The sequence below is a fragment of the Uloborus diversus genome, unplaced genomic scaffold (genome assembly GCF_026930045.1).
Source record: "Uloborus diversus isolate 005 unplaced genomic scaffold, Udiv.v.3.1 scaffold_12, whole genome shotgun sequence".
Taxonomy (NCBI): Eukaryota; Metazoa; Arthropoda; class Arachnida; order Araneae; family Uloboridae; genus Uloborus; species Uloborus diversus.
This window is the reverse complement of record NW_026557876.1, coordinates 6080873-6191182: the sequence shown is the minus strand read 5'-3', so window position 1 is coordinate 6191182 and position 110310 is coordinate 6080873. Positions and strand designations below refer to the sequence as shown.

Below are 110310 nucleotides of genomic sequence, written 5' to 3'. Positions count from 1 at the left end.
CAAATTATGGTACTAACACCTTTTCTCCTAAATGGAACATAGTCCCCAACGGTTTTAGCAAGTTTATCCTTAAATTCCGTCCACTGCTGATCTACGTCGTTATTTTCCAACCCTGACGAAAAAACCTCTTTCAAACTCTGCCTAAGTGCAACAAAATTGGTATTTCTGAAATTGGGCACAAACCTAAAATTATCATCTTTGCACACTTCAAATTTAACCCGGAACCTAATGCTGTTATGATCACTATCTCCAATATGCTCCCCTACACTCAACCCCTGAACAAAACTACCTATGTCACAAAAAACTAGATCCAAAATAGCCTCCTCTCGAGTTCCCTGAGTTACAACTTGATCTAAGAAACAGTCACCAATTACTTTTAAAAATTCCTCTTCTTTGCCATTACCAGGATAAAAATTATTCCAATCAATACCCGGAAAATTGAAATCCCCCATTATGATAACGGATCCCTTACTGGACATGCCACTAATAATACGGTACATCTGTTCATCTTGTCCCTGGTTTGAATTAGGTGGCCTGTAAATGTTTCCAAAGCGTAGCTTTTTGCCCTTACTGCTCATCAACTCCAGCCAAACCATATCAATATCAGTAGGCTTATCATTTATGACCAATTCATTGCAAATAAAATTGTCTCTAACATAAAATAAAACCCCACCACCTCTTTTACGTACTCTATCCTGTCTGAACAAATTATACCCAGCAATATGTAATAACTCTGCATCAGATTCGGTAGCCCATGTCTCTGTAATTCCAATAACATCCAACTTTTCATCCATAACTATGCTTTCCAATTCATCCATCTTGTTCCTAATACTGCGAGCATTGGTATAGAAAACTTTAGCATGCCTAAGTTGCTTTTATTTAACACCCTGAAATTTCCTAAATTACAATTGTTAACATTACTACTCTTGTTCGTCACTTTATTTCCATTCCTAGCAATACCCAAAAAAATTTCATTCTCTCGATACCTGATGCTTGAACCATGCCCCCCATTCCAACTTAGTTTTTTGACTCCGAAGCCCTTAAAATTAATCCACTAACCATTTTGACCCCTGTAGAGCTCAGATGCAGGCCATCCCTAGCTCAGATGCAGGCCATCCCTAAAAAATGAATTTTTTTTATAAATTTCCTTGTTAGTGAGCGGACTAATAAATTGTTTAAACAGCCAAAGCAATCAGCCGGTATCGAACCCGCGACCTTCCGGATACAGGCCCGGGGCCTTACCGGTTATGCCATCTCGGCTCAGGTATATATGTGAATAGGTTGCTGAATAAATCAACGGCACCGCCTGGAGAACCAATGAGAGTTGGTAGAGGTATTTTAACAAATGACAGAGATATTGCCAATGCTTTTTAATTCCTTTTATTCTACAAGACAACGCTTAAAGAGAAATCTCAAAGCCCAGCAGAAAATTCTTAGAAAAGAGATCCGCCGGGTCTTTGCCTCGTCTCATCCGCCTGGACATGAGGTTTTTCATCTTAACTTTGCCATTTCAGAACTTAAAGAGGCTATTCGGCGCATAAAGTGTGGTAAGTCTCCCGGACCAGATGGCTTCCATCCTGAATTTTTGAAGCATCTTGGAAAAAATGCACTTAAGGTGCTGTTGGAACTTTTCAATTACAGCTGGAATTCGGGGGTCCCTGCCGCTTGGAAAAAGGCTATTATCGTCCCTATTCATAAAAAAAATATGCCTTCGGATGATTTAACAAGCTACCGTCCTATTTCCCTGACCAATATTTTATCGAAGGTCATGGAAAGAATGATCACGGCTCGCTTAAACTGGTACCTTGAATCAAATGGTCTTCCGTCTCCAACTCAAGCAGGATTTAGAAAACATCAGTCTACAAACCAGCAAGTTGTTTTTGGGTCAGTCTATTAAGGATTCCTTGGATCAGAGATGCTCTGTTCGTAGATTTTGAGGCAGCTTTTGATTCTGTTTGGCGACTCAAATGCATTCAGAAATTACAATCCCTGGGAGTTAGCAGCAATATGCTTTCATGGATCAGGAACTTTCTTTCCCAGCGTTTCTGTGCCACTCGTTTTGGTGAAGCCACTTCTTGTTATAAACGAACTGAAACTGGTCTTCCACAAGGTACAGTGATTTGCCATACATTATTCAACATCTTTGTTAATGACCTTCCCGACATCTTGACTTCTGATGGGTTGACTAAGACAGCTCTCTTTGCTGACGACCTTGCTATTTGGTGCAGTGCATCAAAAAAAGATCAGCCCAATTTAAATACTATCTTGAATTTGACACTCGAAAGACTGGATTCATGGTGTGAGGAAAACAACATGACTATAAACTTTTTGAAGACTACTTGCCAATTCTTTACTTTAAATAGGCAACTCTTTACTCCCTGTCTTGTCTCTAATGGTATTATCCTACAAAATAAGGATGCTTCAACATATCTTGGATGCATCCTTGACAGTAAACTGAATTGGGCTAAACATGTTGAGCATGTCATTTCAAAAGCAAGGAAGAGACTTCCCATTCTCAAAAGACTAGCGGGAGTTAAATGGGGATGTAGTAGAGGAACTTTGAATACAGCTTACACGAGCTATATTCAGCCGGTTCTGAATTACTGCAATGAAGTTTTGATCACAGCCTCGGACAAAGTCATGAAACCCCTTGACACCTTCCAAAACCAAGTGCTCCGCAGGATTACGGGAGGAATTAAAACTACTCCTGTGCTTTCCATGCAATTACTTTGTAACCAACAACCAATGACTAATTTAATACAGAGGAATGCAGCCATTCTATATAATAGATTAACTAGACTCCCAAACAATTTCTGGAGAGATTACAGTCATTGTGGAATTCGTAATCTAAAGACTCGGAGAGGTTTCATTCAATGTGTTCGTGAGAACTCCCAATACAATGACATTAATGATGCTCCCATTGAACTTCTGTCTTTTGCGAACCCACTAAACCATTTGGATCTCGATGTCAGACTAGACTTGGTTCTGGACGCAAAAAAACGAGACCTAAATCCTACTGAACTCGCTATTGCCTACAAGGCTCGCTATTGCCTTGGAAACAATTAACACTCGTTTCCCTCCTGACGAATGGCTTCACATCTATACTGATGGGTCCCTGTTGGATTTTTCCCGGGGTGCCGGCGTTGGAATATTGTGTGACTATTTTTCTTTTTATCAACATGTTGGATCTTTCACAACCCATTTCGATGGAGAACTTGAGGCCATTCATGTGGCATTACAACAACTTGCTTCACATCTGTACCCATTCCAAAAAGCAGTAATACTTTCAGACTCGACCTCTGCTTTACAGGCTTTGTCTAGTAATAACCATGAAAGTAAGGGGTCTCGTATTCAGAGTTGTAAAAAACTCCTGAGGGGTATTGAGAAAACTGTGGCTTTTCAGTGGGTACCATCCCACTGTGGTCTGCCCGGAAATGAGAAAGCCGACTTCTTGGCCAAGAAGGGATGTAATATTCTCCAAAGCTCTCGTGGATCCAGGGTTGCCAACTTGGGCGTTTTCCCCCTAAATTTAGGGGGAAAATTTTAGAATGGGATTTTTTTAGGGGGATAAAATTTTTTGGGGTAAATTTAGGGGTTTTAATTTTAGGGTTTTATCAGGTAAAAATGTTTTTATTTTACCTTTGGAAACGTAATTTTTCGATTGTTTCATTTATTTATTTACTTATGCAGTCTTTTTTGAGCCTTTATAATCCATGGTTTTGATCAGAAATGACAAAAATGATACAAATGCCCTTACTCACTTATGCGGGAAAAATAGCAGTGGTCACGTGACCTTTTAATCCCATGTGTGACGTCACAGTCAAAGGATCACGTGACTTTCTGACGTCATTTAGGGGGTTTTTAGAGGTTTTATGAGTTGAGTTTAGGGGGAAACATTTTTAGGAGTTGGAAACCCTGCGTGTACCCTTGTCGCTCCACTCTGCTGGATTGGAGATCAAGAGGGTGCATAGGGATGCGTTTCGCCGTGTTGCTTCCCGGGCAGCTGAAGGTAAACCCTGGGGGAGACTGTGCAATGAGTCCCACTGTATCCCAAATACTCCTCGAGCTGCTGCTGTGGCTGCTTTTAGACTTTTAACAGGACACGATTGTCTCAGTGCCTATTTGTTCCGCTTTCAACAGAAGGATTCCCCGACCTGCACTTTATGTAACTCTGGACAAGTCATGGACGCTACTCATCTGGACGACTGCTCTGCACTAACCAATTTTAATTGTGTTGTCGAGAAATATTGGAGAGCCCGCGGTTTTATGGCCTAATGGTCAATGCACCCGGCATTTGTGAAATAATAAATAAATATTTCACTTAAACTAAACGCAGACAAACTTTTCAAAAAACTCAAATATATTTAACTTAAACTAAAGGCAGACAAACTTTTCAAAAAACTCAAATATATTCAACTTAAACTAAAGGCAGACAAACTTTTCAAAAAACTCAAATATATTTAACTTAAACTAAAGGCAGACAAACTTTTCAAAAAACTCATACATATTTCACTTAAACAGGTAAACCCTGGGGGAGACTGTGCAATGAGTCCCACTGTATCCCAAATTCTCCTCGAGCTGCTGCTGTGGCTGTTTTTAGACTTTTAATAGGACACGATTGTCTCAATGCATATTTGTTCCGCTTTCAACTGAAGGATTCCCCGATCTGCACTTTATGCAACTCTGGACAAGTCATGGACGCTACTCATCTGGACGACTGCTCTGCACTAACCAATTTTAATTGTGTTGTTGAGAAATATTGGAGAGCCCGCGGTTTTATGGCCTAATGGTCAATGTACCCGGCATTTGTGAAATAAAATAAAATATTCTTGTGAGTTTTGCAAAAAGACATTTCCTAATTGTACACGTTTGAAAACACATTTGGAGATGCACGCTTAAAATAAAATTATATTCTTGTGATCAGTGTCAAAAGACTTTCTATGTTCATATTTGAAAAGATAATCAAGAATACATATTAAAGAAAAGCCGTATTGCATATTATTTTGAATATTGTAAAATGGCATTTTCTAGTAATTTAGATTTGCGTAAAAAAATTGAGGATGCAACCTCAAGAAAAGACGTCTCCTTGTAAGTTTTGTAAGAAAATATTTTCTTTTTACTCAAGTTTGTGCTATGCAGACATTTGTGAATACATACCTAAAATTAAATAAAAACCAAAACCCCGACTGTGTAAAAACTGAAAAGAAAGCTGTTATAAGCCCAGTAGTTTAGAATGTTACTAGGGTTGTTTGGTTTAAACCAAGTGGTTTAAAAAAAAGAAAAAAAAAAACATTTTTTTTAATGGTTTTTTTTTTTTTTTAAATTTTTATTGTTTTCCCCCAATTGTTTTCATAAAGTTTACATATTTTTGAAACGAGTGAAATCTGATTAATGCATACTAACTAGCAAAGCTTTATAGATAAATTACAGATTTAATAAATTTAGAAACTTATATTTTTTAAGGTAATGCAAATTTGCTTTTTTTTTTTTTCAAAAATGTTTTTTTTTTTTTTTTTTTTTTTTTTTTTAATTTTTATTGTTTTCCCCCAAATGTTTTCATAAAGTTTACATATTTTTGAAACGAGTAAAATCTAATTAATGCATACTAACTAGCAAAGCTTTATAGATAAATTACAGATTTAATAAATTTAGAAACATATTTTTTTAAGGTAATTCAAATTTGCTCTTTTTTTTTTAGTCTGCAGCTTTTCTATTAGGCACATAAATAAACAAAGCAGACCAACTAAGTTTTTATTACATAAGGGAAAAAATCCAAGTAGATCTTTTATAATTTTTTAATTATAATTACTTTTCAGTCATGCATTTACAGTAAAACCCCTCCTAACGGACACCCCTCTTACGTGGACAATTTTTAATTCCCCAGTTCTAATAAAAATAACATTATTAAACCCCTGTCCTGCGAACACCTCTCTATTGCGGACAAAAAAAAATTGTCCCGTTAGTGTCTGCATCAAAAGATTTTTACTGTAGTACAAAAAGCATATTTCAACGAAAACTTCATATACTACCTTAACACTAGAATATTTAACAAGAGGAAAAAAAAATAACGAAAAAAGTCCGAGAACACTAAAAGAGTAGGCATAAAAATGCTCTTATACCTGCACGCGTTTTGCACCCCCTACAGACGATGCAGCCAGAGCGAGAAAAGAAAATGTATTAAATTATGAAAACATCCATGTAACTGTGCTCTTCTAAAAGAGAAATTTAAATGCCAAATTTTTACTTTCAAAGAACTTTTTTTATCTCAATATAATAAAAGAAGTCTCATGTATGAATGGCGTAAGAATCATTAATTTTTATGACAGTCTTCATTATTGAAATATGTTAAAAGAGTATTTTCATTTAAGTTTGTACTAAAACTTTTAATTAAAATGCTTTTTTTTTCTTCGATAAAAAAAAATTGTATTCCTAAATGCATTCAACAAGGAGAAATAATGTCTACAATATGGAAAATATAAGGATTTTCTTAAAACCGAACCCTCCTGTTTCGATAATGGGGTTGTTTCCTTCAGTCAAAAGTAGTACTTTTATTTACTGAAATTGATAGAATAATAAAAATAAAAAAAACATGGACTCAGAAAATACTTTTATTTTCCCAACAGATATTTTTTAATTATTTTTTTTAAATGTCCGATTCTTCAAACAAGGCGTGGTCTTTATGACGTCACAAATGATGCATTTTGGCGCATCTTTCTTAGGCGTTTCCACGTTATGATAATCAAGAAGCGAATTAAAATTGCTCTCAACGCTTGCTATCAACCCTAACGTTGCCAATACACGTGAGTAAAGATGCGAATTAAGTATTTTGGACCGTGAATGGCAACACTGAATGGAATTTCATCATTTGTGATGTCATCGGAAGAAGCGTTAAGCGATGAAAGAGCACCGATTTAAGTAATTTTTTTAAAATATTAAATCTTTAAACAAAATATGCGTTGATCTTTTGATTTTTAAAGTTGTATAATGTACATCAGACTAATTATTCGTTTGTAGATACTGCAAAATACTTTCCATGTCATTTTTAAGAATGCGTGATTTTGCTTTTATTTTTTTTATTTGTAATAGATAGCTCTGATTATGAGGGAATTAATTTGCAAGAATTTATTCTTGGTTATTTGTAATTAATAATGTCTGATCTATCACAGTAAATTGTTTCTTTGATTATTTATACCAAGACCACATTTACGTATTGTATTTTTTATAATAAAGATTTTCCAACAATAGTCTCCTATAGAAATCTCTTAGGTATGAGGAAATGAAATTACAAGATTTTACTTTTAATTATTTAATTAATCATGAAGAAATTAGATACAGATATAAATATTAAACATTCCTTAACAGTTAATTCATAAAATCTTCATGATTTTTCTGAAATAAAATTTTTTTTCTTTTACAAAAAGTAATGAAAACCAAATAAACCCGGTTTAAACCAAAAAAACTTTTTTTTGGTGGGGGTTAAAAAACGGGTATTTGAGGGGGGGTCAAAAAAAACGAGTATGTGAAGTATACATAATGGGAACACCACTGATCACCACTTTTCGTAATGAACTACCTGCAATTACTTCTTTACCCACCTCCAGGTGGTGTTTTGACCCTTTGTCTTGTTTTCATAGTCCCCCACCATATCGCCTTTAAAAAGAAAACATAATATTAAATTAAAACTTGCATGGGGCAAGTTGTTACATGTAACAACTTGCCCCATAAGACGCCGCTTCAAATCATGGCACATATTACTGGTATTATATCTTTGCACATAGCTTTTAAATATGTCAGCACTTACCTGAAAATGTAGGCTTTCACGTATTATAGAAATCAATCCGTTATCTGCAACGACTTCGTCACAAATAGAAAAATAACAGCGAAAAGAAAAAATACTCCCATACTCAAAAAACCGTTTTCCTTGAGCACTCTTCCTGGTACTGACTGCAAGCACTCCAGTGACCGTCAGGGCTTGCTAGGGGTGCTGCTTGTCAGGGTGTGTGCTATGATCTAGTTCAAGGAAATTCAGTTTCTCCTGGCGGTTAATTTTTAATTCGAACGTAACAACTAACCCCGGTCTCCCCACTACATCCGGAGCGAGGATAGGAGTTAAACCCACCAGCTCAAGTGTGAGAAGCAATCGCTTAAACCACTCGGCCACTGAGGCCGCAGTTACACTGGCCTTGAACAATTTAGGTACAACATGTTTTTCGAAGCCCATCATTAAAAAAATGGCAGTAGCAATAAAATGCATAGTTTGCATGAATGATAACGGGCCGTGGTAGCCCGATCAGTAGAGTGTCGGATTCGGGGCCGGAAGGTCCTGGGTTCGAACCTCGATGGTCGAAGACCCACCGTCGTCATTAAAGGGGACTGGGCGACGTTAAATATGCTCGTGATCCCAATGTCCTCCAAGTGAAACGATACCTCTGGGGGTGCTAGTACCAGGTAGCTATTAGCTCCTGGACTAGTTCAAAATTCTCATTAACTGTTCGATCCGGTGATGGTGCTGCCATCTATCGGTATATAAAATAATGGAGGCAAGGCACTTAGTATGCAGTCCTTGACATAAATACAGTTGGAGTCAGTTGTGACTCTGAATAGGAATAGGAATGATAATAACGAACTTCATTCTAGTGATCACTAAAGTGTATAATAAGTCTATGCACAAAATGCGTAAAGAAAACACAAATTAATTTAGTGTTTATGATAAGGAGCTGGCTATAATAGTCTTTTGGTAGTCAAGAATTTTTCTCTGTAGTTCTTTGCAGGGCATTAACGCATCCATGATCATTTCCATGGTAGAATCTTCCTTCACTAACAAATCAGAAAGATCATTTCTATTGTCAAGGAATGGCTCAAATTTTTCAATGTTAACGTTTTTGGTTCTGTGTTATTCGTGTCTGTATTCGCGTTGCTTTTGTCCTCCTTTGTCACTCCTAAAAGCTAATCCAGTGAGCTCTGAACTGTGTGAGTTCAATAACTTTACTTCTGGAAAGAGCTCTGGAACCAATCGCATAAAATGTCTCCAGTGGTTTCAGTTGTATTAGCTCTCCAAAGTACAGTTTATTACTTGTAATCTGAAATCTTTAGGAGTTTGGATTTTATTCCTATTCCTATTCCTATTCAGAGTCACAACTGACTACAACTGTATTTATGTCGAGGACTGCATACTAAGTGCCTTGCCTCCATTATTTTATCTACCGATAGATGGCAGCACCATCACCGGATCGAACAGTTAACGAGAATTTAGAACTAGTCCAGGAGCTAATAGCTACCTGGTACTAGCACCCCCAGAGGTATCGTTTCACTTGGAGGACATTGAGACCACGAGCATATTTAACGTCGTCCAGCCCCCTTTAATGACGACATTGGGGCTTCGACCATCGAGGTTCGAACGCGGGACCCTCCGGCCCCGAATCCGACACTCTACCGATCGGGCTACCACGGCCCTAGTTTGGATTTTAAGAGGGAAAAATTTTATCTGTTTGCGTTGCCGAATCGCATAAAACCGAAACTCATCTGCGTAAAATAAGACAAGGGTATCAAAACGAGGGTCTAAGGGACTCTATACTAAGGCCCCTATATATACGAGCCGACGCATCAGCTTAAGATTAGCCATTTTGGATCGGAGCGTGTGTTTGAGTGGTTGTCTTTTCTGGCAAGTTATCGCGTTTGGTGATTGTTTACTGAGCAATTATTAGCGGTACGTGAATTGTTTATAAAATAAAATATTATTTTTTGCAAATTTGGCGAAATCCGAAACTTTGCTGTGGTAACCCTAGCAGTGCAACAATGAAAAATCCGATCCAAAATGGCTAAACTTAAGCTGATGCGTCGGCCTGTCTATATAGCGGCTCTACTGGAATCAATCGCATAAAATGTCTCCAGTGGTTTCAGTTCTATTAGCTCTCCAAAATACAGCTTATTACGTGTAATCTGAAATCTTTAGGAGTTTGGATTTTAAAAGAGGGAAAAATTTTATCTGTTTGCTTTGCCGAATCGCATAAAACCGAAACTCATCCGCGTAAAATAAGACAAGAGTGTCAAAACGAGGGTCTAAGGGACTCTATACTATATATATAGCTTAATGACGTCAGGTGAATCAAGTCCATTGTAAAAAAATGTTTCGGTTTTTCTCATCTCCTAAACTTTGATACTCCGTACTGGCAGTTAATCAAATTTAGTGATCACCACTCCGATTGTGGCAACAGCGAAACGCCGCTTCATGCGCTGCTCTTCTCTATTCTTCCATCACCAACAACCGTGCATTATATTGAAACGCACGTGTTGTGTATTTAAATAATTTCATTTTTTCAACATGTAAGTATCAAATACTTCATTTTACATTTAATTCAATCTTATATTTTTAACAAGTTCCGCACGAGTGCATTTTAATGTATAGCTAGCTGTTTTAAATCATGAAAACTTCTTGCTCATTTTACTGAATTCGGCTTTTGTGTTTCAAGATTTTTTTACTTTTGCTTGTATTTGTATTGTTTACCTACTTGAGTAATTGATTACCTAATTACGTGATAGATAAAGACCATCATAATTAAATTTTGCTTGTTACAATTACTGTATTTCTGAAAAATAGTTGTATAATTCTCTACTTGATAATCTGTCGTGCAGTATATTTTATTTTATGTTTCGTCGTTACGATGATTAAATTTTTTTTCGAATGTTTCAATCTAAGTTTTTGTAGCAAAGAGTTTGAGCAGTGTCATGTTGGAGCAAAAGATTAGTTAGTCAATAATTATAACAATAAGAGGAACACCATTTTCGTTTCGTCATATCAAAAGTGAATAAATTTTGTGCTTGAACATGAAACTGCCGCCCTTATCCTTTTTCTTCAAGTTTTGTCATCCAATGCACCATGTACTAGGTATTTCAAATTGTTAGCCAGTAAATTTTGCCAAAATTTTAGCGAGCTACTACCAAATTAAACGAATCGGAGAACAAAGAGTAGTTTTAAAAAGTATAAAATACAAACACTTGTATTTATGTATAAAAGGTTAAGAATGCTCTATACACTCTTGACACTTAGGGAAGATTTCGATAATTGGGAATCTGGCGATCTTTCTTCATTGGCATCAACTTTTTGGCTCCAGTGTCTGCTCAAGAGGGTTTTTTGTTACAAATCTAAACAAAGAGAACCGAAACATCTATTCACATAGGGTTACTATCAAAAAGCAGGGTTACCAAATTAAAATGAATTACGCCAAAAATGAGACGACCGCACCAGATTCCCAATTATCGAAATATCCCCGAAACTTGTATGGCAGGGTTAATTTTTTCGAGGAATTTTTAACAATCCAAAGATACAATTGAGGATCAAGGTTTTTTTTTCCTTCCTGTGGAATTTTTGAAAATTTCCTTTGTGCCAAATTTATTATTTTTAATTGAATTTTTAAATGAAGATAAATAGTGGCAGGAGCATATATAGAGATTTAATTCGATAAGGACCCAATCTAAATATTATGAGTCTTTAAATTTAAGTTTTAAAATATTAAATCCTTATTCACAATGAGTGGTTTCAAATTTGTTTTGGGATCCCCCTTTGCCCCCTCCTTCCCGAAATATGCCCTTTTGGACGGTGGCAAAATTGAAAAAAAATCTTGAGCATTCAAAACTTTAAGAAATATTTTAAACTAGCTGCGTTGCCCGACTTTGGACAGTCTACCTCGAAAATAAAAGTTATGTCAAGTAACGCGTGTTCAATAATCACGCTTGAACAAAAAAAAAAGAACAATTGGTAAAATTTTGAGCAGATTCTTCAAAAATAACCAAAAAAGAAACATTTTAAATCTCCTGATTACAGGAAAAGCCTGAAAACCAGGGTTGGCAGGTTTTTGCCGAGGCGGTAAAAACCACTGGTAGAAACCGGTTAAAACCGGCATGGCGAAAACCCCTTTCTGCCACATTTATGGCAGAAACTCAATAAGTGATATAAATGCAATTCCTGACATACAATAGAAAATGTATAAGAAAAATAATTAAATATTGACCCAAATACAATTCATTTACAACACTATCACCATTCAAAATCAAATTTTACATTGTTTTCACACTGCAGCAGCCTGTAACAAAATAAAAGTTTTGACGCTGTTTCTAAACCTAACGAATTTCCCAATTTGTTGTGCACAACGGAGAAATTTGAAAAGATTCTTTCAATCCCAGCAGAACTAGCTGGCATTATCCTCAAAGAACAAGCAAGAGTCACAAAACTTTCATCTATAGCACATTTTTTGAAACTGGACCACCATGCGGTATTTGGAGTAGTTGTTACAACGTGATTGGAAAAATAGGTTTTGGGAAAATGGGACGATTTGTTTTGTAAAGCAATGGTATAAGGTACATAATCAGGGTTAATATTTGTGAGCAAAGTGCGGGCACTTTCTTCTTGATTACATGATAAATTTACTCCCAAATACTTTGGATGGAGCATATAGGCGAGTAAATGGTTATCAGTAACTGCTTGATTAAGCTCTTTAAGAATAGCTTTATTCAGCATATTCTGGGTTGTTAAGTTTCTGCCAAGGTGGTTAAAACCACTGGTAGAAACCGGTTAAAACCGGCATGGCAAAAACCACTTTCTGCCACATTTGCGGCAGAAACTGGCAAAAACTCACAAAATGAAAAAAAATTAAATTATTGACATGCAATAGGAAGTGCACGGAAAAAATAATTACTAATCAAAGCACAATTTAATTACATTATTATCACAATTTAAAATCAAACGTTACATTGTTTGGACCCTGCAGTTGCTTCTTAGAAAAGGTGGTTTCTAAAATCTAAACACTTTCTCGATTTAATATGCGTAAATGAGAAACTTTAGAATATTCCTGAAGCAGTAGAGCTAGCAGGCAATGCATGAAGGAACAAGCAATGTTTGTGAAACTTTCATCTATTGTTGTTTTTTTTATATTTTTTTAACTGGTCTACCATGTAGTAACTGGGGAAGTGGCAGAAATTCAACTGGAAAAATAAGTTTCGAGAAATAGGGCCAGTTTGTTTTGCAAAGCTGTGACATTAGGTACAAAATCTAAGTTAATATTGGCAAATAAAATTCTGGCACTTTTTTCTTGAAGCACGTGATAATTTCGATAACAAACAATTTAGAGGAAGCATATAAGTGAGCAAATTAAAATCAGAAATGCCTTTTAATTGTGTATGTCACTCCTCTTTCCTGAACACCTATATGATTTTTGGTCCTTTGTTAGATTAATCCAAACATTACGAGCATCTGCAATTGAAAAGTTCCTTTCTCAAATTAAATCAAGGGCATTAGCATAGGATTTTATTTTTTTTAATGATGAAATGAAGTTTAATTTTTTACTTTAGTTAAACGAATATCATTTAGCAATCACTAAAGTAATTAAAGATGCTTTTCAGTTTTTGCCAGTTTCTGCCAGTTTTTACCGGTTATAACCAGTTTCTGCCACTGGCACGGCAAAAACTAGTTTCTGCCGGCAGAAAGCCAACCCTGGTTACATTAAGTGTAAAATGACAAGTTCTTGTATTTTAGAGTTTAATGAAATAAAATAAATCTGTATTTATTTAAATATTTGATATATATATTACACTTTATATTAAATGCAAACAAAATAATTATAAACAACAAACTGAAAAATTTGTTACGTTTACAACATTACAAGGCTAAAATTTCTAACACATAGCAATTTTAACTATGATAAATTTTACTTTGCTCTGGAAATGTGACTTGTTATTTAACATATTTTTACACTAATTATTAAATAACTATTATATTAAGTTTTTGCAATGACGAAATGGAGTTATATTTTTCATTTTACTTAATTGCCTGTCATTAAGTAATTACTAGAGCTATTAAAAACGTTTTCTAGTTTTTGCCAGTTTCTACTAGTTTCTGCCGATTTTTACCAGTTATAACCAGTTTCTGCCACTGGCAGGGCAAAAACCAGTTTTTGCCGGCAAAAAGCCAACCCTGCTGAAAACAGAACCTAGAATTTTATTTGTTCATATTCGCGAAAAAAAGGCAACAGATCTTTCTTCTCAATGATTTTCTTCACGCTACAAATTTCAATAAAAGTTGATCAAATCAAGTTGAGCAAATTATTATTCAGTGCTTTATCTCAACTGAATAATAATTTGAATGGAGGAAAGCCTTCAAAAAATAGGGATTTTAACACAAAATCTAAGTGTCATAATGAATAGTTTTTAATTGATATCTCCACCAATTATTATCAGAGGATCCTTTCCAAATCATTAGGTGATTAGAATCCTTCATTTTCCTTTCCTTTTTAATAATATTTAATCAACTTATAAATTGCTTGGAAATTGAAACTTTGAAAAACCAAAAAGTTGAAAGTTTTTCTTTTGCTTTGAACATTGATATTTTTTATTTTGCACTGTCACAAGTTCTCTGTGTTTTTCTTTCACTGTGATGTTTCCTTAAATTAAAATTTCTTTATGCTTATTAATTTCAAATTTTTAATATGATTCTAATTTTATATGCATGAAATTACTTTTCATGTATACTTTAATTCATTTTAAAATGTCAGCATAGCAGAAAAAATAGGTGTACTTCTCCATATTCCCCATCATTGTTGCCAGATGGTCAAATCCAGATTTCCCCAATTCCCTTCCAACTTTTCCCCAAAAAGCGATGTTTTCTATCAAAATTCCTCAAATTCAAAAATTATTTTTCCACTAATATTTTCATAAAATGAATCGACTTCCTCTGATATTTTTGTCTTTTGAAAAAATTTTTTCCCCCAAATAGCCAAATTTTCTTATAAAATTCCCCAACTTTTTTTCTTCCCATTTTCGTTTTTTTTTTTTTTTTTTTTTTTTTGTCTTCTTTGTCATTATCTTTCTTTATCTTTACTAATAATAAAGCTGAAAGTCTCTCTGTCTGTCAGGATCTTTGTGACGCGCATAGCGCCTAGACTAATCGACCAATTTTTATGAAAGTTTGCAAAAAGATAGTTTGTAGCATGGGGGTTTGCACCTCGAAGCGATTTTTCGAAAATTCGATTTTGTTCTTTTGTTATTCCAATTTTAAGAACATTTTCCCAAGCAAAATTATAAGATGGACGAGTAAATTACCAAGCTATCATAACGTGGAACCGTAACGTGGGCAAGTCAGTTGGCGAGAAGTTGATCCTGAATTATTTGTAAATATACAGGGAACCAAAAGACCTTTTAATTTTCTACTACGGGCAAAGCCTTGCGGGTGCCACTAGTCATAAATACAAGCGCCTGATCGAAAGATGAGAAATAGCCAAATGTGTTTTTTTTTCTACTTGCATTGGCTACTCTGCTTCTCTTTGTACATTTAAACTATCTTTTTTATATACATTTATCCAAGAACATTCTTCATCACACTTATTTTTACCCGTTTTACGTATCAACTAGTTACTCATCTAGAACTATTATTGCGAATTCTGTAGCATAATATTCCACATAATGCAAAATGCGAATTCCATAAAGTTGAGCAGAGCTAAACCAATGCTGTTTGATACAAACAATGTAACTACTATTTCTTGACGTGAATCTCAATACAAAAAAAATTCGTTTTTTCCCCGAGGTTTTTTCTCCCAGGTTTTCCCCCAAGAGAAAAATTTTTCCCCAAAGAATTCCCCTCAAAACCCATTTCCCCAAAATTTCCCCAGAGAGCACCAGATTTCTCCAAAATGGGGAAATTTCCCCCAATCTGACAACACTGTTCCCCATGTTTTACTTTTAATCACACCTAAAAAAAATGTTAGCATTTGTAAAATTTCTTGTAATTTTCTATATTTTTTATTAAAATTATTTTATTCCTTTTTAGAACCAGAAAGTCATGTCAGAAACTATGGAAGTATGTATTGTTTATTTATTATAATATTTAATGCTCAAGCTTTTTCATTGTTCCTTATTAAATGCCATAAAGTATCGGAAAGCCATGTAGCTCTGTAACTTTCACACAATTCAGTTGAGTATAGCTGCTGCCATTGTTGTAAATAGCAAGTAAAATCTAATCATCTCTTCAATTTTTAAGATTTTTTTTTTTCAGTTACTGAAGAGACTAAGATAGTAGAAAATGAAAATCATTTGAATAAATTAATTTGTAAAGATACTTTTACTCAAAATGGGTTCACATTAGAGACATACCGAGTAGCACTTTGGCCGAGTGCCGAGTACTCGGCCTTTAAAAAAATTATGTGAAAATCGCAGTAATGATGATTGCTTCTGAATTGATTACTTTATCAGGGTTCGTACGCTCCTTCAAAACTCCTCCAATACTCCTTCATTTGAATAATTTTTTTGAAGGGCCCTTCAAACTCCTTCATTTTGGTTTTAACTCCTTCAAAACTCCTTCTTTTTTAGTTGAAGACTACATAGTCTTCCTCTATGACAGTAACTTAAAATACATACTTTGATCGACAATTTAACTTTGTCGCAAGGGCGAAGGTATAAGGGTGATGAAGGGGTGAAGATATTATTAGATGACTAAGACATTTCATAATTGAAGTAAACCGTGCTTAAATGGGGGCTTGACTATTTTTCAAGTTTTATGATTATTACATTTCCTTCCACCACACTCTCGGCTGCAAAAGTCGGTTTCTCTAATTATTACTTAAAGATACATAAGCAGATGTACTATATTAAGTGATTGTGTTAAAAACATAATTGTTTAGCAAATGGCAGTTATAATGTTGTAAAATGGGTCATCCACAAGTGATGTCATGCCTTGAGGGGGAGACTGGTTCACGAAATTGTGACAAGGGGAAGAGAGAGCGTGGCGCGAAGTGACATCACACAGTTATTACAACGATATGTTTATAAAAATGACTTGTGACAAGAGGAGGAGTATGAAGTGTGACACTTTGTGACAAAGGGGGTAGGGGGTCAAAGATATTGAAAACAAAATGCGACAACATTTAAGGACAGCCCATTAGTATGTACTCCTTCAAATCCTCATTTTACTCCTTCAAAACTCCTCCAAAACTCCTTCATTTAATTTCTCAAATTGAGTACGAACCCTGTTTATTGGCATATAATTAAATCCATCAATAATGACCTTCAATAAATAACAAGCACATGTTATATGCAATATACATTTTTTTTTTTCAAAGAAGATTACTTTTGGGATTTTTTTTTTTCCTTACAGTGGTTTGCTTTCTGATTGGAACTGAATGGGGAAATTTGCTTTTGTTTTGTTGCAAAATAAACCTCAAATTATCCGGCATGCTGGAAAATTCGAATTTCCCGGCATGCCGGTCAACATCGCTTTTTTCCGGCATGCCGGATAATGCGTGGTAATACGGTAGTAACCCTGGTAGGTGCTGCTGTGCAGCATGATTTTAAAAAAAAACATCAATGAAGGCCTACCTAGGACATAATCTTTATATGAGTTTGACTCAAAACTTGAAAAGATCCACTTTCATCCCGTTGGTTCTCGCTGCCTCATGTGGTGTAGCAAAATTTATTTCCTGCTCCTTCTAACTATTTTATATGAAAAAATAGCAGTAAAAGGAAGTAGTAATAAATTGACGTAATACAGTCGAACCTTGGTATCTCGAACCTCCTTATCTCGAAACCCTTGATGTCTCGAAAAAATATTTTTCCCCCGCATTTTCTATAAAAACCCCTATATATTTTCCATAGTTATCTCGAAATTTATTTTTCGAAGCCCTTGATATGTCGAAATTTTTGCACAAAAGAAAGTTTCAGTTGTCGTTTTTCTTTGGCAATTTTTGTTGGAAAACCAGTTCCGGGGACCAGTTTTCATCTCTCTTCTTGGAAACTTTGTGATTAGGGGATTGAAGCAAGATAATAGTGTTAGTATGAAAGGGGTGCTGTGTTTTCTCCAGAGTTTAGAATCTTTGTGCATTTCTCTCGAACATGTGGTTCATTTTGAGGAAAGGGGGTTGATTTTTCGCCAGTCAGTTTTCAAGTGAAAACGGAAAATGCATTCCTCATTTTCACCATTCTGCCTTTTTAACTCGTACAAAATGGCTGCTGAAAAGTTTTTGAATGTGGGGAGCTACTAGTTGAAGATAAGAATTTTTAAATTTTTAGGTGAAAAAACAAGTTGAAATTGTTGTTCATTTCAAAATCTCTTCCGTGCACTTCCGATAATTATAAAATTTCAAATCTAGTAAAATATTGAAGACTGCTTTATTAATCGTAATTCAAAGTGGTCTCATAGTACATATATAAATGCATATAGCGTACGTGTGTGTAATTGTGGGAGTTTCAAGTGTAATTTTTTTAAAACCTTGATAACTCAAAAACTTGATATCTCGATTTTTTTTTCTGTCCCGAGAGATTTGAGATATCGAGGTTGTACTGTATTATTTAGTGCTACTAACTTTTTTTTTTCCTGATTATTTTCTAATATTAAAATGAGTTAGTATTAGTAGGGTTATTGTAATATGTCATCAAGTTGAAGAAAAATTGAAAAGCGACAAATACAGTAACTTTCATTCAACGTACTAAAAATATATGTTAACCAATTATTTAACGCTGAAATTTGTTTACGACTCGGTTGCCGATGCTGAATACCTATTGAACAGGGTTCGTATGCTCCTTCAAAACTCCTCCAATACTTCTTCACTTAGGACATTTTTTGAAAGGCCCTTCAAACTCCTTCATTTTGGTTTTAACTTCTTCAAAACTCCTTCTTTTAAAATTCACCACCCCCCAAGCAGAATACTTGACAATGTTCTGTAACGTAAAATCATTTGAAAAAAATGGTTCTGCAAGTACTTCAAGCATTGATACACAAGCAACAAACGTTACCTTTTCCACAAATCGAGAGCCCGTAGTCAAAATCGTTTCATACAGAACATTTTTTTTTTTTTAACATTACTTGTTGGTATGCATTTCTGTAGAACCTAAACCGATTGAAATTCTCCAAAAATATTTTATATGCTTTCTAAAATGCTGAAGAATCAGAATCTTTTCAGATTTAAAACACGAAATTTCTGCAGATACAAGTATCTTTCAACTCAAGATAGAATTTTGCACAAATTCTGCGGATTTCTATTAAGTTCAAAGTAAATTTTAAGTTCCTGCAGAAGACTTATCGATATACAACATTTTTCGTTTTTTTTCTAATTTAAAGAAATTTGCAGAATTTGTGCAAAATTTTATCTTGAGTTAGAAGATATTTGTAGGAAATCTGCAGTTTCTGCAGAAATTTCACAGAAATCTCTAGAATTTTGGCAGAAAATTTGTCTGCGTTTTCGTCTCACATTTGAACAGAATTGTTCTGCAGCTCGGTCATCTGTTCTGCGACGTACGTCGCAAATTTAGCAGTATTCTGCTTTGGGGTTCACCACTACATAATCTTCCTCTATGACAGTAACTTAAAATACTTGGATCAACCACTAACGTTCGTCACAAAGGCGATTTTAATGTACTTTCGTGCATTTATTTTTTTCATAACGATGTGACTTACAAATTGACTCTTATAGTTAAGTCATAAAAGTTGAAGGTTAGAAGACTAAAACATTTCATAAGTGAAGTAAAACTTGCTGCTGATTGACTATTTTTTCATGTTTTATAAGTTTTATCATCATTGTTTTTCCCTCCTCCACACTCTCAGCAGCAAAAGTCAGGTTGTGTAATTATTATTTAAATATTTAAAACTACATAAGTAGATGTACTACATTAAGTGATTGTGTTAAAAAAACAATCGTTTAGTTAATTGTAGTTAGAGACGTACCGAGTAGCACTTTGGCCGAGTACTCGGCCTTTCACTACTCTGCCGAGTTATTAAGTACCAATTATGTTTTAACAGGGTTCGTACGCCCTTGAAAAACCTTGAAAAGTGCTTGAAAAAAAAAGTTCATTTTCAAGTGCTTGAAAACCTTGAAAAAGTTTTAAAAACCTTGAAAAAGTTTCTTAGTGCTTAAATTCTGTCAAAAATCAACGAATTGTGCTTAGAAGTTTTAAAAAAGTATTTTACCAATGCAATTTTCTGAACATGTGTTCAGTATGCAACATCGCGAAAAATTGCTTCCGTGTTTGGGATTTCAATCCTTTTGCATCTTGTAAATATTTTGATGTTTTTTACAACCGAAAGATATTTTGACATATGGTACCTTAGATTAGTTTATTTTTTGTTTGATTTCATTAATTAACAAAGAAATTAATTTGGAAACCATGACAACATTGAACTTACTAGGGTTTCGCGGAAAATTGCTCTTGTGTTTGAAATTTCAATCTTTTTGCATCCTGCAAAGATTTAAATATTTTGGCTAATCAAATGTTAGTTTTGCATATGCTACCTTAGATTAGTATATTCTTTGTTTAATTTTAATAAAAAACAAATAAATTTATTTCATGGGAAACATGCCACGTCGAACGAACTCAGACTTTGCGAAAAATTGCTTCTCGTGTTTGAAATTTCAATCTTTTTGCATCTTGCAAATATTTAAATATATTCACTAATCGGATGTTATTTTCATATTTGCTACCGTAGATTAGTATATTTTATGTTTAATTTCAGTAAAATATAAGTTTATTTTATGGGAAACATGACAACATTAAACTTAATTCGCGAAAATTTGCTTCCCTTGTTTGAGATTTCAATCCGTTTGCATTTTGTAAATATTTTTATATTTTTGGCAATTAGTAGTTATTTTCACACTGCTACATCAGATTAGCTTATTTTATTTTTTATTTTAATAACTAAAGAGTTAAAGAATTTATTACCTTGGTCTTGTTTAATTATTTGCTTATTTATTTTTGCAATTTTGAATGATTATCTTTACCTAATTTTTGGTCATAACAGATTTTTTTTTTAAAAAAATTTAAATTTCAGCAGTTGAACACCTAACAAATTAACTTAAAGTTTGTATTTTAAAAACATAAAGTTGATTTATATAATTTTATTTATAAGTACATCATTTTTTTTATGTCTGCTAAAATAAATAAGGTGTATAACAGGGGTGGTTGTGTTATGATTATTCACTTGAAATCCAGTAGTGTTCGTTTTTATCCTTTTACCACCCTATATCTCCAATTTTCCCCTTTTCCTCAAATGTTCAAAATTACTGCTTTATTAAGGTTGTGGGTACTTGGAGCTTACTGAAAGAGGCTTTAATCAGCAAAGGGGTAGATAGCTTAAGGAGGGTCATTCATCTTCATTTGGATCTAATAAATTGACCAGTACCAGCCTAGCTAGGCCCAGTGCCTGTTGCTGGTTATCAACAGGCACTGGGCATGGTGTTTCTATGCAGAATATTTTGACTTAATAAACTATTTTATGAATTGTATGCATAGCAAAAGCTATTGTTGTACATATGTATATTCAAGTAATAGGGGTCTTAGTTTTAAAAATTATCCCCCCCCCCTTGCCCCATTTTGGTCTTTGAAACTTTCAGGTAATTTTTTATGAACTCACAAATCACAATTACACCTGAATATTATTGCCTTTCTAAATTTAAATTCTAATTTCAACAATAACCCGATTTTTCCCAAAATAAAACTACTTTTGTCATAATATATGTCAACTTCTTATGAATCTTTTCAATTTCGAAATATGGCTCTATAAATCTGAACTTGCACATTTATTGTCTATTGCAAGTTAATCAATGAAAGCTGAATAGGCTCAAGTTTGCATTCAGAGTATTGATCACTGCTTAAGCTGCTTTTGTATATTTTGAGGTGTAGAGACTGTACTGTGGACTTTTATAAACTTTTCTTACTTCCTATTTTTTAAATTTACTCGAGGACAGTTGAAATGCCTTATTGGCTGAACAGCTAATAAATACATATGAATAATTGATTTGCATACTTATAAATGATTTGCAAACCTAATGTTTTTAGAATTTAATAGTGCAAACTGAAATAACTTTCTGGGTAGTGTTTTTGACCTAACCGCCCTTATATTGTAATAAACCACTGTATAGATATTGGAAATAAATGTTGAAACCGGGGAGGGGGGGGGGTGACTTCAAAAACTCCTCTCTGGCAATGCCATTGAACTTGGGTATTTTAGTTTCTTCCCATAAAAGTTAAAAGCACTTATGAAAGGTTTTTTTTTTAAGTATTAATTTGCTGATTATAGAAAACATACAAACCTCTGACTGCTGCAACCTTTGAAAAACCTCAAAATTAAACCTCTTGGTATCTGCTTCTCTTTATGACCAAACTTTTCAAACATTTTCTGAAAAACTTTCAACGCAGTAGATCTTTCATCAAAGCGTCTCTCGTTGTAGAAAAAGCAATTTTGTTTTCCTATACTTTTTTGTATTATTGCCTTATTTCTATGTGTTTGTAGTAAATGAAATCTGCATACAATATTTTTAGTACAAATTTATGATATTGCCTTGAAAACAAAATTTTTTACCTTGAAAAGTACTTGAAAAGTGCTTGAATTTTTTTCTGCCTAAAGGGTATGAACCCTGTTTAAGAAGAACCACCAACACACATGTGATGAATTTTGAACTTATTGAATAGTAGTATAGACCTCCTTGTCCATATAACAGTTTTTAAAACTAAATTCCTGCTGAAATTTAACTACGCATTATTTAAAAAATTTTGTTTATGTCAAAAATTTTACAAATAGGTTATTTTTTAAAGTAAAAATAAACACATAAATAAAAGGTATAAATAATCAAGTTGGAATTAAAACAAATTATACCAATCTATTATAGTTCTAGTCCGCCAAACATAAATAATTTTTAAAAGCAAATGTGCAGGAACACTGCACACACGTGTTTCTGCGTTACAAGGAACGTCTTTATCAGCGCATAAAATGTGAGCTAAAGAATGTAAAGACATTCGACAGAAGAATCCGACTTTTGGCGGATGCCTTTAAATCCACGAGCTCACATTTTGTGCATTGAAAAAGGAATTCCTTGTAATTCCAAAACACGTGTCTGCACTGTGCTTTTAACATTGTTTCATTTCCATTTATTTTTTAAGCAAAGGTATTTTTATATTTCTTATAACTAATTTTTGTTTGTAGCAAAAATCCATTTTTAATATAAAAATTCCATATTTTCTACACTTACTTTTTTTGCACAATTTGTAATAAATAAGTTTTATTAACTTTGGGGACATTAAAATAAAGACAAATTCCATTGAAGCATTACAAACTTCATTATTCTCAAAATTTAAATTTGACTTGTAAATAATTGCAGAAAATTACATATGCTTGCGCTTTTTTATAAATTTTAATATCTGTCTTGGACAATATTCAATTTTTTGCAACTACTCGGTATTGGCCGAGTATCTGATCAAAATTAGACCGAGTACTCGGCAATTTGGCCGAGTACCGAGTAGTTACCGAGTACTCGGTACGTCTCTAATTGTAGTTATGATATTGAAAAGGGTCATCCACTAGTGATGTCATGCCTTGAGGGAGAGACAGGTTCATGAAATTGTGACAAGGGGAAGAGAGATGGTGACAAATAGGAACATCACACAGTTATTATAACAATTTGTTTATAAAAGATATGACAAGAGGAGTAAGGTGAAGTATGACACTTTGTGACGAAGGGGGTCAAAAACACGTTGAGAGAAGTGCGACTTCGTTTAAGGACCGCCCGTTAGTACTCCTCCAAAATCTCAAATTTACTCCTTCGAAACTCCTCCAAAACTCCTTCATTTTATTTCTGGAAATGAGTATGAACCCTGTTCAAGTATTTGGCGTCCATATAGGGGAGCAAGAGGGGCTCTCAAGCCCCCTTTAGAAACTAGCCCTTTGTTGCTTTTAGTGTTTTTTCTTTGCAAAAATGTAAAAACATTTCTCCTCCAGCCATAATTGAATAAGTTACAGGGTTGCCACGCCACAGGGGAACCTGAAGAAACAGGGAAAACACAGGGAATTCAAAAATCAACAAAAAAAAAAAAAAAAAAAAAAACGAAAATCCAGGGAATTTCAAAAATTTCCTCAAAAACCTGGAAAATACAGGGAATTTTTTTTCCTTCTTAAATTAAAGTTACAAAAATCAATTCCCAAATATATAAACTGCCAAAAATTAAATAAATAGTAATAATTATAATGAGAATATTAATAAAGTTCAGAAATAAAGTAAAATGAAAAATGGTAATTTTGCTTGAAAGTTTTTTTAAAAGTAAATATTAAAATATTTATCATAAAAATAGAATCTTGAATTTCACGATAATTTCGAGTGTATGAAATTAGTCGTCAATAATCATTGTTCTGGGTCACTTATACACTTTTAGGTCCATGACTAAGAGAAATTTTTTTTTTTGGAATAAAAAATGCTATTATTTCAGTTATTATGAATTCTTATTTATTTTCCCTTATTTATTTAGAAATTTATGTTTCGTTTTTTTCCCCTGTGGTGAAATTATCAAGATATTAATGTTCTTTTCCAAATAATCAGTGCTCGCTCATTTGTAAAGTTTTATTTTCATACAGGGAAAACACAGGGAATTTTTTTTCCAAAATTGAGTGGCAACCCTGAGTTATTAAAAATGTCAAATTTTAATAGCTCTAATTTGTACTGAAATCTGTTTCCATGGGTGAAAATGTCTGATCCCCCCTGGCCCCCTCCTCTTAAAATTTTGCATATGGGCGCCCATGTTTGTGGTCTGCCAAATGCGCAGAATACCAAATACCAACCGAATATTCGATGAATACTTAAAATACACCTCCAGCTCAGTTATTCCATCCGAGGACTGCAGTTTTGTGCTTTTTAGCACTCATCAGCCCGGAATAGGAATCACATGAGTTGGAGGTGAAAAACCTCTTAAGGGAGCCAAGAGAGCCAAACAAACTGGTAGCTAAAGCAGAATTAGCACACCAGATGAGTGACCGCAGCAATGGTGCGGTTCAACTCAAAGATTGATGGCAAAGCTAAGCAGGGTTGGCAAAAACCCGGGTTTTTTTAAAAAAGCCCATGGACCCAGGGTTTTTTGGGTTTTTTTGAATAAAACCCAAAAAAAACCCAACTAAAGTTGGGTTTTTTAAAAGAAATGTGGGTTTTTTGTCTTTTTTATGGAAAATGTGGGGTACTTGTAGCATATTGTAGCGTAAGTATATGGACAAAGTGTAAAAATTGTCTTCGGGTAAAAAAAGCTGGAAAACTAGTTTAAATTCAGCGTTTTCTGAAGAAAAGTATAAAAGACGAAAAAACCCAAGAATGGTGAAGTTTCAGATTTTTTAATTTTCATTATTATCAACAGTTAAGGCAAAGTTACTTCTCGAGTGATAAAATCGATTGTTCGTTTTTAATTAATACAATTTTTTTTTTTTTTTTTTTGCATTTTATTTTATTGTATTTCAATTTGTTATGCAAAACTACTGTAAAACCTCTAGTAGTTAAAATCCCTTTTTACTGAATTCCAGCTTAATCAAGACATTTCTTTGAATTTTATGTTGCCTGTTTTTCTATTTCTGTGTATAGAGTAAGAAATATTAAACTTTTCCGTAAGATAATGAAAATACTGTACCTGTTCTGTTTTCTGTCGACAGTTTGAAAAATCTGTTTATTTCTAAAAAATATAACTTGTGTTTATTCGAGATTTGTGACCTGTTGGTTAGCAGAAAATAATTCACATGAAAGCCTTTTAACTACATTAGTTTCCTCCGTACAATCTACAAATATTGAGAAAATCAAACGTGACAGGACTTGGTCAACATAATTTGAGTTATTTATTGACCAGTTAAAGAAAAAAGTTAAATACATTTATTTAAAATCTTTGAAGTATTTCTTTAATGCCGTTAAGAGTTGAGAAATACTATTAAAGTTCAAAATTCATTTTTTATGTTCATTGTCTGTGGTGAAAAACAAGTAAAAAACAAGTTTTTAATTGTGAAAGTATTTAAATTAATTAACTTTTAAAAACTTCTCAGAAAATTTAAAAAAACCCAAAAGTGGGTTAAATAATGGGTTTTTTTAAATGGGTTTTTTCAAAAAAACCCATTGGGTCCAACCCAATTGGGTCCAATTCGGCCAACCCTGAAGCTAAGGTATTTTGTAGTAAGTTATTCGATGAATCTCTAATGGATGTAAATATTTTTTTCACCAGGTATCAACTAGTGAGGTGCCGGCATGTCCCGTCACCAATGGAACCATTGAAAATGGGGAATCGCCCTGTTTCGATTCCCATGGCAAATATTGCTTTCGGTGCCAGAAGGAAATGGATGGTCTGACGACCTACCGTCCAGAAGAAATGACTTCAAAAGATTACTATTTCGACTCTTATGCCCACTTTGGAATTCATGAGGTATTGCGGGTCATTTTGTTATATCTAACAGAAAAACTTTGTTCAATTAACAAGCTTGCGTTCTACGAGCAACTACCGGTAGCGACCGAATAGTTGATCACGTGCTCCAATCAAAAGCTTAGAATGATAACCGGTGTGGTAACCGGTTGATCATAGAACGCTGCGGTTAGTAACCGGTTACTTACCGGTCGACCGGTGAGGTTCGTCGAACGCAAGGATAATTGTCGTTTCAGAGGCTAATATTTTATGTTTAATGCACAATTTTAAAGTATATTTTTGTATGCATTGGTTTTAGCATTTCGTTTAAAATCAATGTGTTAAGAATGATTATAATAAAAACTAGGTTAAGCCTTAAGAATTAAAAGCAAGCCTTCAATTGTAATCCAAAATATTCATACAGTGAAGCACCGTTTATATGTTTTTGAAGGGACTGTATGAAAAAAATGTACAAATGAAAAAACGTATAATTGGTATAGGTTTATGTGTATTAGACTCTGTAGGAGGGACCAATTTGAAAAACGTATAATTGATAAAAACGTATAAAAGGGAAACGTATAAGAGGTGCTTCACTGTAATTGAAAAAAATATTTGTTTAAAAAGTTTTATGAACAATTTTTAATGCATTCTGTAACTGTAACACATGTAGGTGCATCTGATATTTTATTTTATTTTTTTACTATTTATAGTTTTTACAGTCTTGAAATTTCTTTTATAACTTAAATGGGGAAACAAAACTAATGATAAATGTATTTTTAAATCATTATTATTAAATTAAATTCTTATGTGTTTTGTCATTAAAAACTTTCCTATTGTTCAGCTACCTCCAAATATTGTTAAATCATGCTAAAATTTTCCCTAAATTTATTTTTCAAAAAAAGGAACCAAATTAAAGGGTGAGAATATCATATTTTGAAATTTTCATCCTTCAAAAGAAAAAAAAAACTCTTATTACTCATTGAATTATATATTCTTTTTTATATCAAGTTATAAGTGATCTTGATAACATAGTTTTTTTTTTCTCCCCCAGGATTTATTGCATTTTGAAACATTTGTTTCAGGTACAAACTAAATGTCATAGCTAGATTGATGAACACAAATTCTAAAAATTGCCATCTTGCTTTCAGAAGAATTTAATAAATATTAGAAATTAAGTCAAATTTTCAAAAATGCATTTTTTTTCCTGTTGTTCAACACCTTTGAGCACCATAATCCCGAAAAAAAAGAGGAACTTCCACTTTTCAATTTAATATGTTTTGGAGGCTTTGGAAAAAAAAATCTAATTTTTGCAGAAACTGTTGAAATGAGTAGACCCGAAATTCAATTTTTAATCAAGTGGCCAGAATACAGTTTTAGTTCAGTTATATAGCCACATTTAAATTTTTAGAATAGTGCAGAAAGGTAATGTGTGATGGAAAATAGTGGCCTATGAGACGTGTTGCAATGTTTCATTATAAAGAAAAAACATTTTAAAATGTTTTTATAATAGTGTTTTCCCTTCCTATTCATGATTGTACAATAACACTTAGTTTTCTAATTCTTACCCATTAATTTATATAATTTTCTGAAGAGTTGAGAAAAGCACATTTAAAAAATATTTAAAATTGTTTCTTCCTCCTATTTGTGATTGTAGAATGGATTAGAAACTGATAAGGCTTTGTTTTCTAATTCTTACCCATAATTTGCACAAGTTTCTGAAGAGTTAAGTATTGTGTAAACATAATTTTTTTCCCCCCCATCTAGGAAATGTTGAAGGATGAAGTGAGAACGTTGACGTATCGGAATGCCATGTATCATAACAAGCATTTATTCCGTGGAAAGGTTGTCTTGGATATTGGATGTGGAACTGGCATACTGTGCATGTTTGCAGCTAAAGCTGGTGCTTCCAAAGTCATTGGAGTAAGCTTTTGCCTTATATTTTATCAACTGTTCCAAATAATTTGAGTAAGAATGGCCAAAAAATTAATTATGGTCATATGTATCCACAATAGTCTAGTCAGCGTGAAACATACATGCCAACTTTTTCGCAGGAGACTTCCATTTTTTGCCCATTTCTCCCGGCTTTATCTCCAAGTATTGATTTCTCCCTTTTTTCATCAGATTTTTTATTTCATCATTATTTGACAGTGATTTATTGAGGTTTTCATTTGTAAAACACAGGGTTCATACGGGTCATGGAAATCCTGGAAAGTCATGAAAAGAAAATAAGCAAATTTCAGACCTGGAGAAGTCATGGAAAATTGAAATTTTCAATCTAAGTCATGGGAATTTATTTTCAGTCATGGGAAAAAGTAACAGTAGCTAAAAAGAGGATTAGAAATCTTGAGTGATTTAGTATTGTGCACCATGAAAGCTATTTAAACTGGAAAATTTAACGATCTCAAAAAACATTGCATCCAAGTTCGTTTCCATCACTCCTAAATCTTTATTTTAAAATTTATCAGAGTTTATCTCAATTTGTTGAAGGTTTTTGACAATCTTTAGTCATGCGATAAAACAGAAATAGGGGAATTCTAATGCTCAAAAACAGTAGTGCCCAATTTATGGCCCCGCAAAACTAATCCATGCTACCCACTTGTATGTTCAGTGTCATTATTCAAACATGTTCCGGAATTTCGGAACCTATTAATTTATATGCATTTGAAAATGTACAAATAAGTAAACAAGAACATTTAAATCAAAAGATTTATTTACAATGAAATGTTTTTATTTATTTATTTTTTAATAAATATTTGGCTTAGAAACTTTAATTTACTAAAGAATGGTTTTATTTGGAAGAACCAAAATAAAATTGTGAAGTTGACACTAAAAGGCAACTTTTTAAGCAAATTTATTGAAACTTAGTAATGATTCGTTCAACCTTTTCCCCAATCATTATCATTCTGCCTGTTTATAAAAAAATAGTCGACATTTAAGCATCATTCACTGTAGTTTTACTTAACTTAAACTTATATGATGAAAACAGGTAAGAATTATTCAGTTTTTTTTAGGTGTGCACTGATATTTTTTCAATGAGGTAGTGGCATTCAACATAGAAGTTTTGCTAATGCTCATATCCAAAAAAAAAAAGGCAAGTTTGATGTTAAATAGTATTATTCTCTTCATTTAACAAGGTCATGAAAATTTTCATGAAGTCATAAAAAAGTCCTGGAAAAGTCATGGAATTTTTTCATCCAAATAGAGTATGAACCCTGAAAACAGCATACTTGCCAACTCTGCTGTTTTTAACGGGAGACTCCCTTTTTTGCTACCATCTCCCGATTTCCCATTTTTTACGATTTTCTCCTGTTTTTGTAGTTTTTTCAGTCAATCATCAAAAAGTTTCTTTCTTCTCAATCAATGGACCCCCCCCCCCCCCCCCGGTGTCATCCATTTGGAGGATGTCACCCAAAGTGGAATTGCAAATTTTCGAAAAATTTTAAGCTAAAATGCATTTTTAAGACTACAAGGTTTGGAACTTTTTCGGTGGGAACCCCCAGACCCCCTTACTCCCACCCCACATCATGGATTGAAAATTATACTCAGGATTAGGTTCATATTGTCAAAACTTAGACCTAGTAGTGACTTCTTCTTAAAACCAAAAAACTGAAAGTCGTTATTTTCCCCTGTGTTTGAGATATGTTTGAAAGAATTAAGGGGCCATCAATTTTGTACAACCCCTTATTTTTTTAGACCTGTCAACGGCTCTGTTCGAATGCGTCTCAGGCAAGTTTTGTAGGAAGCTTTCCAAGTTTTTGTTTGTCTTTTGTACACTAACCCACTTAAAATTTTGTAATAAAACACATGTTCTGAAAATTGTATGAATTTTATGTTGTTATAGAACGTTTAAAACTTTTTTTTTTTGCATTTGTAGTGCTGGGGGGTTGACACCACAAATTACTGCCCCAGGCGTCACCCATGCTAGGCAGGGTACTAGGTAGGGTATTATGTATAAAGTACTCCCCCCCCCACACACACCCTTTGGAAAACTTTGATATGTTGTACCTAAAGTTATCTAATCATTTCCGATGAGACCTTAAAATTTTCTGAGAGTCCTTTAAAAAGTCCACTTTTAAAAATGAGCATGAACCCTGTAAAAGAAAAATTGTTTTTCTAATCGTGATTAAAGTGCACAGCCATAGCTTCTCTACCTTTCCAAGACCCGATGGCACCAGTGTTCTGTACACTACAGTGTATTCAGTAAGTTACCGCCCTATAGCCAGGGCTAAGGCAGAAATACGTGAAATACACCGCCAGCTCAGTCATTTCCAGCCGAGGACTGCAGTTTCGTGCTTATTAGCACTCATCAGCCCGGCATAGGAAAGTGACTGAGCTGGAGATGGAAAACCTCTTAAGGAAGCCAAGAGTGCCAAACAAACTGGTAGCCAATATAGAATTAGCGCAAACCAGACGAGTGACCGAAACAATGGTTCGGTTCAACTCGAATTTTGAAGGCAAGGCAGGTATATTCAGTAAGTTACCGCCCTATAGCCAGGGCTAAGGCAGAAATACGTGAAATACACCTTACTGAATATACCTGCCTTGCCTTCAAAATTCGAGTTGAACCGAACCATTGTTTCGGTCACTCGTCTGGTTTGCGCTAATTCTATATTGGCTACCAGTTTGTTTGGCACTCTTGGCTTCCTTAAGAGGTTTTCCATCTCCAGCTCAGTCACTTTCCTATGCCGGGCTGATGAGTGCTAATAAGCACGAAACTGCAGTCCTCGGCTGGAAATGACTGAGCTGGCGGTGTATTTCACGTATTTCTGCCTTAGCCCTGGCTATAGGGCGGTAACTTACTGAATATACTTGCCTTGCCTTCAAAATTTGAGTTGAACCGAACCATTGTTTCTTTCACTCGTCTGGTTTGCGCTAATTCTATATTGGCTACCAGTTTGTTTGGCACTCTTGGCTTCCTTAAGAGGTTTTCCATCTCCAGCTCCGTCACTTTCCTATGCCGGGCTGATGAGTGCTAATAAGCACGAAACTGCAGTCCTCGGCTGGAAATGACTGAGCTGGCGGTGTATTTCACTACAGTGTATTTTGTATTTGTATGCACGTGTGGGAAAAGGCTAAAGTCAACTTCTGCGCATTGCGTGAGGTTGGGCAGCAATCTTTTAGCATCTGTTTCTGGTTTGTCCCTTTTCTGATTATTTCCTGAATTGTACACTGTACAATACCTATTGAGCTCAAATTCAAAGATATTTTCGGCATCCCATATTTTTAGCTCCCCCCCCCCCTCCCCCGAAAAATCGGGTTATTAGAGTGTTTTTTAATTATTAATTAATGAACACCAGACCTGCCAACTCTCCCGTTTTTCACTCCATCCTCCCGGTTGTACGTTTGAGTATCCATTTCACCCGTTTTTTTACTCTTTTCGGGTTTTTTTTCTTTTTTTTAAAATTAAACTTAATTTTTTTCCTTAAAATAGTTACTCACAGCCCTAACAGATGGCGTGACTAGCAGAGCAAACCTGCACTGCTCAGTGAGCTTACGTTCGACGAGCACGACCGGTTAGTTAATCACGTGACAGCTAATGATCACGTGCTCCAATCAACTGCTTAGAATGGTACGGATGCGGTAACCGGTTGATCACAGAACGCTGAGGTTAGTAGCCGGTTACTTACCGGTCGACTGGTGAGGTTCGTCGAACGCAAGGTGAGCGGCAAACATTCGATGAGTGCGTTCGGAGTGTCGACCGAAATGCTTCCGGCGATGGTGTTTTGGTTTACTCCACGTTCGTACTTCCACTTCTATCTCACGCATGCGCCGTTGCTGTTTACGCGGTATCGTTCAGTTTCAGACGCATGCTAACTGCGCTGCGTGTTTTCATCTTGTTCCTTGATCTACCGCGTGCGTTGTAGTTTAACATTCATCTATAGCGATGTCTGAAAAAATGAAATATCTACAAACATAAGAGCTATTATACGAGTGAATTCTCTTTCATGAAAAAATCAAATAAATACTTGTTATAACAGTGTTTTTTACTTATTATAGCATCGTTTAAAATCTCCCTTTTTCTCCCTTAAAGCTTTGACTGGATCTCCCGTTTTTTCTTTTCATAAGGTTGGCAAGTCTGGAACACACTATAAGTTTGATAAAGCCTCTGTCATTTGCATACTATTTTACAAGGAATGTTTAAGAACTGACATGTTATTAAATTTTTCCTAAATTAGTGTATTTTAAACTAAAAATGCTTGATGACGTTGCTTGATTTTTTTTTTCATTTAATAAGGTTGGCAAGTATGTATGAAAGGATCTTAAGTATATGATTTAATGGTCAAAAAAAAACACCTATATGATGGGGTGGGGGGGAGCTAAAGAATGACTAAGTACCAATAAAACTGCGATCTGATAAGAAACACCAATGTCAAGTCATTTAGAAAGGAACCCTTAAAAAACTTAAATGCATAGAGAATTGCATTTTTTGGAAAAAATTATGTTGGTGTTCTTGAAAGATGCTATTCTGAGAATTGTTCCTGGAATAGTTATTGGCAATATAAGACAAACCTGTCCATTACTTGTTGGGTGCTCATAAGTGGTAGTTTACCCTATTTGAAATCAAAATGGGTTATGGTTTTTACAATCGAAAGGCTATTTTCTTATTCATGCTTCCTGGAGTGAAACTTCGACTTCTCCAATGTACTTACAAGCCTGTATTTACCAACTTGTTGATTTGGCTGCATATGCTCTCAAACTGTACTTACATTGCATAATATCAAATTTTGTAAAATTTGGGAGTTAAATAGATACATTCTGTATCACTTATGCAATATCATGAGTACCCCTTACACCTGCAAAATTTGGAGTTAAAAAAAAAAAAAACTTGAATATAAAAATTGTGGTAGATTACCACTCTATTTTAACTTCTAAAACTTGAGTGTAGATAATCCTTTTATACTTTGGAAAAATCATAAATGAAATACCTTAAATTCAGTTTAAAGACTAATCACTATTCTGCTAACATTATTAGTTTTCTATTTTATTTAAAGCATCTATTGTCATTGAAGTGCACTATCTTTCCCCATCTTTGAGAAGAATTGGTATTTTCTTTTTCAAAAAGTTTAATAATCGTCTCTAAAATTCAAGTATCACAGGTGAAAATTGCCACCTGTCATACTATAATCCAGTAGACATCGTTAATTGTTGGCCACTTTTTCGTTTCTCCATTCTCCTAAAATTAGTCTTACCAGTAAAACAGATCAGTTACTGGATCCAGTTCAGCCTTGTCAAAATGGTAGTAAAACCCCTCCTAACGGACACCCCTCTTATGCGGACAATTTTTAATTCCCCAGTTCCAATGCAAATAACATTATTAAACCCATGTCCTGTGAACACCTCTATTGCGGACAAAAAAAAAAAATTGTCCCGTTAGTGTTCGCGTTATAGGGATTTTACTGTAGTTTCCAATTAATGAGGTTCTGCCATACTTGTTGCTAGAAAAGTACAAAGTATTGCATATGCTGATTTATTTGTTTTTCTTTTTTAGATTGAATGTTCTGGAATTGTAGAACATGCAGAGAAAATAACAAGAGAAAATCATCTAGATGATAGTAATTATATTTTTGCTCTTTTTTGTTAACATTGAATTGTGACTAATAATAGCATTTTAAGATAAATTGTACGTCTACGTCAGGGTGTCTCAGAAAAAACCAACTTTCAAAAGTTGAAAGTCGCACTCTCCAAAAAGTTTCCTATGGTGGACATTAAATCACTTTGGTAAAATTTTATAAATCTATGAAAATATTTTGAGGTCCCCCCAAAGGCGTTGAATTTTGCCAAAATGTCTCGAATTTAGCAAAATTTCACTAGAACAAGGGTTTACGCCCCCCTAACCTCCCCTACATCATTTTAAAATGTAACCATTTATACATATACTTAATGCCTTAGTTGCAATCAATTTTTTTTTTTTTTAAAAGGGCACCTACTATTTTAACCGTAACCATAACACTGTTAACTAATAGAGCCTTTTTTTTTTCTCTTTGGATTCTATGCCGAGGACATCAACTGCTGGAGATAAAATAAAGGATATATGACTGTTTAAATTTCTGAATAACATATATCAGTACTAGGAAAAATGATTATGTGTGGCTCATTTAATCTGGAAATTAGAAAATTTTTTCATTTTAGTAGAGGAGTAGTTAAGCGGAAATGTTTGTAATGAGTAAGGGGGTAGATCACTTTAAAAGGGTCATTAATCTTCATTGGGGACTAATTAGCTGACTATGATCAGCCTAGCTGGGTCCAGAACCTGTTGCTGTTCCAGTTTAAAAAAAATATCTCCTATATGAAACAATTTTGATTTTTGGCACCCGATTTGTGGAAAACGCCGAAGTACTAGCGGCACAACAATTTTGGTCAAATGATTTTACGTAGCAGAACATCGTAAAGTATCCTGCTTTGGGGTAGACCACTGTTAATCTTGAACCCTGTCTCCCTTCCTTGTTGCATTGGGGGTCAAAAATAGACTTGTTAATTAAAAAAATGATACCTTATAATTCCCTTAAAGAGTCGGAAACTAATTTAAGTAGAATTTAATAGTACTTGATACTTACTCTACCTGTGTGTGTTTTAGAATTTCAAATATGTAACAAAATTTAATAATCTGAAAGATTTGTATAAAATTCGACAAAATGGTGACAGATACGTATACAAATACTGATCTTTTTTTCCTTTGAAGAGCCACAGATACCAACACTAGTTGAAGTGATGATTCAAATTATTAGTTAGAGAGTAATTTAGAGTTAGTAAATATAATTGCATACTGACTTCCTAGCAGTCTTACTTTTGCTTGTGTTTTTAAGACTAAATTTATTTTGTAGTTAGCAAATCATAAATAAATGTACTAGCCAAAATCTGATTGGGTAATGCTGGCACTCTGATGTCACTAACAATGAAACTTGTACCATAACATGCAAAACAGTATTATTTCATTGTTGGAGTACCTAAATTTGTGTTTTTTTTTAAATATTTTGATACTGGTTTTCAGCAATGTTTGAATGCAAGGACGTACTTTTTTGTTTTTTAAAAGGCTGAACTAGATTCAGTAACTAAACTGTTGCTTGTTGTATTATTAGTCTGTGAGTCAGGCATTGAGAAGAGAACTTGACGGAAAACACTCTACCCAACTGTGGGAAGCAAATAATTGTGTGATAAAAAGTACCTAACATTTTCTTAAGTTAATTTTACATTCTATCTGAAAAGAAAGGAAATCTAATGTGTTAGCATTTTAAAAACTGGTTTTAAAAGTTTTCATTGTACAGTAGAGCAAAGAAAATATAATGTTGAAAGTTACAAAACATTTTGTAAACTCTCAAACGATATTGAATCTTTGCTTTCCAATTCTGTTAACTAAGCAACAATACGGCAATATTTTAAGACCCTTGTGCAAATAAAATGTACCTCATGTTTGACGACTGTATTTGGAAATAATTAAAACAAAAATAAACAAAATAATTCATTTCGTTTTTCGAGTATTTAAACTTCAAAATCTTTCATTTTTTTAGTGTGTATGCCGGTTTATGGAATTAAATGTCCTTTGAAGGAATGAATAAGCGCGTGCACTATTGTGCATGGTACTAAGATTTTTGAAATGTAAGGTGCATAGCATTGTCTCGAATTTATGTCATCAGTGTTAGGAAATTGTTTACACAGTGGCCGCCGCTTTATGAATGAGTTGATTTGAACAGTTTTAATTCCATTCAATACAGATGGATTTTATTCTGATTTTGACAATATGATTCATTGGGGCAATTGATTTCAGTAACCACTGATTTAATTAACTGGCGTTGACTGTATTATATAATATTGCACACTTGCTAAAATTCCATTGAATGTTTGGCGTAAAAAAAATGTTCCATGATGTTTTGTTATCCCTGTCTTACGATTTGTGATGAAAAAAAAGTCTGAGAACATTGGTTTAAAAATGTGTGCTTTATTTTTTCTGAATTAAATTTATTTATTTATTTTATTTTATTTATTTTTTTTTTGTTTACAAACTCAGTTCATGATGATTAGCACAGACCTGTCCTGATTTTCTGATGCGAGCATTTTTCTGAGCAACTGAGATTTTAGTGTGTGGATCCACCCTTTCTTTTCTCATACACAGGAGTTTTAAATATTTCTGCACGCAATTAGAACCCAGCATGCTGCTTATTTGTGTGTTGGGTGTCGGAAACGTGCTACAAGAAAGTAGTCTGTAGATAGGTAAAGGTAACAAATTTTTTGTTTCCGAATCTGCAGGAACAACATTTTTTTAGGGTTTTCCAAGAATATTCAAACATAAAAAGAAACTAATGAACATTAAGGTGGTTCAAAAATACATATGTAAAAAAAATTTCTCCTAGATAACAGGACACCCCTCAATATTTTGAGACTTGTGGATAGTAATATACTGGATGAATTTTAGCTTCCTATTTCAACTGAAAGAGGGTGCTCAACCCCCTCCCCAAACTTCATCAGTATGGGGAGGGGGGTTAAAAAAATACATTGAACTGAAAAAAACAATGCTACATATTATAATATGCACTAGTAATGTGCATATAGTACTTTCCAATAAAATAATTATTTACAGAAAAACAGCTGGGGAAATTAAATGTTTCTCAATTTGTGGTATTTTCTGTGCTACGGCTAATGTTAAATTGAGGGGTCATTGAGCACCCTCGTAAAATTTGAGTCAGAAGCTAAAACTTTTACAGCATAATATTAAAAGTAAGTATAAAAAATAGGGGGTGTCCTGTGGAGTCTAGTTGAGAAAAAGTTTTTTTGAACCACCCTAATGAGCCTATTGCTTCTGGGCAACTGTCCTGGTAATTACCAGACCAGCTAACAGAAAAGGGATATTACAAACCTGGTAAATTTCTACTGAATATCTGGTATCCTGTCTTATCAAATTCACATTAGTTTTATCCGTACTTTGAAATTGAGTGTTCTGTGATGTTTTCTTATTCCTGTCTGATGACTTGTGATGAAAATAATGTCCGAGAGCACACAAGTTCATAAAAGTGTGCTTTTATTTTTCTGAATTAAATTTTTTTGTTTACAAACTCAGTTCATGATGATTAGCACAGACCTGTCCTGATTTTCTGATGTAAGCATTTTTCCGAGCAACTGAGATTTTAGTGTGTAGATCCAACCTTTCTTTTTATACACATGAGTTTTAAATATTTTTGCAATAATTAGAACCCAGCATGCTGCTTATTATTTGTGTGTTGGGTGTTGAAAAGGTGCTACAAGAAAGTAATCTGTAGATAGTAGAGGTAACAAATTTTCCATTGTATTTTGATTTATTCTGTTTACAAACTCAGTTCATGATGATTAGCACAGACCTGTCCTGATTTTCTGATGCAAGCATTGTTCTGAGCAACTGAGATTTTAATGTGTAGGTTCACCTTTTCTTCTCTCCTAAACTAAAATTTTTAGTAATTTTACACAGAATTAGAGCCCAGCATGCTGTATATTGTTTGCGTGCTGGGTGTCGGAAACTATGCTGCAATGTAGTTTGTAGTGAATATAGGCAACAAGTTTTGTTTCCAAATCTGTAAGCACAAGCCTTCAAATAGGTCCTTCTGAGTTTCTCCTAAGTATGGTTAAAGTTAATGTTTAATGACTATGAACAGCATACTTACTGCCTCTAGTCTATAGGCTTAATGTTAAGACATCCTGTCTGGTAGCTATATTACCCCATGTAAATGATCCTCACTAATGGGAAATCACTTAATATGAAATATATTGTTTATAAAATCAGTTGCTTGATAAAATCAAATCTCTTCAAAACTAGGTGGTGAGTACTATCTTTAAAATGAGTCAGAGGCACTTTTTGCTCTCTAACCACCTTCATCCCTGTACATCTGATCCCCATAAATATAAAGGTCAAGATTCAGAAAATTTCTAAGTGGCCAGCGGCCACTAGACACAAAAAAAAAAAACTTGGTGGTCACCACTGTCGCCGAGTGTTGAAGTACAAAATAGGAGGAGTTTTTACTACTTTCATGAAAAAACAAATAAATAGAACTTTACAGAATTACATTTTAAAGGCTATAAACATGGATTTTTTTTCTCTTCAAAATCTATACTAATATTATAAAGCTAGAGGGTGGATTTTTGTGTGTTTATTTGTTCAAGGTAATCTCCAGAACCACTGCACCTATTTGAAAAATTCCTTCACTATATGAAAGGTGCTTTCTTCCTGAGTGACATAGGCTATAATTCGAAACAATCCGATAAATAGTTCTTTTTCTATTCCAATTTAAGCCCAAATATTGCATAAATTCCCGAATATTGGAGTGAAAAATTACTTGCACATATTTATGTTACGTGTCCTTGGAAAGGGTAGAATTTTCCCCGTTCTACACAATTTGTTTCAATGCTCTAACTTAATTACGGCGGGAGTAATTTGCGTTTTTAGCTTGAACTTTTTTTAGGCTTAGCTGAAATTTAGGCACTACCTTCTTCATTAAATCTATCAATAAAAAGTGAAGGATTTGTCCCACAGTTTTCTTTTTGACACCATTGGAAAAAGTTTGCATTTAATTTCTTAAACTTATTTTATTTCGTGTTCCCATGGTTACACTTTTAAAATCCATCTTTTGCATTTTAATTTCTTAAAAGTATTTTAATATCTGTCGTCATTGTTTGGAAGGGTAATTTTGCATGGTGTTTTTTTTTTCTTTTATTTAAGCCTGATTGGTGAATATATGTCACTTGACACAATTTTTATCCTCAAGGTAGACCGGGCAATGCAGCTCTTAATATACAAAGATTTGAAAGCTACTGTTAATGTGATTTCATACTTTTTTGTTTGTTTGTTGAAACATTTATTATTGCCAAAGGAAAAACAGCTGCTTCACTCGCAAAAGGGCTGGGTTCTGGTAGCGTGGTTGCTTGGCGCGTTAGGCGCTGAGCAGTTCAGTCTAGGATTATTGTTTTAAAGCAACCGTAAATGTAATTCATTGTTTTGGCGATTTGTTTTGAAAGAAAAGAAACTTTTGATTTGTTTTTATCCGAGTGAAATGTACGACATTTTCTCTTTTCTGACAATTTTTGAATGTTCCACTGGATGTTTTTTTTTCGTTAGACAGATGGATTATGATAGCTTGGTTGCTGGGCGAGTTTGGCGATAAACAATAGAGTTTCGGAACTATTTTTACAATTGAAAAGTATTATTTGATGTTTTTTTTTTTTTGTTTTGTTTATTTGGCGAACTGTTTTAAATTGGAGTAAAAACCGCTTCACTTGCTAAATAGAGTTTTAAAGCAAATGTAAATCTAATTTAATGATTTGACGAAAAGTTTTAAATTCCAAAGAAACTTTAGTAGGTTTTTTTTTATAAGGTGTGTGCGCATTTTATACAAAGAAAAATGACCATTTCACACCAGAAGGGAAGGGGGCGTCAATTTTTTTTTATTCAATAGACTTCCATTGAATTTTTAGCACGGGCATCGCTGTGCGGGTACTGCTAGTAAATAAATAAATCAATGAAGAGTTGGCAAAAAACTGTATTTGGATGAAATTTACAAAAAATACAATTTTGCTGATAAAATTTCACTTTTCCAGAAAATAACTAATTTAAAAAAAAATAATAATAATTTCAGGCCCGTTTTTATGTTCTTTTCAGTAGTTTGCACTGAGATATGCATCCAATTTTGTTTTTGCAAACTAGGCAATTAGTCTTGTCTGCTTCCATCTTGTGAATGACCAAACATGGCGACTATGCGAAACATTAAGGATATGAAAGTAATTTTAATAATTAAAAACCCTCAAAAAACAATAATTTAGATGAAAGACTTTTTAGCAGATTAGCGTCTGAAGCAATATGGATAAAATATTCTGAAGATAAAATTTGACGGAAAATTTTTGCATTTTTCAAGAAAATAATTAATTATCCAGGGGGGAAATTACAGCACAATTTGCAGAACGTTTAATAGTTTGCATTGTATTGCAATAGACATCCAATTCTAGTTTTAGAAACTTAAGCACTTAAAGAATCTTGTCTACTTCCATCTTCGAAGTAACCAAATATGGCGACTGCACTAAAAATTAAGTTTTAGGTTTTTGAATTTGTATCATAAAAAATAATTATAAAATTAAAATCCCCATTAAACATCAATTTAATTGAACTGTTATAGCTTTTAGCACATTAGCTTCCAATGCAATAAGGATAAGATGAAATTTTAAATACAAAATTTTTCATTTATCAAGAAAACTGTTAAATAATTTAAAAATAAAATAAAAATGCTTTACAGCACATTTTGCGTTATTTTCATTAGTTTGCATTTGAATCAACATTAAATTCTGCTTTGTTTTTGCAAACTTAAGTACTTTGCCTACTTCCATCTTGTGAATATGGCATCTATGTTTCACACGTAACTGAAAAGTACTGCCGTTCTGGTCAAAAAACGATCTTCCTTGATGTGTTTATCCTCAGGCATATGCTTCCAAAGCGATTTAATTTCTTCCACCCTCTTGAGTTTGTGCATAATCTCTTTCATCCTAAGATTTTTTTTCTTAGGAACAACAGGAGGAAAATGGCGACTGAGGACGTTTATTTTAGGTCGCCACTTTTTTCGTGACAGTGAATCTTGACCTTTATGCATCTATTTTTGAAAGGATGGTTTTTTCATCAATGGCTAAAGGCCAACCCTACTTATGTGTACAGTGTAACCCCGATTTAACTATTGTCTAGGGACTGCAAAAAGTTATCATTAAATCGAGAAGCATAGAAATTCAATGCAGTCAAAGCCAGACCAGTGAATTGCATCAATAAATTGAGGTTAAATTGAAGCTACACTGTATTTCAATTCACTCTTGTTGCACGACATTTTGAAAATGTTAGCGATACAACATCATCAATAAAGTGTTGCTCCATATTTATTATTCGATTAAAACAACAGTTAAGCAGTTGGTGCCTATGCTGTGAAAAGGGTACTCAGAAAATTTCGAGCAACTTCAATGTTTTATGAAAAATGTTTTTAAGCTGCGGTTTAAATTGAAAGATTCCATTTATTTTAGTCATCACCATCGTAAAAGGAAAGGTAGAGGATGTTGAAATTCCTGCTGAAAAGGTGGACATTATCATATCCGAATGGATGGGCTACTGCCTCTTCTATGAATCGATGCTGGATACAGTTCTCTTTGCCAGAGATAAGTGGCTGGTAAGTGATTTTTTTTTTTTTTTTTTTTTTTTTTTTTTGCATGCAGAAAGGGGGGAATGCAACTTGAGAGTTTAGAACAGTTCACGCATATTTCAAAGTAAGGACACTGATACAGCCAACACTCGATTACTCGAAGTCCTAAAGGACCAGAGTTGTAGTTTTGGCCAGACAAAACTGGTTTTATCCAGGCCCCTGGCTAAAACCGGCTAAAACTGGATTTAACCACCATAGAACTGGCCAAAACTAAATTACATGAAAATACACTTCTAATTTGTATGTATGTGAGAGATGTGTGTTTTGCAACTAATAAATCTGTTAGTTGAAAGTTTTTTAATTAAGCACAACAATTTTAGTTAATTAAATATAATATTAGTGAAGTAATTTACATTATTATAACAATAGTAGCGAATAAATTTCAACTTTCTACAAAATTAATAACTGAAATAGCTCACAACTAAAACAAAAGACATCAGGAATACAGAACAGCCTGTAACATAAATATAGTAACTTTTCAGTAGTGTTGCTTTTTCATCTTCAAAATTGTTTCCCCCCTGTACCTTTAGTTTTGTTTGGAAAAATATGCCTATATTTGTTTCTAAAAGAAGCTTTCTTTTTTCTCATTTATTCTTCAAAATTACTTGAAATACTTTCAAATACTTTGTACATTTGTGTGTGAGAATTAAAATCTATCTGTTCAACTTACAATATTTCACTCTATTATTTTTTTAATGTTACTGCATATTTTTCATGTAAACCTTATCTTCTAAACATGCTGTAATTTCTACAAACTGTAAAACATACTATTTAGATAAATAATGAAAGATAATTGATTATGGTTTGTTTTGCATTTCTTTTTAATAAATTATTATTTGGTTTTCATTTTAAAATTTAATATTATCTAAGTGGTTAAAACTGGATAAAACTGATTTTATCTTGGTCAGTTTAAACCGGTTTTATTCATGGTTAAAACCACCACTGGCCGAAACTCTTACAACCCTGCAAAGGACTAGTAAAACCGTTCCTTTTATTGGAAGTTTCCACAACAGAGTTTGGGACCCAAAGAAAACTTCGAGACAAATGAATATTAGAGTTATAAGCTTAGAGTTATTTTCAAAGTAATGGCACTGATGTTTCAAAATTGTTTATTAAATCTTGGTGTTCAGGAGAGAGGGAGAAAGGTTTAAAACATTCTCTGCTTAATTTGTTAGACAAAGGCAAACTAGTGGCAATAATTAGCATGGAGAGTTTCTCTAACGTCTCAAAACTTTGAGTTCATACTAAAGTGCCAGTTTAGTGTATATGTTCTTTATTCCTTTACAGATTTGTCACATTCTGAAGCTCGCAAGTTTATGCATTATTCGAACCCAAAATATGTGCTTGCCTCATTTTAGTAATATCTGTTCTTTCATTGATTTTTTTTTTTTTCATTTGGTTTACCAAGGAAAACTAATTCGCTTATTGCTTTTAATAAACCTTGTAGATCGGTTTAATACGTTTTTAAACCAAAATTTTTTAATTAACCTTGAACTCATTTAATTTTAAATGCTTTCATTTAATGCCCTTAAAGTGCAGGGTTTTTTAAAGAGCGTCGAGTACGAGCGGAAAACGCCGAATTCCAGGTAACTGAATTTTCCAGATAGTTGAGAAAAATTAAATTCTACAATGAGGTGCTGGGTAATTAAACAGAAATGGTGCCATTTAAAAAAACAAAAACAAAGCCGGGACTTAAAGAAAAATCATAAATAAGCCTCCCACTCCTTACATTAAAGAAAATCCAGTATTTTTTTTTACTTTGAGTATTTCTATTTCTTTTGCTCTTACATTCCCTTAGGAATATTATTAAAAATTCTTGAAAAGTAAGTAGAAAACAAAGTACATACATTATAGAATAAATGCTGCATTTTACTGTCTTGAAACTATTGTTAGTTTTTAGAAATCTGTGCAGCTATATCACTTTGCTGTAAACTGAACAAAGCTGATGATTCAGCTTCTTGTCCCAACATACAGTTACATTCCTTCTGATTGTAACTTTTTAAGTGAAATTTAAGTTAATAAGTTTAAAAGTAGATGATTATAACTTTTCAAAAATGCCTTACTTTAATAGCAACTATTTAAAAAATTACTAGTTACATTGAAAGTGAATAAAAAGAAGCTGTGTCTGAAAATTCAAATTTGATCACTGTTTTCAAATGTTTGCTACAAAATGTAAATACAGTAGAGTTTGGAAATCTAAGTCTCAAAAGTCTGAGATTTCGCTTAATTTGAGGTGCTTTGTTGATATTTTTAAGGTATACTTTTTATGAAGAAAAAGTGTTTCAATGTGATGTTTTGCTATGTTGTAGAACTTTCCTAACAACCAAATGATACTGAAAGGTTTAAGTGGCATCAAATATTCCTTTTCTGTCAGAAATGGAGGAAGTAGGTTGATAACAAAAAATAACATGAAATTAAAGCATTGTTTTGCCTCAAAAAACAAACACACAGCTCTTTAGGAATGTCCGATTGCAATTAAAAAGGGAAGTACGAAAAAAAAATTCGAGGATGATCAGAGGGCATTTTTTTGGTTGCCTGCAAGTTTACGCACAAGTATGTGTAGACATCAAGAAAAAAACGGATCAAAACTCATTTAAGGTCAATTAAGACTATATTAATGTTGATATTTGAGTGATAAATTTTTTGAGGAGACAATATTTTTTAATCATAGCATAAAGAAGTAAACAGCGCGTGTCCTTATGTAGTCTAAGTAATTTTTCCGATAATCCGAGTTTTCAGTAATCCAAGGTAGAGTGAGCTCCAATTACCTCCGATTTTCGAGTCTACTGTAATAGTGACTTTTAAAATTTGTCACCAAGTTCATTTTTTAATATGAAAGGTGGTAACTGATGGAGAGATGATAGAATTTCTGTTTTTCCTATTTTATTTTAAAAAAGATATTTAACTTGAGTTATCGCATTTTGCCTACTAAGCTTAGTATGGCCCTGTTAAGCGCACTTATCTCACATGGAAAGATGTTGGGATGCTTGGGAACTCCTGGTATATTGATTTTGCTGGAAAATAATTGTTGCAGAGTCGGCAATCATGTGAAACACAAACTGAAAATCTACTTGAATAATCACAAGTACTTCTCAGAATATTCTGTAAGTTACCGCCCCATAGCCAGGGCTAAGGCAGAAATACCTGAAATACACCGCCAGCTCAGTCAATTTCAGCCGAGGACTGCAGTTTCGTGTTGATTAGCACTCATCAGCCCGGCATAGAAGTGACTGATCTGGAGATGGAAAACCTCTTAAGTAAGCCAAGAGTGCCAAACAAACTGGTAGCTAATACAGAATTAGCACTGACCAGGTGAGTGACCGAAGCAATGGTTCGGTTCAACTCGGATATTGAAGGCAAGACAGGTATATTCAGTAAGTTATCGCCCCATAGCCAGGGCTAAGACAGAAATACATGAAATAATACATCGCCAGCTCGGTCAGTTTTAGCCGAGGACTGCAGTTTCGTGTTGATTAGCACTCATCAGCCTGGCATAGAAGTGACTGATCTGGAGATTGAAAACCTCTTAAGAAAGCCAAGAGTGCCAAACAAACTGGTAGCTAATACAGAATTAGCACTGACCAGACGAGTAACCGAAGCAATGGTTCGGTTCAACTCGGATATTGAAGGCAAGACAGGTATATTCAGTAAGTTATCGCCCCATAGCCAGGGCTAAGACAGAAATACATGAAATAATACATCGCCAGCTCTGTCAGTTCTAGCCGAGGACTGCAGTTTCGTGCAGTTAAAACCTCTTAAGGAGAGAGATCCTTAAGAGGTTTCCCACCACCAGCTCAGTCACTCCTATGCCGGGCTGATGAGTGCTAATAAGCACGAAAGTATAGTCCTCGGCTGGAATCGACTGAGCTGGCGGTGTATTTCATGTACTTCTCAGATTAACTGGTAAATATTTATTCAGCTAAAATCATAAAACACTATTGCGCCTTATATAAACTTAAAAACATTCCATCTCGGCATTTCCTTACGAGTTGCCCTTACGTGCACCTACCCACAAGTAGCTCCAAAAGAAAAGATCGAAAGGGGGGAATACTCACTTCATCGAAGTTTTATACCTGGGATCGCTACTGCAACTGCTCAGTTACATGCAAATCAAAATGTCTTTCTTCTTTGATTTAGAAGTGAATAAAACAGTTAGCATTTTAACGTAGACGCCAAACCAAAATTAGTTTAGAAAATATTTACATGGAGGACAGGAGGCACATGACCAGGAATGTTACCTTATTTCCCAACAGATTTGAAGTTATGAACTGTTTATTATTTCAGTATCCAAGATCCCATCGCATGTTTCGTTGTTTTTTGAAAACATGCCTGTTTCCACCTGGATAGTGGTAGAGATCCTCTTATTTAAGTACACTAGAATCTCGAAAATCTGAGGTAATTGGGGTTTGTGCCGCCTCAGATTACTGAAAACTCGAAATATCCGGAAAAATTCCTTGGGCGACAATAGGACATGCACCTTTTACTTCCTTACATGGAAAAAAGGAAGCACTGTCTCTCAAAAAATTTATCACTCAAATTTATGTTTGAGTTAACCCTAAAACCAATTTTGATTTTTTTTTTCTTGATATTTGAACATATTTGTCTCTTAACTTGCAGACAACCAAAAAAATGGATGAGTTTTCTCATGACAATTGTGTCTATATGTGTGTATGAACCTCACACAACACAAAAAGTTTCGTCATGTAAGATTAGAATTTTGTACATATGATTCATGCAGCATCAAGTTGACCACTTCCTTTTTTTTATTACAATCCTATATTCCAAAAGAGCTGTTTATTCGTTCTTTGAAGCAAAACAGCATTTTTATTTCAAGCTTTTTTTTTTTTTTGTATCCAATCTGCTATTTTTACGGCATCTCCAAATCAATCTCTAACAGTCATAGTTACTAAATACTTCGTGCCACTTGGTGTTAATGACATCGGCCATTCAATACTTTTTTATAACTTTATTCCATGTAAATAAAGTTCTACATAGCAAACTATTTCGATTTTCAGATTTTAATTTTTTCTTCATAAAAAGTATACCTTAAAATATCAACAAAGGCACCTCAAACTAAGCTGAACTTCGGACTTTTGAGATTCTACTGTAAACTGCCTTTTCTAACAGATCCCTGTTTGCTTTCAGAAACCTGATGGTATGATGTTTCCTGACAGGGCAACATTATTCTTATGTGCCATTGAAGACAGACAGTACAAAGATGAAAAGATAAATTGTAAGTTTTGTCAGCTTTATGCATTGATAACTTCAGACAGGAATGTCTGTTAAGAAATGTTTAAAAAAAGTTATTTCTTGTAAAGTATACATGTAAAAACTTGCGCTTAATGCATGCTATCCCTTTCTGTGAAAAATCAAGTCTCACATTTGAAAAATGACTGCTATGATGTGCTTTCTTCAAGATTAATTTGATGTGCAATTTGTAAAAATTAAATGATCCAGAATTTTTCAATTGTGAAGTTTTCTAGTAATGATTATTTAGCATTGTACATGATTTGATTTTTGTGTTTATAGCGAATTAAAAGGTTTCCATTGCTTGCATACATGAAATTGGCATGATTTTTTTTTTTAAGAATGCTTTCAATATGCAGTTTTCATATATTTTTTTCTTTTTGTAAAAATTTATCTGTAAACTGCAATTTATCAGTCGTGTTTACAGGAATATGCCCCCCCCCCCCCCCTTGTATTGCTAAAACCTTTAAAATGTAAAACCTGTGGTCCTAAATGAGCAAAATGAAAAAGGAATTTTGAAGATAAATTATGGCTATTTCAAGTAGGCCTCAATAGAGGCTTAGATTTAGAATGACGATGGAATTATTTGTTATTCTTGAAAAAGATCTAGTATTCTTCGATTTATGCTTGCCGTTTTGAAACTACTGCAACTTAGACTTAATATTTTTACATGATGCTTTGTTATGGAAATAGATTCTTTCTTTTTCTTAAAAGGGTGGGACAGTGTCTACGGATTCAACATGAGCTGCATCCGTAAAGTCGCCATCTCTGAGCCTCTTGTGGATGTCGTGGATCCCAAACAGGTGGTGACTAATGTCTGTTTACTAAAGGTAAGCCAACAGCACATTGAACTGGCATTGATAACTTTTAAACTTGATTTTAGATTTTCAAGTCTAAAAGTGATTATCAAAAATCAGGAGATTTTTCAAGACTTTTTTTTGGCGTATTTTAGACAATCCTTTGCCTTGATTCATTGTAAAATTACATGGTATTTTCCAAGTTTTAAAATATAACTATCCCAGTTCCACTATACATTAATTTCTGTGCTATTGACTATCAAGAATCGGGATCTTAATTTATTTACATTTTTAATTCAATGAAGCACTTGACCCCCCAGGATCCAAATATCCTACTTTTTAAGAAATGTTGAAAATATTTGGGTTTATTTTTATTTATTTTATTGGGTATTTAGCTTTTTTGAATTTACTGCATTACTTCCTCCAACAACTGTAGTGGTTGAGTAAACTTTTAGAATGTAAAATTGGCAGGGTTCATATACTTTTTGAAAAAGCTCTTGAAAAACTGCTTTGATTGGCTTTTTCCCTTTAAGGGATTTTTAAAATGTATTTTAGCTAACTCTTTATTTTCCCCTATTACTGCTTAAAAAACATTTTCTTATAGTTTATGCTATATTTGTCTTGTGGCAAAAAAGTTTCCAAAATTAAGGAATTTTAATGTTTGGAAAAATCAATGATCAAAAACCTTTTTTTTTTAATATTAAATGATCATCATGGTTATATATTCTCTGCCTTTAAAATGAACCTAACTTAATGAATAGTAGTGACACCAATGCATTTTAAAAGCTAGTATGCAATTGTGTATCCCCCACCCCCTGCATTTCAAATCTTGTTCCTTGTTTTTTTTTACCTCAAAAACAGTATTTGTGCTATCACTCCTTGAAAAATATCTGGCTTTGAAAAATTCCTGCAACTTACTTTGTGTACAAGAATTAATATAATTGCTATAATTACTTGTCTACGGAAATGTATTTCAGTTGTGATAGTTGTTTGTTTCCCCCTTTAAAGTAATATTTTCTTTTAGTTTTTATGTTTAAAGTCATACACATTCAGTTTTTAAAAATTGAAACACAGTAATTTTCATTAATACAGTGGACTCCCTCAATCTGAACACTCTCTAATGTGAGCACCCCGATATTCTGAACACATTTTGATGGTCCTGGCGAAACTTATACTTAACATAAGCTCACCTCTATGTACTCTGAACAAACACTGACGTATTAGAGGTGCGACATCAATGGCAAAACATCAATGTTAGAAATTAAAACATCGATGGTATTGAACCAAAAAACCTTCGATGTTTCCAAACATTGATGTTTTAAAACATCGATCTTTTTATCAATGTATAACATACATTTTTGAATATACTACACTAATTTAAGAGGGCAAAAATTGATAAGAAGAAAAGCACTGATTAGTACAAACTAGTTATAGTAATAAGGAAGTATTTTCAATCTAACTAAAAGTACCGTATTTTCCGGCCTATAATCCGCATTCACCGTATAATCCGCAGCGCGCTATTTTTGTCAAAACGAAAAATTTCGGCAGATAATACGCGGGCGGCGTATAGTACGCACCCGTTCGGTAGGTTTCTTACAACACATACTACCATACGAAAATCATTTTGCACTCAATTATAAACGATGTTTCGTCCAACTTCTCTAAATTATGAAATTAGAGTATGACACTTGCATATTTATATTAACATATATTTTTTGCTGACACTCATGAAAATGACTACTTAAAAACTAATTCCGTTAACAAATTTTAAATAAAATAAATCAAGCTGTATTATTCAGATTACTTAATGGGAAAATATATTATAAATTCAGATACAAATGCTAAAACAGTATAATATAAAAATATATTCACCTACCCTTTACTTCTAGCAACTGTAAAAAATATCTAAATAAGACAAATATCGCAAGAAATGATCTTTATTTTAATCAAACCCATCAAAGCTAGATGTATCACATTCCGAGTCAAACAACATTAACAAATCTTCAGAAATGACCGGCTGCACATTAATTTCAGATTCGTCAGAGTCACTTTCTTCACTAGCAATGAGTCCCGCTTTACGAAACGAATTTCGAATCGTTGATGGCGTAACCGCATTCCAGGCAGAGTTCACCCATTCCGCAATTTCAGCATATGAAGCTCTTTTCATGTTGCCGCTAGGAGTAAACTGATGGTCCTTCGAAGAAATCCACCGCTCCCAATGGCCACGGACTTTGCTCTTGAACGAGCGGTTCACCCCGAGGTCCAACGGTTGCAGCTTCTTCGTCAGACCTCCGGGGATAATTGCTGGTTTTGCTGACACCACCTTCATCGCACTTTTCACTTCCTCCTTTAGATGTGCTCGCAGTGAATCCATAATTAAGAGAGCAGTTGGACGAAAAAAAGCGCCAGCTCTGCGACGCCACACGCTCTGTAACCACGATATCATAAGATCAGAGTTCATCCAACCCTTTTCGTTTGCTCGCACTTCCACGCCTTTCGGAAAATTTTCCTTTGGAAGGGTTTTTCGTTTGAAAATTAACATTGGCAGGAATTTGGTCCCATCAGCGGCACAGGAAAGCACAACGGTGAAATTACTCTTCTCATGTCCCGTCGTCGCGACGTGCACAGTAGAAACACCGCGTGAGTCAACAGTTCTGTTTGGTGGGCAGTCGAATGAGAGTGGAACTTCGTCCATATTTATGACTTGGGATAGTTGGAAATTATTTTCCGCAATTGTCGTTGCGCAGAATTTCCGGAAGTTTTCGGACTTCAGTTCCCAGTCGTTGGGGAGGCTCTGGCCAACAGTCGTCGTGTGGCGCATGGACAAATTATATCGCTTCATGAAACGAAAACACCAGGTCGCTCCACCGTTGAAATTAGCCAAGTCCATTTCCTTAGCGATGCTGCGGGCCTTAAGTCGAATTTTAACTGTAGACACAGGATGGCCTTGCTCCCGTTCATCCATCACGTAGCGATTCAAGCGCTCCTCTAGCATAGGCCATGCGGGTTTCCCATGCCGGTCAGATCTCCGCTTCTTGTTGGACGAAAGAAACTTGTCCTTATTTTTTCTCCAAAGTCTCACGTTCGCTTCATTGACGTTGAATAAACGAGCGGCATTCCTATTACCAACTTCTTCCGCCTTTTCAATTGCTTGTAGCTTGAATTCGGCCGTATAGCTAACACGTTTCATCTTCGCCATTTTTCTCGAACGTACAACAATCGTAATTTCGAAGCATATACCTACTGCGCACCGCTTTTCTCTCCCTCCGCTTCAGCTCTTCGCGCATGCGCATTAGCGATGACTCAGGTAAGTTGCGGTTTATGTTTAGACTCATGCTGCCATCTGTGATTTCTCGATTGAAGCTTTACTACCGCGCGTAAAAGAAAAAAAACCTCATATAATACGCACCGGCCTATAATACGCACCACGAAAAATTTCACTTTTTTAACAGATTATCCGCGGATTATAGGCCGGAAAATACGGTAAATTTACATCAAAAAAGAATCTAAGAAAAAATGTATCATAGCACTTACCGTCAGCCGAATGATGAGAAAAAGAGGTGCTGGTTATTTTAAAAATACAAAATTATTCTAAATTTATTTTTAAGAGCAAGAAATATGTGTTGTACTGTTAGTTAATTAAACAGAGATTTTAAGTAGTAAAGGGAAAACTTGTTGGGGGAAATCGATAAGTAACCCCGAATATTGGTGTTGACAGTTTGGAGAAAAAGAAGTTTGTTTACTTTGTCCCCCAGAAGTGCATTTCTCTATTTGCAGACTCTCCCACCAGTCAGAGAAACATCTCTTTCCGATGAAACGGAAGGTGCCATCACTATCAAATACTTTAAAGCAACTTTTACCAGCTCTGAATTTTTAAAGTTATAATTTTCACCATAGTAACGTATAGGATTTTCGTTTGGTTTAAGAATTGGAGTCTTAAAATAGACTGCAAGTTCTGGCACCAGGCTACCAGTGTCAGGTTCTTCCAATAGCTTTAACACCTCTTCCTTACTCTCTAGTTAATCTTCTGCTATCTTGTAGTGATCTTCCCAAAAATCATCCTCTACTCAGAAAAATAGAACTTATAAAATGGTTGCAAAAGAATTGATTTTTTTTTGGCAACTCCATTAGTTTAGTAAACTTAGTTACCTAGCGAGAAAATTGGAGCTATCTTTTAAATAATTTCCATTTAAAATGCAAAAACATCAACATAGAAAAAACATTGAAACCAAAACATCGATGGTCCATAAACATCGAAAGTAAAACGTCGATGTTTAAACACAAACATTGATGTTTCCAAAACTTCGACATTGATGTCGCACCCCTACCCAGTATTATGAATGCTACTTTTAACCCTATTCAATTATTATCTCTATATAATTTGAACGTGTTCATATTCGGTGCTTGGGAATTCCAGTGGATCAAATTTGGAAAGCTTGAAATACATTCAAGATTTCATCGCAATGATTGAATGGCATTAAAGTGAAAATGGAGAGAAGAGAAAAAATTTATTTTCCTGGATATTACTGCATCACATGAAATCATTCAGCTGAGCAATATGGGCTTGAAGTTTCTGCCACTGAACTACATATCATGAATCAATTAGTGTATCAAGTTGTATTCAAGACCTTCGAAGTGTGATTACCTTCAAGCAAAATTTGGCTGAGAATCTCCCGGAAACGTTTTCACTTGGATGATAGCACGTACTTTGCATGAAAATACCAAATGTAAACACAGATTAAAAGCAACTTTTTTATTTCAGGGTATTGCACCAATATGTGTATTGCAACATTTTATTATCTTTAGCAAAAAAGCTAAAATTGGGGAACAGTCTTTAGCAAAATGCTAAAATTCAACCTCGACATCTTTGAAGAAATAAATGCACAATAGATAATATTTTTTAAAATGTTTAAAATGAAAAACTCAAAATTTTCTTAGCATTGAGGGAGCAAAATTTTTTTTAACAACCCTTAAAAATTGGGGTGGGGGGGGGGACATAATGCTCATTAAGACGAAATATTCTTGAACTTAATAGCAATTTACACATGTTAGCTAAGATTTATAAATACGACTAAGTTCAATATCTCCATACTCAAAGTGAAAATGACTTGTACCATTTTTCGCAATTTGCATAGTATTTTCGCATTTTGCGAAAAATGCAACCGTAGCGGAAACTCTAGGAAGAGTTAATGTCCTACTGAGTTGAATTAGACATTGCTCTAGCCACCAATCCAAAACTCAGCACCTCGATCTCAGTTACTGCTATAGCTCACTGGGCAAAGTATTTGTTAAACTGTGAGCTTTTAAAAGTGCTCAGCTTACTAACTTTTAGTGGTCAACCAGGACGTGTGATAGTTCTTGAAAAAACATATTTATCTTGTGCAACATCAAGAAGAGCCAAAGTTAAAAGTAACTTGTTTATTATGACTATGATATATACAGTGACATGTTAAACGAAATATTGAGAATGCGCTCTTTGCAATGCTAAGTATCTCATTATACTTTAAATGACTTCTGAAGCCAACATTCTAAGTCAAAGTATGAAACGTTTATCATATTGAGCTATGATAGTCATTGCAAGAGCAGTAAGCCGAAGCTATCGGCAAAAACGGACAGACTCAACTGAGCTGCCGAAAAAAAACAACCAAGTCTGACTTGGGTTGAAATTGAAAGGGAGGGTTGAACGAGGCAAAGTGCCGCAGGGTGGCGACAGATCAGGGAAAAGTCAGGGAACTTTATTAATCAGGGAAAAGTCGGGGAAATATCAGGGAATTTTGAAAAAATTACAAAAAATCAGGGAAAATTGATTTTTTGAAGAAAGAAATTTTTTTTTGCTTTGCAAAATTAAGTACTCTTAATTCCCTACGCATTTTCCGCAAATTATCTGTTCAAAAAAAAAGAAAAAAAAAAGGTAAAATTAATGAGGTGCGATTATACACTGCCGCATATTTGTGCATCTTTTTTCCTCAACGTCAAAGTATTGAATCTTACTTATTAACCACAGGATGAACTTCCTAAGATTGCTTTTGTGTCTGTTAGGTTGTTTATTTTACCTAGCTTGAAATTTCCTTTTACGCTTTCAATCCTACGTAAAATAAACCATACAGGCAAAGAGGAAGCCTTCAATTATGCCTTAGCTCCTTTGCCTTTATTCCATTGTCTTGAAGTAATTAGCGTACTATAATCACGATTTCAAGAAGAAATCTTTGGTTTTTGAATTAATTCAATAAAAACTCAAAAGTTATTACTTCTTCGCATTTTTAATTGAATTGCTAAAATTGAACTTTCAATTAAAAAAACTTTGTTTTTTGCCGTTATACTATTTGTTGTCACCGCAGATTATAAAGGTTTTCTTTTCTTCAGACTTTAGTGATTCTTTGATTTTATAACCAAGCTGTATTCTTTTATATATTTTGAAATTCTTTTTTTTTTCTTGCATTTCAAAGTTGTTTGTTACAAAAGCAATCTAAGATTTTTTCTCGTTACATACTGAAATCATTTGAAATAGAGTTAACTTGTGTACTTAAGAAAATATCTTTATTTTTTTATTGTTAAAATGCTGTATTCATTCATTAAAACCTATGTTCTTGATTAGAGAAAAACTCCCTATGAATGGTTGTCAAAGGGTTTCATCTGTTTTGCATAAATATGTCAATTAGTTGTATAAGAATAACTACATTACTTCTATTCTTTTACTATTACTTGTTATTCTTGCAACAATTATTATACTGTTTGAAAACTTAGAACTAAAAAGTAATTGAAATTATTTTGAACTATCATAAATACACATGTTTTTAAAAGTAATTTTAATAGTTTCTTAAATTCTTTTGCTAAGTGGTTTCTGGAAGTAAAGTTTTTTTTATTTTAATTTTCTATAATCTTTCCATTGTATAAAAATTCAATATACTGTTTTGTAGGTCATTCCCCCCCCCCCCCCCCCCCCCAAATTGTCATGTTTTTTTTTTTTTTTTGTTTTTTTTTTTTTTGTTTTTTTTTTTTTTTTTTTTGAACCATTTAATTAAAAAAAAGTAGCATTTTTTAAAAATATATCTTTAGTTCAACAACTTTACATAACTTAAAACGTTTAAAATACTGCATTTTATACAAACATACAATGGATTTCAAGTAAAGCAAAGAAAGAAAACCATTATCATTGGTAACGTAAGTCAGGGAAATTTGGTGAACTTAATCAGGGAAAAGTCAGGGAACTTTTTTTCACAGTTCCTGTCGCCACCCTGTGCCGGGAGCTTAAATGCTACCGGTAATTTGCATATTCTGCTGACACGATCTTGTTGCAAGAAGGAAAGAGCGAATGTGAAAAAACTAATTTAACTCCTTTCGTAACAGTGTTGAACATAGTCCACTAACTCAATAGAATACACATACATGCATTATCCAGTCTCCCTCTATAATGAACACACCCATAATCTGAGCACTTTTGTTTTGATCCCATGAGTGTTCAGAATAGAGAGGCCACTGAAATAATTCTTTCTTTTTGTATGGATTTGGAAAAGAAGCCCTAGTAATTTCAACTCTAACTGTACTACCTGCCTTTGGTTTGATATGCTCTGTTATTTCCTGTAAATTAGAAGAACTATATATCGAGCAATGCACAAAGTTTATTCTACAGTTGAAATTATAAACTTGATTCTTGAAGTGCAAAGTTATACTTTTGTGCTAAATTGTTAATAATCAAAGTCAATGGTAGAAGCTCAGCAAATTCCACTTGGGGTTACAAATACAGTAGAGTCTCGAAAATCCGAGGTAATTGGGGCTCGTGCCACCTCGGATTACTGAAAACTCGGGATTATCCGAAAAATTCTTTGGACTACATAAGGACATGCACTGTTCACTTCTTACGCTATGAAGCGGAAATATTGTCTCCTCGAAAAATTTATCACTCAAATTTCAAGATAAATTTATGTTTTAATTGACCCTGAACGAGTTTTAATTGTTTTTTCTTCATTGATGTCTGCACGGGCTTATGTGTAAATTTGCAGGCAACCAAAAAATGCCTTTGATCGTCCTCGAATAAATTCTGATGAGTTTTGTCGTGACATTTGTCTGTGTGTGAGCATGCGTATATACCTCACATAATACAAAAACGTTAGTCATAGAAGGAGGAAATTTCGTAGGTACGAATCGTACAGCGCCAAGTTTTGCACTTCATTTTTTGATTGCAATCGGATATTCTAAAAGAGATGTTTGTTTGTTCTTTGAGGCAAAACAATGTTTTAATTTCAAGTTAATTTTTGTATCAACCAACTTCTTACTTTCTCCAAGGCATTTCTTAAATCATCTCTAGCAGTCAATAAATATTTCTTGGCGCCTGTTATTGACATGAACCTTTCAATATCATGTTATTACTTTATTGTATGTTGTTAGGTAAGTTCTACAGAGCAAACTTTTTAGATTTTCAGATTTAAGTATTTTTTGTTTGTAAAAAGTGTACACAAAAATTATCAACCAAGCACCTCGAATTAAACGGAACCTCAGACTTTTGGGACTTGGATTTTCGAGACTACTGTAGCTCACTATGTGCTGCTCAAGATTTAGTTGAAATAAAAAGTTGACTTCATTTTGGACAAATTTACATAGTTTTTGTTTTGGTTCATGTATTATATTTTCATGAAAAGAATACATTTTTGTAATTAATTATTGTCGTGTAAGAATAATCAAATGAGTAGAAAAGGAATAATTCAAGTAGTAGTATGCCCACATATCCTTGTTGCTGCCATTGGGACAAATGTTCTTCAATATAAAATAGCTAGCTGGAGCATACGAAAGTTGCACCAGCTGGGCTGGCACAAGGCAACAACAATCAATAGTTACTATCTTGCCTTCGTTGTAAATTGTCTTATTTTGGTTTTCAGGAAGTAGATTTGTACACTGTTAAAGTAACAGATCTGAAGTTTTCGAGTCCATTCCACTTGCAAGTAAAACGAGATGATTACATACAAGCTTTTGTGACGTTTTTCAACGTCGAATTCACAAAGTGCCACAAGCGAACCGGATTCTCTACTGGTGAGTACCAACTTCCAGCAACATCCAAGTGTGGGTTAAGAAAGACTTCTCCCCCCCCCCCCCTCCCCTAAAAATTAATCTTAATTTTTACAAGAGATGGATATGGTCAGGGAAAAGCCAGAATTTATGGGGAAAAGTTTTTCAAAGGGGTTTATTTCCACTTGGGGGGGAAAATTTGGAAATTTCTAGCACAAAACTATGGACTCTGAAATTCTTAATACAGTCGACACTTATTATAGTGACCACACATCATAAAGACCATTCCATTATAACGACCAGTAGTAAAAGCCCCAACTCGAACCAACTCTATGTTAATTTGCTTTCTGTACAGCGACGGTTCTGTATTGCTTAATCCGATACAGCGATCGAATTCAGCAGACACTATTTCTCCCAATTATTTTTTTCTTAGTTAAAGATTGAGAGAAGAAGAAATAAAGGCGGTATTGTAAAAAACTATTCGTTGAAAGCTGAAAACCAACCTATTTCTCTTTCTCTCAATTTTTAATTTAAATTTTATTCGCTTTAGAATTATCCTAAATATAAATAAATTAAGATTAACTGCAATTTTTTAGAGTTTTAATCAAGAAATTATATATTTATTTTATTTCATGCATTTTAGCAGGAGCTAAACGCATAGAAAGTCTTTAGAATTAAAAAAAAAAAAACGTTTTTTTTATATTTGATTTTCAACTCTACCTTTTAAAGCGACCATTCATTATAAAGACCGTTTTCTGTGGGACGGAGATGGTCATTATATCAAGGGTCGGCTGTGCTTTCATTCCAATTTTTTTTTGCTTAAATATATATACAGTCGGACCTCCATATATCGAAGTAGCAAATTGCCGGAAAAAAATTTGATATATAGAAACAATCTTATTTTATCATAAAAATCTCCTAAAACATTAAAATTAAAGCTAATTTTCGTATATCGAACCCAATGGGTAATTTATATGAGCACTGGAGTAAATGAAAGTTAATAATTAAAAAAATAACAGAAATAACATTTTTGCGCCTTCTTACATCTTCATTCTTTGGCAATTCAACTTGATCCGCAACATTAGGGGATTTTCGTTTTGACAAGGTAATCGAAAGAAAAGTAAAAAATCAATCTACTTAACTTGAATGATTTTCACTGAAGCTAAAAAGACTGGGAATAATAATCAACGGACAAAAGGGGTAACTTGAAACTGATTTTACAGTGTTACTGGGTTACAACTAAGATTTGAAATAAACTTGGGAATTTAAGAACTCCAGAACGAAACGACAACTTATCTACACACCCTTCAACCCCAGATTCCTTATGAGTTTCGTAACAACCTTTAGTGAACATAATTTTATCACCTAGCCTTCATTTTTCATGATACAAACAGTCTAAAGCGGGAAAAAAAATCTACGAATGTCTCGAAAAAAATTTCAATAAAGACAGATTTATTCGATATATATGGAAACAATTTTATGTGTAATGAACGTAGAAGTTTGCTGGAATTTCGATATATAGAAAATTTCGATATGTGGAAGTTTGATGTATGAAGGTTCGACTGTGTGTGTGTATATATATATATATACATATATACATCTTTCTTTTCGTTCAGTATTCTACAAGAAAAACACTACTTTATTAATGAAAGCTGTAAGATAAGTTAATTTCTCTGTACACCAAAGTTTATTTGCTACTTTTCTCACCAACACTTAATGTTTACATAAAAAAAAATTTTGTAAATCAATAATACATACTTGCCAACTACTGTTTTTAATGGGAGACTCCCGTTTTTGCAGTTTTTTCAGTCAATCGTGAAAAAGTTTCACTTTCTTCTCAATAGATGGCGCCCTTTTCTAGTCTATCAATGTCAGAGAATAAGAATTTTTCCAATTAATAACTCATTTAGTAAAAATAAATTTCTTGGAAGCATTCCACATTGCATGTTCAACAAACCACGGGCTTTGCTATAAATTGCAGCAGATTTCAATCCTTTTGCATCTTGAAAATATTTCAATTATTTTGAAAGTTTGAAGTTATTTTAACATGGGCTACCCTATACCTACTTATTTTATGTTCTATTTTCAATATATATTTTTTTTTTTTCGGAGTTTTGTAACTAAATTTTTGTAGCTAATTTTTTTGGTAGAGACTGGAGAATGTACAAAACTTTAAGCCTATTCACTCCTTATTATTTAGTTTTTCCTTTGCAGTATATTTTTCTTGCTGCTACCAATTTGCTTACATCTGCGAAAAATCCCCATTTCACTTTAAATTTAGTATTTGTGTTATTTAAAAGAATAATTTAATAATTCTATTGTGAAGATATGTTGCTGGTGAATCACCTATATACCTTTAGTGGAATCTCCTGTTTTTTTTTCCTTCGAAGGTTGGCAAGTATGATAATATATCGTTTAAGTGTTTATGTGAAAGTTTCAATATATTTTTGTTCAATGTGTGTGTGTATATATATATATATATATATATATATATATATATATATATATAACTCATATGTACAGGGTGTCCTGAAAAAGACTGTTTTCAAAAATGTATAACAGGAAAACGGTAAATGATAAAAAAAATAATTCTTGCAGAAAATTCATGTGTTGTAAATTTTTCCCCCTGAGTTCCAAATTTAAATTCAAAATTTTTCCAATAGATGGCGCTGCAGATAGTGAGTCCATAAGAAAAAAAAGAAAAGATAGAATATTACATCATAATTTTTCGAAAATAATGAACAAAAGAAACTAGTATGTTGTGGCCATTACGAAACTTTCTTCTATATTTTTCTTTTTTTCTGATCCCTCCCCATGCTTGACGAGGAAGCAATATTCCCAACAAAAACAAAATGACACATGCAAAAACTTGACGACTATCCCAATGTCTGAATTATTACAAAAGCAAAGCAAAGAGCGAAAATTGAAAGTTATTTTAAAAGCCTTGCTTGAATGAATTACAAATATTTTATTTGTTAACAAACATAAGATGGCAACAGTTAAAAATTTTAAATCATTGAGATAATATTTCCTATCATTTCCATACAATTAAAATCACGAGAAATACGCAGACGACAATCTATTACGATTTATCTTTATTGTTGCATTAATTAAAATATTTTTATTCGCAAAAAAAAAAAAAATCAACTCCTTGGAGCGATCGGCGTCAAAATAGAACCAAAGCCTGTTTACATATGGATTCACATATATTCCAAATTTCAACCAGAACGTAGCATTACTTCTTGAGATAGGGCACTCAAAATGGAAAAAAAGAACGGGTGATTGCGCTACCCCCCCTTTTAGCTGTTGACACAAAAATAAAATCAGTTCTTATACCCACTAAGGGCTACTTGCCGATAAATTTTTCTTTCATTCCGTTCATTATTTCTTGAGATACAGCAGTCACAATTGACGACAAAAAACGTTCTACAGCTCAACCCCCGTTTGAGTTATTGACACCAAAATTGAATCATCACCTGTTCCTGTTAATGGTAACATATGGAACAAATTTTGTTTGATTCCGCCAGTAACTTCCTGAGGAATAGCAAGCACGCGTAACTCGAAAAACATCCCATTGCTCCACCCCCCTTGGAGGAATTCGCGCCAAAAACTAATGGGCACAAGTTCACATAGGGGCACATATGTGTACTAAATTTCGTTCGATTTCATGCGGTAGTTTTTGTTGTAGAGCGGCCACAAAAAACTGGTCACACACAGACGTGACACACATACATACATACACACACATACATACATACACACACACACACACACAGACAGACAGACATTTTCCAAAAATGGTCGAAATGGACTCGGCACACCTCAAAACGTTCGAATCCGTCAAAATTCGAAATTCGAAAATTTGCACGAATCCAATACTTTCTTCTATATGTTAGATATAGAAGAAAGTAAAAAACAATGTTTTCAAACAATCGTCGGCTGTAACCCCATGTCGCAACTGGAGGAAAAATCTGTATTTCAATTCTTCTTTTATACTTACCGGATAACTGTGCAGCGCCATCTATTGAAACATTACAGTCAGTCTTTTTCAGGACACATTGTATATAAATGCATGTAACAAACAAAAGAAAAAAGGCAAATTTGTCCCAAAAAACTTGATTGGCCAGTTTACAGAAATCACATCTTACTCAAAATTAATGGTTGGCAATTTGCCTAATTAAAGTTATTAGTTTTACAAATGCACAATGGTTTGGCAGTGTTGCTGTTATTACCTTTTCTTATGCTATTTCAAGATGTCTCCCTGTCACATGAAATCTTGTGCGCAAAGACATGATGCTGAGAAGTTTTTTAAAAAAAAGGCTACTTTGGTCTGAATTTCATGCTTGAAAAATCTGTTTCTTAAGTTTAAGATGAATATTGGGGAAACAGCGAGCAATCCTTTTTAATATTGGTTACTAAAGATTTACTAAGTTTACTAAAGGTTTTTTAACCTTTCAAAAAATTGATTCAATTCTGATTATTTCTCAGAATCAATAAGTATCAAACTCAACCAGTAAACCCTCTGCAAAATATGGTACTTGTGAAAATATGGTACCGTATATACTTTCGTATAGGTCGATCTCGTGTATAAGTCGATCCCCCTACTTTTAGGAGAAAAATCGAAAACCCGCATATAAGTAGAGTCCCTACTTTTGGAGAAAACTTTTGCGATCGTGATTTTTGAAATTGTGGTTTGAATTCTCTGTTACGATAATTTTTACTGGTTGCTTTTACTATGATTTTATATGAATAAAATTTTATACTGTAGCCATATTATATTGTTTTTTAAAAATGAGCAATATTTTGCGACTATCGCGAATACGGCGATCCCCGCATTTTTTGTGTAATCAGCCATTTACTGTAATTATTTATTCTTTATTTCACACTCAGACCATGCAAAATCATAGCGTATTTACTTTTTTAGCATCTGCTTCAAAGGGATGGACTAAAATAGGGAAAATATTAACGTTTTCAAGCTTTTTTTACTTCCTTTTACAAAAAAGGAAGTATTGTATTCGCGAAAAAATTTTCACTCAAAAATCGCCCTTAATTTCCATTTTGCTCACCCCCAAATGAATGTTGAGTTTTTTTTTTTCGATTCGACCACATGCGGAAAAGTGCCTAAGAATGTATAGACACGCGAAATATCCATTTTGACCATCACCGAGGTAATTACAACGACTTTTCTCGTGACGTCTGTATGTATCTCGCATAACTCAAAAATGGTATGTCCTAGAAAGTTGAAATTTGGTACATAGACTCGTAGTGGGGTCTAGTTGTGCACCTCCCCTTTTGGTTGCTTTCGGATGTTCCTAAGGGGGTCTTTTGCACCTTTTTGGGGGGAAATCATTGTTAATTTCGATGTAAACTCAAGTGGCGTTATAATTTGTCGGACACTTGGCGATATATCGCCAGTCTTTTGGTCGCCAAGTTTTGTCGCCAACTTGGCGACAAATTTGGCGGAGTTTTTTTTTTTTTTTTTTTTGGTTTCAATTTGGCCATTGTTGGTGATATTTAGAGAATAAATATTGAATCACATTAAAATAGCGAATAATGGGGAAATGACATTAAATTGGAGTAAAAGGAAGTCATGTGATGCACACACACATCAGCTCGTTTTTAAAGGAAAAATTGACAAATTTTCGGAAATTCTACTCCGCGTATAAGTCAACCCCCTAACTTGAAACATCATTTTTTGTAATAAATTTCTCAACTTATACGCAAGTATATACGGTACTCTATCTTTCTGTAGTTTTGTTGTGGTTTTTGAAAAGTTCGCTGTCTTCAGAAAATTTTACTTGGATCCACAATCACCCCTGATCAGAACTTGCTTAACAATGACCAACACTACATATAAATAAATCATTAATCAGACTTTAAATGTTTTTAGTTAATCCTCATGAAATGCTTAAAACTTTGGAGGTAAAAATAAATTTATAGGCACTCTTCTACGCAAGGAACGTTGTTTAAACATTTCAATTAAATCCACCAGCAAATATAATACGGGCACTGCGTGTTTATATAAGATTACTTGTAACTACATTCATGAATGTGTTCGGTAAGTTTGTATACTTTTTCTATGCTTGTGACCACGGAGTAGGAAGAAGGAGAGAAATGTCCTACGGGATTGCTAGTGTAAAAGTGGCAACGATTGTTCACTTTTTTAGAGGGCGCTGTCGGTGAACCGCCCCCGTCAATCACAGCAAATCAATGTAAATGATGCTAAGTTTCTCTTTTTTTTAGAGGCAGCTATTAAAGCAAAGAAAGAAAAAAAACTACTGGAAATTGGTTGTAATAAGGGGCCAGTATAGTTGACGATGTACGGCTTTCGTCCACAGGAAGTTAGCGCAGTATTTTGATGAAAAAATTTATTTTATTTTTCATAACCAACTTGCCGAATTCGTCTGCTATTAATATTGCGCTGTGCGATGTTTTATTTATTACGAGTTGGAATTTTTCTATTCCTGTAAATAATTGACGAAATGAGAATGTAGTAGAATTATTTACGTAAATATATTTTTTTAATTAGCTGTAAATTTCGTTACATTTTTCGAGAACTACTTAAAGCGAAAAATTATTTTGCTTTCACGACCTTTAACAGAAAAAAATAAATGTTAATGTTCTATTTACTTAACTTCAAGCTGATATTGATTATAATCATTTTATTCATGTATTTACTCACTGCCGAGACATAATTGTTATCATTATTTTTTTTAATTATTATTGCCTTTTTTTCTACAACCAAATCGAAAAAAATCGGGAAACCTTTTTCATTTAAAAATACATGTACAAAAAGAGTAAATTGTAATTTTCAAAAACATGATTATTTCAACAGAAAACCCCACAAACTATCTCAAAAAAGCGTTCCAAGGTATAAATTTTTGAATAAATAAGGTGTTTCGATTTTTTTTCCATTTGGTTGTCGAAAAAAATTCAATAATAAAAAAATAATGATAACAATTCTGTTTAAGAAGTGAGTAAATTATTATAATCAATATCAGCTTGAAGTTAAGTAAATAGAACATTAACATTTATTTTTATCTGTTAAAGGTCGTGAAAGCAAAATTTTTTTTCGCTTTAATTAGTTCTCGAAAAACGTCACGAAATTTACAGCTAATTTTAAAAATTTATTTACGTAAATAATTCTACTACATTCTCATTTCGTCAATTATTTACAGGAATAGAAAAATTCCAACTCGTAATAAATAAAACATCGCACAGCACAATATTAATAGCAGACGAATTCGGCAAATTGGTTATGAAAAATAAAATAAATTTTTTCATCAAAATACTGCGCTCAAAATACGGCTTCCTGTGGACGAAAGCCGTACATCGTCCACTATACTGGCCCCTTATTACAACCAATTTCCGGTAGTTTTTTTCTTTCTTTGCTTTAATAGCTGCCTGTAAAAAAAATGAGAAACTTAGCATATTTACATTGATCTGCTGCGATTGTCGGGAGCGGTGCACATACAGCGCCCTCTGGAAAAAGTGAACGAACGTTGCCACTTCTACATAGTAAAGATTTATCTCCTCCCCTTTAACCTCCCTGGTAACTACATTCATGAATGTGTTTGGTAAGTTTGTATACTTTTTCTATGCTTGTGACAAATTACTTGCAGTTTTGATGAATGGGGTTGTTTATTTCAGTCAAAAGTGCTACTTTTAGTCAGTGAAATCGATAGAATAAGCAAAAAAAAAATAACGTGGACCCAGAAAATACTTTCATTTTTCCAGCAGTTATTTTTTAATACATTTTTTAAAATGTCCGATTTTTCAAACAAAGCGTGGTCTTGATGATGTCACAAATGATGCTATTTTGCACATCTGTATGACGTGATTCCACATTATGATAATCAAGAAGCGAATTAAATATTATGTTTTGCAAATGGCGACAGGGAATTGCATTTCATCATTGATGATGTCATTGGCAAAAGTGTAAACAATGAAAGCACACTGATTAAAGTAATTTTTTTATTAAAGTATTAAACTTAGTCAAATTATTTTAAAAATGGTCAGATACTATGTTTTTAAGCATGCTCTTTCAGAAAAAAATAATTCTAAAATTTTTGAAACGACCTCATTGATTTTTTTTTTAATTATATTTTTTTTGTGTGTGTTATATGCTATATATAAAAATATATATTTCTTCCTGATTAAACAGCTCCTGAAGCACCATACACTCACTGGAAACAAACTGTCTTTTATTTTGATGATTATCTTACCGTGAGGAAAGGAGAAGAAGTCTATGGTAATTTTAGCATGTGCCCTAATGAAAAGAATAAAGTAAGTTTTCAACCTTGGAATTGTTTTCGAAAGTTTCATTTATTTTGTTTTTGCTTATGGGTGAATATCGGGAAAAGTGCCAATTTGATCGCGGAAATTTTCGATTTTTAAAGGTACTCAGAAATCAAAGTTAATAGGGTAGTTAAACTACACATCTGTAGTAGTTTTTTTTTTTTAAATTACGAGCATTATCAAAGTGAACATTTAACCCAATTTTACGGAGGGTGGGGTTGTATTTGACTGTTACAGATCTAATGTGAATGTTACTGATCTGACAAATGTTACAAATTTTTATACTTAACTAGCTGCGTGCCCGGCGTTGCACGGGCTACTTAAAAAATGAAAGAGATGTCCAATTGATGTTTTTGTATTACTCTGACATCAGTTTCTAAAGCGCTAAGGAGTAAATAAATACGCGTAATGCAAGGTTTGCAAAACACCAGTAGAGCATATTTTTGGCAAAAATCTCTTTAAAGTTAATCATAGTTATCAATAATGCAAGTTATGAGTATTTTCAGTTAGCACAAAAGATGAAAATATATGCATTATCAATTATAATCTGTGCTCACTTTTAACTGAATGAAATCTGATAGACTATACCTGAAACATTTGTATGTACAATTAAGATCAGCTTTTTACATAAAATGACACATACTTTTTGGTTGCTTACGTGAAACTAAAGCACCAAGACTTTATAAATACCAATCAACATTAATTTAATACCAAGCCATCAGATTCGAATTAAACTTTAGTTAAATTCCTTAAAAACAATATTTTTGTTCAACTCTGTTTCATTTAAAGAAATCCAAACAATCTTAATTTAACATGTTCTTTTAACGATACAAACTGTATTTCAAAAATAGAAACAGGAAGGAAAAAGAGAGTTATTACAATTCGAAAACTCATCCATGTGACGGGAAAAGGTCCAACAAAATAAACATAATTAGTCACATCTCCTAAATGTACCAAAATATGAAGTTGGCGAATGATAAACTTACACTACAATCAATAAAGATACCTAAAGAAACAACTTTCCTATGCTGAAAAAAGTTAAGAACGTTGAATGTAAAAATTTAAAAAAAGACAGACGATAAAATAAAGGCTATGTCCGAATAGTGCAACCAATTTTAAACTAATTTAAAATAAAAATTCTAGATGGAAACATTGTTTTAAGATTTGGACAGCAGCCAAAAAAATCTCTTTTAAAAGAATTATTAGAATTTTACTTGCTCACCCATATGCAAAATGGCAACAGGAAAGAAATAAAAATTCCTGAATAACGTTATGTTAATTAACGTTTTAATTAATATCTCCTCTAATTAAAGTCGCACAATTACGAGATTGGTCCTATTGTTTTCTTTGGAAAATTTCAAATTGATCGGTACCTCATTTGACTCTCGATTCGCAAAGGTTCTCGAGAAGATAGATCTTCAGACAGACAGACAGACGCGAACAGATTTTAATATTATAGTGGATGGGCATGATACATCAGATGTATAATTTATACTAGTAATATATTCAGGGTGTCCGCACATATAGAAAGTCATGGATTTTGACTGTGATATATAACTGTGAGTTATTTTCATCTTTGAAATATTTCCAGAAATTTTAAATTTATAAATGTATGTCCTTGGTAGCAAAATAATTAAATTGAAACGCTAATTATTTCATATGTATCATTAGCCATTGTTGCATAAATTGATTTTTAGTTATGATAGTTACGGAGCTAATGTTATGCTTAGAATTCCCTTTAATTTGAATTTTTAGAAATATGTGTCCAAAGCATAGATCAGATGTTTGAAATTTAAGTTTTTTTAAACATATATTCAGATATTCTTGTGAAAATTTAATGTTTTTTCTGGAAAAATTGCATGTTGTGAATTGTGGAAAGTCAGGAGCAGAAGTCAGGGGAAGTCATGGATTTCAAAACTTGAAATGTAGCAGATATCCTCTATATTATGAATGTGTAGTAATTATATGTACTTTTTGCAGAAATTTTAATTTATAATGATAGCTATAGAATTACATAACATCTCACGTTGGAAATTTCAATTTAAAAATAGTTTTAGAAACTGAAATTATCAATAATAGATTGAAGAAAAAAATAACGTATAATTAAGCTGGGACTTAAATTAGCACTTTTCCTGATATTAGCCCTTATACAGTTGTTTATAGCCCGTTCTAGAGACTAGTAAAATGATGTATTTTATTCAGATAATAACAGTTTTAACATTCCTATAAAGTTTTTTTACTTTTTATTTTATTTTATTAATTTTTTAAATTGCAACTGGATAAAAGTAATTTGTAATGCCGTGAAAACGTTACAACGAACTTTAAGGGACTACGAAGACTGTAGCCTGGTTTCTATGTTAAATCTGTCCTTGCGGCTTTTTTGACTAGCACTTGGGGGATCACTTTGATGTCGAATAGAAATAATTTAGCCAAATTTTCAGCTCTTTATCTCAAACAACCTTCGAGTTTTTCAAAAGAACCTGTTTTTTTTTATTTTGATTTTTCTTTCATAGCAAAATTCAAAACTAATGAATTTTTTTTACTTCTCTTATTCTTAGGAATAAAATACAGGAAAAATTATTCTAGTCATTTTTAAACGAAAAGCCGATTTTTGGTGACGGTAATAAAATTTAATCTTTTTTTTTTTTTCAATGCTTTTCTGAAAAGTATCACTCGCCAAATTTCATCAGAAAATGTCTTTTGTGCTTATGGTTTATATTTTTCATTTAATCTAATTTAAATATTTTTTATTGCCAATAAGTTCATTTGAACTAAGTCAGTAAAAAATCGTCTGCTAAGTAAAAAAGAAAATTAAAAAAAATAATGATAAAGGTGGGGGGGGGGGGGGGGCGCAACAACAAAATTTACAAATAATGGTATTTTTTCCTTGTTCAGATATTGACAAATTGCATTTAACATGGCATAATGTTTCTTTTGTTTTCCAGAGAGACTTGGATTTTAGCTTGGACATTGACTTCAGGGGTGAGCTTTGTGAACTAAATGAAAAGTTTATCTACAGAATGCGCTGAGAGAAAGACCGACTCTTGTGCCATCTCGTCACAAAGAAATTCCTTTTTAGCAGCCTGTGTAAACCTTGAACATTTATTTTATCCTTAATTTTAGAAATTTAAAATCACGTCTGATGGACTATTTATTTTTTCGTGAGACGATTTTTCGGTCTCGACAATTCAAAATGGCGTTTTCGCATTTGGTCAGCATTGAGTGGAAATATACTATGGCTTATCACGAACATTTTAAATTGAAAACATTTTTTTTTTTTATTTTAGCATTTAATTCCATACATCTGTGCTTCATATACCAACAGAATCATTCTTAAAAGCATATAGGCTTTGAATATTGGTAGTTACATTAATTACTTGGTTGTCATTTCATTTCAACAATCTTCTTAAATGCCTAAATTTTATTATTGGTTTAATAAACTTCCGTACTTGCCAACTCTACTGTTTTTATTCATTTTTGGAAGCTTTCCACATTGCATGTTCAACAAAGCATGCGGTTTGCTGAAAATAGCAGCAGATTTCAATCTTTTTGCATCTTGAAAATATTTCAATTATTTTGAAAGCTTGAGGTTATTTTAACATGTGCTACCCTATACCTACTTATTTTATGTTTTATTTTAATAATATATTGATTTTTTCCCGAATTTTTGTAGCACCTTTTTTTTTCGGTAGAGACTAAGGAATATACGAATTTGAGACTTCATCCCTAATTAATTGATTTTTCCTTTGCAGTATTATGTATTTTTCTTGCTGCGATCAATTAGCTTACATCTAAGAAAAATCCCTACTTCACTTTAAGTTTAGTATTCATGTTATTTTAAAAGCATAATTTGATAATTTTGATATGAAATGTGTCGCTGGTGAATCACCTATATACAGTAAAACCTGTAAAGTTGACCACCTTTGTAAGTTGACCACTTGTCTAAGTTGACCGCTTTTGTCAGGAACGGAATTAGTCCTATCTTATAAAATGAAGAAAAACCTCTGTAACTTGACCACCTCTCTATCTTGACCACCTGTCTATCTTGACCACTAATATACACCAGCTTTGGTTTGGAGTATTGTAAAAAGCCGTTTGTAAGTTGACCACTAGGCAAAAGCATTAGATTGTACTAAAGGTTTCATCAGTTATGCCTCAAATAAATAACCAGACATTTTAGAAAATCCTATGAATATTTATGTTTCCATCGAAAAACATTGGGCTGAGTTATGTCCCACAAAATGTGCCAAACTTCAATAAGGAGTTATTTTGTTGAAAAGTAGATTACCATGGTTACAAATGTTCACGAAAAAATCAAATGAAGAATTTGAGTAACTTTTGACTTATGAATTTTTAGGAATTGTTAATATCAAGTAAGTTGTTTTCCATTAGTAATGAGGCTTTTTTTTTTTTGATCAATTCACAGAAATTTTAAATTTGTATGATACTTTACACGTCATTCTGGTAGATAATCTCTAAAAATATTTAAACAATATTTTTTCTTATTGTTTTAAAGTAATGTTAAACAATGAAAGTGAGTTTAGAGTATTCCAATTAGTTAAAAATGAATGCATGGGACAAGAAATGACAAAAAAAAAAGTTTTCATTACTACCCTCTATAAGTTGACCACCAAAGTGCTGCACCGCAAGTGGTCAACTTACACAGGTTTTACTGTACTTCTAGTGGAATCTCCTGTTTTTTTTTTTTTTTTTTTTTTTTTGTTTTTTGTTTTTTTTTTTCTTCGAAGGTTGGCAAGTATGAACTTCTGTAGTGGCATATAAATATTGTGTGATGGAGTCATTTTCTGAAAAATATTGTCAAAAGAATGAATATTGTTTTGTTTTACTGAATTGTGTGTGTATTAAATAAATTGATAGTAAATAATAAAGCTACTAAAATGCCCTTTTTTAAGTTCAGATGCCTGTGCTTTGCTGTAGTAGCTTCAATAGTTGGGGGGACTGAACAAAAATTATATACAAGGTAATTGCGACTGTTCTGTTCATTCATATTTTTCTATATTTTGCTGTTCAAGCTATAGATTCACTTATTCAATAAATATCCAACATGAAATTGCTGTTGTTAGCAATGTATTTCTTTAATGAATTTCCATATGTTTAATATGTGTTTTACAACATCAGTGACATGAACTTTACGAAATACATTCAGTGACAAAATTTTTAACTTCATGTAAGATTTTCATATTTGAAATTTTATTTCATAACTTAACTAATCTCATCAGTGACCAATCTATTTATTTTTGTTGTAGCGTGAAATTTTATTTAAAAAAAAAAAGTCATCAATCAGTAATGTGTAAACTGTTATACAAGTTTGAATCAATAAATATTCATTCCATAATTGGTTTTGTAAGTTATATATTGATCTTGTTGCTTACTGTTTTTTGTGGGAAAATCTTTTTTGTGTGTATGGGTATCGTTACTTCTGCCATTTGTGCCCAAGCCATGACACCTGTTCACTATACTCGATACCTCTTATATACAGTAGAACCTCCCCTAAGGGACACCTCCGAATAAGGGACATTTTTTCTAGTCCCAGTCCCTTTGAATAGGGACCTCCATGTATTTGCCTCTAATTAAGGGACAGTCACAGGAAAAAAAAATTATGTACAAGTGCATAAGAAAAAGTGAATTTACTGGAATTCTAGTTTTACTTTTCCTCTTAAAACTAATTGAAGAGCCTTTAACATTAACATATGCTAAAGAAACAAATATATGTTGTAAACGTCTTGCTGAAAGTTACATGCATGATTTGCCCACACAGATTCAGGTAGATTTATTCAGGTAGGCTTAGGGCCAAAGGAGAGGGCACAGAAACTGACAAACATTTTATATAAAAATTGAAATGTGAACACTAATTGTGATTCACAATGTCTTGCATTGTAAATTACATGTCAAGAAGCAAATTCGTGCAATAAATTACTTCAAAATAATTGCTTTATGCTGCAAAACTCTGGACTTACCAAATTTTTGACTTAATTATAATTAAAAAAAAATAAAATAAAAACTTAAAAAAAACATTAAGTGTGAATTTTATTTAGTTGTGTATGAAAAGTATTTAATCTTAAATGTTAATAGTTTACATTAATAAAAAAAAATTAAGTTAACACGCTGCATGCATAAACTAAAATACCTCCGAAGAAGGGACACCTCTACTTACGGGACATAATGTCTGGTCCCATTAGTGTCCCTTATTGAGAGGTTCTACTGTATTACATTAGAAAGATATTTTAATTTGCAAAATATTTTGTTGTAAAATATTTTGCATTTCAATAGGAAAATAGTAACCCCTCGTTAGATCGCGCTTTTCGGGGGTTGGGGGGGGCAAAGAAAAAGAGTGCAATGTACGGTGGTCATTAAAAATAGTTAAAAGTTCAATACACAAGTAAATTAGCATTGGGTTCTTTTTGACATGATTTTCTAATGGTTTCGCTGTAGTTCACGAATGTGCCATCACACCTATTGAAATTTAGGTACATTTTCACCGTCAGAAAGTTTAAAACATCAAATAGCGAATGAAGATGATTTTTCTGAGCTACCGCGAGATTAGAGTGAGCATTCCAATACCTTCTTATTCCCAATAGACTTTGTAATTCGTTTGACTTGCTGTAGGATGTGAAAAGTAAAAGTAACCACATTGTTTGCAGAAAACTCTTTTGCCCCGTCCAGATCATTCTTAATTTCTTTGATGCAAATCCCGGTTTGTGAAAAGATTTGCGCTTGCAAATCTTTTCTGTACTAAACTAGTATGTTGTGGCCATCACGAAACTTTCTTCTATATTTTTCTTTTTTTTTTTTTCTGATCCCTCAACATGCTTGATGAGGAAGCAATATTCCCAACAAAAACAAAATTTCACATGAAAAACTTGACGACCATTCCAATGTCTGAATTATTGTAAAAACAAAACAAAGAGCGAAAATTGAAAGTTACTTTAAAAGCCTTACTTGAATTAATTACAAATATTTTATTTATTAACAAACATTAGTGGCAACAGTAAAAATTTTTAAATCATTGAGATAATATTTCCGATCATTTCCATACAATTAAAATCACGAGAAATACGCAGACGACAATCTATTACGATTTATCTTTCTTATTGTTGCACTAATAAAGCTATTTTTATTCGCAAAAAAAAAAAAAAATCAACACCTCTTGGAGCGATTGGCGTCAAAATTGAACCAAAGCCTGTTTACATATGGATTCACATATATTCCAAATTTCAACCAGAACGCAGCATTACTTCTTGAGATAGGGAACTCACAATGGAAAAAAAGAACGGGTGATTGCGCTACCCCCTTTTTAGCTGTTGACACCAAAATAAAATCAGCTCTTATACCCACTAAGGACTACTTGCCGATAAATTTTTCTTTCATTCCGTTCATTATTTCTTGAGATACAGCAGTCACAATTGACGACAAAAAACGTTCTATAGCTCAACCCCCGTTTGAGTTATTGACACCAAAATAGAATCAGCACCAGTTCCTGTTAATGGCAACATATGGACCAAATTTTGTTTGATTCCGCCAGTTACTTCCTGAGGAATAGCAAGCACGCGCAACTCAAAAAACGTCCCATTGCTCCACCCCCCCTTGGAGGAATTCGCGCCAAAAACCAATGGGCACAAGTTCACATAGCGGCACATATGTGTACCAAATTTCGTTCGATTTCATGCGGTAGTTTTTGCTGTAGAGCGGCCACAAAAAACTGGTCACACACAGACAGACAGACATTTTCCAAAAATAGTCGAAATGGACTCAGAACACCTCGAAACGTTCGAATCCGTCGAAATTCGAAAATTTGCACGAATCCAATACTTTCTTCTATATATTAGATATAGAAGAAAGTAAAAAAGGGCGTATGTTCTCTTCTACATGGGCTAGTATGACGCTTGATGTCTCTCACTCATAGTAAAGGCAATGTACCAATACCAAAGAAAATGTTAAGTATTTTGTAGTAAGTTACCACCCTAAGCCAGGGCTAAGGCAGAAATACTTAAAATACACCACCAGCTCAGTCATTCCAGCCGAGGACTGCAGTTTCGTGCTTTTTAGCACTCATCAGCCCGGAATAGGAATCACATGAGCTGGAGATGGAAAACCTCTTAAGAGAGCCAAACAAACTGGTAGCTAATAATGTAGAATTAGCACACCAGATGAGTGACTGCATCAATAGTGTGGTTCAACTCAAAGATTGATGGCAAAGCATGGTATTTAATGGGTTTTTTTTTTTTTTTTTGAACATTTTGGGGAAAAGAGAATTTGTTGCTGTCCACTAACAATGTCACACTTTGAGGGGGATGGGGCTTGATGAAAGTGCAAGCTTATGACAAAGGAGAGAGGAGTGACATCACCCATTTTTTTTTATAAAGAAATGTTTATAAAAAATCGGGACATGATTTGTGGACAACCAATTATATCAAAGAGAAAAATCATGGCTCAAAATCAATAGATAAGTCAGACATTTTTGGCAAATTGCAATAAAAATTGTATATACAAGCAGTGGCGCACTCAGGATTTTTTTCTGGGAGGAGATAGAATTTTTTCAAGGAACTCGGATACTTGAATAGAGAGGCAAAAATTACTGTTTTTTCAACCTTTCCCAGTTGTATGTAGATTTTTTTTTTAATTTTCGTATCAGTAAAGGTTTACTGCACAGTTTTTATTTTAATTATATACCAACTTTATAAAATTTTAGGGAAGAATAAATTGCGCTGTTCTGTTCTCAGTGCATTCTCTATCTATCGAACCACTTCCACAAAATCAGTTTAAATTTGTAAATTGTAAAAGACACACACCAACTTTATGCTCAAATTAGGAAAAAACATTGAATTAAGAAGCTACAAGTATTTTCTTTTTAAAGAAAGAGGCTAACTTCTCTGTGGAGAGAAATGTTGATTGTTAAGAAAAGCGTGTTACAGCAGCCGGTTTTAAGAATAATTTTCAACTATTTTGTAAAATTCCCAAAACTATAGGCAAAAAGACGTAATTTTAGAAATTCTCTTTGACGCACACACATGAACGCATACATACATACACACACGCTCGTGATTGCGAAAAACATAATTTGAAAATTCGAGATGCCAAAAATTCAAATTAATATAAACTTTTTTTTTAAGCATCTTAAATATAGAGAGAGAATTTAGTTTCTGGTTTAAAATGTTAGGGAGTCGAAACTAAATCTGAGTATTAGGAATATAAACCTAATTGTAAATATAATAAACATTCACTCAGAAATGAGAGGGTGCGAGAATTTTTAGAAATTGTAGCCTTAAAAATGCATTTTAGACTATCTTTGGTTATGTTTGGGGGAAAAAGCTCAGGGACGCTTCCCCCATCCATTTTTCAAAATTGAAACTTTCAAAAATGGCAATTATTATCTCCGATTATGTAGGGAAGATCTATCCCAGAAATTGCTTAAATGGTAGTCCTAACAATACAATTTTTAGCGATCTTTGATGTAGGGAAGAGAGATTCGGGGAATCTCCCTAGGGAAAGTTTTCGAAATTTAGCTATTAAAATTAGGTACTAAAACGAAGTTTTTAGATCATCTTCAAGGGTGCCCATATGCAAAATTGTAAGGGGGATGCTCAGATATTTTCCCCATGGGTTAGGAGGGTATTTTCTCCATGGAAACCGATTTCAGGACAGATTAGTGTCAATGAAATATTTCATTTTTAATAACTTATTCATTAATGGCTGGAGAATGAATGTTCTTACACTTTTGCAAAGAAAAAAAGTACCAAAAGGAAGGAAGTTCTAATTTCAAAGGGGGAGGGGGTTCGAGCCTCCCTATATGGCGCTTTTGAGCATCTTTCATAATGTTAGTGTTGGGAAAGTTCGCGAACCGTTCCTTGGTATTTTCCGAAATTGAAATTCCCAGAAATGCAATTGTAGATGATCTTCGCTGATGTTATCAAGGAGTTCAGGTGCTCTCCCCAGGAATTTTTTTCGACTTTGAAGCCCTAGAATCGAATTTTTAGACGATCTTTGAAGATATTAAGTTAAAGGGTGGTTCGGGGATCCCAGAAAATTTGTACAAATTAAAAGTCCTAAAAACGAAAGTTTAGACAATCATTAATGATGGGTAGGGTGCGTTTCTTAGAGATTTTAGTGGTAGCGCTCTCCTTGAAGTTTTTTCAAACTGACGTCCTGAATATGTAATTATAGGCCATCTCTGATTACGATAAGGGAAAGGATGGGACTTGAGATCTCTCCACCGGACTTCTTTCAAAATCTAAGTTTCAAAAATTCTCTTCTGTACTACCTTTGGTAACGTAAAATGAAAGGATACATTTCGGAGACTTCCCTCCCTCCTCCCCCCCCCCCCTTTTTTTTTTGCTATGTCCACATCGTCTTTTTTGTGTCAATTATTTATATAAATATTGTGGAAACCCTTTCCCGAGTTCTTCTCCCAAACCCCCCGGATATTTTCAATCAGCACAAACTAGTCTTCAAAATAGTAAATGCATCCTCAAATAACTCGTTATTTTCTTGTATTATAATTACATTATGTAGACTTAAAATTAATATTTCTTTCGTTATTTATATCTAATATTTCATTTTACATTTCTATTAATTTTAATAGAATTCATTTAGGATTAGCTGTTTTACTCCTTTTTCTTCTGTTAGCTACTTGTACAGTTAGGTGATTCATCAGAAATTAGTCGGTGCAGTCATAAGACATTTTCTTTTCTTCTGAGAAATGTTTAATATCTGATTAGGCACTTTTAATATGAATTAAAATTGTTACAATAATATAATTTCATGAATATAAAATGCAAGTAAAAATGGAACATTGTATTATTTATTAAAGACTAGCTGCGTTGCCCGGTCTATTTTGAAAACAAAAATTGTGTCAAGTGACGTACAGTGGCTCCCAAAAGTGTTCGTACACTTTGAAATTTTTTAGTAAAACCAAAATAAATTAAAACTGAATTCGAATACAAAGTCCAATATTTTTTCTCATCATTCCTATGTCATTCTAAATACAACCCGTTGGTTTTTTTCAAAATATTCACGGATCTTCGTTTTGAAATGGGTCAGAAAACGAAGAGACAGAGAAATAACACGCCACAAAAGTCATCGTACACTCAAATATTTTCGAATAAATTCATGATTAAAATTATCATATGCCGTTTTATTAAATTTTTGCATTGTGTTGACCCTTATAAGTCATTTGACTTTAATTTTTCGTTTATTTATTCCTTAATATTGTGCTTATTTCTGTAAAATGGCTGGTATTCGTAAAAAACCGCAAAAAACCATTCAAAATTTGAATTTTTTCCCCACAGTAGTGGTAAATTGGTTTGAAATGTCTCTAAATTAGTTAATTTATTTGTTTGTATAGTAAATAGCTTGATAAAATGCTTTAAAGAAAGGAACCGGACCGAAAACAAGGTAAGAAAAGGTCAACCGGCAAAGTTGACAAAACGTGATCGTAGATTTAAAGTTAAAAAAGTTATGAAAAATACACATTTGAGTACTGTAAAAGTTTCTGCAGAGTTAAATGAAACATTTTACATTTAATTTTTACCTAAAATTGTTCGCTAAGTTCTCTGATTAGCTGGATTAAATGGGACCTCTTCGTGCAGAAATTTTCTTGATCGTGCGAAAAACAGAAAGCTTACGCTTTTCGTCACAAAATCAATGATAAATAAGCTAAAAACGTTTTAGAATCACGTCTTACTTACAGATAAAAATTAATTCAACATTTTTGGTTAAATTGTTGTATAACTGTAAGTAGAAGAAAAAATTAGGAACTTAATGTTAAGAACTTAGTTGGATCAGTTAATCAGGACGGTGGAGGTGTAGTTGGATCAGTTAATCAGGACGGTGAAGGTGTTTTAGTGTGAGGGTGCATATCAGCATCAGGACTTGGTAGTTTGTAATTTTTTGATGAAATAATGAATCATGCTGTTCCTTTAAATATTTTAAAAACCAATTTTGAACTCTTAGCCAAAAATTTGGTTATTGGAAACAACTTTGTTTTTTATCAAGATAACGATAAGAAGCACACGGTTTTCAACATTTGCGTCTAGTGCCTCGAAAATTGTCCTAAAGTTCAGAAAATACCCCCTCAATCTCCAGATTTTAACTTAATGTAATGTATTTAGAGTTATCTGGAGGCTAGATTACGAAAATAGGGCTTTAAAACGAAAACAGAGCTAGAAACAGTAAGACTCGAAGTGTAGTAGAACACTTACTCAGAAATTACGCTAAAAATAGAAAGAAAAAGAATGAAATCTATTCCCAGACGTTTAAAAGGTGTTATGAATACTGTATGATATTCTACTAATTAATAACTTAATCAAAAGTAAGATTATTTAATAATATATGGACATTTCATAAAGTGTACGAAGACTTTTGTGAGATAAAATTTCCGGCACTTTTCGGTTTTTGATTTTTAAAAAATTAAGTTTTAATATTTTTTAAAATCTTTTCATGCAGTTTTGTTAAAAATTGATCATAGATCTTATAATTAAATACCTATTCCGAAATATTAACTCTAACCAATGGATTGGGGCCTATTTCGTTGAAAGTCGTAGGTGTACGAAGACTTTTGGGAGCCACTGTATATTCAACAATCAGGCATAAATAAAAGAAAAAAAAATCATGCAAAATTTCCCCTCCAAACAATGAGGACAGATATTAAAATACTTTTAAGAAATTAAAATAAAATGAGAAAGATGGATTTAAAAAGCGTAACCATGGAAACACAAAATAAGTTTCAGAATTGAAAATAAGAAAGATGAAAATAAACAATGGATTCAAAAAGCGTTACCGTGGAAACGCAAAATAAAATGGTTAAAAACTTGAATAGAGAACAGATTTTTGAACTTCATTTAATTCGCTTGTAACTTTTTTTCTAATGGAGATAGAGGTTTAAACTTCCGACCAAAGGTCGAGTTAGATCTGGAGTAAAAAAGGTAGCTCTTTCAACGGTGTCAAAAAGAAAACTGTAGGAAAATTCCTTCACTTTTTACGGATAAATTTAATGGAGAAAGTAGTGCCTAAATTTCAACTAAGCCTAAACAAATTCGAGCTAAAAACGTAAATAACTCCCGCCGAAATTAAGTTAGAGCGTTGGAACAAATTGCGTAGAACGCGGAAAATTCTTCCCTTTCCAACGATATATAATATTACTAATTGCGAGTCATTTTTCACCCCCATATTCGGGAATTTATGTGAAAATGGGGCCTAAATTGGAATAAAAAAAGAACTTTATCGAATTGTTTTCGAACTGGTCTGCAAACCTTCTCAGGACTTAAAGGAACAAATTGTGAAAATTGCAGCAAAATCGGCCGAGTAGTTCTCGAGTTTTGAGAGTTCAAACAAACAGACGCTTTTTGGGAGACGCTATGTAGAGATGTATTATCTATATATATGTATTATCTATATATATAAAAATGGACTTAGGTAAATTTGTTCCCTAAGATCTCAGAAACTACCCGGCAGATTTGGCTGAAACTTTCACCGTTTGTTCTTTTTGGTACTGGGGAGGTTTGTAGACCAGTTCGATAAAAATCCGATTGATAGTTCCTTTTTTGTTCTAATTTGTCCAAGTTTTCGCATAAATGCCCCAATATGACGATTAAAAAATACGTGTACATATTAAAATTATGTGTCCATCGAAAGCGCTTATTTTTCTGCTGAAGATGGCATCTGTTAGAAAGTTCTAAGTTGTATGAAAAACGAGTTACGGGCTTTTTTTGTTCCATGTTCGAAGGCTTTCCTCAACCCAATTCATTATTTATTGTATCATCTCAACTCCCAGTTAATAGTTAGAATTGTTGAATGTTTTTGTTTTTCGTCTGACTGTTTGAGGCTTTTCTGAAGTCAAATCTTAAAGTAACGTTTTTGCCCCAAGATTGGCTAATAATAACTTGATTTGGTTGATTATTTTCCAATTAAACGGTACTTAAGTGTAATTAATGGTTTTTTTTATTATTTGTGCTGATTGAATTTTTTAATCATTATCCAATCTAACAGCAGAAACCTCGCCAAAATTTATGCAGAAAGATTTCAGTAGCGGATGCATTTGGCAGTTTTTTCAACTGTCACGGTTTTTGAAGTCAAAGACTACGTAATAATGTTTGTCAGCTTTCACCATGTAAACAAAATATCGTCAATCAAAGAATCTTTAAAAACTTTTTTTACTGTAAAATAATCCAGCAACTAAACTAGGCAAATCCATAAACAGCACAAAAACTTCCATTAATGTGACTTTGTGCACAAATTCAAACCAACGCCAAATTTTACTACTTATTTTGGAAACATTACGGATGAAATTGTCTAGCGCCATTTTATGGTGACCAAAAGTATTTTAGCATATGGCGACAATATCTCTTTAACAAAAATTAGTAACATACCGTTTTACAAAGTAAGGAGGGGGAGCATTATCCAAGGTATCCCAAAACGATTTCCGCAAATTCGGTAATATTTTAAATCGCACCAAGAACCCACAATAATTAAAATTTTCCAAAATAACTAAAGCAAGTTTAAGGGGATCACGGGCGCGCGGCTTCATTTTTTTAAACAGTTCGTTCTTCAATAGACATACAGAGAAGGTAAGACTCAATGTAAAAAAAAAAAAAAAAGTATTAACTGATAAATCTTTTAAAACATGTGAAGTTTAATTTCATATTTCGGAAATTCTTCACATTTGTATACGCTTAAATTTCGTGTTTTCGTTTCTAAATGAATAATATTTTGCTCTTTTTACTTACTGCTACTTTAGTTTTATGAGTAAGGAAGAAGCTAGATTTTAAATCACGTCAAAAAGGTGTGTTTTAAGTTCTTCACTTAAAACAGAAAACAAATGCAAGTAACGATTGTTTCTCATAATTATTGCTAACCCAGGCAACGCCGGGTATTTTTGCTAGTATATCATAAAAATACAGAACATAACTTTTTGGTTAATTTCAATAATAAATGAACAATATTACTATGATTAATATACTTTTTAAATTGAAAATACCATGGTTGAAAAATATAAATATCAAAATATCATGACATTTTCAAAATAAATATCGGATATATATCGTGATATACAGAGTGTCAGAGAAAGATCCGTACAACTTCAAAAATTTATTGAAAAAGAAGCAACAGGGTTACAGCGAAACTAATTAGTACATTAGATAGAATAACTCAAAAAGTTTTTTTCCTATAACTTAAGTTATTACCTTAGGAAATTTCTACATGAGACCCATTCGTAGCACGAACAATATCAAGACGATAATCCAATTCCATCCACGACCGTTTCAGCATGCTAACATCAACAGTAGCTACAGCTGTTTGGATGTTTTGTTCCGTTGTGTTTGCGTATCGGATTTTGTTTCGATAAACCACGCAACACATTGAGCTTTCTTCACGCGATCCGCCATTGAAATAACTAAAATGCTTTAATATTCTTTTGCGTGACATGTAGCGCCATATATGATCAGAAACATACTGCAGAAAAAAACTTTTTGAGTTATTCCATCTAATGTACTAATTAGTTTCGCTGTAATCCTATGGTTTCTTTTTCAATACATTTTTGAAGTTGTACGGATCTTTCTCGGACACCCTTTATATCGGCGAACCCTGGTTAGAAGGAAAACAAAAGGCGGCCATCTTTGATCCGTCATTTTGGATAGAAGCTCACATGGGGACTTTTCAGGATTCGTTCTACACATGTTCAGGAACTAATCCTTAAAAATTCAGCTAATTATAAATTTGTGGTGCATCGACACCAGAGCATTTTTTAACATAGGAACTGCGCGACACTACTGTCGCCTAGTGAAAAAAATCTGTCGCCTAGAAGATGCGAAATCAAACCACTGGGCGACACTGGAAAATCTAAAATTGGTACACTCATTTTTGTAAACGGATTTCAAATCTTTGTAAAAATCTTAGGAAGACCCTTGCCTTCTTTAAAAAAAAAAAAAAAAACCGCCGACTCGTACATGACGAAAGCCTTCTTTTTCTACCCTTGAGGACCAGCCCACCACGCACTCGGCGCCCAGAGCCATAGCCCTGCTCGGCGCCAGATTAAGCAATCGATTAGCACCCCATCTCATTAGCTCTTTCATTGATGATAGCCGATAAGCATTTCACGTCTATCTGTGTACAGGGTACAGGACCCTGCAGGGACACTACTTGGTGGGACGGGACGGCAATAAAAGCAGTTTGCGGAACGAAAACAGCTGTTTTTCATTCAAAGATGCAAAGAGAGAGGTATTTTTTCGAAAGAAAAGCCGAAGGCTGAAGGGTCGGGGTTGCTTCCTGGAATTCTTTTCAGTAATTTTTGCTTTAGGGTAACAGAGGATTATACCACACCTACCACTTCCTTTTTTATGGCTTTTTGAATAAAAGGGATTCGCGCGTTGAAACTTGTAGGCACTGGCAATCTATTTATTTTTTCTCCAGTTTCGAGGCAACTGGACTGAAGAATGATGGAGTCATTTGTAACACGTTTTAGCTGTAATTAAAAATCCTTTTAAAGTTATAATGAAATTGAAACTCATTTTGATGATTCAAACAAAGGATTTTTAAGGGTAAGTTTGGTTCGTAAGAAAATTTACTTATTTCAAAAACTTTTACTTTAATTATCCATTACCGCTTTTAATTTGTAAAAATGTTTTTGAGACATTTGTTATTTATACTATCATTTCCAGGGCCCGGATTTACATTTTAGTTATGCTTATCACGCTTAATATTTAGTTATGCTTACCTATTGCTTATCACGAAAAGTTGTGTGAGTTGTCGTTCCTAAAAAAATGAAAATACTTGAAAAAAAAAATCAATTTCATTTTCAAATGCTTGAAATTTTACAAAAATGTGGCTACAAGCCTTGAATTTTAAAATTTCTAACAAATTGGAGTTGATAAGGAGGAGTGCCAAAATATGTTAAATTCAGTGTGTGCTTCAATGGAATGCCGGACATCACATAAGGTCCAGATCCAAAACGTCCATGGACATAACGTCCAGTTCCAAAACATCCGAAGGACATAACGTCCGACGGACATAACGTCCAACGGACACAATGTCCGACGGACAATAGGTCCAAAGACAGAACTTTCACATTTTTGGACCCAGCTAGGACATAACCTCCAGTTTTAGCAGTTTATTTCTTGAACTTCTCAATTAATTACATGATTTGCCACTGAACAATAGGTTTCATGGAAATTATACTCTTACTCTTAGCATCGTTCATTATTCCATCAAACTCTATTCCCTTGTGTGTGTGTGTGTGTGTGTGTGTGCGCGCGCGCGCGAGAGGGGGGGGGGTTGCTTTAACATTGGATTAAAGTATATTCATAAAAAGAAGTATGCTTCAATTTTATTTCTTACTAAGCGTATAAATTGTGAATTGTTCAAATGGGCACTATGTTACTCTCTTGCTACCTATTTTCTAAGTGTGTACCCTATTTCTTTTAAAGCACTTTGTAGATGGGTTGCAGAGGTGATTAAAAACTAACTGTATCGAAAGTCCATGAGAGCAAGTAACAATGCATTATACTTTCTTCTCCCTCGCTCTATCTCTCTGTCGACTGCCTCATTGATGTGTCGACCCCTAAAAAAATGTTACTGTGTACTATCTCAACTTGCAAGAGTACATAATTTAAAAAAAGTTTTGTTTGCCTATTTTTCCCCGAATATTTTCGATTCCAATCTTCCTTTATATGGCTTCAAACTGCATAATTTTACTAGATTTTTTTTTTCCAAAATTCCCTCTGGGGGAACCCCCGGGGATGATTCAATTTTGAAATTTACAGATTGTTTAGAGAACCTGACATAATAAAAAGCATAAAAATTAGGAGAATGAACTGGGCGGCCCATGTCTCTCGAATGAACGAAGAAAACCCAGTTAAAAAAGTTTTTGCTGCAAAACCTGTGACAATTCGAGGAAGGGGACGACCAAAAATGAGATGGTTGGATTCTGTTGAATCTGACTTCGATGTTCTCAAAGTTAAAAATTGGAAAACCCAGGCAAAAAGTAGGACGTCTTGGAAGATTCTCCAAAGGAAGGCCTTGGCCCACCCTGGGCTGTCGAGCCAACTATGATGATGATGATGGAACCCCCGGGACCCCTAAATCGGGATCCCTGCATCATTCTCTCAATGCTATTCCCCTTCTTAAGGGAAATCCAAAAAGGCAGGCAAATACACATTGAAAAAACACACACAAAAAAAAAAAAAAAAAAGAAAAGAAAGGAAGAAAGAAAAGAGCATAACTTTATTTGTCTCAGGGGAAAAGACAAATATAGAGCAAAAAAAATCCATTAATAATTTGCTTTTTTAAAAAAAATAGCAGTCTTTGTATTTGCGTATGTTCTATTGCAGCACCTAAACAATTTATCCGACTTTCATGAATAAGTGTCAATTGATTCGTTATTACGGCTCAAGTAACGTACGCTATCAATCGACTTCAACAATAGGAGGAGTTGATTTTACCTTGCAAAACTCGAATTTAAATGATTTTTTTAGAGTGGGTTTTAAATAAATTTATTACTAACCCGACTAAGGGAACAAAGGGTAAGAAACAAGTTTGGTGTTGATTACTATTATAGTCTTATTAAGTTAAATCAATCTTTTATTGTTTAAATTTTCTATCAGCTTCATGTAATAGCAATAAATTAAGTTTACCTTTTAAGTTTTAAGTTAATGATATTCTTGTATATCAAACTAAAAATGCTTACCGTAAATTACTCACGTTATTATTTTTTGTCCATATTAGATTAAAACGGAAAATATTTAAATAAAATAAAAGAATAAAAAACTGAAAACCGACTACGGCAAAAAAAAAAAAATAAATAAATAAATAAATAAATAAATAAATAAAAAAAACTAATTTGAATTTTGACATCTTGAATTCAAATCATGTTTTTCGCAATCACGAGTGTGTGTATGTGCGTGTGTGTTTGTGTGTGGGGGTATGTGTTTGTGTGTACGGGTTATGTGTATGTGTGTGTAGGCATGTGTGTTTGTGTCTGTGTGCTGGCATAAGTGTGTGGGTAGTTGTGTGTATGAATGTGTGTGTGTGGGAGGGGGTATGTGTATGTGTGTGTAGGCATATGTGTTTGTGTCTGTGTGCAGGCATGAATGTGTGGGTAGTTGTGTGTATGTGTGTGTATGTTTTTGTGTGTGTATGTGTGGGTGTCTGTATGTATGCGTGTGTGTATGTGTTTGTGTATGTGTGTGTAGGTGTGTGTGTGTGTGCGTGTGTGTATGTGTGTGTAGGTGTGTGTGTGTGTGCGTGTGTGTGTAGATGTGTATGTATGCGCGTGTGTGTAGGACATGGATGCAACCTGGAGACGGCTTTCGCTATAGGAGCAGCATCGTGAGGAGCCCGTCGACGGTGATGGTGCGGAGGGTGGCGGGGGGAAAAATCAAAGGAACGTCCAAAAACAGTCAAGTGAAAACAATAAGCAATCGTGATTGCTCAAAAAAAAAAAAAAAAAAACTAAAAGATAAGAAACAAGGTAGGTGCTGTTTAATACCATCGTCCTATTGAGTAAAACCAGTAATTTGATAGGTTAGATATTCCTGTTTATTTAGTTCTATTGAAATCCTCTGCCACTTTCGCATTAATAACATAATTCAATTCAAATACCGTAGTCGTGCGGTATAGTAGAACTGTAGTTGAGAACGCACGACAACGGCATTTGAATTGAATTATAATGTTATTAATGCGAAAGTGGCAGGCAGAGGATTTCAATAGAAGTAAATAAACAGGAGTATCTAACCTATCAAATTACTGGTTTTACTCAATAGGACGATGATATTAAACAGCACCTACCTTGTTTCTTATCTTTTAGGGTTTTTTTTTTTTTTTTTTTTTTTTTTTTTTTTTGCCGTATTCGGGTTTTAGTTTTTTCATCTTTTATTTTTTAGAGCTACAATTTCCGAGGGAGTGCTCCAAACCTCTTCTCCCCTACCATTATCAAAGACAAGTAGAATGCATCTTTAAGAATGCAAATTAGAAAAATTTCTTGTGGCGGGCCCTTGAATTACTCCTCCACGACATATCACAAAAAGAACGTATTGAACTCCGTTTTTAGCACTACAATTGCAGAAAGAAATCCGCCTGACAACCCCGAACCACCCTCTTCTAAACATTATTGGACATAATGTTTGCGTTTTGAACGTTTCAATTTCAAAAAACGGGCGTGGGGAGGGAGTCGCACCGGAGCGCATAATATTACGAAAGTCAGTTAGAATTACAAATAGAGAAAATTTTCCTTTGATATGGGCCTTCAAATCTCCCCTCACTCTAACATCATCAAAAAGATCGTCTAAAACTGCATTCTTAGAGCTAGAAGTTCGAAAAATAGACAGGTGAGTGACACCGAACCTCTTCAATCCTAACATTACCAAAGATCGTCTAAAATGCGTTTTCAAGAATAAAATTTCGAAAAAATTTCCGGGGGAGAAACCCCCGGACCCCCTTTACTTCGGAGTTAATACTATTCTTAAGGTTTGGTTCATATCGGCTTCCTTTTAAATCAGAAGATCTATACAGCCGCCACAGAACAAACAGTACTTACAGAAATTCCACTTTGAGGCGACGATTATGCATACATTTGTTGAGAAAAAGGCTGTAACCTTCTCAATAATTTTTACTCTTATGATGAACTTGTGTCGCCTAGTAAAAATTCCTTAAAAAATGCTCTGATCGACACTATTTTTGGCCTAAATTTACTGGGCTATCTAGTTAGTTCCACAATGATTTTAAATAGGGAAAACAACTTTGAGCCAAACTAACCCAAACGCAAGGGTAACAAAATAAAAAAATAATAATAAAGGGTAAAAATACTTGGAAATAAACTGATCACTATTCCAAAATTAAATTAAGAGATCTCTAGATGTGTAGAACAAGTTTCCACAGCTTGGAAATATGAATAGTTATAAAATTATTGTGTGTGTGTGTTTGAGAAAAGAGTGAGAAAAGTTCCAAAATCTGGGCCAAAGTAGCCCCGCGTTTACGGTATTGAAAAAGTTACGTAAAGCTTTTTTTTTTTTTTGGGGGGGGGGGGGGTAGGTATTTTAAGGACACTTTTCATTTCAAGGTTTTTTTATGGTTTTCACGGGCGTTTATCCTTTTCCTTTTCTTTCTTTCTTTTTTTTTTCCTTGCATTTTTTTAAGAAACTATATAAAGATATTTTAAGGCCATCGACATCCTAACATTGATTTGTCCCTCTCATTCTCAAGGGCGCCCCGCTGGAAGCTCCCTGTGTCCTCCCCAAAATGTCCGTATCCGGAAAATTTTATCTAACGATTCGGCAAATTTGAGCACATCATTGCAAAAATTGCAATTTTTTATTAAAACATTATATTGGTGTTTAATGTCTCTTCTCATTGAATGCAAGCATCTATGAGTATGCACGGCCTGATTACTGAATAGGCCAACTGGGCTATGGCCTAGGGCCTTTAGTTTTCAAGAGTCTCCAAATGGCAAAAATTATTCCAATCAAAGGATAAAATTGTAAGATTTGGCTAACAGGGGACTCCCGAAAAAGTGCTTGGCTTAGGGCCTCCAGATATCTTAATCGGGTCCTAAGCAGCAGCGGACACGGGACCGATGCACCCTCAAACGCCCTCTGCGCACCTTCGTTTTTTTTTTTTCGCCCCCCAAAGCTATGTGCCATCGGGGTTTTCTTCTGCGCCCTTGAACCTGTGCTCCTTCGTTTTTTTCCCCCCCACCCTTCTAACCTTAGCACCTTTGCTTTTTTGTGCCCTCGTACCTGTGCGCCTTCTGTTTTTCTTCCACCCCCCCCCTTTTTTTTGTTCCCTTCCCTCTTGACTCTTGAATTTTTTTTCCATTTTATTTTATTTACGCCTTCGAACGTGCGCGCTCTCCCCCCCCCCCCCCCCTCAAACCTGAGTTCCTTCGGTTTTTCTTTTGCACCTCCGAGCCCGTGCACCTTCGTTTGTTTTTATTTTATTTTACTTTATTTGTGTCCTTTGCCTTGAACGTGTGCGCCTTCGTTTTTCTTTCCTTCTTTTTTGCGCCCTCAACCCTGTGTACCTTTTTTTTTTCTGCACTCTGTGTACCTTCGACTTTTTTTTTTTTTTTTTTTTGCACCCTTTAGGAGTCAAGGTTGACGCCCTCTTGGGGACAGAGTCTGTCCCTGGTCCTGAGTGTATGCTTATATTTTATCATTCGGCAAATTTAAAACTTCCTCCCTCCCAAAAATTTAAGTTCGGGGCCAACCCCCTGCTTCCCACTTTCCCTAATCAAAAACAGGAGTTTGATCCGATCTTGATTTTAGTGATGTTGAAGCGCCTGACCAAAGATTGGCGAACTTTTCAGGCTTCCAAAACTCACAAAAAGAATTTTGTCCTCAAAATTACTTTTCTCAATTCGATTCCTAAAGAAAAGGGAATTTTAGATATCCGAGCCAAAATACCGTCCTGGACAAGGGTCTGGAATGTCCCTACGCTAGAGCCAATCAGAGGTGCCCATCCCCCTCCAAGTTCAATGGCGCAAATCCCCCCTCCCCTCAAATTTTCCTAAAGTTTCGTTTTCTTTTTTATTTTTTAGCTCGCTTTTTTCTTTTATTTAATTTTTTAAATATTTATTATTTATTTATTTATTTATTTTTAATTATTAATACAATTAGAAAAGTTCTGTGCTAACGCCAGTGACATACATACACGCTAAATAAATAAATGAAATAAATTGTAAACATAATAAAATAAAGTGAATAATTTAAATTAAAAACAATTCACTAAACAAACTAAAATATTCAAATTTTTAAAAAAATAGAAAATCTCCCGCCAAAAATTTTGACGGCACAATTTTGCCTCATGATCCCCCCCCCCCCCCCCCGTGGGCACCTCTGGAGCCAATCAAAAACCGAAGTTGAAACCTATCATGATTTTAGTTAAGCGCATCTGACCAAAGATGGCTGTCTATCGGTCTACTGCGCATGCGCGTTTTCGTTCGGTTGACCTCCATTCGTCGGGTAGGAGAGCCCGCAATCGGCATCATTAGAGGATGCCGAACGCTCTGACGTGCATGACGTAATTGCTTTCAGAAAGAACGCCGTTTTCCGTTTGCTAAGATGTCGGATGTGTTACCGACTATCGAAGTAATCATGCGTCGAATTAGCTAATCCAGCATTCATAGAAGGTAAGCCCATTTGCTCTGCTAAATTCAAATCGTTACAGAATTTCTCCATCATTTAGCTCCATGCTGAGTTGACCTGAAATCCCCCACCCCCCTGCTTCCCTGAAAAAGAAAGCGAACCTACTTTTGACTTCGGAAAACCCTGCTCAGGCCTCAAAGTAGCATTCCCGAAATTAAGGAATTCCTGCGAAATGTTGGCTTTTTATTTTATTTTATTTATTTGTGCTCATATGGTTGACAGTGGCGCAACGGAGGGGGAGTTTGGGGGGGGGGGGGGAACACCTCCCCAGAGTTTTAACATAAATGCAAATTCTAATACAGTTGTTTCCTCATAAGAAAAGGCTGTTTTGATCAAAAAAAAAAACCTTCAGAAGGTGTTTTTCATCAAAAAAAAAAAAAAAACTCCATTCAGAAGGTTTTTTTCACCAAAAAACTCCTTTCAGAAGGTATTTTTCATCAAAAAACTCCTTTCAGAAGGTATTTTTCATCAAAAAACTCCTTTCAGAAGGTATTTTTCATTAAAGAAACTCCATTCAGAAGGTATTTTTCTTCAAAAAACTCCTTTCAGAAGGTATTTTCATCAAAAATCCCTTCAGAAAATTTTTTTTTAATCAAAAAACCCCCTTCAGAAGGTGCTTTTCATCAAAAAAGCCTCTTCCAGTAGGTATTTTTCATCAAAAAAACTCCTTTCAGAAGGTATTTTTCATCAAAAAACTCCATTCAGAAGGTATTTTTCACAAAAAAACTCCTTTCAGAAGGTATTTTTCATCAAAAAAACTCCTTTCAGAAGGTATTTTTCATCAAAAATCCCTTCAAAAAATATTCTTTTTAAATCAAAAAACCCCCTTCGGAAGGTGCTTTTCATCAAAAAAGCCTCTTCCAGTAGGTATTTTTCATCAAAAAACACCTTCCAGTAGATATTTTTAATCTAAAAACCCCTCTAGCAGGTATATCTGGCTACGCAACTGATGGTTGACATTTGGGCTATTTAAATTAAATATCATTTTTGCGAGTTGGATAAAAATAAATGCCACTTTATAAAAAGAAAAAGGAAAGTGAGCATTATATGATAGTTAGTCTCCAAGAAAATACAGTGAAAAGAAAAAGTAAAATTTGCCGCCCAAGGCCTACCCTGCCTATTTAGACTTTTCGGCTCTATTTATAAAAACAACGAGGAAAACCAGATTGTACAAGGAAAGTCCTGCAAGTCGCACATTTTCCCTTTCAAATAAATGGACGTTTCTATTTATAAAAATATTCAAATTCATTTCTTTATTTTTGATTAATGTTATTTCTTTTTTTTTTATAATTGTTGTTTTTTAATTTTTTTTTCTTTTTTAAACTGACAATATTATTTTTCTTTTCATCTCACTTATTTACAGTATTAAACTTTAAAACTGAGAGGATTATTTAGTTAATCGAATGCCTAAGAATGTACTTTGTTTATAGTATTTTTTTTTCCTCCCTTTCATAATGTTTTTTTTTTTTTTTTTGCTGTGTTTTTAAAAATTTATTTTATTAGCTACCCTTTCCTTTTCTTTGATGTTATTCCTTTTTAATTTCTTTTCATGTTTGCAGTAGTGAAAGTGAAACTAATAAACTTTAACAGAATATTCTTAGAATTTTATTTCTCTGCAGATTTAAATCGTAATAGTTTGTTTATTACACATTATTCTCTTTCAGCAGTATTTATTTTGTGTGTGCTTTTTTAAATTTATGTTATTTATTTGCTATTATTATTATTATTATTTAATAGTTCTATCGTAGTGTAACTAAAAATTGAGAAGATCATCAATTTAATCCAATATTAGTAGAGTGTCAAGGAATTTCTCTTAAACGATTTAAATCGTAATTCTTTGTTTATTACACGTTTTTCTCTTTTATAACAATATTCTTATGGTATTTAGCACAAAATTTCGCAATTTATTATTATATATTTCTTTCTTCTAAAATTTTTAATTTTTTTCAAAATTAATATTATTGACTTCTTTTCATCTTACTTATCTATTTACATGGAATGACAAAAATCTTTTTTTTAAATTAAAACAATCGAAAAATTTTTATCGTTAAAATAGAAATTTTTCAAGTGTAGAATGTAGTTAAATGTTTTATTTGATGCAAAGATGCATTTGAAGAACTATTTTTTAATTATTTTTGTCAATAATTTAAATAAAGTTTGTATACTGCCATTTTAGAGGGTTGAATTATGCATTTATTGAAAAGTTGAATCAAATTAACTCGTCAAAATGATTATGATTTTTATTTTTTATGGAAATGTTAGAACCTTTTTTTTTTTTTTAAATTTAATGACAGTATTAGGCGATTGATGCACAAAACAGGTTTAGCTGCGTTTTTATTTCCAAGTCTATTATGAAGTTCAGATTGCTATATTAGTTTACTCATAAGCTGAAAAGAAAATCTTTCTATTTCTACAAGCTTGTTTCACACAGGGGCGGACTGGCCTGTCGCCATTGCGCCCTCAAGCCTGATACCTTTCTTCTTCTTTTTTTTAGTTGTTGAATTTCCCCTTAACTTTTACTTTCTCCTTTCTTTCTGTCTTTTTTTTTTTTTGCTCCTTTTTCCCCCAAGGTTGACGCCCTCTTGAGGGACCCAGTCCCGCCCCTGGTTTCACTCTAATATTTATGAAATATAATAAGTTTTTTGGTTTTCTTGATTACAACACTCAGAAACTGCAGTTGATTTTAATGTCCTTATTTTAGGGTAATTGTAAAGCAGTCAAAAAATGATGTTAATTTAAAAGTGAGAGAATAAGTATTGGGGTGGAATGCAGCTTTTCACGGATAGCTGGTTACAGAGGACCTCCTATAGTTCTCTCAGTTTTAAATTTAATGATTTTTGGTTGCTTTAAAATTAGCCTAAAAATAACAATTTTTACTTCAATTGCGGTTTCTGAGTGTTGTAATCAGGAAATCATATTTTATATTATACTGTTTAATACGGAACAAGCTTAAACAGACTTTAAATTTAAAAACAAATAATCTTTTTTTTTTTTTTTTGGAAAATATTTTTTGTTTGCTTTTGATGTGCTTTTGATGTGAAACTTTTTGAAATCTAAAACACCTGTTAAATTTAATTTACCTGTTACCTATCCTTAATTATTAATAATAAAAAAAAACCTCGGCATTTACATTCATATTACGCATCAAGAGGGAACACCTTATATTCACTGCTAATTTGCTCTTGCAAGTTTAACTCGAATTTAACTCGAATAACAAAAAGAAGAAAAAAAGGAACAAATCTATAGTGAAAAAAAAAATCAAACATTTATAAGCCAGGGTTCAATGATTTAAAAATCAGCTTGATTTAAATTATGATTAAAATCATGATTCAAATCAAGTGCTTAAAAAAAAAAATCACGTGCTTTTGTAACGAAATCATTGATCAAAATCAGTTGATTTTATTTTTATAAATTAATTCTGCCTTTTTAGGATGTATTGCTCTAAATTTAACTATACTGCATTATACATTCTTAACTTCCACTGGCAAAACTACATAGATCCCTCTTTCTGTGTGTGTAACAGATTTTCGAACTCTTGCAATATTGATTTTACTCCTAAATTGCAGTTCAGAACAAAATAAAAAATTTCCAGTTTTTCTTATACACCCTTGCCTAATAGGTTTTAAAAAAGTAATTATTCAACATATTATCTTACACTAAAAACGTACATGATAATGGACGTTTATCTTTTAGCGAAGCATAAAACAAAATCACATCTTATCTAAACATTATAGCGTATTCTTAAATCTTAAAACAGAAAAATATTGAATATTTAGAGAACTTATCCTAATTTTAAGAGTAAGTTGAATGGATTCATTAGTTCATCGCTTTATGATCAAGGTTTTTTGCCTTCTCCATCACAACTAAGAACTTTTGTTGACTCTAAACTGATAAACATAGAAAATTGCAAAGTTTTAAGAATTTTTCTTCTAAAAGGTATGAAAATTAAAATTCTAGAAAATGGTTGTACCACTGTTTCCTAGAATTATAGTTGAAGGATTGGTGGTTTTAGATGAGGGGGGGGGGGGGGTGAACGTTATATATAACTTGAATATGCATTTGTATTAAAACTGGTCTACTTTTATATCTACAATTAAACGAGCTGATGTGTGCATCACATGACTTCCTTTTACTCCAGTGTAATGTCATTTCCCCATCATTTTCAATTTTTATGTGATTCAATTGTTTACTCTCTAAATATCACCAACAGTTGCCAAATTAAAACCAAACTTAAAATTTAAGAAAAAAATCGCCAAATTTGTCGCCAAGTTGGCGACAAAACTTGGCGACCAAACGACTGGCGATATATCGCCAAGTGTCCGACAAATTATAACACCACTTGAGTTGACATCGAAATTAACAATGATTTCCACGCAAAAAGGGGCAAAAGACCCCCTTAGGAACATCCGAATGCAACCAAAAGGAAAGGTGCACAACTAGACCCCACTAGGAGTCTACGTACCAAATTTCAACTTTCTAGGACATACCGTTTTTGAGTTATGCGAGATACATACACACATACGCACATACATACATACAGACGTCACGAGAAAATTCGTTGTAATTAACTCGGGGTCTTCAAAATGAATATTTCGGGTGTCTGTAGGTTCCTAGGCATATATCCACATGTGGTCGGGTCAAAAAAAAAAAAAAACTCAACATTCATTCGGGGGTGAGAAAAATGGAAATTAAGGCCGATTTTTTCGCGAATAAAATACTTCCTTTTTTGTAAAAGGAAGTAAAAAATAGTTACTGCCATGAAATGAAAATAGCTAAAAAGTTGCTTTTCCATCTATTGTATGAAATATACTATGTTTATAAATGTGAAGTAATTAATATCTACTATTTTTGAAGGCTTTAAAGAAATTCAAAAAATCTGATTTAAATTTTAAAAAATCCAACTTTTTTATTTTTTACAAAAATTCAAAAAAAAAAAAAAAAAATCACTAACCATGTTATAAACTGATGACGACTTGAATTCAAGAAAGCTTTAAAAGTTACACTGTTTGAAATTTCAAATGCAAAAATCCACACATCTATGCTGACCTAAGTTCAACCTTGAAGTTAGTTGATTTTATTTACAAAGTTACCTTTATGATTTTTTTTTTTTTTTTTGCTTTTTATTGATTTTGGAATAAAAGCGGAATCAGCAGACACTGTGATACAGAAAGTAACTTCAGAAATAGTAGTTTTTAAAATTAAACTCATATTTCTAGGGATTTCGTAATCACAGGATTAATGTAGGAAGGATATTTTTTTTATTTACAATCGTTTTTCATTTTAGGCAGTAAACGTTTTTTTCTTGGGCGGGGGGGGGGGGGAGAACAATCCTTGGTATTCCATGTATGGGTCAAAGGGATACTTGAAATATTTTTGAAACGAACTTCTGCCCATTTGATAAATGAATACATGAATAAATAAATTAGTAAATGCCATAAGAGAATGAATGAATAAGATAGCGAGTCAACAAATCAAGCAATGAGTAAACGAATTAATGAATGGATACGTTAATGGTTTAATAAATGAGTAAATAAATAAATGAAATTCGCTATTTCATTTTGCCCAGTTCGTCATATAAGAACAAGCCTCCAATCCAGATACAGTCGAACCTTCATATATCGAACTTCCACATATCAGAGTTTTCTATGCATCGAAATCCCAGTAAATTTCTATGTTCATTATATAGAAAAATTGTTTCTATATATCGAAAGAATCTCTTTATATCGAAATTTTTTTCGAGACATTCGTAGATTTTTTTCCACTTTAGACTTTGTCTCATGAAAAATGAATATTAGAGGAGAAAATTATGTTCACTAAAGGTTGCTACGGAACTCATAAGGAATCTGGGGTTGAAGGGTGTGTAGTTAAGTCGTTGTTCCGTTCTGAAGTTCTTTAATTCCCTCAAGTTTACTTCAATTCTTAGTTGTAACCAGTAATACTGTAAACTCAGTTTCAAGTTATTCCTTTTGTCTGTTGATTATCATTCTTAATCTTCTTAGCTTCAGTAAAAATCATTCAAGTTAAGTAGATTGATTTTTTACTTTCTCTCGATCACATTGTTAAAACGAAATTCCCCTAATGTTGTGATCAAGTTGAATTGCCGAAGAATATGAAGATGTATGTTGGCATAAAAATGTAATTTCTGTTAATTTTTTAATCACTAATTTTCATTTAATCCGATGCTCGTATAAATTATAAATTGGGTTTCATACACGAAAATTTGCTTTTATTTTAATGTTTTAGGATACTTTTATGATAAAATAAGATCGTTTCCATGTATCGAAATTTCTACATATCGATTTTTATTTCCGGCAATTTACTACAACTTCGATATATGGAGGTCCGACTTATTTACAAAGGGGACGAGCCCTTAGCAGCGCGGACTCCAGGTATCGTTCACCTCCTCTGAGTCCCGTGCAATCATCCAGTCAGCATTATTTTAAACTTTGAATATTTTTTCCCTCCTTAGAAATGAGCTATTGATAGACATGGCCCGATTCAGATAATGGAGACCAGACTCTAAGCTAGCCTATTTTTTGGTCCTTTGGAAATTTTTCAAACTTGAAGTCTGAATTGTATTTTAGATTATTATCTTTGGTGATATAGTTCGAGATCCAGGACTCTTCTGCGGAAAATTTTCAGCATTAACATCATAACTTCACACGACGTTTCATGTTTTTTTTTTTTTTTTTTTTTTGGTAACGAAAAGAGTAGGATGGGGAACGGTTCGGGGTTTCCTCCCGCATTCGTTTTCGAGACTGAAGTCTATTTTAGGTTATCTTTGGAAAGGAAGGGATCGGGGTGTGGTCTGCGGCAGGTACTAAACACGAAATTTGAAACCATCTGTTGTGATGTAAAGTCAGTGGAATATTGTCAATTTCCTGGAAAATTTTCCAAATTCAAGCTTACGAAAACAAATTTTAGGCTATTTTTGGAAACGCTAGGTAAGAAGATTTTTTGAGAACTCTCTCCCGTAGTTTTTAGAAACTGAAGCCCTTAAAACGCATTTTTGGCTATCTTTGAAGACATTAGGAGAAGAGTCAAAGCTCTAAAACATTATTGCTTCGGGGGGAGGGAATAGCAATTTGTAATCAATTGATATAGAACTTTTAAATAGAAGATAGATACATAAGACAATTTGTACTTAATTTAAATATAAACCAAACGCCATGTTCTTTTTGACTTGACTGGCGTACATTTACTTTTGTTCTTACTGTAAATGAGGCAACTTAGGCATCGTATCATGGGCGTATTTTAGGGTAGGATTTTGGTACAGCCTCCTCCTGTAGAGAAACCTAAGTTCTATGCTCCTTCCCGCCTATTATTCCAATAGCGGGCGCTACAAGCGCTTATTGAATTAAGTAAGTAGATTATGGAAAAATTTAGTGGCAACACTGACAGTGGAAGAGATGAAATAGAATTCGAGACACGAGCACAAGCTCCGTGGAAGCGAGTAATTCGCTGTTTAAAATAAATGATTTGGTTTAATCACCAATATGTAAATATGTACATAGTCTTCAATAAACATGTTAAGTTTTCTTCGAGTCGTGATAATATCAATCTACCACTGAACCACCGGATTGACAAATAATTGCACTTTTTTCCCACACCTCCCTCTCGACATTCGGATACCTAATAGAAACCTCTAAAAACAGCCATTCTAAAAGACGATTCCCAATCAACATATCTCCCTAGAAAAAAAGTTCTGCCTCCTTTTTAAAAGGGTCCCGTGCTCAATGTAGTCTGGAACTAGATCAGGCTTGCTCTTTTTAGACGTGCAAATGACGAAAACTTAATTTTAGAAGAACCAAAAAATTTAGAAGAACCCATTCTTAGAGACGTGCTCAATTTCTCAGTACAGAATGTCTCTAAGAATGGGTCGACGCGGGGTGACCATGGCCATGGGGGCCTTAGGCTGTCGCCCGGATCGCCCAGCCCTTGAACAGCTCCTGATTTGCAGGGAAAAATTAATGCCTTTAAATGTTGATATTTTATTAAAATTTTCCATACAGGTTCTGTCGATATTCTCTGGGGTTTAGAAGACTTATAAGAAAAAACACACACGGGATGTTTTTAAAGTTAGCACCGTTTTGAAATAAAAAAAGTTTAATTACAGACAGAGCACAGAAATTTATTGCACAAAAATCCACCACCCATAGTGTTATGGCCTTTCGACCTTGCTCCCGTGATTTTCCAAGCATTTGTCATAGCGTGGTACAAGTTTTTGTACACCAATTCGTTAAGTTGCCGTATTAATGTAAATCTGTAATAATGAAAAATTTGCTTGATAGGTGTCGTATCTGCTAATCTTTTCTTTTCCTGCAGGAGACGGGCCCTCCACCATGTGCCCCATCGGAGAATCCGAACTGAGCCCCTCCCCTCGCAGCCGATTAGCCGAGCTGAGGGAGGGGGCGTGGGAGGCAGGTGACAGTGGGAGCCCTCCCGATGTTCCTCCGCCCTGGCTGGACAGGCAGATGTTCGATCGAGCTAGACATCTCTTCAAGATGTATTTCTTCAGGTAAATATTGGATCCCCCTAAAAAAAAATTAATTTGAATTTGACATCTTGAATTCAAATTATGTTTTTCGCAATCACGAGTGTGTGTGTATGTAGGCGTGTGTGTTTGTGTGTGGGAGGTATGTATGTTTGTCTGTAGGGGGTATGTGTATGTGTGTGTAGGCATGTGTGTTTGTGTCTGTGTGCAGGCATGAGTGTGTGGATAGTTGTGAGTATGAGTGTTTGTGTGCGTGGGGGCGGGGTATGTATATGTGTGTGTAGGCATATGGCATATGTGTTTCTGTCTGTGTGCATGCATGGATATGTGGGTAGTTGTGTGTATGTGTAGGTGTCTGTATGTATGCGTGTGTGTGTATGTGTTTGTGAGTGTGTGTATGAGTTTGTGTGTGTGGGCGTATGTATGTGTTTGTTTGTGTGTGTATGTGCGTGTATGTATCCGTGAGTGTGTATGTGTAGGTGTCTGTATGTATGCGTGTGTGTATGTGTAGGTGTCTGTATGTATGCGTGTGTGTATGTGTTTGTATGTGTATGCGTATGTGTGTATGTGCTTGAGTGTGTGTTTGTGTGTGTATGTGTTTGTGTGTGTGTATGTTTGTGTGTGTAGGCGTATGTATGTGTGTGTTTGTGTGTGCATGTGCGTGTATGTATCCGTGTGTGTGTAGGCAAGCGACGCAACCTGGAGACGGCTTTCGCTATAGGAGCAGCATCGTGAGGAGCTGGTCGGCGGTGATGCTGCAGAGGGTGCTGGCGGGAAAATAAAATGATAGCACATCAAAACTCTCAGATGAAAACAATAATAATCGTGATTGCTCAAAAAAAAAAAAAAAAGCAGCGGTTACCAACCTTCTTTTCCCTGCGAACCCCTTCCAGCATCAGAGAGAATTTGGTGAACCCCTTGTACCCAAGTATTTAACAACAAGTCAAAAAAAAAAAAAAAAAAAAGAAAAGAAAAAGCGCCTTCACCCACACACACCTACACAAAATTTCGAAGAATTTTTATAGTTTGATGTTCTCAGTAGCTCATGACAGGAGTGAAAACATAATTGCAAAATATAGAAGTACAAGCATTGCAACAAATTGAAAATGAATGCAAAACAAATTCCGTAAAAAACAAACTCACTGTTTATTCTTTGGCTTCAGTCAACTTTTAAAAGACTCAAAATAGAGCAGTTGTGGGGTAAAGAAGCTCAAAGTTTAGCTCAAAAATCCGAGCTTTAGGCTTTCACTAGGTTCAGCATTTGATTTGAATCTGTATTTGTGTCTGTATATCTTGAAAACCCTTTTTCACGTACAAAAGTTGTCGAAAAGAGTAATAAAGTTTAAAGTATCTTTTTCTGAGACAACAGTTCATTTATCTGGTTTACGACTAGCAAGATTATAATATCAGTTCTCTACTTTTTGTCTTACGAAATAAGTTGACAACAATGCTCGCAGCAAATCGTATAATAATCCAACAATTCTGAAGTGGCCACACAGAGGAATCTCTCTATTCTGAACAGTCGTTGAACCGAATAAAAGTGTTCAAACTATGGGAGTGTTCATTATAGAGGGAGATTTCATAATGCATATGTATGCGCCTGGACCGTAAAAATGTGTTCAGAATATCGGATTGCTCACATTAGAGAGTGTTTAGAGAGGGAGTCCACTGTATTTGGAAGCTACTTTTGAATCTTGAATGTTGATTTCTGTTCGCTGATCGGGAAAAACCTGAATATTTATTTAACTACGATTCTTGCATTCATGATGCGATTTTTGTGATCAATACTATGTTAAATTTAAATCTAAAAATGCATTCATTAGAAGAGGAATGTAATAAATATGTTTACATTTGAACGATCTGCGTTTCCGGAAGATGTTTCTGCAGAAAATCGAATCTCATTTTTCTCTCTTTTTCAGCATTTTCTTCAGTCATCTTTCTGGACTCATGCTGATAGTGCATTTGCCGAGCATGACAGACACACTCTTATCAACTGGACATTCTTCTTCCGTGGTGTCTCTGTTTCGCCGCTATCTCAGCACTTTGATACACATCCGGCACTGGTACGAAGGAGACATTTGGGATGTTGATGATCCCGCCCATCAAAGCATCACCCATGTCAGAGCAATGCACCGGAGAGTTGCCGATCGCCTCAACGATGGCAACCAATCGGAATCTCAACCCGAGGCCACGCCTGAAAATGATAGTCCCCGCCCCATACTTTCCGTCATTGATAAGCCACGCCCAAACACACCCAAAAACAGCGTACTTAAGGACAGAGTGGCCATTTCACAGTACGACATGGCCTTGACGCAGTTTGCCTTCGTAGGACTCGTGATCATGAACCCAAAACACGTCGGACTACCTCTCAATCGAGACGACTTGAAATGCCTGGTCCACTTCTGGCGTGCTATTGGTTATATGCTCGGAGTAGAGGACAGGTACAACCTTTGTAACGAAGGACTGGACGAAGCCATAAACACTTGCAAGGACATCCTGGAATGTGATCTTAAACCTTCCTTATCGAATACTTCCAAGGATTCTTCCGTTATGAGCAAGGGAATAATCCAAGCCATGAATTCGTTCATCATCTTCCTCAGTTGGGAAGCCATGGCGCGTTTCTGGTACGAGAAGTTCAACCTCAAGGTTGGTTTTCCCATGGGTGCCTACGAAAAGGTAGGCTACTGGCTCATGAGATTTACTTTCGGGTGGTTGCTGCGGTGGCAGTTGTTTCATTCTTTCTTCAACTTTTTGTTGAGGATCGCCGTGCGACAAGCTCTAAATCGAAAAGAGTATTTTGAAGGATGGTTAATACGTCGCTATAAGCTGGACAACATGTGAGTAGTTCGACGTCAGTTACATCCGGGCCCGGATCTGCGTACCCGCAGTGCGGTGGGGGGGGGGGGGGTGGCGAAGTCCTTAAGAGAACCCAACTACCTAAAAATTTTTAAAAAATTGGCACTTAGACTTATTAACGTTACAAATATACCCTGATGGACTCTGTGTCCAACGATTGGGGACCTACAGATTTTGTTGCAGGGGGGCCCAAAATTTATAGATCCGGGCCTGGTTACATCGTATGTGAATTCATCGCAACATTGATTCTACATAACAAATTCATCCTATTTCATTTCATTGCTATACAAATTCAACGTATTTTGTGTGTTAACAACATTTTTAAAAAAATGTATGTATATATCTATATATATATTTGTACTTTTAAAGATACTATTAAACAATTCCATCCATTTTGTACATTTTAGATAATTCAAAAATGCAATAGCTATGTAATATTTTTATTTGAGACAAAAACTAGTATTACATTAAAAATTAAAAAAAGAAAAAAAAAGGATCCGACCCGGAGAACAGCACTTTATATTTTGATGAATCTCCCAGGTCAGAACGCAAATAAAATTTTAAAAAACTAGGTGTGTCGTAAAAAAACAAGATATAAGTGAAACTTTTGTATTGCAGGGAAACAATTTAATTTTTCAACAACCACTTTTAAAAAACATAGGTTGTGCTTATCATTATTTCATTTACAGTGCTGGCCAAATTATTAGACTAAGACTTTTAAAAGCAAATTTTTTATTGATTACGTAACTATAGACACATTAACGAACAGTGAAATAATTATCTAATATTTAGTATGCATTTTCTTGTTCTTGATGAGTATTTTAAGTCTTTTTGGCATACTTTTCACAAGGTTTAAACCAGTTCTTGACTTTTTAAAAAAGGAGGTAAAAAATTGTTTATACTCACTATTATATATACCCGCATACACATACTCACTAATTACCTAAAACTAACTTTAAATATAACAGAACACACTAATAAAAAGAACTAGTGAACTGTTTAAGCTGATGTTCCTGGTAGGTACATAAAGATAATAAGCAAAGCAAACAGTGCTGCCACCTGCAAACATTAAATTATACTGAAATAACGTAATAATCAGTGTACAGCATGTACTGTATTTTAACAGTAAAATAAAAAGTATTTCTGTACAAATAGTGTACAAAAAAACAAAAAAAAAAATCTCTTTATTCTAATAATTTGGCCAGCACTGTACATGAAATAAATGCATATGCTCATATGCATCCTCGTTCTTAAGATGTGAAATTATCGTTTTTGTATACATACTAATAATGCCGGACAGCGCAACCTGACTGACTACCACAGTGGCTCAATTGGTAGAGCGCTTTGCTTCAAATCCATCAGACCCCGGATCGAGTCCCGGCCCGGCCAAGATGTTTCAGGCATAGAATAAGAGTAGACCGAGCTATGCAGCCCTTTTGCTGCTCATAAACCAAACCATGTGACTGGTGGATATCCTAGCAACAGCGGGCGTTGATCGTAGAAGACGATCAACGCGAGCGAGAAGTAAAATAAATAGAATTGATGGAACACGGGAGAATGATCTTTTATGGAGTCCGATTTGTAAATTTGTTATTCTAAGTTCTAAATATTTTGTTAATATAGTGAGTTTTTCGTTTAGATAGTACAGTGCATTTTCTTTAGTCAATTTCAATAACACTCTAAGCAATTAAAGATGCAAGCGCCCAAAAAGAATCGGTAAACGGTAAGATTTTTACCTACAATTTCAATTTAAGATACCGATTAGTACATTTTTGCGTTAACGCAAAACGTTCACGCCAACGCTGACGTAGCAGTTCCGAATGAAATAAAAGTTACTGAAAACTGTGATCAAAAACTAATTACTAATGTCAAAATAATGCATAACTAAAAGAAAAGCAGTTCAATCATCTCTGCACCTGAAAAAAAAATTATAATGAAAACACATTACTTAAGATACATGTCGAGTGCCAAACTATAGATAATGTTGCCATCTAGCAACCATGCTGCCAAAGTTTTCGCCAAGCCTCCCACCAGTCACATGATGTATCCATGAGCCAATTTTTTCATCAGCAAGTCTGTTAAAGCTCGATCTACTCTTATTATTAGTCTATGGTTTCAGGCGTATTTACAACAAAATCGTGTACTTTATTGAAAAAAATTGCTTATAAACTACGAGAACACTAAACAATGCTTGAAATGGGTTGGTTATACGCACGTGCATCAACGGATGATCTGTTGATTTACCGACAGTTGTACTCAACGCCGTACACGCAACTACAGACAACGAGAAAGAAAGAAAGCGAGAAGAGCAAACGAGCGTCTTTTCGTCACACAAAACAACTGCGTCACTTCCGTCATACAGAACTTTGCCCAACCAAATTTCAAAGCACTCTCATACAGGGGTGCCCACCTGCCTTAGAGCAAGGCCGCACACCCCTAAATAGCGCAAAGACCCTCCCCCAAAATGAGATAAATACTCGTCAAAACACCCCCCTAAAAATTCAGTGGCGCCTTCTGCGCCATGACCCCCCCCCCCCCCCGGTGGGCACCCTTACTCTCATAAAAAGTTTCTCACTTCGAAAAATTTCGAATTGAGGCAAAAGTTTCTCAAATTACTTTGCACTATTTGTGGTATTCAAAGAAAATAAATTAACTAATTTAAGTAAAAATATAGCTAAGGGTTTATTGAAAATCTAACAACGCTGGTTGGGGAAAGTGAGACCCCTGTTTAGAACAGTTCGTTTTTGAAGCCTGGTAAAAAGTTTTCAAACAACATCTTTAAAAACTTTTCCACTTATTTTATTTTGGATTTTATTTATAAACAAAAGTCTATTATCATTTTCTAAATTAATGCTTTAAATATTCTTAACGCAACGGTATTTAAAATAAAAAAAAAGGTGTCTCACTTACCTTTTACGAAGAGGTAAGTGTGCCACCCACCTATTATTAAAAATTAAAGCAAGCTTACAGGGTTGCTCCAAAAAGTAATGAGCCTTTTACTTCCTCTTACAAAAAGGAAGTACATTCGCGAAAAAAATTTTCACTCAAAAATCGACCTTAATTTCCATTTTGCTCACAGCTGAATGAATGTTGGAGTTTTTTTTCCCGACCCGACCACACATGGACATATGCCTAGGAACGTACGATCCCCGAGTTAATTACAAGGAGTTTTCCCGTGACGTCTGTATGTACGTATGTATGTGTGTATGTACGCATGTATCTCGCATAACTCAAAAACGGTATGTCCTAGAAAAGTGAAATTTGGTATGTAGACTCCTAGTGGGGTCTAGTTGAACACCTTCCGTTTTGGTTGCATTCGGATGTTTCTAAGGGGGTTTTTTGCACCTTTTTGGGGAAAATCATTATTTTCAATGCTATCTCAAGTGGTGTTATAATTTGTCAAACATTTGGCAATATATCGCCAAGCTTTTGGCCGCCAAGTTCTAAGGGGGTCTTTTACACCTTTTTGGGAGAAATCATTATTATTTTCAATGCTATCTCAAGTGGTGTTATAATTTGTCAAACACTTGGCGATATATTGCAAAGCTTTGGCTGCCAAGTTTTGTCACCAACTTGACGAAAAATTCGGCGATTTTTTAAAAATATTTTTGAATCTGGTTTTAATTCGGCCAATGTTGGTGACATTTAAAGCGTTAACCAATGAATCACATTAAAATTGCCAATAATGGGGAAATAAATCTGTGTAAAACGTTGTTTTGCTTCGGTTCGCAAGAAACTAGGGGTGAAAATATTTAGTGTCTCCTTACTTACTCCAAGGCGCTATTATCATTAAGTTGGCGTAAAAGGAAGTCATGTGATGCACACATCAGCTCGTTTAAATAGAATATATCTTTTACTAATAATAAAGCTGAAAGTCTCTCTGTCCGGAGGATGTCTGGATGTCTGTAGGATGTCTGGATCTCTGTGACGCGCCTAGACCGTTCGGCCGATTTTCATGAAATTTGGCACAAAGTTAGTTTGTAGCATGGGGGTGTGCACCTCGGAGCGATTTTTCCAAAATTCGACGTGGTTCTTTTTCTATTCCAATTTTAAGAACAAAAATATCGTAAGATGGACGAGTAAATTACGAAATTATCATAACGTGGAACCGTAACATGGGCACAAGCCAATTTGCGAGAAAATTCACCGTACATTATTTGTAAATATAGAGGTGAACCAAAAGACCTTTTAATTTTTTTATTACGGGCAAACCCGTGCGGGTACTACTAGTTTATTCATAAAACATATCATACATTTTAATATTTTTCAAAATAGTCTCCTGCGTCTTTACACCCTTCCCAAAGTATTTTCCATGCATCGTAGGCCCCCTGGAACTCGCTTTTGGGGATATTGTTAAGGCACCTCGTCGTGGTCTTATGAATGTTTCCAAGGTCTCCAGACCCCTTCCTTTCAGCTCCCTTTTCTCCCTTGGGATCAAGAAGTCTGCCGGGCAGGGCCCAACTAAAGTTTTGAAGACACTGGGTATGAAATTTATTTGGTGCCCCCCTCCCCCTCAGCCTGAGCTTATTTTACAAATACAAATGTGACGATCAGCAACAGGCTCTGGGCCCAGCTAGGCTGGTTCTAGTCAATTAATTAGTCCCCAATGAAGATCAATGGCCCTCTTAAAGCTATCCACTCCCTTGCTCATTACCGCCTCTTCCGGTAAGCTATTCCAAGTGCCCACAACCCTGCTAAAGTAGTAGTTTTTCCTGATTTCCAAGTTAGCCTGAGATTTAAATAGCTTAAAACAATGACCCCTCCTCCTGCTTTCCCCGCAAAAATTTAATCCATTTACATCTTTCCTTTTGATAAATTTAAATAACTGAATCATGTCCCCTCTGACTCTCCTTTGCTCCAGGCTATACATGTTCAAATTCATTTTATGTGCAGAAGTAGTAAAATAGCTTGATACTTGCGTATTAACATATCTGTACTAAATTTGGTGGTACATTGCAAAAAATAGAAGAGACATAGTGTTACGAAAACTGAACATGATAGTATAAGTTGTCGTCAAACTTTGCCGCAGGAGCGGATTAACAGTCTGTTTAAGGAGGTGGCGGTTGAAAAGCGTAAAAGCTATTCTCCCGAAACCGTTATGTAGGGATCATAGAATCAATCCCTCCACCCCTTTATCCTGTTTTTTAAATATTAATCGCCCCCTATTGCTCATCACGAGCTTATCGCCCCCTAGAAGTGTCAAATCTAACCTTTGAGGTCTATCACCCCCAGGGTTGGAACCACTGTTCTAAGTCATAGCAATACTAGTATAGTGTAGTCCATGGAAGAAAAAGGTTTTAAGACATATAGAAATAAAACGAGCTGATGTGTGCATCACATGACTTCCTTTTACTCCAATTTAATGTCACTTTCCCATTATTTGCAATTTTAATGTGATTCAATAGCTTACTCTCTAAATATCACCAACAGTGGACGAATTGAAACTAGATTTAAAAAAAAATCGCCAAATTTGTCGCCAAGTTGGCGACTAAAAGACTGACGATATATCGCCAAGTGTCCGACAAATTATAACACCACTTGAGTTTACATTGAAATTAACGATGATTTCACCCCAAAAAGGGGACAAAAGACCCCCTTAGGAACATCCGAATGACACCAAAAAGGAAGGTGCACAACTAGGCCCCACTAGGAGTCTACGTACCAAATTTCAACTTTCTAGGACATACCGTTTTTGAGTTATGCGAGATACATACACACATACATACGTACATACGGACGTCACAAGAAAATTCGTTGTAATTAACTCGGGGGTCGTCAAAATGGATATTTCGGGTGTCTGTACGTTCCTAGGCACATATCCACTTGTGGTCGGGTCGAAAAGAAAACTCAACATTCATTCGGCGGTGAGAAAAATGGAAATTAAGGCTGATTTTTGAGTGAAAATTTTTTCACGAATACAATACTTCCTTTTTTGTAAAAGGAAGTAAAAATATTAAAGTTCAAAAAACGGGGGAGGGGCGAGCTTAGGTTCAAATTAAGAAGTGGCTAACGCTGTCCATCCTCGACTACACTAACTGTCTAAACTTAGTTTAAAGCAAATTTGTGGAATGTACGTGATTGAAATTAGTAGCCGATTGCTGGTAATTCCTTCAATTCTATATTATTGGTTTTAGAAAAAACCGGTCACGGAGGGGGCGGTTGCCCCCCCCCCCCCCCCTAGTAAATCCGCCACTGGAAAAAAGCCATCAATATCAAAATTATGTATGGTATAACTTTAAAAAGTGTTGTAAATATTGAACAAACTTCGACTGGTTTTGGGATTTGCGAAAGAGATTAATTTTAACAGGTTTTTTTTTTCTAGATTTAATAATTACATCTTGCCATAGTAGTGCGATATGGATCGAATCCAAAATCAAACATTTACTTACAGATTTGGTGCCCCCCAAATGTTAGTGCCCTGGTCCTATGCCCGATGTGCCCATGCCTTAATCTGACCTTGCTGCCGGGGCTATAGAACGCCTGTGGCAGCGTTAAAACACCGATCCAGGTCTGATAAGAGTTGACAAGGAATGCAGCCGGCCTTCCTTGAACAACTTGTGCCACTTTTTGACCAGCGAGTATGACAAACAATCATCCTTGAAGGTCTGGAGTGAGTAAACGTTTCCATTGACATCTTTTTTAATTCGACGCAAAATTTTATCGCATAGCGTTGCTCCAAAGTTCTCTCCATCCTGAACACCACGACGAGGCTCTGCGCGAGGGTCAGTGGTGGATCCACAGGAGGGCGATTGAGGCTATCACATCATCCCCTGCCGCATATAAACAACCTTTTCACAGTTATAGACATTATGCTAGTGTTGGGACTCTTGATTGGCCAGCCGACGCAAATGTGTCAGACTAGTTTTTTTCCCCATCCAACGTTATGATCAAAGTTCGTTCCTTATAATTTCATGTTTGAATGTTTTAAATTCTTGTCCTCTCTTTCCATAATGTCTAGAAAACATGTTTTGTTTCGAAATGAAAAAATAATTAGAGCGTCCAAAACAAAAGCTATACAGAAGACGGATGATGTTTTCAAACGGTAACCAATCAGCAGTCTCCTAATTTTTACATGGTCTCTAGCAGAGTAAAGGTTGTTTATATGCCCCCTCCCCCCGTTCGTAAATTCGAAAATTTCCGTTAGAAGACCACCAAAACTCTCCCGCCCGCCCCCCTCAACACATCACAAAAAAATCGCCTATAACTGTATTTTTACGATATTTTTCCATATTTTTTTTCAGGGGACAATCAATGAACCCCTTCTCTCCAATGTCATCGAAGATCGTCAAACATTTTTAATTTATGGAGCTTCAATTTTGAAAAAGATCGCCGGGGAAGATTCCTTGATTCCTATTTCTTTTCAGGCAGAAACGTGCTCATGATTTTGCGTTATAATTTAAAGTACCAGGATTTAATTCTTCATAATAGTTTTACGTGAGCGTCACCCAAGAGGGTGCCAACCTTGACTCCCAAAGGAAGCATTAAAAAAAGAAAAAAAGAGAGAGGGGAAAAACCGAAGGTAGAGGGGGAAAAAAACGACGACACAAAAGCACGCAAGTTCAAAAGTGCATTAAAAAAAAGTAAGCACACAATTTTGAGGACGAATATGAAGAAAACCACAAAGGTGAACCAAAAATTATTTAAAAAAAAAAACTGAAGGCACACAGGTTTGAGGACGCACAAAGAGAGAAAAAAGAAAAGAGGCGCCCACATTCAAGGACGCAAATGATGTAAAATAAAATAAAATTTAAAAAGGTTCGAGAACGGGGGAAAGAAAAAAAAGAAGGCACTTGGACGCTCGAGGGTTCATAAGAAAAACTGAAGGAGCTCAAGTGAAAGAATTTAAAAAAATAATAAAATAAAATAATAATGATGAGAAAAAAAAAGAAAACAAAGGCGCACAGGTTCAAGGGTGCAAAAGAAAAAAAACGAAGGCGTACACGCTCGAGGGCACAAATAAAATAAATAAAAATAGAAATTTTCAAGGGCGAAAAAAAAAAAAAATACCGAAGGCACACAGGTTTGAGGGCGCATAAAGAAAAAATGGAGGCGCACGCAGCCAAGGAAGCAAATAAAATAAAATAAAATAGAATTTAAAAAGGCTCTAGAACAGTGGGATGGGGGTAGAGGCACACACGTTCGAGAGTGCCAAAGAAAAACCGAATGAGCTCAGGTAAAAGAGGGAAAAACCGAAGGCGAAAACGAAATAAAAATAAATAGGTTTGAGGGGCAAAAAGGCAAAGGTGCTCAAGATCAATGGTGCAAATGAAAAAAAAGGCGCATAGGTTTGATGGCGCAGAAAAAAGAAAAAAGCAAAAGTGCATTTGAAGAGTGAAAAAAAAAAAAGAAAGAAAGAAACGAAGTCGCACAAGTTTGGAGGCGCAAAAAAAAAAAAAAAAAAAAAAAAAAAAAAAAAAAAACCTTGAAGAATCAAGAATCCTTATCCATGATCTAGATATCCATAAGCTATCCGAATATCCACATACAAAACATGTAACCCGCTTGATATCTTGAAGATATGTGAAAAATCCATATCTATTACATAAGACATATCTGGATATCCGTCAGCTGTGTGGCAAATCCAATAGATATATGGATATGTGACGGACCTATTTGGATGTCTAAGAGATAATTGTGGTTGTCTGCGAGGCGGGAGAAGGCATCGGCCGGCGTGCCAGCCCCCTCCCCCCCCCGTGTGAAGATTATTTTCAATATTTCATTCAGTTTTACTCAAATTTTGTATTATTTGTCTTTTATGCTACATGTTACACTTATGTTGCAGAAAATTACGTTCATTTGTTGTTAATAAATGTTTTCACCTTGGTTTCTTGTTCAATAAATATTTAAAGATTTCAGAATTATTAAAAGTGATATTGAAAAAGATAATAAAACTCTATTTATTTCAAAGGAGATAAAATGAAAATGAAAAGCATGTTCTAAATGGAAGGAAGTATTTAGAAGTATTTGATATAGGTAATCAAACCTTAGGTTAGATATGATTTTAAGAATATGATCGTTCATAACTCCCCTATCTGTTTCAAGTTCAATTTATATTATATACCTTACTAAAAATACTCAACCTGACAGAAATTTGCAAAAAAAAAAAAAAAGGAAAAAATAATTTGAATTTTGACATCTTGCATTCAAATTATGTTTTTCGCAATCACGAGTGTGTATGTAGGCGTTTGTGTTTGTGTGTGGGGGGTTGTGTGTTTGTGTGCAGGGGGCATGTGTATGGGTGTGTAGGCATGTGTGTTTGTGTCTGTGTGCTGGCATAAGTGTGTGGGTAGTTGTGTATATGAATGTGTGTGTGTGGGGGGGGGGGGTATGTGAATGTCTGTGAAAGCATATGTGTTTGTGTCTGTGTGCAGGCATGAATGTGTGGGTAGTTGTGTGTATGTGTGTGTGTATTTGTGTGTGTTTGTGTGTGTGTGTGCGTGCGTGTGTGTGTAGTTGTGTATGTATGCGCGTGTGTGTAGGACATGGATGCAACCTGGAGACGACTTTCGCTAGAGGAGCAGCATCGTGAGGACCCGGTCGACGGTGATGCTGCAGAGGGTGGCGGTGGGAAAATAAAAAGATAGGACATCAAAACAGTCAAATGAGAACAATAAGCAATCGTGATTGCTCGGAAAAAAAAAAAAAGAAGGAAAGAAAGGGGGAAAAAAAGCAGTAAACGAAAAACAAATACAGTGTGCAAGTCAAGAACAGTAACTACAAATTTTTCATTTATGAAACACTTGACTCACTATCTACCAATAGCGAAACGAATCACATCCTGAATGCTAACATTGATGTAAGGCTTATTATATCTGGTTGAAGTTGTCTTTTGCACTAAATACGTCTCACTTGCCAAAACTTTCGCTTAGTATTACTCTTCACCCTTCATTTAAATCAACTTTTGAAAATTAGGGTAAAAATTTAATTGCTAGTTATAGCCATCCCCTTAATTTTCGTTAAAAGATTATATGGCGGAATTCTGTCAAAGACAGCAAGAGTTCTGCTAATAAAACACGGCCACTACCTTGTTATAATAATAAATATGTGCCAATTGTGGACAAACTGTAAAAAAAGATTTTGTGATGACTTATTTATATTCCTTCGTGATTTATAACCTCTAAATATGTTTACACTAGAGTCCCTACATGAAAATGAAAACTACGTTTTTTTGCGTCAGACTTTTACGTCAGGGGTTTTCATTTAGGGAATCTGGTTTACACAGGCGAGCAACTAAAATGAAATTAGAGGGCATTCTTGCATATCCTCTCGCGAAACTCAAAAATTTTTCTTGTTCGACCATAAAAAAGAACTAAGCTTTATCTCTGTTTTTTTTTTCCTTCCAATGAGTATAATTTTGATTTTAATGCTTTTTTTTTTAATCCTTAAGGTTTATGTAAACACTTGAAATCAGGAAAATCGACCAAAATATCAATTTTGTTTTTATTGTTTAAAAATATTCCCCAATCTTTTAGCTTTCAAACGATACCAACATGTCGTCGATATTTGGGCCATTTCTGGAGTTACTGGGGTTTTCGTTGAGTTACTGTCATTGAAAATTTTAGTTTCGGTATCTGAACCAAATGTAAACAAACACAATTTTCTAGAAGTTTATTTGAATATTTATGTTTTATTAAAAAAATATTTATTTGCAATATATTTTATTTTATTTTTGTTGTTTTGCAACGATGTTGAACTGATTTTAGTTGGCTTGTTTAAGCTGATTTAAACAGCGTGTGCGAAATTTTGCTCTTTTTTTGGTTATAAAATTTTGTTTTTGTTTTGCGAAACCGGCAGTTTGTTTTTAATCACTAGCGCAGCCAGAAATACCTTCTGAAGGGTTTTGTTTTTGATCGAGAATACCTTCTGGAGGGTTTTTTTTTTTTTGATAAAAAAAACCTTCTGGAGGGATTTTTGATCAAAAATACCTTTTGAAAGAGATTTTTTTTGATCAAAAATACCTTCTGAAGATTTGCTTTTTATTGATCAAAACAGCCCTTTCATATGCATAAATAACTGCTGTGTTAGAATTTGCATTTATATTAAAACCAATGGCTCTGGAGGGTGTCTCTCCCCCCCCCCCCCACTGCGCCACTGGTTTTGATCGAAAATGGGTTCTGCAAGTGTGA

The 110310-nt window shown here is 34.1% G+C and overlaps 2 protein-coding genes across 2 annotated transcripts; both read left to right on the top strand.

Moving 5' to 3' along the window:
• The first annotated feature begins 10219 nt into the window (after positions 1-10219).
• LOC129232480 (protein arginine N-methyltransferase 1-like) lies at positions 10220-70041 on the top strand. Its single transcript, XM_054866626.1, has 11 exons — positions 10220-10323; positions 15815-15844; positions 25987-26184; positions 27925-28080; positions 33650-33713; positions 41170-41312; positions 46491-46578; positions 47307-47422; positions 56263-56413; positions 64554-64675; positions 67633-70041. The coding sequence occupies exons 2-11, from the start codon at positions 15827-15829 to the stop codon at positions 67714-67716; spliced, it is 1140 nt and encodes a 379-aa protein (XP_054722601.1). The 5' UTR covers positions 10220-10323; positions 15815-15826; the 3' UTR covers positions 67717-70041.
• A 17645-nt stretch (positions 70042-87686) lies between these two features.
• On the top strand, positions 87687-99564 carry LOC129232479 (uncharacterized). Its single transcript, XM_054866625.1, has 3 exons — positions 87687-87818; positions 96160-96352; positions 98248-99564. The coding sequence occupies exons 2-3, from the start codon at positions 96177-96179 to the stop codon at positions 99167-99169; spliced, it is 1098 nt and encodes a 365-aa protein (XP_054722600.1). The 5' UTR covers positions 87687-87818; positions 96160-96176; the 3' UTR covers positions 99170-99564.
• Positions 99565-110310: the final 10746 nt, after the last annotated feature.

Bases quoted from the DNA above. Each gene is read 5' to 3' on its own strand.
- LOC129232480 (XM_054866626.1), top strand. The intron at 28,081-33,649 runs GTAAGCTTTTGC...TTTCTTTTTTAG, and splicing joins GTGCTTCCAAAGTCATTGGA to ATTGAATGTTCTGGAATTGT. The intron at 33,714-41,169 runs GTAATTATATTT...CATTTATTTTAG, and splicing joins AGAAAATCATCTAGATGATA to TCATCACCATCGTAAAAGGA.
- LOC129232479 (XM_054866625.1), top strand. From the start codon at position 96,177: ATGTGCCCCATCGGAGAATCCGAACTGAGCCCCTCCCCTCGCAGCCGA. The intron at 96,353-98,247 runs GTAAATATTGGA...TCTCTTTTTCAG, and splicing joins TTCAAGATGTATTTCTTCAG to CATTTTCTTCAGTCATCTTT.